General features: G+C 42.6%; 1 protein-coding gene across 3 annotated transcripts; it reads right to left on the bottom strand.

Annotated features, from left to right (window-relative positions):
* Positions 1-76929: 76929 nt before the first annotated feature.
* On the bottom strand, positions 76930-141504 carry LMBR1 (limb development membrane protein 1). Of its 3 annotated transcripts, XM_064162812.1 has the most exons (17): positions 141198-141504; positions 130600-130672; positions 127166-127205; positions 124806-124945; positions 116665-116768; positions 100608-100734; positions 100149-100217; positions 97224-97288; positions 96279-96351; positions 89613-89693; positions 88538-88614; positions 88226-88303; positions 87275-87348; positions 86959-87049; positions 85492-85558; positions 80846-81007; positions 76930-80315 (listed from the first exon to the last, which is right to left on the bottom strand). In XM_064162812.1, exons 1-17 carry the CDS (start codon positions 141258-141260, stop codon positions 80233-80235), a joined length of 1467 nt encoding a protein of 488 aa, XP_064018882.1. In that variant the 5' UTR covers positions 141261-141504; the 3' UTR covers positions 76930-80232. The 3 variants fall into 3 exon arrangements, with proteins under 3 accessions (XP_064018882.1, XP_064018883.1, XP_064018884.1); XM_064162813.1 differs by lacking the exons at positions 116665-116768; positions 127166-127205; positions 130600-130672; positions 141198-141504 and having other exon boundaries at positions 124806-124864; XM_064162814.1 differs by lacking the exons at positions 116665-116768; positions 124806-124945; positions 127166-127205; positions 130600-130672; positions 141198-141504 and adding an exon at positions 100842-101204.
* Between the last annotated feature and the right edge of the window lie 2675 nt (positions 141505-144179).

Raw genomic sequence — 144179 nt, 5'->3', positions numbered from 1 at the left:
TGTAATTAATTCCATATCTATGCTTAGGTTCTACCTGAAATCCAAGGCAGCACTGGCTTCTTTTGCAGAAGTGCCAATCACTGCTGTTCTCCTCAACATCTTCTCACACACATACCCCCACATTGAAAGAATTAATAGGGAGGAATAGGTGAGAAAATTCTTTCAACCTAACATTGTAAAAACTTTGCTATTTGCCACCAAGAAAATCCTTCACCCACTTTGCTTCCTAATCCATGGCCAAGAGGAGGCAAGGAAAGGAGCAAATCTGAGCAGCATCCCATGAAGATCATCGAATCAGTCAGGGTTGGAAGGAACCACAAGGAGCAGCCAGTTCCAACACACCTGCCATGGCCAGGAACACCCTACCCTAGAGCAGGCTGCACACAGCCCCATCCAGCCTGGCCTTAAACACCTCCAGCCATGGGGCCTCAACCACCTCCCTGAGCAACCCAGTCCAGCCTCTCACCACTCTCATGCTCAACAACTTCCTCCTCACATCCAGCCTGAACCTACCCATCTCCAGCTTTGCTCCATTTCCCCCAGTCCTGGCACTCCTTGATATCCTAAAAATTCCCTCCCCAGCTTTTTTGTAGCCCCCTTCAGATCCTGGAAGGCCACAAGAAGGTCACCTGGGAGTCTCCTCTGCTCCAGACTGAACAGCCCCAACTCTTTCAGTCTGTCCTCACAGCAGAGCTGCTGCAGCCCTCTGAGCATCCCAGTGGCCCTTCTCTGGACACACTCCAGCATCTCCACATCCCTCTTGTAACAGGGACTCCAGAACTGGATGCAGTACTCCAGGTGGGGTCTCAGCAGAGCACAGCAGAGGGGTAGAATAACCTCCCTGGCCCTGCTGGCCACATTTCTCCTGCTGCAGCCCAGGCTCTGGTTGGCTTTCTGAGCTGCAAGTGCACACTGCTGGCTCATATTGAGCTTCTTATCCAACTGCACCCCCAAGTCCCCTCTTCTCAGGGCTGCTCTCCAGCCACTCACTGCCCAGCCTGGATTTGTGCTTGGGATTGCCTCGACCCAGCTGCAGGACCTTGCACTAGGTCTTGCTGAACCTCCTGAGGTTGGCTTGTGCCCACCTCTCCAGCCTGTCCAGGTCCCTCTGGATGGCATCCCTTCCCTCCAGCCTGTCTGCTGCACCACACAGCTTGGTTCAGCCTCTCCTCCCTTCTCAACCAGGAGAAAGAGTAGCTACAGCTAAGGTCCCCATGGTGAACCCCAGCCAACTCCCCTGGCTAAGTAACTGGGTTGCTATGATTATTCAGGCAGCCCATGATTCTTCATAGCCCAGGACCTTTGCTCCCAGCCAGGCTCCAGGAAGTGATGACCAACAGAAAAGAATGAGTCATGATATGAACTGGCCTCAAACTTTTATATGCAGCTTTTTCTTCTTCCCCCACAGGGGTTTGAGGCAGGTGGAAAGAGAGAGGAGGAAGAGATGTTTGTACATTACTGGCCATAGGGAGCAAGACTGATCTCACAGTGGCAGCACAAAACAAGCCATTTGAATAAGACTTTCAGATGGAGATGATATGAAGAGAAAGATCAATATGTTCAAAACACATAAATAGAGAATTAATGGAGAGGGCTTTTATGGAGTGCTTAGCTGCAAATAACAGAACTAGGCAAAACAGGAGAGGGCTCTATAATCTCTTTTTCTCCTTTGTATTTTTTCAGGTCACCCTGGCTTACAAAAATCAAGTTGTATTTCTTCTGCTTTGCTTCCTGTAAAATCAATAAGAGCAATCAATTAAAACTTGTTTTGTGCCAGCAGGCTATTGTTTGTGGTAATAGTGCAGGGAGCTGAAAGAAGGTTGCTTTATTTCCTTGACCTCCTCATCACTCACATAAATACTGTGTCTGTTTCATCTACAACCTGAAACAAACCTGGGCTGGTTTTTAACGTATATGAGAGAAGATTAGACATTCTCAGACGCTGCAAAACGTTTGGAGTGTCTGCTTTCAGCATCAGCAGAGCTGGCAGGGAGATAGCATCTGATTTATGCCTGATTCAGTGAAAAATTCCCAGTACCAGGTCCAGGCCAGGTTTTGTATTTTGTATTTATAACCAGATTGGAAGAGACCTCCAACATCAGCCAGTGCAACCTAGCACCCAGCCCTAGACAATCAACCAGACCATGGCACTGAGTGCCCCAGCCAGGCTTGGCTTCAACACCTTCAGGAATGGGGACTCCACCACCTCCCAGGGCAGCCCATTCCAATGCCAATCACTCTCTCTGCCAATAACTTCCTCCTAACATCCAGCCTAGACCTCCCCTGGCACAACTTGAGACTGTGTCCCCTTGTTCTGTTGCTGGTTGCCTGGAAGAAGAGTCCAACCTCACCTGTCTACAACCTCCCTTCAGGTAGTTGTAAACAGCAATGAGCTCTGCCCTGAGCCTCCTCTTCTGCAGGCTGCACACCCCCAGCTCCCTCAGCCTCTTTATCCTCTGTGATCCACTGACCTGGGCCAGCTTTCCTTGTGTGTGAAGCATCAAGTAAAAGAACTGGCAATGAGAAATGTTTCCCCATTCATATTAATAGCAATCTGTGTTCATCTCACAGTGTCCAAGATCTTTGCTATGTCCTTCTGGTACCATATACTCAGGCATATAAATGCACAAACAGGTGTCTATAGGCCTGCATAGATGTAGATGCACACATATGTAGTTGTTTGGAGGGAGATGTAGAGGCAAAGGCAGAGACCTCACAGTGAAGTTGTTTTGCATCTCAAGTTGGTACAAAACTTAGTGCTGCTTTTCTAGTCTCAAAAGCCCTGAACACACTGAACTAATGCTGGAGGAGACTTTTCCTCAACAGCTGGTCTTTTAAACCTATATGTTAGGAAAAAAAAAAAAACCCAAACCTAAAAGCAGACAACAAACTTAGGAAAAGCAGAGCAAAGGGTATGAGGTTAACAGAAGATCAACTACAGCCCAGCTATGCACGCAGCTTGTCCGGGGGTGGGTGGGGTTGCATTAGATCTGAAAACAAAGTTAGAAGGGTTTGTCAACTGGAGATGGGCAAGTTATGCAACTATGTGAACATGAGCATGCCTGCCTGCCTGCCTCAGAAAGGAGATTAGGGACTTGAATACACTTTTATACCTGCTAAATAATTAGTATCAAATAACCAAGTCCACGCCACACTTTTCCTCTCCAAAGCAAAACCTGAATGAATTGTTTGTTAATTTAGACACAAAGGCTGGGATGTTTAAGGAGCTCTAACAGCATCACACAAGAAGCACCCTGAGATGTGGCTTACACTGCTTTTACACACTCACTAAAGGGGCACCACAGCTCTTCTGCCCACTGCCCGACACTGGTCCTCGCAGCCCGGTGAAAAGCATCTGGCCCAGCCTTTGCCAGGCTCACAGCTCGGTGAGCTGATGGACCCTGGCCACAGGCCAGCCACTTTAATTCTATTCCTTGTATGATGCTCTGTTGATTTTCTTGTTGATGATTTTTTGGGGGGAGGGGAGTGGTTTGTTTGTTTGTTTGTTCCCCAAATAAATCCATCTCATACCTTATCTGAGGTTCTTAGGGTAAAAAACAACCCCTGTCTTCTACCCAGGTCTGATGTCCAAAGGGTTAAACCTAGGGCTAGAAAACTGAAAGCAGAGCTGAAGAGGCACAAACCGTTACATTGCCCTGTCTGGATCCCTTATCTGAGACTCTCAGGGTAAAAAACAACCCCTGTCTTCTACCCAGGTCTTATGTCCAAAGGGTTAAACCTAGGGCTAGAAAACTGAAAGCAGAGCTGAAGAGGCACAAACCATTACATTGCCCTGTCTGGATCCCTTATCTGAGGCTCTTAGGGTAAAAAGCAACCCCTGTCTTCTACCCAGGTCTTATGTCCAAAGGGTTAAACCTAGGGCTAGAAAACTGAAAGCAGAGCTGAAGAGGCACAAACCATTACATTGCCCTGTCTGGATCCCTTATCTGAGACTCTCAGGGTAAAAAACAACCCCTGTCTTCTACCCAGGTCTGATGTCCAAAGGGTTAAACCTAGGGCTAGAAAATTGAAAGCAGAGCTGAAGAGGCACAAACCATTACACTGCCCTGTCTGGATCTTTTTGACACTTTTAGCTCTGTTAACAGCTATGATTCTAGGTTTGTCTGCTTAGCATCTCTGAGTTATTTAGTACTGGGGAACAGATCCTAACCCACATCACAACATCCAAATGCAGCCATCATCCAAAATAATCTCAGCACCCTTTATCTGCATCATTATTTCCCCCCTCTCAGCACTTAGGCAGAAATAGAACTCAACGCAAGTGAACTTCCAGGCTTTTCTTACACACCTACCAGAAAGTGTTGCATTTTTTCATCTCCTGAGCACAACAAAAACACTTCTGATCACAGATTCATTCTCTTTGCTTTCCTACTTCAGGCTGTCTTTACCAGGAAGACACCTAAAGCTGTTGCAAGGAGAAAGACAGGTTCTTGCTGGCAGCTGATCATATTTCTCTGCTTATTAATTGCATATTGCAGTATGCCTTTAGTGTAATAAACTCTGTGACTGTCACAAGGAAAGAAAATTCATAATCAACACCTCCATAACCCCACTGTATTCAGCAGGCCTCCAGCAGTGGCTGGGAACTCACCAGGATCCACAGAAGTAACAAACCACAGAGCAGAGAACTGCCTGTTTATCACCATTTCCAGACACGCTCTTAAACAGTCTGAGTTTATTATGCTTCCAGTGTTCATACAGCAAATCAAAGTGCTTTCAAAGAAACTAGAGTTACCCAATTAGCCAGAATGAGACAGCAGGGGAAAAAAAACACAGTAGATAGGAAAACAGCCTTGCTCCCCATTCCAGATGTATTTAAAAAAGCCTGGGTGAACACTTAGATTTTGCTCTGTTGCTTTTTTAACCTCCAAAGTGAGGAAATTATAGCCGCTAGATATTCTTGGAGCCAAAATGATCCTTCTTTGATAAGTCCTTGACATTGTATTCAAGCATGACCTCTGCCTCCCTGGAGAGATATTTTATCTAGCTGCTGAAACTTGGGTGACTCTCCTGTGAGCAGACTAGAGGCAGGGCTAACCTGGAAGGAAAGCAACGAAGCTCAGAATTCATAGACCTGAGCAGAAAGTGGTCACCGACTACTGCAGTGACTCCTGGATGGTGCTCCCTAGAGCTGCAATTTGTGCAAGCCTCAGAAGTGCTCAGGCCAATCTGAATCCTACCTTTAGGGAGTGCTGCTTACAAAGACAAAAAAACTATGCATTTTTTTCCAGTCTTTGCAGCTATCACAGACCTTGAAGAACTGGGGGGGGGAAAAAAGCCACAATTGCTACACTCAACATAATCATTCTTAAAATCCTCTTGACTACTTCATCTACCCTTTCTATCTCCCTAATGCCTCTTCTTCTTTCAATTTTGCTTTCAGTCTGTGAAGTTCAGAAGGAAATTCTTTCTGCATGGATGAATAACAAATATCCTCATCCCCACTTCACTCATATGTTCTCCTGGCAGAAGTCCCAGGCCTGGGAATATTAAGCCGTCAAGCAGGTAACAGCATTTGGCTTAAGACTCAGGATCCTTGCAAGAACTTGCACTGATTGGATTTGAAACATTAACAGAAAATTCAGTGGGACAAAATTTCCAGTAACTGAAATCCTCTATCACTCTTAAAGATCCATCAGGGCCAGGGACAAGGGAGTGAGATTAGATCACAAGGGATTTTTCCCCCCCTAGTGCTTGTTCTTTCTTCCTTTCCATGTCTTTTCCTGGAATATGCTAACATCTTTCTTTCTTTGCTCCCACTTAACAACCTGTTCAGTAGCCCAGGTAGTGTTTAAGCTGTGGTTGTTTGTCAGGCTCACTGTGGAGCTGTTGCCCAGGTTGTGTGTTAGGCTCACTGTGGAGCTGTTGCCCTGGTTGTGTGTCAGGCTCATTGTGGAGCTGTTGCCCTGGTTGTGTGTTAGGCTCACTGTGGAGCTGTTGCCCTGGTTGTATGTCAGACTCACTGTGGAGCTGCTGCCCTGGTTGTGTGTTAGGCTCACTGTGGAGCTGCTGCCCTGGTTGTGTGTTAGGCTCATTGTGGAGCTGCTGCCCTGGTTGTGTGTTAGGCTCACTGTGGAGCTGCTGCCCTGGTTGTGTGTTAGGCTCACTGTGGAGCTGTTGCCCTGGTTGTATGTCAGACTCACTGTGGAGCTGCTGCCCTGGTTGTGTGTTAGGCTCACTGTGGAGCTGCTGCCCTGGTTGTGTGTTAGGCTCACTGTGGAGCTGCTGCCCTGGTTGTGTGTCAGGCTCACTGTGGAGCTGCTGCCCTGGTTGTGTGTTAGGCTCACTGTGGAGCTGTTGCCCTGGTTGTGTGTCAGGCTCATTGTGGAGCTGCTGCCCTGGTTGTGTGTTAGGCTCATTGTGGAGCTGTTGCCCTGGTTGTGTGTTAGGCTCACTGTGGAGCTGTTGCCCTGGTTGTGTGTTAGGCTCACTGTGGAGCTGTTGCCCTGGCTGTGTGTTAGGCTCACTGTGGAGCTGCTGCCCTGGTTGTATGTCAGACTCACTGTGGAGCTGCTGCCCTGGTTGTGTGTTAGGCTCACTGTGGAGCTGCTGCCCTGGTTGTGTGTTAGGCTCACTGTGGAGCTGTTGCCCTGGTTGTGTGTTAGGCTCACTGTGGAGCTGTTGCCCTGGTTGTGTGTTAGGCTCACTGTGGAGCTGTTGCCCTGGTTGTGTGTTAGGCTCACTGTGGAGCTGTTGCCCTGGTTGTGTGTTAGGCTCACTGTGGAGCTGTTGCCCTGGTTGTGTGTCAGGCTCACTGTGGAGCTGCTGCCCTGGTTGTGTGTTAGGCTCACTGTGGAGCTGTTGCCCTGGTTGTGTGTCAGGCTCATTGTGGAGCTGCTGCCCTGGTTGTGTGTTAGGCTCATTGTGGAGCTGTCGCCCTGGTTGTGTGTTAGGCTCACTGTGGAGCTGTCGCCCTGGTTGTGTGTTAGGCTCACTGTGGAGCTGTTGCCCTGGTTGTGTGTTAGACTCACTGTGGAGCTGCTGCCCTGGTTGTGTGTTAGGCTCACTGTGGAGCTGCTGCCCTGGTTGTGTGTTAGGCTCATTGTGGAGCTGTTGCCCTGGTTGTGTGTTAGGCTCACTGTGGAGCTGTTGCCCTGGTTGTGTGTTAGGCTCACTGTGGAGCTGTTGCCCTGGCTGTGTGTTAGGCTCACTGTGGAGCTGCTGCCCTGAATGTTACTAATAAAGTTCATGTTTCAAAATCATCCCTAGTATATTTTTATGAGGAAAGCTCAGGTGCTTTGCCCCATATTTCTCTTACCTGCTTTTCAGTGTTTTTAAGTTAGGCTGTAAATGTTTTGAAATAGGCTTTTCATAGCTACAATTACAGTTCTTAAAACTTCAGTCTGTGTTGAGTCTGTCAATACTGGTTCCATACAAACCTGTCTCTCTCTCTTGGAGTGAAAAATACAGACCTAGCATCTCCTGTGGCTGCAGCCCTCACAGCTCACCAGTCTCTTTCACAGAATCACAGAATTAACCAGGCTGGAAGAGACCTCTAGGATCATCGAGTGCAGCCTATTACCTCTCTTTTCCCAGGCAAGCAGCAACAGAATGAGGGGACACAGTCTCAAGTTGTGCCAAGGGAGGTCTAGGCTGGATGTTAGGAGGAAGTTGTTGTCAGAGAGAGTGATTGGCATTGGAATGGGCTGCCCAGGGAGGTGGTGGAGTCCCCATCCCTGAAGGTGTTGCAGCAAAGCCTGGATGAGGCACTTACTGCCATGGTCTGGTTGTCCGGATAGGGCTGGGTGCTAGGTTGGACTGGATGATCTTGGAAGTCTCTTCCAACCTGGTCAATTCCTATGATCCTATGATTGGACAGGGCTGGTTGATAGGTTGGACTGGATATGCTTGGAGGTCTCTTTCAACCTGCTTTATTCTATGATTGGACAGGGCTGGGTGCTAGGTTGGACTGGATATGCTTAGAGGTCTCTTCCAACCTGGTTGATTCTATGATTCTATAGTGTCCTACAAAACTCATAGGACTACTACATTACACAGGTAGAGTGTCTCCAAAACCCCTGTGTTTAGGTTTTGTGAGAGGAAATGGAATCACACCTCTAAGTTTAATATTGCTTCTTTACCTATTTCCCTGTTACTAACTTTTGCATTTGGGTTATTGGGATTTCTTTTTTCTTAGGTTTTAGGTTTTTGTTAGGTTTGGATTGGTTTGTTTGGGTTTTTTTTAATTTCCATTATTTTGATTTATTATCTTTGGAATTTATTTGTTCCCATCTTAACCCTGCTTCGTAAGAAATTACATCTCACCATTTTCCTGCCTGGAAAAGCTTTGTCATTTCCAAGCAGGCACAAACACACACCGTTAGCACAGCACAAAGCCATGGGCAGACTTCTCCTTGATTACTTCCCTAAATGGTGTCAGCAAAGAAAAAGCAGATGTCGGAGGCACAGCTCTTAAAGGCAAAACAGACCAAATTAAAGGAAAATGAAAAGATGTTAGGCTAAATTCACTCACTCTTCAAACAAACTCATATTCCCTATCTAGGGCTTTGGTTAAAAATTACCATTCCTTCAACAGAAATATTCAGGAGTGTTTATGATCTGCCAGATGATTGGAGTGTAATAAATGTAATTTTGCAAGCTTGTAAAATATCTTGACATTGCCTTAAAGAAACCACAATAAACTAACTGGGGAGGGGATTGCTTTATTTCTATTTCTAGACCTTATTAAAGCAGTATGCAGAAGATGTAGCAGCAAAACAAGGCAGCTCGAGCTATTGCAACACTAGAAACAACTGAAAATAGCTTAAAAATCAATTCTGTTGTAGGCAACAGTCCATTAAACCCCAGCCTATGCCTCTTTAAGCTTTGCTACGAGCCAGATGCTTATCTCAGGCGCAGGCGGAGTGCCCATTTACTTCAATCGCAGCCGCGCACGCAGATCGTGAAGCAGAATTTGCTCTGGTGGTGTTCATTAAGGGCTTCTGAACTTAAGATGTTACTTTGACGTTCCAGAAGAGACCTGGAGCGCAGATAAGCTTCTGTTGATTCCTGGTGAAGCTATCTCTAGCGCTGCTTTGGGGCAAGTCCCAACAGCCAGCCCGCTAGTGTTCCCCTCGAGCATGACGTGCGCCTCCCGAGTAACGAAGACATTCAACTTCTTGACTGACGGAGCCTTGCAGAAAGGATGCACCCAAAAGAGCAATCGTTGCAACATCGCGGCAAACCCCATCCTGCACCGAAATTCCCTTTTCATCTGAAGGATGAGGAGCGTGCCAGGATTATAACTGATCGCTAAAAGGCTACTGCAGGTACACAAACAGGCGCAGTGTTCTAGGAAGTTAAGTGCTGCAACCTCCATCTCAAGAGCCTCACCAGCACACGCTCCTGGCAGCTTCCCAGATGCTCAGAGGCAGGGGCTGGGACTGCGGCAGCAGTTAGTTGTCTGCCTCCCTCGCCCACCTCCACCCACCCAAGGATCACAGTATCACAGTATCATCAGGGTTGGAAGAGACCTCACAGATCATCAAGTCCAACTCTTTACCACAGAGCTCAAGGCCAGACCATGGCACCAAGTGCCACGTCCAACCTTGCCTTGAACAGCTCCAGGGACGGCGACTCCACCACCTCCCCAGGCAGCCCATTCCAGTGTCCAATGACTCTCTCAGGGAAGAACTTTCTCCTCACCTCCAGCCTAAATTTCCCCTGGTGCAGCCTGAGGCTGTGTCCTCTCGTTCTGGTGCTGGCCACCTGAGAGAAGAGAGCAACCTCCTCCTGGCCACAACCACCCCTCAGGTAGTTGTAGACAGCAATAAGGTCACCCCTGAGCCTCCTCTTCTCCAGGCTAACCAATCCCAGCTCCCTCAGCCTCTCCTCGTAGGGCTGTGCTCGAGGATGGGCTCTGTCATCAAGCAGATGGCAGACCTGACAGTTAGGTCCTCTCCAGCTTTGGGCCAGCTCACAGCCTTGTTGTGGCTTATGGAATAATTTAGCCTCTCTCCTCTTCTCCTCCCTAGCTCACCTTGGATGACCCTTCTGTGATGAGAAGGGTTTAATCCCTAAGAGAGCATTTCCATAGAAACTGCAATATTGTCAAGGCTCAGGAACAAATGAAAGGGTGGAATAATTTTCCATGTTTGTCAACTTTGGCACAATTTGCACTGTTCCAATGACTGCTGCTCTTATTCTCTAAAAAGTAGTGTTGGGTTTTTTTCTAAGGTACTAAATTTGTTCTCATGCCCTAATTTATACATTGTCTTCTGGCTTTGCCTGGATTGTCACATCACTTCACTCTTCCTCCCCCCTGCTCCATCATCCTGGATAAAAGAGGTTGGGTTTTTTTGGTACTAGGGATTTCTGCTTTTTGGGGAGTTCTGAATCTCATACACTGATACCAGCACAATCTGAGTGTTCCACTGGGCTACTCTGCCATCAGCAGAATCATGGAATCAACCAGCTTGGAAGAGATCTCCAAGCTCATCCAGGCCAACCTAGCACCCAGCCCTAGACAATCAACCAGATCATGGCACTAAGTGCCCCAGCCAGGCTTTGCTTCAGCACCTCCAGGCACAGCAACTCCACCACCTCCATGGGCAGCCCATTCCAATGCCAATCACTCTCCCTGCCAACAACTTCTTCCTAACATCCAGCCTAGACCTCCCCTGGCACAACCTGGGACTGTATCCCTTCATTCTGTTGCTGGTTGCCTGGCAGAAGGGACCAACCCCACCTGGCTACAACCTCCTTTCAGGTAGCTATAGATGAGTGCCACTGTTTACACCCTGAAATCAATGCTGCACAACACTTGACCTCGTAAGAAGAAGCTACTGAGGAGCAGGTACATGGACATATTTCCCAGCCTTCATCCAAGAGAGGTGGCCTCCACCAAAGGAAAATGATGGGCAGCTGGAACTGGTGAGTTTCTGATTTTGAAACATTTCTAAGGTGTTTCTGATGTAAATCACCTGTCTTTATCAGGGAGAGCTGAAGGCCTGGGTCTTTCCTCCTGCCCCTCCACCAGTTCCTCATGCAGGAACAAAGCCAGCAGTTGGAGGCTGCTACTTCTCATTGTAGCCCAGGCCAGCAGGGAGTCACTGCTCCCATTTAACACATCGTCTCCAACGTGCACACCTAAAAAGGAGAGCAAACACAGTATTCCTAGTACTCAGAAGCAGACCAAGCAGATCATATCCCTATCCATCCTCCTCTGCTCACCATCTTTGAAGATGCTGCAACGCAAATGACCATGGTCATCCACCTTGAGAGCCCACTCCAGTCCTCTGCTGCATGGGTGAACCAGCACAGTCCTTCAGGTTGAAATAACAAACATGCACTCGAGCTATGGTGAGCCCTATCCTGGTGTGATTATCTGTCTAGGGATCTGTTTCATCCCTGTGCCAGAGATTCAACCTCTGCAGAGAGCAAGCCTGCAGTAGCAGAGTTTTTCTGATGCTAGGTGCTGAATAACACAATGAAATAAAAATTACCTCTCACTCTTCCCATAGCACCTGCTCTTTGAGGGCCAGGATTGAGAAAAAGGCACCTTATTATGCCTCTGCAGCTTGTAACCCCAGAGAGCAGACTTTACACTCCAGGGGAGAACAGCTCAAAGGATTTCCCCATGATGACAAAAACTTTATGATGGAGGCAGGAGAGAAACATTGTGTTGCAGACTCCTATTTCTTAGACCCAGTATTGCTTTCATTGTGCAGTCTTGCTCTCCATGGGTCCTGCTCTTCCTTCACTGGCAAGAGAAAATACCTACTTGCATTTTTACACCATATCCCAGGCAGAGGCACTGAAAATTCACATCATCAGACCACTGTTTTAGCTGCAGTTTGACAACAGGTTCATTAAAAGGGCCCTGAAGATCTGGATTATAAACAAAGCAATTAACAACAATCAAAATTCACAACCTATTAAAACTATTTTGGGAGCCAAACCCTCAGTGGCATCTCCGAAGGTCACCTCAGAAGGGCACAGCAGCTGCTATCAGCACAGCCCATGGTTCCTTGGCTCTGGTCAGTGTCAAATCCATTCCCCAGCACACACCCCAAAGCAGCCCTTGAGTCAATCCATGTATTTCCATCTCCCAATTAATTAATTCGGCAGCTGGCTGACACCACACCCTCCTTCCCTGGCCACACTCATTATGCTGGGCCCAGGGGAAAGGGGGGGTGCAGATGCTGCTGCTCTCTGATTTCTGGCACACGCCTGGAGTGCTGCACCAGCTGCCTGGTGTGGGGGATTGCTCCCATTTTGAGGCTGAGGCTGTTTCAATCAGCCCTGGGAAAGGTCAGAAGCAGCAGCCCTGACACATACAGACCTGGCAGTAACCTCTGTCCCAGCCTTGAAAGCCAAACTGCAAGAGAATTTGACGATTTTCCACAGTTCTGTTGGCTGCCTGCACCTTGCTCTTGGACTTTCTGGGCTGCCATGGCTCCCCACGCACCCATCAGAGAGGGGCTGGAGAGGCACCTGCCACAGGACTCAGAAAAGCTGTGTTCAGCCAGGTGCACCAGCCTGGGAAGGTTCTCTGCAGGCAGTGATAGTGATCACAGCCAAGCCTGTCGGCTTTTCCTGCAACTTGTTTGAAATTGCTTTAAACCCCAGACTTGGAAATCACAATGACTGGACTCAGGCTCCAGCCAGGCCCTTCCCATCACTTGCAGTTCTAAGAAACACCAGCTCTGTTGCTGGGGGACACAGGTGTGCTGCTTATTGTGCCTGATGTTCCTCCAGCAGCAAAGCAACTTGTATTACCTACTCTTCTTTTGTCGCTTTTCATAGAAGCATAGAGTGGGTTAAGTTGGAAGGGACCTCAAAGCTCAGCCAGTTCCAACCCCATGCCATAGGCAGGGACACCTCCCACTAAAACAGGTCACTCAAGGCCTCATCCAACTTGGCCTTGAACATCTACAAGAAGGGAGCAGCCACAACCTTTCTCTTCTTTCACCTTTCTTGTCTTTCACCTTTCTTGTCTTTCACCTTTCTCTTCTTTCCCTTTCCCTTTTCTTCCCTTCCTTTTTTCTTTTCCTTTCTTTTTTCCTTTCTTTTTTCCTTTCCTTTTTCCTTTCTCCTTTCCTCCCTTTTTCCTTTCTCCTTCCCTTTCCTTTCCTTTTTCCTTTCTCCTTCCCTTTCTCGTTTCTCCTTTCCTTTCCTTTTTCCTTTCTCCTTTCCTTTCTCGTTTCTCCTTTCCTTTCCTTTTTCCTTTCTCCTTTCCTTTCCTTTTTCCTTTCTCCTATCCTTCCTCCTTTCTCCTTTCCTTTCCTTTTTCCTTTCTCCTTTCCTTTCTCGTTTCTCCTTTCCTTTCCTTTTTCCTTTCTCCTATCCTTCCTCCTTTCTCCTTTCCTTTCCTTTTTCCTTTCTCCTATCCTTCCTCCTTTCTCCTTTCCTTTCCTTTTTCCTTTCCTTTCTCGTTTCTCCTTTCCTTTCTCGTTTCTCCTTTCCTTTCCTTTTTCCTTTCTCCTATCCTTCCTCCTTTCTCCTTTCCTTTATCCTTTCTCCTTTCCTTTCTCCTTCCTTTCCCTTTCCCTTCCTTTTCCTTTCCTTTCTATTCCCCATTTGCCAAAACCTCACTGCCCTGTAAGAGCTTTGGATACTCTGGCACAGCTCCAGCAATCTCTTCAAGTATGACCGTGCAGGCTATGGTAGATGCAAAACTCCTCTCTATACTCCTAAGTGTATATATATATATATATATATATATATATCCCAAAAGATAATTTACTCTATTAATTACCCCATCTCTAGAAACTATTAAGGCTTCTCTTGCACACTTCATCGTGTCAGTGACTTTTATTTCCACATCTTTTCTAAGGGTGCCAGTTACTCTCTGGGGCTGGAAATAATGCTGGCATGGCAGCAAGCTCCTTCCACAAGCAAGAGGCAAGCAAGTCAGCTGATAATAAACTGTGTAGTGTGATAGTTAGATAATAGAGATACTAGACTTGCAGGCTTTTGTTTTAAGAAGTGTTGAATTTCTAGGTAACTGTGTCATGCCCCAAAGTTCCTTATGTTTTAATCACCAAACAGAACACTCTTTCTATTTACCTTAATTATTCACGTTGAGGTTTTCAAGGTTCTTTGTCTTTGTGTTCCTATGCTATGAACTCATCAAGCATCAAAGTTTGGAGGGTTTGGGTTTGGTGGTTTTTCTTTCTCTTTTTCAGCTTGTGTTCTGAATAGATTCCAGTTGGCACCATACCATAAAGCACTTTGGCAGCCAAACAAATAGCTTTAGATGAAACCCAGCATAACCGTGGGTTATTGAAATGTGCTTCCTGTACACGCCTGGAATTCCCCTTATTAGCAGAGTATTTTCTAATCTGTCCAAAATGTATCAGACCAAAACCACAATGAATTTTCCCTCTTGTCCATCCAGGGTAGCCAACCATTTTGCTCCAACAGTTTTGAAGAGCCCCCTGCTAACACAAAGGGAAAGGAAACGCTCAGCATCTCTGAATGCATAATTTTTTTTGCCCTGTTGACTTCATCTAGACTCTTCCACAAGGTAACCCCAAAACAATTGCACTGGATGAAATACTACACACAGCCAGGACTGGGTTTCTACAGCTGCTTTGCCAGCCAGCACAACTCCCACCATGCCACTTGGCAGCTAACGTTAGCAGAAGCTTTTTGGGGTTCCATCTTTTGGGGTTTATCTTTTAGATTAATTGTATTTTGGGAACTTAAGTTGATACACACTTCCCATCTACTTAAAGAGATGGTGTGAGACAAGTTAGACCCTAAAATGTGGGACAGGTCACCAATGCAGCCCTCCACTGCAAAATGCATAGGAAATGCCTTTGGGGAAATCATAGAATGGTTTAGGTCTGAAGGGACCTCAGAGCTCAGTCAGTTCCAAGCCCCTGCCATAAGCAGGGACACCTCCCACTAGAACAGGTTGCTCAAGGCCTCATCAAACCTGGCCTTGAACACCTCCAGGGAGGTCATGGAGCACAGAATCACCCAATGTGATCTTTGATCCTTAATTTTCAGCCACTGAGTCTAGTCAGGGTGATTTTCTTAAAGGGGAGGGGAGGTAACACCCAAACCATCACAAGTATACTCTGGGGTAAGGTAGAGGGGTGGAAAGAAGCAGGGAAGGGTGGTTGGGAGCCCCTCCTGGGTTCTCTGATTTCTGGGAAGGGTATTGTGTTTCTGTATTACCTTTAAATTGTATATTTTTGTATATAGAATCAACCAGGCTGGAAGAGACCTCCGAGATCACCCAGTCCAATCTAGCACCCGGTCCTAAGCAGTCAACCAGACCATGGCACTAAGTGCCCCAGACAGGCTTCTCTTCAACACCTCCAGGAACAGTAACTCCACCAACTCCCTGGGCAGCCCATTCCAATGCCAATCACTCTCTCTGACAACAACTTCCTCCTAACATCCAGCCTAGACCTCCACGTGCACGACTTGAGACTGTGTCCCCTTGTTCTGTTGCTGCTTGCCTGGGAGAAGAGCCCAACCCCCACCTGGCTACAACCTCCCCTCAGGTAGTTGCAGACAGCAATAGGTTATATATACCTGTGATATATTTTACCTATCTGCTTGTCTATTGTGCTAAGCTGTGAATAGAAAGCTTCATTCCTTAACTTCCAGCCAGCTGAGTCTAGTCTGGGTGATTTCATAAGAGCAGGGGGGGCAGGTAACTCCCAAACTATCACAAGTAGCAGCTTAGGTGCAGCATAATACAGTTGATTTTAATGCTGATTTATGACCTCAATTATGGAGTTCTACATCAATCCAGGAATTAATATTTCAGTCTAAACACCCTTGCATGTTCTCCACACTATAACTTGTCACCGTTAATCTCCAGCCTAGCTGTTAAACATCTCCTTGCTATCAAACTGTGAGTCCAGCATGGACTGTATTTTCTGTGCCTCTGGGAGAAATGACTGAAGAGGGAATTGATCAAAAATCCTGATTTATCTTGTCTACCATTTTCAGCAGTGCACAGTGATTTATATACCAGAGAAAGCTCTTTGATTAGCTTGCCATAGTCTAGAAAGGCTAAACATTATGGGCATTAAAATTTCAACACAACAGGTCTCTCTGCAGCAAGCACAATAGTGACATCTTATGCCTATCAATAGGTGACTGAAGTTCTGACACTTCTCAGCAGAGATTTACCTCCAGAGCTTTGAGGTTTGAGCAATCGATAGATAACCTACTTTGATGCAATCCACACACCAAAACACATTAAAATAACATCAAGGCTTGCCTTAAGCTGCCAACAGCCAGGAAATGCAGAGGTAAAGGTAAAAGCTCTGACTTTGCCCAATCTTGGAATAATTTTGGGTTCTGAAAGTGGTCTGTGATTTTGTGCCATGGTAACCAGCTAAAGCATGATTTCAGTGCCCCACGTTTCTAGGATCTAGCTAGGATACATACCACATCCAATCGTTTTAAACCAACTTTAACAGGTTCCTTTATAATGCATAAAGGAAAGAGATCCATAATAATAGAATCATAGAATCAGCCAGCTTGGAAGAGACCTCCAACATCATCCAGTCCAACCTAGCACCCAGCCCTAGCCAGTCAACTAGACCATGGCACTAAGTGCCCCACCCAGGCTTTGCTTGAACACCTCCAGGCATGGTGACTCCACCACCTCCCTGGGCAGCCCATTCCAATGCCAATCACTCTCTCTGCCAACAACTTCCTCCTAACATCCAGCCTAGACCTTCCCCAGCACAACTTGAGACTGTGTCCCCTTCTTCTGTTGCTGCTTGCCTGGCAGAAGAGACCAACCCCACCTGGCTACAGCCTCCCTTCAGGGAGCTGCAGACAGCAATGAGCTCTGCCCTGAGCCTCCTCTTCTGCAGGCTGCACACCCCCAGCTCCCTCAGCCTCTCCTCACAGGGCTGTGCTCCAGGCCCCTCACCAGCTTCATTGCCCTTCTCTGAACACCTTCCAGCACCTCAACATCTCTCTTGCATTGAGGAACTCAGAACTGGACACAGCACTCAAGGTGTGGCCTGAGCAGTGCTGAGCACAGGGGCAGAAGAACCTCCCTTGTCCTGCTGCCCACACTGCTCCTGAGCCAGCCCAGGATGCCATTGGCTCTGCTGCCCACCTGGGCACTGCTGCCTCATCTTCAGCGACTCTCTACCAGCACCCCCAGGTCCCTTTCTGCCTGGCTGCTCTCAGCCACTCTGTCCCTAGCCTGTAGCTGCTTGGGGTTGTTGTGGCCAATGTGCAGAACCCTGCACTTGACCTTGTTCAATCTCATCCCACTGGCCTCTGCCCTCCCATCCAGTCTGGCCAGGTCCCTCTGCAGGGCTCTCCATGCACGCTCAGCTAATAAAACCTTTATAATTAAAAGCTTCCCCTCATGTTTCTACATCAAGACAGACAACTTAGAAGAAGTATAAAATCAGCATGCAACATTTCTATAAAGTGACAAAATACAAATCAAGAACCTTTATAAAGGCCACAACTTCAGATGTATTTCCTTCTTACATGTCATGGGTAATGTGCACTTTCTGCTTTCAGGCTTCACCTGCACTAACATCTGACATGCTGGAAGCTTTTGGTCCAGGATTCATTTGCTTGTGTAACTCAGACCTAATTGCATGTCTGCTCTGCAGTCCTTCAACTCTTTTGTACAGAGTATGCATAATCAGCAGACTTGGGTGATTCTGCTAATGCCACAGTTAAATGCCTTGAGCAAACACACTATTATAATTCTGTACCAATTTGAAAATATCCATTTAAATGTTAAATGAAGAGGAACTAATCAATAAAAACCATGCCTGGAGTCCCTGGGGAAGTACACTGGGAAAGACAACAATAATCTGCCATTAACATGCAAATAAAGACACAGCAGGAAACAATAAGATTATTGACTTCACTGTGATACTTTTAGGAAGAATGTTTTACCCAGATTTGGGCCAAATTGAAGTTTGACTGAAATCACCACGGGCCAGCTTGATTTGACATAGTGAGGAACAGAACAGAGCCTCCAAATGCTGGAGGTGTGCAGACAGGTTACTGATGTTGCTGATGCCAAGGCTGACTGTAGCCCCACTGCTCTGTGTAGGTGTAAGGTGCTCTACAAACAGTTTCAATTCGATGGCCTGAAGAGGTTAGTGTCTGAGACTGCACACAAAGTGAGGATGGAGAGAGAGGAAGAAGTAATATAATGCACAATCAAAGGCTTGTAGTGGCCAAGAAACATTTTTCCCCAGGTTACCTAATTATTTTTTATGCTAATGTGAAGACTGCTATGCATCTATAGCCTTCTGGTTTAGGCTTGTGAGATAGTTCCTGAGAACCAGATATTAAATAAGGGATCAAGTCAATTAGGCTCCTCAATTCAAGAGAGATGTTGAGATACAAGTCCAGAGAAGCACAATGAAGCTGGTGAGGGGCCTGGTGCACAGCCCTGTGAGGAGAGGCTGAGGGAGCTGGGGGTGTGCAGCCTGCAGCAGAGGAGGCTCAGGGCAGAGCTCATTGCTGTCTGCAGCTCCCTGAAGGGAGGCTGCAGCCAGGTGGGGTTGGTCTCTTCTGCCAGGCAACCAGCAACAGAACAAGGGGACACAGTCTCAAGTTGTGCTGGGGAAGGTCTAGGCTGGATGTTAGGAGGAAGTTGTTGGCAGAGAGAGTGATTGGCATTGGAATGGGTTGCCCAGGGAGGTGGTGGAGTCACCATCCCTGGAGGTGCTGAAGAAAAGCCTGGCTGGGGCACTCAGTGCCATGGTCTGGTCGCTTGGCTAGGGCTGAGTGCTAGGTTGGACTGGATGCTCTTGGAGGTCTCTTCCAACCTGGCTGATTCTGTGATTCTATAAGATGGGCTGAGTCTCTAAAATAGGATTTGTCCAGCACATAAATTAGGTGGCAGTTGCTAAAATACTGTGTAACTAGAGAGGGTTTGTTTAAAGGTGTGCTAAGGGAGTCTGTGCCAGCTGTTGTAAAGAAATGTGTAGACAAACACGGAGTCTTCACTCTACAACCTCAGGACATTCAACAAGGCCAAGTGTAAGGTCCTGCGTCTGGGTGGGCACTATCCCAAGCACAGCTCCAGGCTGGGTGGGGAATGGCTGAAAGCAGCCCTGAGGAAAAGGTCCTGGGGGTCTGGGGTGATGAAAAGCTCCACAGGAGCCTGCAGTGTGAGTGCAGCCCAGACACAACCCTGTGCTGGGCAGCAGCAAGAGCAGTGTGGGCAGCAGGGCAAGGGAGGGGATTCTGCCCCTTGGCTCTGCTCTCCTCACACCCCACCTGGAGACCACAGCTTGAGACTTGTTCTGTTGCTGGGTGCCTGGGACAACCCTACCTGGCTACAGCCTCCCTTCAGATAGTTGCAGGCAGCAATTTTATACCTGATCTCAGTGATACCTTTGAATTATTAAATCTAGCCAGAAGACAAAATATTGAATACTGTTCCTATTTATACACTTCTGTGGCCACACTAAGGAGAAGGAGAATTGGTCTGATGAATCAGAGCAAAGGAGCACTGGCATTGGCCCATGCTCTGAGCTCACTCGAGCCAGGCTGCTGCCTGATTAATGGGTTGTGATATCATAGTCTGTGAGCAGGCATACACAAGTGGCAAGGAAGACAGCAGCAGACAGTGTCAGGCTGGCTCTGCTTAAATCTGAGGAATTGCAAAATAAGTAAAACAAATGAAAATTAAAAAGCATTATGCTTCAAAAGCAGGAAATCCTTCCTATAGCCAGGGTGATGGATTGCAGGAGATTGGTCAGGGTTTTACTTCCCAATAGCTATATGCAAAAGTAACTCTTCCCATGAAGTGCAAGGCATTTTCATCAAAGTGCTTTAGACCATTATCAATTACTGGAAAAACAAGGGATTTTAGTTTTTTTTAACCTGAAGAAGTCATTATTGCTGCCAGCTCTGAAAATTGCTTTGCTTTTTGCTTACCAAAGTGGCAAAAGGAATATTCACTTTCTGAGAGAAAGATGCTTCTCACAGGTATGGAAAACAAAAGCTGATCTGTCAGGGGAGAAGCATATTTCAAGGTTAGAGCTGGGCAGAGAGGACTCAGATCAAGAGAGGGTCTCCTCCCCCTCTACTCTGCCCTGCTGAGACCTCATCTTGAATACTGTGTTCAGTTTTGGGCTCCCCAGTTTAAGAGGGACAGGGATCTGCTGGAGAGGGTCCAGTGGAGGGCTATGAGGATGATTAGGGGACAGGAGGGCATGGCTTATGAAGAGAGGCTGAGGGACCTGGGGCTGCTTAGTCTGGAGAAGATAAGATTTAGAGGGGATTTGATCCCTTTGTGCAGCAGGTAAGAACAATATCATCCCTACCTCAGGTTTTACCTCCCAGGATTTTCCCACAACTTAACAAAAGGCAGTCACCTAGAACCAGTTATGGACCTATGTGTATAAGGATGGATTTCTTGGACCCTTCTTGAAACCATCAGCAGGAAAAAAATTGCTTGTTAAATAATGATGAGGCACTTAGTGCCATGGTCTGGTTGATTGGACAGGGTTGGGTGCTAGGTTGGACTGGATGAGCTTGGAGGTCTCTTCCAACCTGGCTGGTTGTATGATTCTGTGATTGGACAGGGCTGGGTGCTAGGTTGGACTGGATGAGCTTGGAGGTCTCTTCTAACCTGGTTGATTCTATGATTCTAATGCTGTGAGAACATCTTGCAAGTGGTAGCCATCTTTCTATCAGTAAAGTCTTCCATGGAAGTATGTGGAAGCTACAAAAAAACATAGCATGGTTTCATGTAAGAAAAATTAGAGACTCCATGTGCAAATTAATAGACACACAATAAAGCCACCCACAAGTCTAGCAGGTAGGTAATATTTTTCCCTAAAACTAACCAGCTTCTAGGGATTGATTTTTACCATAGAGATTCCAGTTTATAGCACCATTTTTCTAAGTGATTTTCTGCACCAGAGTATAATTTAGATGATGGATCCCTCTCAATTACTGTCCATTAGAAGGCAGGAAAACATTAAGTTCCAGTGAGTATTATGAGAATTATGGGTTAACCTTTCAGTGAAGAGATTGTAAGTGAAAATTAATTCTTCACATGTTCATTCCTGATGTTGTGTAGCATAACTTGGAGGGGGAAAAGAAGCTTTGTTACAAAGACTACTTTTAAGCACAGGTATCTTTCACTAAACAAAACAACCTCACAGTGCAGCACAGAAATAACCATCTGACTGTGAAGGACCTCAAATAGCAAAACTGTAGCTTCCCTAATTGGTTTTAAAGGGACCCTGCACTGTAAGATGGAGGATGGTTGGTACATAGAATCAGAGAATCATAGAAGCAACCAGGTTGGAAGAGACCTCTAACATCATCCAGTCCAACCTAGCACCCAGCCTTAGCCAAGCAACCAGACCATGGCACTAAGTGCCCCAGCCAGGCTTGGCTTCAACACCTCCAGGGACAGCAACTCCACCACCTCCCTGGGCAGCCCATTCCAATGCCAATCACTCTCTCTGACAACAACTTCCTCTAAACATCCAGCCTAGACCTCCCCCAGAACAACCTGAGACTGTGTCCTCTTCTTCTGTTGTTGGCTGCCTGGCAGAAGAGCCCAACCCCACCTGGCTACAACCTCCCTTCAGGGAGCTGCAGACAGCAATGAGCTCTGCCCTGAGCCTCCTCTTCTGCAGGCTGCACACCCCCAGCTCCCTCAGCCTCTCCTCACAGGGCTCTGCTCCAGGCCCCTCACCAGCTTCATTGCCCTTCTCTGGACACCTTCCAGCACCTCAACATCTCTCTTGAATTGAGGAGCCCAGAACTGGTCACAGCACTCGAGGCATGGCCTGAGCAGTGCTGAGCACAGGGGCAGAAGAACCTCCCTTGTCCTGCTGCCCACACTGCTCCTGAGCCAGCCCAGGATGCCATTGGCTCTGCTGCCCACCTGGGCACACTGCTGGCTCATACTTTTTCAAATCAAAGTTCAAGCAAACTTGCAGATTCCCCCAGAATGCTGTTTTTCTAGCGAATGGCAAGGATAGCTGAAGCAAGCACCACCGTGTGTCCACACTTAGAAAACCTCTGAAACAGCTTCCCCAGTCCTACTAGAGAAGAAAATCTTTCTCCTCTGTAGAGCCCCGTGTGGAAACAAGAGAAGATGAACATTTTACATGACAGGAAGGACAATTGCTCTGCAGCTGCTGCCCTGACCCTCATGCTGCCCTAGAGTCATGACCCACTTCTTTTCCCCTATAGGGGTCTTTTGGCTAATGTATCCATTTAGTTTACAGCCCAAGTATAAATCCTATTTTATGCCAACTTGCTGAGATTTTCATGGCAGGTTGCTACCTATCTGTGCAGCCTGCACATTACCATACAATAAAATACCTCCATTTAAGCCCCTTCTGGCACTGTATGGAATTTGAGGGATTTGTCTTGTGAAATCTTTGTCCTCATGATGTGATTGATGAAACTCCTAGGGCCAGGAAGTTGCCACAGGTCCGTTCCTTCATTCACTGTATCTGGAAGGAGGGACTTGGTTAGTCCATATGTTAACTTTGCTAACATTCAGGAGTTAACATTCTTCAGCTTTCAGAACTAACACATAACACAAAATATTGCTAGGAATAGAATGCAGCCATGAAACATTCCATGCACATTCAATGCTGCCCATGATATGCATTCTCCCAGCAGCTTCCATGTGAAACCCTTTACCAGGATTAGTTAAGCTTCTCACAACACATCTATGAAGATGGCAGAGCCTTCAGCAGCTAGCACTGAATATAGAAGCACAGTAAAAGGAGAAGTCCTGATGCAGCATGAAATATTGGCCTTTTCAAGGGCAAAAGATGCTTTCATCCCAACTTAAACAGGAACAGAAATTGAACTCATTTGCTTTCTCCCTTTTTTTCCTTTAGCCTGGGAAACCAAAGGCACTTTCTACTCCTCCTCTCCTTCTGGCTCTCCTCCAGCTCCTACACATGCAACAGGGATTGATTACAGTAAAATATGCTGATATTGAAAATCTGCCCATTATTAATAAGGGAGATGACTCATTACTCCTTCAGTATGATGTTAACATCAGAATAAAGCTAGCCTTTTATTGCTAGGGAGTTTCTGTTTGTTTACTTCAGGGCTCAGTTGTTCTTGCCAATGGTTTAGAGCTGTAATAAAGCAAGATCATTACGAGGGCTGCTGTAGCAACACCAGTTTGACCCTTGTTCCTTCCAGACAGTGACAGTTTTTCCATTCTTCTGAACTAGAGCAGGGATAATCCCACTGTAAATCACTGGAAACTTCCACGTGCCCTGGTGTTGTTTCACATCATCAATGAGGACTCCTCCATAACTCTACAATTCACTATGGGTTACCCTAGGAGGAGATTCCTTTAATGTCTTTAGGCAAAAGGTAGCAAATATATAGTCCATAACACCACCACATGACAGTCTGTGCTGGGCACTGAGTGGCTGCAAAGAATCATAGAATCAACCAGGTTGGAAGAGATCTCCAAGATCATCCAGTCCAACCTAGCACCCAGACCACATCCAGCCTAGACCTCCCCTGGTACAACTTGAGACTGTGTCCCTTTCTTATGTTGCTGGTTACTTGGGAGAAGAGACCAACCCCACCTGGCTACAGCCTCCCATCAGGTAGTTGTAGACAGCAACGAGGTCACCTCTGAGCCTTCTCTTCTGCAGGCCAAACAACCCCAGTCTTTTTATCCCTGTCCCTCTTCAACTGGGGAGCCCAAAACTGAAGAGAGTACTCAAGATGAGGTTGTGGAGTCTCCTCCCCTAGAGAGACTCCAACCCCACCTGGACATTGTAATCCTGGGCAACCTTCTCTTGGTGGCCCTCATTTAATAGAGGAATTGGACTGGATGACCTCCCAAGGTTGCCTTCCAGCCCCTCCCATTCTGTGACTCATGGAGAAGAAATCATTTCCAGAGGCTACCTCCTGAATGCGAAGCCCAGGAAAAGAACCCAGCAACAGGAACAATCTCCATCACCTCAGCATGCCTTTACCCAAGCTACTTACTCAGGAGGAGGTGCATGCATGGAGGGCATGCATCTCTCTGCTCTCCCAAAGGTAAACCTGGTGAACAGGCTGCAGTCTTCCTCTTTATCACAAAGCTTTTACTGCTTCTTATAGAAAAGCTTTTTTTTAAGTTTAAACGTGAGAAGAAATTTTCTAGGCTGAATGTGAAATGAACCAGCTGACTGCCTGGCAAAGCCCATAGCTCATAAACCCTGCTTCTCAATGGATGCTCACTGCTCCTGAAGGCAAACATCTAAGAATCCCTTCCTTCCAGCAAATTGCAGGAAACACCTCGTCCCATTAATGCCACTTTCCCTTAGAGTCTTTCAATGTGTCTTTTTCATTAAAACCCTAATTCTTGACAAACCAAAAGCAAGATCTGGTGACAAAGAGGTTGTAATTAATCTGGCAAGAGCAGTCAGAGAAATCCATGTAATTGAAGGTGAATGCATGAATAAGGAGACTAATGCCACAGAACTTCCAGTCTTTTCTGTGGAATGAATCCTACAGAGACCCATAAAAGATTAATCAAGATAAGCAATCAATAACTTCTCCAGTGCTAATAAGCACTGCCATGTTCCATGATATGTTGAGCAGTTTATCATGTTTAACCATATGAAGATTTATAGAAAATCCATTGTTAAAACCAAAGGATGAGGTAATGCACCACTTAGTAAATGAAGTGCAATTAAAATTTATGCTTGATATTATGCATTCAAAAGACCTGTGAAGAAAAAAAATCATTTGGATTTCCTCTTTTTAAAGGAAAGGAATGAAGGTAGTAGTTGCACAGTTCAGTCAGCAGTGCTGGGAGAAGAGTGAAGGCAGCAATGGTATTCCTCGAGTTATTATCTGCTCTCAAGTGAAAGGTGATGAAATAACCTTAAACAAAAGGAATTGTTAAGCTCTCTTCTCACTTCGTTTTAGCACTCAAACTTTGCTTGGAAATTTTGAAAGTTAAATAGAATACCTATTAGGAGCATAAAGGTCTCTGCTATCCATCAATCTGATAGATTTGCAGGTCAGATGAGCCAATGGCTTAATGGCTAATTAATAGTCCATAAACTGCAGGTCTCGACCTTTGGGTCACTGCGACAGAACTCCTCGCTACGGCGTATTATTAATTAAAGCCATCAAGTTATGTATTTAGTAAATCAATTCTTTCACAATATTAAGATCTCTCAGATGCAGTGAGGTGATTTGTTATTTACTTTGATGCGTTTGGGCAGCAAATCTATTCCGACAGCCGTGCCACAGGCATCCTTGGTAACCTTAGCAAAGGTACAGTAACGGAATCTACGCCAATACTTTAGCTATTGTTTGTCTCCTTGTGGCTTTCTTGGAGGAAATATTCTGCCAGTCAGAGTCTCCTCCAAAGCTCAACAAAAAGGTTAGTTTAAAAATCCTTATGATCATGGAAATTTCATTTAAAAAAAGGTTTCAGATCCTGTCTGCTTCCTTGACAAATTGCTAACTCTTAAAAGGCTTGCATTGAAACCAGAAACTCTACGTACATCAGGTTGCCTTTGCAATATCCTGCACCATGTATTTAAGCATATACCCAGCTGCATGCTGGCATATATATATACCAAATCATTTATCTGCCTCTGTTCTGTTTGTTCCTAAAGCACAGGTGATTCACCTCCTTCTGTGGCAAGGCAAGATAATCAGAGAATCAACCAGCTTGGAAGAGACCTCCAAGATCATCCAGTCCAACCTAGCACCCAGCCCTGGCCAGTCAACCAGACCATAGCACTAAGTGCCTCATCCAGTCTTTCCTTGAACACCTCCAGGGACGGTGACTCCACCACCTCCCTGGGCAGCCCATTCCAATGGCAAATCACTCTTGAGCCCATCTCCTGGGCAAATGGCATTTTGACCATGGGAATAGTCCCTTCCAGTCCAATTAATGTTTATGTTTTTTGCTAGCTATGTTAGCTGTAGATATTATCCATAGAATATTTCCATAACCTTGTAAGAACCAAAATGTTATTAAAATGAGTGGTCAGGGGTGGCAGAGTTCTGAATAGCAACATTAATAAACAATATTAATTTGGAAAATATCATCTTGCATCAATTAATTTCCCCTCCCAACACACATGAAAAGACTAGAATGGGAAAGACTTTCAGCCAAGTCTCTGGCAACTCATAACAATACTCAGTGATTAGCAACCAACATGTTTCATAAGACAGCCTCTGCTGCTCACAAAGAGGAGTGGATTTAATGCGTTGTAGAATCACAGAATCAGTCAGGGTTGGAAGGGACCACAAGGATCATCCAGTTCCAACCACCCTGTGATGGGCAGGGACATTTTACCCTAGAGCAGGCTGGCCAGAGCCAGATGTCCATGCTTTGAATTTCCCTCTGGAGGTACCTGCTACTGTCCACTAGCAGGAAACTGATGTCTCTACCTTCTGCTGTCCTAGATCCCACATGAATGAGATGCCTTAAATAAACACTATGATTTACCTCCCTACATGGACCATAAATTATCTCAACAAATGCATCACTATAAATTAAATCAGTATGATAGATACATGCAATTGAGGGGTGTAGCACCTCATTAATTAAGTGGCATATTCATCTGCAATTAGTAAATAAGCTCTCAACTGTTGGCATGGATAAAGTGTTTAAGGAATAACTGAAGCATGATTCTTTTTTGAAGGAAAACATAATTCATTCTAACCTAAAACTCAAAGCTTGCTCTGAGTCACCCAAAGTAACACTTTTCCAAACAAATATACTACCCATAATGGAATGGAAGGATTATTAAGGTTATATTAGAGACAGACTTTGCTGGAACATCACTTTTATTACATTACCTAGTTGGTTTTAACCAGTTTTACTTGGGAGTGGTAAAATCATCTTGTGTCACCTGTAATTGAACATAGAAATACTTCAGGAAGAAAGTGGTCCACAAACACTCACAACTGAGGCAAGTTTGTTTGCAAAGTATTATCATCTCCTTCCCTCATGTGAGTAACAGGAGTAAAATTTTCTATAAAGCATCATTCTCCACGACCTCCCTGGAGGTGTTCAAGGCCAGGTTGGATGAGGCCTTGAGCATCCTGGTCTACTGGGAGGTGTCCCTGCCTATGGCAGGGGGTTGGAACTGGCTGATCCTTGAGGTCCCTTCCAACCTCAACCGTTCTATGACTGTATACTTTGACATCACAGCAACTCCCTATGTATAGAATGCAGAGGAGAATAGAAAGTGTGGAGTTCATGCTAGATCATTTCCTGAGCTGTGGTGGCTTAGATTAGATATAAAGTTTCTTTGAACATATTTACCACAAGCACATTCACTTTGCAACAAACTTGAACAAGAAAGCAGCCCTGCCTGCCTAGATACGACACCTCTCAAAATGAATGCTGATTCATCAAAATAGGGTTGAGGTAAAAGATGTTCTTTTTTTAAATCCTAGAGTGCTGGTGAGACCAGGATTCAAGTGGCTTCTGATCAATGGAAGAGGAGGAAATTGTTGGCAGAGAGAGTGATTGGCATTGGAATGGGCTGCCCAGGGAGGTGGTGGAATCACCATCCCTGGAGGTGTTGAAGCAAAGCCTGGATGAGGCACTTAGTGCCATGGTCTGCTTGAGTAGATAGTGCTGGGCTGCTCCACTGCTTCTCCTCCATCAGTGTCCACAACAGACCTTCAGTAACCAAAAAACACAAGTGGAGCATACAAGTGCAGTCAGTACAGACCACAGCCAAATCTGAGCTCAGTCTGTTAGTACTCAAGAAAAGCCTGGGTGAGGCACTTAGTGCCATGGTCTGCTTGATTGGCCAGGGCTGGGTGCTAGGTTGGACTGGATGAACTTAAGGTCTCTTCCAACCTGGTTGATTCTATGATTTAATAATTCCTTTCAAAGAAAATTCATACTACAGGCTGTCATTAATTTCTCTCAAGTAGTAATTTCATCTGTTCTAAACCCCAAGCTTTCACACCCTGTATCTGTAGTCCACTAGCAAGATAGCAATTGCTCAGTGCAATAAATGCCTCTTACAAATCTTTAGGAGAGATAGAAGTGATAAAAAACAGCAACATTTATCAGTTGCTTTCTGAAGTTTGTCATCTAATTTCTCTCAGATGATTTCCTCCAGGCTAATTACCTTTCTCATTCTCTTAGGTGATTTCTTCTGCCATGCTGAGGGTTTTCCTTTCCCCTCTCTGCAGATCTTGTTAAATCTAAGATGTTTATATTTTTTTTGACATCACTAACCCTCAAGATCAGTTAGTGGTGCACCTCAGCATGTAAACTTTTTGGTAAAGGCCATTTAACCAAAAGAGAACATGACTGAACATGAATGATGTCACATTTCTTATTATACTTTCCATGACACTGGCCTTTTTATTGCTGAAATCCACATCATTTTCCCTCGTGGAGCCTTCATATCCAGACCCTGAAGCTTCCCCACTTTCTGCATCTCCAGCTGTGTCCTCTACTGCCATCATCACTGCTAAGACTCATTGTCACATTTGCCACAACACATTCTCACCTTTCCAGCTCAGCCACACTTAATACTTAGCTCCCTACAGCTCTCCTCTTCCAGTGGGTCTCCTCAAATCTCCCACATCCAGGTTCCTTCTTTCTTTCAAAGCCTTCTTTCAAAGCCATGTCTCTGCTTTCATCTCCTCCTACACTCCTTAGCTCTGGCAAATCCACCTTCTTCACCACCTTTTATGTATATTCCATACTTTGTGCCACCCAATTTGTTTGGAACAAACTCAATTAGTTATCAAATTCTTTCCCTCTCCTCATTCATCTACAGACTACAAACTTCACCATTGCTAGAAATACAAGCAGCTGGGGTTGGCATGAGTGCATAAAACCTCTCATCCTACCCAGAACATACTAGGGATGGTTGGGAAAGTATCTGTGGTGGATGTGCTCTTCAGTCACACAATCCTGCTTCAAGGAATGTTGATCTTTGCAATAAAATCAAACCTAAAAAGAATCAATCTTACCTCTAATCAGATGCATGGAGTCCCTTGCAAGATTTAAAACCACATCTATTTAGCCCTCTGTGTAATCCTTTATCAGAACTGAGAGTTCTACCCCCACACATTTGTGAAAATGAACTTCTTCTTCTCTGCAGTTTCCTCCTCAGGAACCAGATAAATGCTTAAAGTCTGTCAGACTCATCAAACACATGATCCTTGCTAAGCTCCTTGAACTTTCTGCAAGCATCATGCTATGTGGTAATACCAAGAAGTTGTCCTAAGGGTTTGATACTAGTTCAAATCTCAGAGCTTTGATTGCCATCCAGACTAAAAGCATTCTGTAAACATGCCAAATTAATAAAAGTGCCTGCTTGGTACAATTCACCTGGCCTTGTATTACCTGCCTATACCCATTTACACCACAAGAACAAGGTAATTTCAGTGTTGAGATTCCAGAGAGGGTTCAAAAGACATTTCATTCCTCTTGGGAATGAAACCCCCTACATAAATCCCATGAAATTAGGTTAAGAAACAGCTCCTCTGCTGTAACCTAAGCCTGGCAATGCAGGCAAAGGTTTGTTTTATATGAAGCCTAAATGTAATCACATTGTAGATTCTGTCTGCCTGTACAATGTGGATCCAAATCAACTTTTCCATCCATTATTCTTTAACATTTCATAATCAGCCTAAACAGAACTGTGACTTCTGCTCAAGAGAATTGTTGTTTATTATTTTATTTTAATTAAGAATGTGTTAAAGAAGGTAAATACTTGTATTGTGTGATCTCTTAAGGCTTGTCCTACGAGGAGAGGCTGAGGGAGCTGGGGGTGTGCAGCCTGCAGAAGAGGAGGCTCAGGGCAGAGCTCATTGCTGTCTGCAACTACCCACAGGGAGGCTGTAGCCAGGTGGGGTTGGACTCTGCTGCCAGGCAACCAGCAACAGAACAAGGGGACACAGTCTCAAGTTGTTTTGGGGGAGTTCTAGGCTGGATGTTAAGAGGAAGTTGTTGGCAAAGAGAGTGATTGGCATTGGAATGGGCTGCCCAGGGAGGTGGTGGAGTCACCGTCCCTGGAGATGTGGAAGCCAAGCCTGGCTGGGGCACTTAGTGCCATGGTCTGGTTGCTTGGCTAGGACTGGGTGCTAGGTTGGACTGGATGATCTTGGAGGTCTTTTCCAACCTGGTTGTTTCTGTGATTCTACTGCCAGAACTGAAAGCAAATGATCTCCAAAAGTGCAAGCTCTGATACTCCAGAGTGCATCACCTCTATCTCACACACATTCTTCAACTATCGTGAGCAGACATCACCACTCCACTCAGTCAAATGCTTTCTCCTTTTTCAGGTGTAGCTTCTAACAGCTGAACTGCAGCTCTGTAATTTCCACACCAAATCTTATCTATTATCAAGCAAGTTCCCTCTCTACAGAATGATACAAATCCCCTCTAAAACAACATAGCCAAAGATAATGCTATCAACTTTGTGTGCTGCTAGTCTGGTATAAATCTTGCCCTATATAATGGGGAAACAGTAGCATGCTGTCAGGACACTGCACACTATTGTAGAGATACAAATCTACTTCAACTTCCATCTTATCCCCAGAGTTCATTAACATATGAAATTGCAAATGCTAGGTAGGTCCTTATGCATGGTCCTTATGCAGCTCTTCTAATACTCTTATTAATGTGTTGATATTAATAATATTGGCATGTGGTCAGAAACACCTGGTTGCAGAAATCACATGCTTTGGCTTCTGAAGGCAAAAGATAAAAGTCTACTTTGGAAAGGGGAGCATGACAACTTGAATGGAATGCTGGGCTGCTTTCATTCAGTGCCAAACTTCTTCAGTATCAGGTCCAGAGTTTCACTAAATATCACTCAGTCCCACTTCTAAGGACACCTCTACCTCTTCTTAGAGAGTTTTCTCCAGTTTTTTTTGCAGTCAGTAAAAATTACACACAGAATCACACAGAATTAACCAGGTTGGAAGAGACCTCTAGGATCATCCAGTTCAACCTATCACCTAACCCTTCTAATTAACTAAGCCATGGCACTGAAAGCCTCCTTTTAGACACCTCCAGGGATGGTGACTCCACCACCTCCCCAGGCAGCCCATTCCAGTGCCAATCACTCTTTCCATGAAGAATTTCTTCCTAATCATAGAATCAAGCAGGTTGGAAGAGACCTCCAAGATCATCCAGTCCAACCTAGCACCCAGCCCTGTCCAGTCAACCAGATCATAGAATTATAGAACCATGGAATCAACCAGGTTGGAAGAGACCTCCAAGATCATCCACTCCAACCTAGCACCCAGCCCTAGACAATCAACCAGACCATGGCACTAAGTGCCCCAGCCAGGCTTGGCTTCAACACCTGTTGGGATTGTTTAGCCTGGAGAAGAGGAGGCTCAAGGGTGACCTTATTGATGTCTACAACTACCTGAGGGGTGGTTGTGGCCAGGGGGAGGTTGCTCTCTTCTCTCAGGTGGCCAGCACCAGAACGAGAGGACACAGCCTCAGGCTGCACCAGGGGAAATTTAGGCTGGAGGTGAGGAGAAAGTTCTTCACTGAGAGAGTCATTGGACACTGGAATGGGCTGCCCGGGGAGGTGGTGGAGTTGCCGTCCCTGGAGCTGTTCAAGGCAGGATTGGACGTGGCACTTGGTGCCATGGTCTAGCCTTGAGCTCTGAGGTAAAGGGTTGGACTTGATGATCTATGAGGTCTCTTCCAACCTTGATGATACTGTGATACCTCCAGGGACAGCGACTCCACCACCTCCCTGGGCAGCCCATTCCAATGCCAATCACTCTCTACTAGATGCACAGTAGAAGAAAGCTGCACCAGATGCCTAGTGGAAGAAAGCTGCACCAGATACCTAGTGGAAGAAAGCTGCACTAGATCCCTATGGCTAGGCAACTGTATCCCATCTCTTGTGATCTGGGGAGTATGCTTAGCAGAAGCAAGCACTTGGGACATAGTGTGAGCTGTCATAAGCTACTGCATTATGCTCTTTCATAATCATAGAAGGGTTGCTAAACTGAAGAAGCCTCCCAATCTCCCTTCCCTCTATTACCCCTAAATAAGAATTCCAGGCAGCAAGTCAGGCAAGCTGAAGCTCATGCCATTTCCTACCCATTACCTTTGTCCATTTCTACACTGATATTATTGCACTTCCCCTTCTCCTCAGCTAAATGCAAGTCCATTTGAATTTGCTTTCCGCTGTGTCTCCTGACTTAGTAAATCAAACCCATTGTGAGGCACAAAAGCAAAGGCTTTCTTCAAACCCAAATAAATGAGGTTCAGTGTCTCAGGATTGCCTCCCAATCTGCTAGTGTATATAATGCATTTAAATGAAACGTATGCATATGAATGGTGATTGCTCCTTATTGAAACGCACAGCTCTAAGCACCCTGTAATCTTGTTCCTTACCAGTGTCTCCCAGAAATTATTCCAGCATAAAAGGCTCTCCTCTTCACCCTCGAGCCAGTTTTAAAGCCACACAACGCAGAACTGTTTCTCAAGCCTTCCCATTGTTATTGTGTTTATTTCTTCTCTTTTGCTGTAGTTTTTCCAGGTGCATAAGGGAAATTCTTGAGGCTGGAATTTGTTCACAGATCAGCAGAACAAGCAATGTGTGGAAGGCAGAAAGTCTCCTAATATCCTCATCCAAAAGAAGCAGTTAGTTAGACACCTCATCTGATGCTTATTGTCAAGAGTAGGACATTCTTGTTGCAATGATTTGCTTTCTTTGCAGCATGAATTCTTTTTCTCATCAAGCAGCCCCCCAGAACCTTCTGATCTCCTACCTGAGCAAAGTAAATGAGTTGCCCTGCCTATGTCTTATGCCTTCTGATTCTATATCCACCAGTTAAAACCCCAATTGACTCAAAGAGGCATTAAATCAAGACATATATATAAAGGCTTTCCTAGAGGATTTTGATCATAGCTAGGGATATTTTTTAGAGTCTCAATCACTACCATACCACAGTTCTTCCAATTTTCCTACTAACACTGTGACCAGGAGTAAATTTCACTGTCCTATCAAAACTACCTAAAACCCTAAACTTTATTTCCCAGTTGCCTTGAGTACTTCAGAACTCAAACCCCACTGAAAACCTCCTTCCTGCCTAAATCCTGCTTTAAAACTGTCTGTTCAGTAGCCCTTCCCAAAGAAACCTACTGCTAAGTTACAGATCTGAGTGTTTATTTCAACTATCAAGGTGAAATCCTTTTCACAACACAGATTTCATCAGCGGGGAGAGGGAGGGAAAAACCCAACATCTTCTCTAAGGATGACGTCTGAAACATGCTAGCTGCAGTATGATTCCTTGTGTGAAGGGGGGATGAAAGAAATGCATTTCTCCCTGCCAAAACTAACAGCTGGATTATTAAAAATATTGATAGGATTGTGCAAAAATCCACCCAGATTACTCTTGTGGAGGAAAAAAAAGACCCCACCACCACCAACAACAACAACAACAAGAACTCATCTGCTGCTTCTCTTTAATACAGTAGCAAATATACTGCCTGGTTTGGCTTTGTGCCAGGATTAATTTTAAATTGGACCTCATGAAATATTTATGAGGTCCAATTTAATGGGATTGCTTTCCCTGGCATCAAGCCTGTGTGGATAGCATCTTAAACACTGATGTTTTTAACAGAACCTCAAGACACACACACACATACATGAAAATCCTTGGGTATTAATAAGCTTATTAATGAATAGTTTAAGGCTGTGGCAGTATATTTTAGGAGTATTTTGACAGGCCCTTTGTGTGGGAATCCTCACCTGCTTTTCTCTAAGCCTGCACTTTGCACTCTGTCAAACAACTGCTGCTTAGCATTTAGCAAAATGGGAAATCATCATTAGTTAGAAACAAGCTGAAGTAAGCGTAAGGAAGGAGCTAATCACCCTTAGATGGGCTTCGTGGGGAACTGACAGTGCTCAGAAAGCTACAGACACCACTCAGCTCCTCTGTGGCTTTCTCGACCCATTGAGACACCATTTACCTTTGGTTTCTAATTACATTTACTAGTTGAATAAAAAAAACACTACACTGAGACACACATACTTACCCAAAACCTCAGTGTTTTGTCCAAAGAAAACATCTTGAATAACTGATAAATCCTTTTTCTTCCCTTTTTCAATTAAGAGCATGGTCTTAGTCTCTAGAGCAAATTATTTCATCTGCCTTTCAACCCATTTCTGAATGGCTGCTCCACTGCTTCTCCTCCATCAGTGTCCACAACGGACCTTCAGCAACCAAAAAACACAAGTGGAGCTTATGAGGACAGTCAGCACAGACCACAGCCAAATCTGAGCTCAAGAAAAGCCTGGCTGAGGCACTTAGTGCCATGGTCTGCTTGATTGGCCGGGGCTGGGTGCTAGGTTGGACTGGATGAACTTGAAGGTCTCTTCCCAACCTGGTTGATTCTATGATTCTGTGATTCTCAACTATTCTCCTAAGGGATAAATTTTCATATGAACCTCTGAAAATCCAACCTATTCTATGGCCATGGCCTGCTTTTAAAACAATACAGTTATTAGGCTGATAGGTTGGACTGGATGATCCTGGAGGTCTCTTCCAACCTGGTTGACTCTATGATACTAGACAATACCACTCATGTATGACCCCTGTTTATTGTGAAAATAGGACTGGAAATGGCAAACACCACCTACCTTTCCTGATCAGGTCTGCAAAGCTGGAACATGACTTCTTGACCTCAGAACTCAACACAGGACCCATCTTTATCCTTCAAACAGCTTTGACCAAGCACAGGTTTTTCTGGAGTGGAGAGCAACCATATTCTTCACCACCAAAAAGAAAATATATTCCCATTTGGTTCCCAGTATAATCCCTTTAGAATCACAGAATCAACCAGGCTGGAAGAGACCTCAAACATCATCCAGTCCAACCTAGCACCCATCCCTAGACAATCAACCAGACCATAGCACTAAGTGCCCCAGCCAGGCTTGGCTTCCACACCTCCAGGCACAGCAACTCCACCACCTCCCTGGGCAGCCCATTCCAATGCCAATCACTCTCTCTGACAACAACTTCCTCCTAACATCCAGCCTAGACCTCCCCCAAAACAACTTGAGACTGTGTCCCCTTGTTTTGTTGCTGCTTGCCTGGCAGAAGAGCCCAACCCCACCTGGCTACAGCCTCCCTTCAGGTAGTTGTAGACAGAAATGAGCTCTGCCCTGAGCCTCCTCTTCTCCATGCTGCACACTCAGCCTCTCCTCACAGGGTTGTGCTCCAGGCCCCTCACCAGCCTTGCTGCCCTTCTCTGGCCATGTTCCAGTACCTCAACATCTCTCTTGAATTGAGGAGCCCACAACTGGACTCAGTACAATTCACTTTCCCAATTTGGCTCTTGGTATCTTTCCTGAATTCCATGCTGCATCAACCCACTTTATAAAGCAAAGCAGTGCGAGGTCAGAGCAGCACCAAAAGTCTGCTCACTTCATTGTTCTCACCCTGCCCAACACCCCCAGAATTAAAGAAAAGGTAATCCCAGGCAGGCCATGATTCAAATGGAGGAATCCCACCTGACACAAAGCAGCTTTATGGAATAAAACTTTGAACTAGCTACCCTTGTTTAGGAGTGCTGATAGCATGATTAATTATCCTTCTGTTGAGAAGCAGAAGCTGCCACAATGATGTGTCACCAGCACTTACTGAGCGAGGATGTATTCATCACAAGTGACAAGACTGCAGAGAAGTGAAATTCCTGTTTAATATTTGTCTGTATGCTAATGCAGTTTGAAAACAAAGTTCTTTAAAGCTGGCTGAGAAGGGGAAAAAAAAAGAAGAAGAAGAAAAAAGGAAAGGAAGAAGAAGAAAAATGCTTTAGACAAAGTAAACTGAAGAGGAAGAACTAAAGCAATTTAATTTTTTTTTTTACCTCGTTTTACAGACCTTTTGAGCTTTAATCTGCAAAGCCATTAGGGATTTAAAGAGGACTGATGTTTAACTTGTTTGCTCGTTTGACTTAAGACAAATCCATCTGACAACAACAAAGCGCTCGCTTTGTCTTCCCCACCACTTCATTTAAACAGGACATGTTTACTAACAGCTTAATCTGTTTAATACAAATAGCCTTTTACATTCTTTAATCCTGTCCAAAAATAAAACAGAAATAAATAAAATCAGGAACTATTTGCTCCCTTCCAAAGCCCAAAGCTGGACTTTGAGGCAACCTGGTATCAATAAAATATTTTTACCTGTACAAACACTGGAGAATTTTACATCTTCTCTATAAAAGCAAGGGGAAAAACCTGTGGTATTGCTCAAGCGTCTCTTGGACCCTACAAAAGAACAAAAGCTGTTGAGCTGCAGGAATTCTGTGGCAAAAGCTCTTCTGTATTTCATAGAGCTGCATACACAAAGCTTTAGTTCGCATGAACCAGGATGAATGTCAACGAGCAGAATAACTACATCATCTCTCAACGTCAGGCTGCTACTAAAAACCTTTCTCAGCAGACTTCATGCTCTTTCTTCAAGACAAATATAGCCTTGAAATGCTTATGGAATACCCTTACCTGCTTTTTTTTTCACTCAGTACATTCTCTTCCATCACTATCAGAGTTTCCTGGCTGTTTCATGCTAGCAAAGATGGAAAATGTCATGTTCTGTAGAAGTGGTAACCATCTGTTGGTCAGGCTTATTCTTTACTAATGAGTGTATTTTCTTATCCCTGCTGTTGATTTTATCCACACTTTAGGAAGAGAGTGGAGAAGCAATAATCAACAAATTCCAAGCCTTAATGCTGGAAATGGCTACTGGTTACCTTAAACAAGTGCTTCAGCCTCAGATCAGCACAGCACGGGAGCCTATGTTTCATTTTTAAGTCAAAGGATTCATCATTAAAATGGTAGTTTCGTAATTAAAATAATAAATTCATAATTAAAATGATGGTTTCACTCTTAAAATTGTCATTTTGTTCTTAAATGAATAATTTCGTTATTAAAAAACAATTCATAATTAAAATCCTACTTTCATAATTAAACCAATAAATTCATCATTAAACTCCTGGTTTCATTATTAAAATCAGAGTTTCATAATTAAAATCCTAAAATCGTCATTAAAGTTGTGGTTTCATGATTAAAATCAGAGTTTAATAATGAAAATCCTGGTTTCATAATTGTAATTGTAAATTCATCATTAAACTCGAGATTTCATGATTAAAATCATAAACTCACAATGAAAATCCTGGTTTCACAATTAAAAACATAAAATCCTGGTTTCACAATTAAAAACAAAATCATCAACATTAAAGTTGTTTCATTATTAAAATCAGAGTTTCATAATTAAAATCCTGGGTTCATAATTAAAATCATAAATGCATCATTAAACTCAAGGTTTCATGATTAAAATCATAGCTTCATAATGAACATCCTGGTTTCATAATTAGAATCATAAATTCATCATTAAACTCATGATTTCATTATTAAAATCCTAGTTCCACAATGAAAATCCTGGCTTCATAATTAAAATAATAAATTCATCATTAAGCTTGTGGTTTCATTATTAAAATCATAGCTTCATAATGAACATCCTGGTTTCATAATTAAAATCATAAATAATCATTAAAGCTGTGGTTTAATTATTAAAATCATTGTTTTGTAATTAAAATAATAAATTAATCATTACACTTATGGTTTCATTATTAAAATCATATCTTCACAATCAAAATCCTGATTTCACAATTAAAATCAGAAATTCATCATTAAGCTCATGGTTTCATTATTAAAATCCTAGTTTCATAATGAAAACCCTGGTTTTCAAATTAAAATCATAGTTTCATTATTAAAACCATAGTTTCATTATTAAAATCCGAGTTTCACAATTAAAATCCTGGTTTCATAATTAAAATGAGAAATTCATCATTAAACTTTTGATTTTGTAATTAAAATCCCAGTTTCAGTATCAAAATCATAAGTTCATAATTAAAGTCATGATTTCATTATTAAAATCATAGCTTCATAATGAAAGTCCTGATTTCATAATTAAAGTCCTGGTTTCATAATTAAAATAATAAATTCATCATTAAGCTTGTGGTTTCATTATTAAAATCATAGCTTCATAATGAACATCCTGGTTTCATAATTAAAATCATAAATAATCATTAAAGCTGTGGTTTAATTATTAAAATCATAGTTTCATAATTAAAATAATAAATTAATCATTAAACTTATGGTTTCATTATTAAAATCATATCTTCACAATCAAAATCCTGGTTTCATAATTAAAATCAGAAATTCATCATTAAGCTCATGGTTTCATTATTAAAATCCTAGTTTCATAATGAAAACCCTGGTTTCCAAATTAAAATCATAGTTTCATTATTAAAACCATAGTTTCATTATTAAAATCCGAGTTTCACAATTAAAATCCTGGTTTCATAATTAAAATGAGAAATTCATCATTAAACTTTTGATTTTGTAATTAAAATCCCAGTTTCACTATCAAAATCATAAGTTCATAATTAAAGTCATGATTTCATTATTAAAATCATAGCTTCATAATGAAAGTCCTGATTTCATAATTAAAGTCCTGGTTTCATAATTAAAATAATAAATTCATCATTAAGCTTGTGGTTTCATTATTAAAATCATAGCTTCATAATGAACATCCTGGTTTCATAATTAAAATCATAAATAATCATTAAAGCTGTGGTTTAATTATTAAAATCATTGTTTTGTAATTAAAATAATAAATTAATCATTACACTTATGGTTTCATTATTAAAATCATATCTTCACAATCAAAATCCTGGTTTCATAATTAAAATCAGAAATTCATCATTAAGCTCATGGTTTCATTATTAAAATCCTAGTTTCATAATGAAAACCCTGGTTTTCAAATTAAAATCATAGTTTCATTATTAAAACCATAGTTTCATTATTAAAATCCGAGTTTCACAATTAAAATCCTGGTTTCATAACTAAAACAAGAAATTCATCATTAAACTCTTTATTTTGTAATTAAAATTCCAGTTTCCCTATCAAAATCTTTAGATCATAATTAAAGTCATGATTTCATTATTAAAATCATAGCTTCATAATGAAAGTCCTGATTTCATAATTAAAGTCCTGGTTTCATAATTAGAATCATCAATTCATCATTAAACTCATGATTTCATTATTAAAATCAGAGTTTCATAATGAAAATCCTGGCTTCATAATTAAAATAATAAATTCACCATTAAGCTTGTGGTTTCATTATTAAAATCATAGCTTCATAATGAACATCCTGGTTTCATAATTAAAATCATAAATAATCATTAAAGCTGCGGTTTAATTATTAAAATCATCATTTCATAATTAAAATAATAAATTAATCATTAAACTTATGGTTTCATTAATAAAATCATATCTTCACAATCAAAATCCTGGTTTCATAATTAAAATCAGAAATTCATCATTAAGCTCATGGTTTCATTATTAAAATCCTAGTTTCATAATGAAAACCCTGGTTTCCAAATTAAAATCATAGTTTCATTATTAAAACCATAGTTTCATTATTAAAATCCGAGTTTCACAATTAAAATCCTGGTTTCATAACTAAAACAAGAAATTCATCATTAAACTCTTTATTTTGTAATTAAAATTCCAGTTTCCCTATCAAAATCTTTAGATCATAATTAAAGTCATGATTTCATTATTAAAATCATAGCTTCATAATGAAAGTCCTGATTTCATAATTAAAGTCCTGGTTTCATAATTAGAATCATCAATTCATCATTAAACTCATTCTTTCATTATTAAAATCCTAGTTTCATAATTAAACTCCTGGTTTGCATAATCAGAATCACAGTTTCATGATTAAAATCATCGTTACACAATGACAACCACCGACTTGTTTAGGTTGGGAAAGGCCACTGAGATCATTGAGGTCAACTATCGTTTTGGTTGGAGATGTGCTTCAGTGTCTGTCTCATTGCACTGGAGCCTCTCCTGTGTATTTCGATTTCCCTATCTGCAAAGAGCACTACTACCAGCAGTGCTATTCCAGAGAAAAGGTGCTGCAAGTGCAAAGTGTTCTTCCCATCACTTTTCCCTGGACACTTTCTTTGGGAGAACCAAACTATCTTATCAGGTGCTGAAGGGTAAATTTTGCAGTTTACCATTTACCATTGCTGCTCCTCAGGCTTCACAGACCTGTTTGTAGGTGCACAAACTGTCGTGGCCAGCAGGGCAAGGGAGGTGATTCTCCCCCTCTACTCCACTCTGCTGAGACCCCACCTGGAGTACTGTGTCCAGTTCTGGAGCCTCCATTACAAGAGGGATGTGGAGATGCTGGAGTGTGTCCAGAGCAGGGCCAGGAGGATGCTCAGAGGCTGCAGCAGCTCTGCTGTGAGCACAGACTGAAAGAGTTGGGGCTGTGCAGGCTGGAGCAGAGGAGGCTCCCAGGTGACCTTCTTCCAGTATCTGAAGGGGGCTACAAAAAAGCTGGGGAAGGACTTTTTTAGTCTCTCAGGGAGTGCCAGGACTGGGGGCAATGGAGTGAAGCTGAAGATGGGGAGGTTCAGACTGGATGTGAGGAGGAAGTTGTTGAGCATGAGAGTGGTGAGAGGCTGGAATGGGTTGCCCAGGGAGGTGGTTGAGGCCCCATGGCTGGAGGTGTTTGAGGCCAGGCTGGCTGAGGTTGTGGGCAACCTGCTCTAGGGTAGGGTGTCCCTGGGCATGGCAGGGGGGTTGGAACTGACTGATCCTTGTGCTCCCTTCCAACCCTGCCTGATTCTATGATTCTCTTCTCTGATTCTAACTGTGTGACCATCATCTCTTCTTGCATTTCAAATACCACAGAATCACAGAATTTCTTAGATTGGAACAGATCTTCAAGCTCAAATCATTAGATTCACACTGACAAGTCCTTGGCTAAACAAAATCCCTCAACACACCAATCTAGTTGTATCTTAGCAGCATGCACCTTTCCTCTTCTTTAAGCATGAAGGAGAAGATGCATGTTTGTGAAAGGCATTCAGGGCTTAGGGTTTTTAACAGTAGACACCACAAAAGTTGAGCAGAGTTTTACTTAATGTCAGTGTTGCCTCAGGAGTTAGTTACTAAAAGAAAGCCTTTCATCTTCAGATTCAGAAAGAAATGGAACTTAAAGACACCTGAGACAAAATACTCACAGTGCATACACTCATGAGTAAACTCAGCCATACAAAAGCTAAGTGATTATTAGTCCCTGGTTAAACAAGGAGCTAGTGGAAGAAATGGGAACAAGCCAATACTAAGCATTTACACAGCTCTTTTCACACAAGAATTTAAACCATTTTACAATGAAAATAACAGCCCCCCACCAAAAAAAAAGCAGCACTTGATGCCTGACACACAGTCTTCTGCCCTGTCTGCTGCACATCAATCTTCCCCAGAAAATGCTGGTTCTAACATTTACTCTGTTACACTTATTTTCACCTCACCTCTGTAGCAGGTACACTGAGTAAATGACAATCTTACACTGACACGTGCTTTTGAGTCCAGATAAATATTGGAGCCTCCTATAGGAGTGCTTATAAAAGCCAGTTACACTCCATCCTGTAAAACCAAGCCAGACTTCAACTCTAATAACAAGAACCATATCACAGCAATGGTACTTTCAAATTAATGGCACAATAAAGATCTGCTAAAAGGCAGTCTTCCATGGAAGCATAGAATCAACCAGCTTGGAAGACAACTTGAGACTGTGTCCCCTTGTCCCAGACAACCAGCAACAGAACAAGGGGACACAGTTTCAGGTTGAGCCAGGGGGAAGTATAGGCTGGATGTTAGGAGGAAGTTCTTCACAGAGAGAGTGATTGGCATTGGAATGGGCTGCCCAGGGAGGTGGTGGAGGCACCATCCCTGGAGGTGTTCAAGAAAAGCCTGGCTGAGGCACTTAGTGCCATGGTCTGGTTGACTGGATAGGGCTGGGTGCTAGGTTGGGCTGGATGAACTTGGAGATCTCTTCCAATCTGGTTGATTCTATGATTCAACCAGCTTGGAAGAGGCCTCCAAGCTCATCCAGTCCAACCTATCAGCCTAATAACTGTATTGCTTTAAAAGCATGCCATGGCCATAGAATAGGTTGGATTTTCAGAGGTTCATGTGAAAATGTATCCCTTAGAAGAATAGTTGAGAATCACAGAATCATAGAATCAACCAGCTTGGAAGAGACCTCCAAGCTCATCCAGTCCAACCTAGCATCCAGCCCTAGCCAGTCAACTAGACCATGGCACTAAGTGCCCCAGACAGGCTTTGCTTCAACACCTCCAGGCATGGGGACTCCACCACCTCCCTGGGCAGCCCATTCCAATGTCAATCACTCTCTCTGACAACAACTTCCTCCTAACATCCAGCCTAGACCTCTCCTGGCACAACTTGGAACTGTGTCCCCTTGTTCTGTTGCTGCTTGCCTGGCAGCAGAGTCCAACCCCACCTGGCTACAGTTTAGATTTCAAGGGTTTTTGGGAAGAAGGCTATCTAGCAGAGACTCAGCATCTTTCCCCCCAAAATAGCCCATGCTGCCACATGGCACTTGTGAGAGCAAGACTGACAGACCCACTTGACTGTGTCAAAGTGCACCCTCATTTGTCTGATCTCTTTTGGAAGTCTCACTAGGCTGTCTTCAACAGCATGAAGACAGTAACTGAGGGCTGCCTTTTCCTTCAGGTGCAAAGGTATACACAAGGGGGGTAATTAAATTGCAATTAACTTCTAACCACCTTGTCTCTCAACAAAGTGGGAAAGGAGAAAGTAAATGGGATTTGGAGGTGTGGTGTACTTACTTCCCTCCCTGTTTTCCCAGAGCTGAGTAATGCCTGTGCCAGCTGGAAAAACATAAACAGCTTCAATGAATCACAGACGTTTGGACATCTTGCTCGGTTACTTGATGCCAGACATCTGATAACGCAGACACTCACTAATCCCCCACATACCTGGTGACTTTGGACTAAAATAAAGTAGGAATTTAGTGAAGACAGAGACTTTAATTAACCTTTACTTTGTAGGGATTTAGAGTTTTAGACGGTGTAAGTGGCAGCATTTAAATCGTCACAGGTTCAGGTATATAAACTGTAAGAAATGCCTTGGCTGTCCTCTCCTCTCAGAGAAGGCCAAAAAAAGGGGTTCCTTGAAGTGAACCATGGTGAAGGAAAACAGACGTGTTAAAAATCACAAATCAAGAGTTCTGCAGCACATAACAATCTCCAAGGCATGGGAGCAGCCAAGCCGCCTCTAAATGTGACTTCGTACCCTTTACATCAAGACCCAGGTATGCCCTATGAGGCAAGTCCTGCATGTTTGATTCACAACTGACCTGAGCATCACACCACAACCCAGCAACACATGATGGTATCTATCTGTGATAGATAATAGCTGAAGATGAGGCAGCAGTGTGCCCAGGTGGCCAAGAGAGCCAACGGCATTCTGACCTGGCTCAGGAGCAGTGTGGGCAGCAGGACAAGGGAGGTTATTCTGCCCCTGTGCTCAGCACTGCTCAGGCCACACCTTCAGTGCTGTGTCTAGTCCTGGGCTCCTCAATTCAAGAGAGATGTTGAGGTGCTGGAAGGTGTCCAGAGAAGGGCAACGAAGCTGGTGAGGGGCCTGGAGCACAGCCCTGTGAGGAGAGGCTGAGGGAGCTGGGGGTGTGCAGCCTGCAGAAGAGGAGGCTCAGGGCAGAGCTCATTGCTGTCTACAACTACCTGAAGGGAGGTTGTAGCCAGGTGGGGTTGGTCTCTTCTGCCAGGCAACCAGCAACAGAAGAAGGGGACACAGTCTCAAGTTGTTCTGGGGGAGGTCTAGGCTGGATGTTGTTAAGAAGTTGTTGGCAGAGAGAGTGATTGGCATTGGAATGGGCTGCCCAGGGAGGTGGTGGAGTGGCCGTCCCTGGAGATGTTGAAGCAAAGCCTGGATGAGGCACTTGGTGCCATGGTCTGGTAGACTGGCTAGGGCTGGGTGCTAGGTTGGACTGGATGATCCTGGAGGTCTCTTCCAGCCTGGTTGATTCTATGATTCTATGATGCTGGATTGCACCCAGCAGATGCAGATGCATGAGAACAAAGTTTCCTGACCAGAAGAACAGTGGAAAAATCAACAAGGCAACTCGTTATCACAGCAAGTAAAAGCCAAACAACTCAAGGATTTTCCTGGTCCACTTCTTTTTGCTAAAGGAGTCTGGCAGGACATAGGAGGAGTATTTGAAAGTGCAGTGAACAATCAGTACAAAAATGGATTGCAAAGGTAATAGACTTTTAATAGACTTTGGTCTAGCAATTCATAGTGATGAGATGTTGTGCTGAGGGATTTGATTTAGGCAAGGTCTTGTCAGTGTGAAACTGATGATTGCACTCAATGAGCTTGAAGGTCATTTCCAACCTAAGAAATTCTATGATTCTGTGAAGTTACTCACTGTAAAATCACCTGATCTAGGGTAGGGTGTCCCTGCCCATGGCAGGGGGGTTGGAACTAGATGATCCTTGTGGTCCCTACCTACCCTGACTGATTTGATGACTCTATGAAATCTAAGTGTGCCACAAAAGTACTCCACTCATACTACTGTGACATTATAAAGAGAGGAAATGGAAAACTTTTCATCTTGACTTCTTCATATGAAGCTCACTGTCAGTAGAATATCAGCTGCTAATGAAAGGTTTCTTCAGACTACCTTGTACTTTACTCTGGATCAAAGCATCATGACTGCTTTCACCTGCTCCTGCCAGGATAATCACCTGAAAGTTGATCAAACCTCTCTGAATCAGTACAAGAGGAGTAACTGCGGGAGATGGAAGCTGTCAGCTTGGAAGATGCCTTCACGCGCTGCTTGTTCAGCACTTGTCACCTCTGCATCACAGTACCTCTTTTCTATTATGACAACACTGCAGTCCAGTAGCTTTCATTCCTGAAAGCTTGATGAAAATAGCTGATGATTTTTGGAAATATGAGAAGAAGCTGCTTAGCTCTGGAGAGAGGCTTGCTTTGATGCTGATGTCAAAAGGCATGGAATGCATCCTAACTCCATTGCGGAGTATTTGTAGTGTCACTTAACCTCTTGCAAATGCTTCCTGGCCAGTGCTGAGAGGAGTTGGCATTTTCCTTGAACAACAACACAAAAAATCAGCTTGGTGTCTCCTAAGGATCAGTGCTGGGCCCAGACCTGTTCAATGTCTTTATTGATGATTTAGAGCAGGAGATTGAGTCCAGCATCACTGAGTTTGCAGATGACAGCAAGCTAGGAGCAGCTGTGGAGCTGCTGGAGGGTAGTAGAGCCCTGCAGAGGGACCTGAACTGGCTGGATGGGTGGCAGAGGCCAATGGGATGAGATTGAACAAGGCCAAGTGCAGGGTTCTACACTTTGGCCACAACAACCCCAAGCAGCACTACAGACTGGGGACAGAGTGGCTGAGAGAAGCCAGGCAGAGAGGGAGCTGGGGGTACTGGGAGAGAGTAGCTGAAGATGAGGCAGCTGTGTGCCCAGGTGGGCAGCAGAGCCAATGGCATCCTGGGCTGGCTCAGGAGCAGTGTGGCCAGCAGGACAAGGGAGGTTCTTCTGCCCTTGCACTGCTCAGGCCACACCTTGAGTGCTGTGTCCAGTTCTGGGCTCTTCAATTCAAGAGAGATGCTGAGGTGCTGGAAGGTGTTTGGAGAAGAGCAGCAAGGCTGAGGAGGGGCCTGGAGCACAGCCCTGTGAGGAGAGGCTGAGGGAGCTGGGGGTGTGCAGCCTGCAGAAGAGGAGGCTCAAGGCAGAGCTCATTGCTGCCTGCAGCTACCTGAAGGGAGGCTGTAGACAGGTGGGGTTGGGCTCTTCTGCCAGGCAAGCAGCAACAGAACAAGGGGACACAGTCTCAAGTTGTTTTGGGGGAGTTCTAGGCTGGATGTTAGGAGGAAGTTGTTGTCAGAGAGAGTGATTGGCATTGGAATGGGCTGCCCAGGGAGGTGGTGGAGTCGCCATCCCTGGAGGTGTAGAAGCCAAGCCTGGGTGAGGCACTTAGTGCCATGGTCTGGTTGCTTGGCTAGGGCTGGGTGCTAGGTTGGGCTGGATGATCCTGGAGGTCTCTTCCAAGCTGGTTGATTCTATGGTCTGGTTGATTGGCTAGGGCTGGGTGATAGATTGGACTGGATGACTTTGGACGTCTCCTCCACCCTGGTTGATTCTATAATTCTATGATTTTAAGTGAAGAATATATACAGGCATGATATGAACTGCTTTGTTTCCTGCTCAAAAGGTGCCATCCTTGGTCACTTATGTCCCTTCAAGATGAAGGATCTAATAGGGTAAGAGATTTGCTAGGACAAATTCTAAGGTTCAACCCTTTCACTTACTTTCTCTGCATCTGTTTTTTCTGCTACATATCAACACTTAAAATCCTCTTCCAATTCACTGAATATAAGAAAATAAAAAAGGCAAATCTTTTCCTCCAGGGCTAGGTTTAAGAAGAGTATTATATCACTTTTCCTAAGTAGCTACCTAAATACAGAAGCTCTCCATTTCTGTGTTTAAAAACCATGTCACAGTAATAACATCATTAATTATATTCTTTAGTAGCTGGAAAGGAGGAACCTCTTCTAGAGATCAGGAAGCAAGATTGTGATTAATTTGACCTATGAGAAAATGCTATTATTGGAAGCACTAAGAATACAGCTATGAATATGTGCAATGGCAATATTGCCAGTTAAACACATTTGTAAGTGAATCACACTGACTAGCTACAGTCTCAAACGAAAACAAGATGGATAGCCTTCAACTTAGAGACCCAGGAAACCTCACCAAATTCAACAAGGCCAAGTGTAAGGTCCTGCATCTGGGTCAGCACCATCCCAAGCACAGCTCCAGGCTGGGTGGGGAATGGCTGAAAGCAGCCCTGAGGAAAAGGACCTGGCGGTCTGGGCTGGTGAAAACCTCAACAGGAGCCTGCAGTGTGAGTGCAGCCCAGACACAACCCTGTGCTGGGCTGCAGCAAGAGCAGTGTGGGCAGCAGGGCAAGGGAGGGGACTCAGCTCTGCTCTCCTCAGACCCCACCTGGAGTCCTGTGTGCAGTTCTGGAGCCCCCAACACAAGCAGGACATGGAAGTGTTGGAGCCAGTCCAGAGGAGGCCATGAAGATGCTGAGAGGGCTGCAACAGCTCTGCTATGAGGACAGGCTACTAGAGTTGGGACTCTGCAGCCTGCAGAAGAGAAGGCTTCGAGGAGACCTTAAAGTGGCCTTCCAGTATCTGAAGGGGACCTACAGGAAGGCTGGGGAGGGACTACTGCAAGGTCCTGTAATGACAGGATGAGGAGGAATGGGTTTCAACTGGCAGAGGGGAGACTCAAAGTAGCTGTTAGGAAAGGGTTCTTTGCAGTGAAGGTGGTGAGACACTGGCACAGGTTGCCCAGGGAGGTTGTAGAGCACAGAAGCACCCAATGTGATCAAAGATCTTCTGTGCTTCTGTGCTCCACAACCTCCCTGGAGGTGTTCAAGGCCAGGTTGGATGAAGCCTTGAGTGACCTGTTCTAGTGGGAGGTGTCCCTGCCTATGGCAGGGGTTTGGGACTGGAAGTCCCAACCTAACCCATTCTATGATTGGTTTAGATCATTACAAGCACTCTGGGGAAGCTCATTGTCTTAATCTTACATTTGGCTTAGCAGCAGCCTCAAACAATATAGAAGTCACCTTTGAATTTCAAACTGCTCTTTACTCACCAGAACCAACCAAGCAAGCAAAGAAAACATAAAGAAAACTTGAAAAGGTTGTTTCATTGTGCCATGGGAAACCCAAATTGCACATGGAGCAGAATGAAAGCCAAAGGCAAACCAAAATATGTTTTTTTAAGGGGGTTACAAGGCACTACAAAAGAAAAGAACAAAACATCCTCACCCCCAGAAGATTCTGGTTTCCAGCAGAGAACACAGCCTGCAGAGGACAGTGCTCTTAAACTAGGCTGTCCCAGACTTGCCATGAAAAGACTCTCAAAGCTTCCTCAAACTGTAATGGATTGGGATGAGACTTTTGAACATCTCTCTGACTGAAGATGAAGTTTCTGAGGAACGTTGACCTAAAACAACTCTACTTCCCTGGGGACTGAGAGGATGAATACATTGCTTCCCCTATTCCCCCACACATTTTTTTTCCAGTTAAAGACATCTTCTCCAGCTGTTTGGGGGAGATGCTGCAGCTCCCTGCATGACTCAGATTAAGGATCTGGAAACATGGCATTGGAATAGTGCTACTATTCTGTTGTTGCTGGCAGAATATCCACATATTAAGCCAAGTTATGAGATTCTACACGTTTTCTCACAGAGTCTGAGTGGAAATTTCAGCTCTGTAGCAGCTAATAAGAAAGCTCCACTTGCTTAAACCTGTTGGGCCAGCTGGAGCACCAGTGCCACATCCTCCTGAATCACAAGTCCACTCCCTGGCAGAGCTCCCTTTCAACCTAAGCGTAGCCACCAAGCTCACTGCCTAGGAATGACAGCAGGAAATTTTCTTCCTCTTGTGATTTTTATTGCCTCCATCCATTATCCTTCCTCTCCTCAGTCCTGGTTAGAAAGGAGCATTTCAAATTACCACAGAGGAGTGAGGAGCAGGCAGAAAAGTCTGGAGATGATTGGATAAAGTAGCCAGATCACAAAGTGCACAGCAGAAGCTGAGCCACATAGCGAAGAATGTCAGCAGACTGCTGAGTGTGTCCAAGGATTCTGGCCTTGGCAGTGTCTCAGATAATCAGCAGGTCTCTGGGTGCAGCTTTACAATCAACTTTCCAACAATTTTGAAGTTCCATTTTCTTCCAAAGGATGAGGCTACCAATATTAAGGCAGGGAAAAGGAGAAAGAGGGAGAAAGAGGGAGAAAGAGGGAGAAAGAGGGAGAAAGAGGGAGAAAGAGGGAGAAAGAGGGAGAAAGAGGGAGAAAGAGGGAGAAAGAGGGAGAAAGAGGGAGAAAGGGGGAGAAAGAGGGAGAAAGAGGGAGAAAGAGGGAGAAAGAGGGAGAAAGAGGGAGAAAGAGGGAGAAAGAGGGAGAAAGAGGGAGAAAGAGGGAGAAAGAGGGAGAAAGAGGGAGAAAGAGGGAGAAAGAGGGAGAAAGAGGGAGAAAGAGGGAGAAAGGGGGAGAAAGGGGGAGAAAGGGGGAGAAAGGGGGAGAAAGGGGAAGAAAGAGGGAGAAAGAGGGAGAAAGAGGGAGAAAGAGGGAGAAAGAGGGAGAAAGAGGGAGAAAGAGGGAGAAAGAGGGAGAAAGAGGGAGAAAGAGGGAGAAAGAGGGAGAAAGAGGGAGAAAGAGGGAGAAAGAGGGAGAAAGAGGGAGAAAGAGGGAGAAAGAGGGAGAAAGAGGGAGAAAGAGGGAGAAAGAGGGAGAAAGAGGGAGAAAGAGGGAGAAAGGGAAAGACACAGAGGGAAAGACACAGAGGGAAAGACACAGAGGGAAAGACACAGAGGGAAAGACACAGAGGGAAAGAGAAAGAAAAACAGAGAGAGAGACAGAAAGACAGAGAGAAAGACGGAGAGAAAGACAGAGAGAAAGACAGAGAGAAAGACAGAGAGAGGAAGAGAGAAAGAGGAAGAGAGAAAGAGGAAGAGAGAAAGAGGAAGAGAGAAAGAGGAAGGGAATGGGAAAGGGAGAAAGAAGCAGAAATAAAAGCAACTCAGTACTTCAGAATCCCTCCATAACTTCACTTTAGCACCAAGAGTTTTTAACTCTTAGATCTTCATTCACATGAAGCTATTTCATTCATGTGTACCAAGTGCACCAAGAGGCCAACCGTTTGAGAACCCATCACAGTGATGCAGGAAATGAGACTGCCATCTTTAAGATCCCCTCTCATTTACAACAGGAATTGAAAGACAGGCAGAGCAGGAGGAAAGGGAAAATATAGTCTTAAGGTTAAAAAATGTCATCCTCAAGTATTGGAGTTTGTTCAGCTTTGACCACAGCCTATGCGGTGTTGTAAAGGTCACCCTGAACTTTTTTGCTGCTGAACTCTGGCTGTCTGGTGCTTAATTTTGTGACAATCCAGGTTTTTCTGAGATCACAGAATCTGATTTATGAAAGGGCTGAGACTTCAGAACAGCAGGAGGAGTCAGCTGCACATCTGCTTTCACTACAAGAAGTGCAAAATATTCTGAAATCCATCAGGTTTAAGGCGTCTCAAATCAGACTCCTAAAATCAGCGACCACTTCTACCTTGCATTTCACCACCAGTTCTGTTCCTGTGTGTTAAACAGCAAAAATGCCTTAAAGAGTGGTTAATCAAAGGATTAATAAACTACCCTCTTCTGGCAGCATGATAGAAAGGTACTTGAGGAGGTCGATATCATGCGTGCAGCGCTGGGCAGGATGGTGTGCAGCACATAACTCAGTGGCATACGCTGAGCAAGTCAGGTAAAAAGCAGCATTTCATAAAGCTCCTATTCAGCAGTGGCTGTTGGATATGGTAAAGGCACAGAGGGCTCATAGGGAACAAAAAAAAAAGGAGCTATGCAACCAGGTAACTTAACATCCCTGGCAGGATGTGGATGAACAACTGGAAAAGTAACCAGAATTAAGATTGCCTGTGCATTGTCTGTTCTCCCTGCACTTGGCTTCACAACCTCAACACTCTTGTAACAAAGCATGTGATAAACTGCCTCACCAAACAAAAAACCACTCCACACTTCTTTCCACTTTTGAGTATTTCGTAGAATCATAGAATCAGGCAGGGTTGGAAGGGACCACAAGGATCAGCCAGTTCCAATCTCCCTGCCGTGGGCAGGGACCACAAGGATCAGCCAGTTCCAACCCACCTGCCATGCCCAGGGACACCCTACCCTAGAGCAGGCTGCCCACAGCCTCAGCCAGCCTGGCCTGAAACACCTCCAGCCATGGGGCCTCAACCACCTCCCTGGGCAACCCATTCCAGCCTCTCACCACTCTCATGCTCAACAACTTCCTCCTCACAGCCAGGCTGAATCTCCCCATCTCCAGCTTCACTCCATTGCCCCCAGTCCTGTCACTCCCTGAAAGCCTATAAAGTCCCTTCCCAGCATTTTTGTAGTCCCCTTCAGATCCTGGAAGGCCACAAGAAGGTCACCTTGAAGCCTCCTCTTCTGCAGCCTGAACAGCCCCAACTCTTTCAGTCTGTGCTCACAGCAGAGCTGCTGCAGCCTCTGAGCATCCTCATGGCCCTGCTCTGGACACGCTCCAGCATCTTCCCATCTCTCTTGTAATGGGGACTCCAGAACTGGATGCAGTACTCCAGGTGGGGTCTCAGCAGAGCAGAGCAGAGGGGGAGAATCCCCTCCCTGGCCCTGCTGACCACACTTCTCCTGATGCAGCCCAGGCTCTGCTTGGCTTTCATGCCACGTCATCCATGTCAATTTCCATGTCAGAGATTAGTAAAGATTTTTTTGTTGTTCTGAAAATCCTATTAATATTCTAAAAATCTGTGGCTTTTAGAAGTCACTGAACTTTAGCTTCAGAAACCTTAGCTCATTAGGCACTCCTAGGAACACATGGAGCACTGACCCTGCCTTTCGAAAACAGGTGAAAATGCTATCACTGGTCACATAAGGGTATAAGACCACATTCAGTGACCCATTTAGGAAGGAATAGGAGTAGGGGCCAGGAATCTGAAGCTATCCACTTTAAAATGTCTCCCTTCTTTAACCTGGCTCAATTAAGGAAATGGTTTGCCATTAAACTATGGCTCTCCCACACACCAGCTAAATCCGCACTTGACTCCCATTGAAATGGTCAGTTCAACTCAAATGAGATTGAACTGTGCATAAACAAAAGGCTGCTGGAGAGCACAAAACTCCCATAGCACCCTCTGCTGCTAAAGAGGGAATGGGATTAACGTTCAGACAGAGCAATCCCACGGAAGGTGCAAAGCAACAGCAGCGAAAATGGGTTCTCATTGCAGCGCAGCATCTAAGCCGCCGCTTTATAAAGGGACCTTTTCAAGACATCCACGCTCAAAGGCCCAATCCTGTAGCCCTTCCTCTGGCAAAATTCCAGCTGAAGTCAATGGGAATATTGCCTGGGTGAGGACTATTCAAAATTAGTCAAACTGTCTGAATATCATTCAATCAGCTCTAATCACTGCATTGAGCATAAAGGCCCTAATTTTGGCATTTTTTTGTCACTTTAAATTCTTCAACCAATACTTGCATTATTCTCTGTAAATCATCTTGCCAAGCAGTGTTTGTCAAATAATTGGACATTCTAGTTTTGGTGGGGTTGGGTTGTTGTTTTTTTCCATCAACCATTGAATAAATTATGAATAACAAGCACTGATTTAACCATGTGACTCCCATCAGGCAGTTCTTGAGTTCCTCATGAAGGGTTTAACTAGGGGGGGGGAGGTTATTGGTGACTTAAACAGCAGAGAAAATCTCATTCAGCAAGAGCCACTTGGCTTCCTCTCCACCACTATAGACATTGCAAAGGCTAAACCTAAATTGTGGTTTACTTTTTTGATTGGGTGGACTGTCATACATGTTAGCACAGATTTTTTTTTTTGGACAGAGCATTCAATTTTACTTATTTTATCCAAATTCAAAATACAATTTTTAAGGAGGGAAAGAAAAAGATGATAATAAAAAAGTATGTAAAGCTCTACGGAGGAGAGATGAGATATTGAAAGAGACTTCATATAATGTGCGAGGTTAACGTATATTTGGTGTCAATATTTATTGTTCTATTGGGAATGTAAATCTCACACAGGCAAAATAACCACAGCACTATGATCATAGGATCAATCAGGTTGCAAGAGACCTCCAAGCTCATCCAGTCCAACCTAGCACCCAGTTCTATCCAGTCAACCAGACCATGGCACTAAGTGCCTCGTCCAGGCTTTTCTTGAACACCTCCAGGGATGGTGACTCCAGCACCTCCTGATCTTACACATCCCTTCCACTTCAAGACATTCTATGATTCTATGTGACACACACTGTAAAACATGCTCACACATCTCATGTTCTTTGTAGCATAGACATGTAAGGAACACTCAGCATGGCTTATCTCTACAGTATATGGGCAGCATTTGAATTTAACATATGACACAGGACTTAAAGTGATGACTCCACCACCTCCCTGGGCAGCCCATTCCAATGTCAATTGGGCAACAACTTCCTCCTAACATCCAGCCTAGACCTCCTCCAGAACAACTTGAGGCTGTGTCCCCTTCTTCTGTCACTGGTTGCCTGGGAGAAGAGACCAACCCCACCTGGCTACAACCTCCCTTCAGGTAGTTGTAGACAGCAATGGGGTCTGCCCTGAGCCTCTAGCAAGGCTAGATGATGTTACTCACAAAAGTATTTGTGTCTTCTACACAACAAACCATTTACTGTTTCTTCCACTCTAAATAGAAATATCAGGCCATTAGGGAATTTTAAGGGCAGAATGAAGATGCAGATTTATGATCTTTTAGCTCTTTTTATTTTTCAGGAAGAAATGAAAGCAGAAAATTAATAGACTTTTAACAAGGCCTTTAACAGGCATTTAAAATCAGCATTTAAAATGTCTATTTTAAATTTGACATTTAACATTTCCTATGCAAAAGTCCTGGGGAGAAAAAATAACTTTGAATTAGAAATCCTGAGCTACCAGAGTGCACCAACTGCCCAGTCACTAAAATACTAAGTGAATTCTAACTCAGAACAAGAAATGACCCCTTAAAAAGATCTATTATTGTGCAACACGGTGCTGAGAGAAAAAAATAAGGGGTTATCTAAACTTTTACAGCAGCTTTATTTACTATCACTGGAAATAAATTATTTTTGAGACTAATGATGTCATCTGAAGTGGATTTTCTTCAACAGCTGTCTCCAGATTGGCTTCAAGCCTGCCAGACTGGATAGGCACACAAGGGTTCTGCACTTTGGCCACAACAACATCAAGCAGTGCTAAAGGCTGGGGACAGAGTGGCTGAGAGCAGCCAGGCAGAGAGGGAACTGGGGGTGCTGGGAGAGAGGAGCTGAACATGAGCCAGTAGTTCTGCCAGGAGAGCCAATGGCATCCTGGGCTGGCTCAGGAACAGTGTGGCCAGCAGGACAAGGGAGGTTATTCTGCCTCTGTGCTCAGCACTGCTCAGGCCACACCTTGAGTGCTGTGTCCAGTTCTGGGCTCCTCAATTCAAGAGAGATGTTGAGGTGCTGGAAGGTGTCCAGAGAAGGGCAATGAAGCTGGTGAGGGGCCTGGAGCACAGCCCTGTGAGGAGAGGCTGAGGGAGCTGGGGGTGTGCAGCCTGCAGCAGAGGAGGCTCAGGGCAGAGCTCATTGCTGTCTGCAACTACCCACAGGGAGGTTGTAGCCAGGTGGGGTTGGGCTCTGCTGCCAGGCAACCATCAACAGAACAAGGGGACACAGTCTCAAGTTGTGCCAGGGGAGGTCTAGGCTGGATGTGAGGAGGAAGTTCCTGCCAGAGAGAGTGATTGGAATTAGAATGGGCTGCCCAGGGAGGTGGTGAAGTAGCTGTGCCTGGAGGTGTTGAAGCAAAGCCTGGCTGGGGCACTTTAGTGCCATCTTGGAGGTCTCTTCCAACCTAGTTGATTCTGTGATTCTAAGGCGATGGTAGCCATAAGCAATGCTAAGCAGATGCACAACCAGAGTCTAGAGTTGCCCTCTCCTCCTCTCCTTTCTGAGACAAGCACAGTGTCTCTTCAAATGACTTTCCACTCAAGCCATAACCCCCAAAAAAACAACCCCAAGCATAAGGAGGCAAGGGCAAATGATGATCAAGAAAGTTTGCAATAAGAGTTTATAAAGCCACAGTCATTGGTGAAATAAACTGAAATCTTACACAGTTGTAGAAGGAATCACTACTTTAGGCAATGCCCTACAGAAGCAGCCTGGATTCTCTCTCTCCCCACTGTAGATGTAGCTATGTATGCTTGTGTTCTTGTCTCTTATTAGCTCCCATTAACTTTGTGTTTCCCTCTCATTAATTCACCTTTCATTGCAGGTAGGATCAGGAAGTGCAATTAGCTGCAAACAAGCACATCTTCACTATGCAAATTACTCAGCTAGTAACCATGTTTATAATTAAGTGGTTTAATACCACTTTATTACATCTTTTCAGTTGCTTACAACCTTGCCAAACTTCAATTGTTTTCCATGCCAGGTTTCTGTCTCAGGAAGCAAATTCCCTGGGAAGTTTCTGTAAAAAGCTTCCATATGAGTGGAAAAGTTGTTTGGTCTGCTGATAGTGTAGGTGTGAGCACTGCAGAAAAGTGGTAAAAATTGGGTGTGCCCTTCTACATAACTCAGGGAGGTCTTGTCAGAGTTGGCAGATTTAAAGCCTCTGTCCACTGCTAACTTGTTCCATCCTCCCAGAGCTTTGAAAGCAAACCCACATCACCCATATTTTAACCCCAGCAGCTGACCATTCTTGTCCTAAAAGTTTATGCAGGACTCCTTCTGCAGCCAAAGGATACCAATGTAAGAAGCATGAGGACTAAGAGCAGAAGAGCTTTTGGCCTTACACTGCTGCTTGAGATCTGTGGAAACACAGCTGGCCCATACAGCCCAGGTTTAACAGCACAGCCAGCGATGCCTTAAGCTCACTCTGGGCCAATCACCTAAGTGTTAACTGCTTTCCAGAAGGTTTTACATTCCCACTAAGCTGTGTGTCACAGAGATTCAGAGGCAGGAGCTGAATTCCCCACCTTGGAGCTAATTTGGACAAGTAGTATGTCTTCACAGCATTCAAGCTGCCTCCTGTGCTCTCACTGCTCCCCTTTTCACTCCATGGTGCCCAGTCAGACTAGTTAAAAACATCTGCCTGATGCTGATGGATTACAGAATAGGAATGGGGAGAAGGCAGGAGAAAGGGCTAGACTGGAGCAGACTAGGATAAGAGAAGAGAAATCTGCATTCAACAGCAAGAAAAGAGGAAGCCACCTGGCACTAACTGTAAAACCAGATCCTAACCAGCACTCAAAACAGAGCACATCTCTAAAGACACATATAGTGTTAATTCTGGCATGGCCTAACCTTCACAGCCTTGCTATTGCAATTATGCTGGTCTTTTACTGCAGGGCTCTGCTATAATCACCCTGGGTTTTCATATTAAAAAAGCATTGGGGTAGATGCTCTGCTAGTGCAAGCTGGCACAGTGCCACTGATTCTAATGGAACTGTGCCAACTTCCATCAGCTGCAAATCTGGACCATTCTTCTGAACCTACTTGTAAAGAAGCTCCCCACATGCCTCTAATCATTTCTATTTTCCCCCTTGACCCTTCTCGTGTTTGGTGGTGGGTTTCTATCTTAGAAATGTCATGATGAAATGCTTTGGTTTGTTTTATCAGCAAATTGGGATGACGTTTAGCCATCACTTCTAGCCTCTCCTCCAAATGCAGATTGACAATGGAGTGCAGCACAAAAAACTCTGCTGTCCCAAGCTGTGGTACCTCCCTGGTCTGGCAGCACATCATGCAGCCTGCACAGCTCTCAGGTAATAGGATCAGCCTCAGAGCAAGATGTGGCTCCACGTCAGTTTAAACACACTCACAGCAATACTTGGAAATTCAACTGATTCATTTTATCTGATGAAGTCTTCTGCTTTCTATCACCAACCCAGTTGTTGGCTTTATTTGTGTCATCTTAATTGTCAAGTCTGGGGTTGTTTTTTTATGATTAGCTGTGTGTAAAAATCTCATCTAGTATTTTTCATGGAACTCACCTCTGTTAGATAAAACTATATATGTAGTTGTGTTGGAAATCTCCTCCATTAAATTAACACTGAAAATATAATACTATAGGGCTGAGGCAGCAAGACTGATTGTAAGAGTCATAGAATCATCATCCAGGTTGGAAGAGACCTCCAAGCTCATCCACTCCAACCTAGCACCCAGCCCTAGCCAAGCAACCAGACCATGGCACTAAGTGCCCCAGACAGGCTTTGCTCCAACACCTCCAGGGACGGTGACTCCACCACCTCCCTGGGCAGCCCATTCCAATGCCAATCACTCTCTCTGTGAAAGAACTTCCTTCTAACATCCAGCCTAGACCTCCCCCAGCACAATTTGAGACTGTGTCCCCTTGTTCTGTTGCTGGTTTCCTGGCAGAAGAGACCAACCTCACCTGGCTATAACCTCCCTGTGGGTAGTTGCAGACAGCAATGAGGTCTGCTCTGAGCCTCCTCTTCTGCAGGCTGCACACTCCCAGCTCCTTCATCCCTGAAACCAAAAATAAAAGCATCTACCACTCAAATTCCTGGAATCACTATCAGAATCATTCCTTCCCAAACAGTTTTGCATGAAGCTGGCTACCTTCAGCTTTCCCTCTATCGTATCCCAATTTGCTGATTAATCACCTGTGTTTTAATAGGAATGCAGTTAGCAATGCTTTAGCTCCTTCAGATTCCTTGGATGAAAGCCACATGCTCTGACTTTCACTGTCATATGCTTCCATGGGTTGTTGCAAGCCCTGTACACACATCACTGCTTCTGGCATCACTCACTGTTTGTCAATAGCAAACGCTGAGGCAGGGAGTTTCTGACGATCTGCTCTGCTGAAGTTGTAAGCCACCAAAATGCTCAGTTTCTGATAAGCTCTTTCCCTTTCAGTTTCTTCCCTCATGCATTTCCAGGACATTATCACTATAACTCTAAACATTCTTCACATTTCCTCTAACCTAGCTGAGATTAATTACACTTGCATTGCAGGGATATGCCTTGGAAGTAATAAGGAAAACTTACTACTTTAAACACTCATCAACTGTTGCATGACAACTCTGAGATGTGCTACAGCTTTAGGTTTATCAGGTGTTTAGTTTATGCTGTGTTGTATATCACACTTTGACATGGCAATGCATGATGTCATCTACTTTTACTCACACCTTCAAAGTCCCCCTGAATCATAGAATCAACCAGGCTGGAAGAGACCTCCAAGATCATCCAGTCCAACCTAGCACCCAACCCTAGCCAGTCTACCAGACCATGACACTGAGTGCCTCATCCAGGCTTTGCTTCAACACCTCCAGCGACAGAGACTCCACCACCTCCCTGGGCAGCCCATTCCAATGCCAATCACTCTCTCTGCCAACAACTTCCTAACAACATCCAGCACAGACCTCCCCTGGCACAACTTGAGACTGTGTCCCCATCTTCTGTTGATGGTTGCCTGGTAGAAGAGACTAACCCCACCTGGCTACAGCCTCCCTTCAGGGAGCTGCAGACAGCAATGAGCTCTGCCCTGAGCCTCCTCTTCTGCAGGCTGCACACTCCCAGCTCCCTCAGCCTCTCCTCACAGGGCTGTGCTCCAGGCCCCTCCTCAGCCTTGCTGCTCTTCTCCAAACACCTTCCAGCACCTCCACATCTCTCTTGAATTGAGGAGCCCTGAACTGGTCACAGCACTCAAGGTGTGGCCTGAGCAGAGCTGAGCACAGGGGCAGAAGAACCTCCCTTGTCCTGCTGGCCACACTGCTCCTGAGCCAGCCCAGGATGCCATTGACTCTCTTGGCCACCTGGGCACACTGCTGCCTCATCTTCAGCTCCTCTCTCCCAGCACCCCCAGCTCCCTCTCTGCCTGGCTGCTCTCGGCCACTCTGTCCCCAGCCTGTTGTGCTGCTTGGTGTTGTTGTGGCCAAAGTCTAGAACCCTACAGTCTTTGCTTTACTGTCATACTTAACCTTTTCACAGTAGTATTTAGCCCAGATATTCTCTCATGGTCCAACATGCTCTTCACTTTTCCTGCCTGTACAAAACAACTAGGGAGTTTATGGAGCATCTTCCCACTCCCACATCCCAAGCTGTCCCCCCTACAGGACACAGAAATTAATTACTGTACCTCATTGATTTTTGTTTCATGATAACCATATTTCACAAGTGATAGCTTACACCTCTCTTATCTCACTAGCAGACATTAAGCCCTACCCTGTTTAATTCAAGCTCCTTGCAGCAGTATTAACAAGGTTTATCATTTTACTCAGATGTTCCTTTTTAGAGGTATCATTTCACCTTTGCTGCTCCAGAGCTGCAGTTGCTTACTATCTCCTATTCTTGGGCACGTTTTGCATAGATGAAACTTAAGAAGTCCCTAAGAAACAGGACATTTCTATCCAAAAAACACCAAGAGAATGAAAACAAAGCTAGACCAAAAATAGCCTTTCTTATCAAGACATTATTTTTTGCTGTAAACCTCCCTGCTCTATCAGGAAATGTACAGCACTAAGCCATAACAAGACCTATTTTTTTTTTCCTTTGCATAAGTTGATGATGAAACAAAGGGCAGAATATTATAAGGTTTGAGTAGCTGAATTGAAGATGAACATTTGTATAATGCATAGGGTGGTAAAATATTCTGGGCCAAGGCAAACGTCTCAAGAGCAGTCTGACAAACTCAATCTCTGGAGATTAGCAACAAAAATTGAGGGATGACTTGATGACATTGTTAATGTATCTTTTCAGGGAGAAAATGCCAGTTAATAAAGAGCTCTCCAGCCTGGCTGAGAAAAGGCATCAAAAGAGCAAATGGCTAGAAGCTGATGCCAGACAAATTCAAATGAGGTATAATAAAGAGTAACAGCCACGATAATTAACCACTTGAACAAACAACCTCCTCCGAGTTATAGCATTTTAGGCTGAATAGGGAATGGCTTTCTGAAAGATGTGATTTAAACCAATGGTTTAGGTTCTAAAGTTTGCTTAGATCAGACTGGATCATCAAATTGTGCCTCCAACCTGAAAGGTTTAACATGTGGCAAGATAATTTGCCACCTAAGACAAGCATCCAGAAGAACTGTTCGTTTAAATGGGGTTTTTTTTGCATTCTCTTTAAAGGGGGATTTTGTGAAAGAGTTTTCTAACGCTCTGCCTCCTTACACAAAAGGTTAAGTTCCCTCCAGATAGATCAAGTAAAAAGCAGGTGAAAGTTGCATTTCAAAGAACACCCCAGTTTCAAATACCATTTAACATTAAAAGAGAGAGGGAAGGAGCAAGGGACACAAAATGCCAGCGCTGGAGGTATTAAAAGCATGCTCTGAACACCTCTGTGATGACAGTCTGAAGAAAGCAGCTTTTATCCACTACTGAGCCCACCTCTACAATGTCTTTTAAATGCAACTGTTTGCCTAGAAAATAGAAGCCAGGCTTAGAATCTGGAGGAGAAGAGGCACCTTCTGATTGCAGCCTCTGAACTGAATCCTTAACTAATAAATTGTTCTGCACCTTTGTCTGCAAGAAGAAAAGCAAAGGTCTGCATTTCCTCACAAGAAGGCACAAGCCCCCTCAAGAGCAATGTGGTTTTCTACGTCTAAGTCTCAGCATTTGTTGACTTAAAGAGCTTGTATGAATGACAACGCACATCACTGGTTTGTTACTTCTGTCATCTGGGCTACTGAGTGTACCTTGACTCAGATCAAAGTTGAAAGCTTCTTAAAAGAGACACAAAGCACAATGTGACAAACAGCGTGCTCTGTTTGACACAGCAAACAAGAAATGACTTTCATCAGCACAGGGAAAGAATCCTCTGGTTTCAGGGCTAATTCTGAAGACTGCAGCGATGGAATCAGAGATTTACTTCATCCGCAAGGAATGAGGACCACTCCAAAGACAAACAGAGGAGAAGAAACAGTATCAGTGCATCAAACACTGACAATGGGGGGGATAGGAGGCTTTTACTCTACAGTAGGTAGGGTAGAAAATTCATCCTTTAGATAATAAAACTGATTTGCTACCAAGTGGAAAATGTCTCCATTTTAAGCAAATAATTTAATAATAATAATAATAATAATAATAATAATAATAATAATAATAATAATAATAATAGAAGAATAAGCAAATAATTATATGATTATTTTAATAGTATATAAAGCAAATAATAATATAACTATTTGAATAATAATAGTAACATAAAGCACATAATCATTTAATTATTTGAATAATAACATAAAGCAGATAATCATTTAATTATTTGAATAATAATAGTAACATAAAGCAGATAATCATTTAATTATTTGAATAATAACATAAAGCAGATAATAATATAATTATTTGAATAATAAAATTATGAAGCAAATTATTATATGAATTTTAATAATGAGAAAACAGATAATTAGATAATTATTTGAATAATTCTATCAAGCAGATAAAGATAAATAATTATTTTACTACTAATAATATGAAGCAGATAATTATATAATCATTTTAATAGTAACAACATAAAGCAGATAATTATATCATTATTTTAATAAGAAAAATATGAAGCAAAAATATATGCTTATTTAAAAAAAATAATAATAAACAGATTGTTATATAAATATTTGACTAATTATATAAAGCAGATAAATATATATAATTATTTTACTACTAATAATATGAAGCAGATCATTATATCATTATTTTACTAATAATAAAAACAGATAATTATATAATTATTTGACTAATTATATAAAGCAGATTATTATGTAGTTATTTGAATAATAATAATAATTATATAAAGCAGATAATATATTTATTTGACTAATTATATAAAGCAGATTATTATGTAGTTATTTGAATAATAATAATAATTATATAAAGCAGATAATCATATAATTATTTTAATAATTATATAAAGCAGATAATCATATAATTATTTGAATAATAATAATTATAGAAAGCAGATAATCATATAATTATTTTAATAATTATATAAAGCAGAGAATCATATAATTATTTGAATAATAATAATCTAAAGGAAATAATTATTTTATTATTTGAATAATAATAATACAAAGCAAATAATTACAATGTTATTTTAATAATAATAAAAAGCAGATAATTATATAATTATTTGAAGAAGAAGAATATAAAGCAAATTATTTAATAATAATAATAATAATTAATAATAATAATAATAATAATAATAATAATAATAATAATTATAAGCAAATATTCACCTAAGTGGAAATCACAGATTAAAACACACTCACCACTTCACAGCTACACCCAAAACTAACATTCATAAATGGGTGCTAGGTTTGGACTGGATGATCTTGGAGGTCTCTTCCAACCTGGTTGATTCGATGATTCTAACTCTACAGCACTACACCACCAAGTAGCACACACAGTTCATAAACAGGCATCAGAAATATTGCTGACCAGAGATTTTGGGTTATTACAGTAACTAACCATGGCCAAGGCAATTTTTTTCCTAAGCAATCACCAACAAATCCCTGTAAAACATTTGCAAGGTTTCACAAACACAAAGCCCTTCAGATGTAGAAATCTTTACTAGTATCTGTATTGTTAGAGGAGAAAAAAATGATGGGTTTGTATGAAATCACATTTAGTTTGGAATCTAAGCTGTTCCAAAAGCACACATGCACAATTTTCCCCTTAAATAAAGCCTTTCCTCCCTGAGAAGGAATAATATTTACTTAATAGATTCTGAATTCAGCTATCAACCAGTGATAGCCTTTTCACTCACTTGAAAGGGCTTTCAGTGGGACCTAACAACATCTCTGCTAGCTCTACAGAGTCAAACTGTGTAGCTTTGCTACTGAGCTAGAAGCATATGCCTGAAAGTTAGCAGAAGCTGACAGAAAATGCAAGCAGCAAACAGCACATCAGTGAAAAGCACAGCCTGTGTGTGCACCCATGTGTGTGTGTAACACAGCTGTGTATAAACAAATACATATCTGCAGATGGTGTCCATGTACACAGGCAGTAAACAAGGCAAAATGTACTCAAACTCCTGAGAAGAAAGTGCAGACATTGTCTTTTTATAATGAAGGACATCTCACCCACTTGGAATCATAGAATCAGTCAGGGATGGAAGGGATCACAAGCATCAGCCAGTTCCAATCTCCCTGCCATGGGCAAGGACACTCTAGCCTAGATCAGCCTGGCCACAGCCTCATCCAGCCTGGCCTTAAACACCTCCAGGGATGAAGACCTCAATCATGTCCCTGGGCAACCCATTCCAGGCTCTCACCACTCTCATGCTGAAGAACTTACCACCTCCCTGGGCAACCCATTCCAGCTCCTCACCACTCTCATGGTGAAGAACTTACCACCACCCTGGGCAACCCATTCCAGGCTCTTACCACTCTCATGCTGAAGAACTTCCTCCTCACATCCAGTCTGAACCTACCCATCTCCAGCTTCGCTCTTTACAAAGCCTTTAACTAGGCAACTACAAAGCCTGCTGATGTGGTGTGTTCCTTGCTGAATTAAAGGCATAGCTCAAGTTGCCAAACTCTGCCCTCCTCAGCCAGCTGACGGATTTCATGGTGGAATCCCTTGTTAACACATTCAGACTCGGTTCTCAGCATCTATGACAGCAGTGCACTAGAATCTTAGATGGATTATTGGTTTGTACACTTTCAACATCATCAGAGTCCTCACTTCCAGTGGGGGGGGAGCTGTGTCTTCTGTATCTTTACACATGCAAAGTTTATTACTCTGCTCTCATTGGACCTCACCTGCAGTCCTGTGTGCAGGTCTGGAGCCCCCAACACAAGAAGGACATGGAAGTGTTGGAGCCCTGCCCACCCATCCAGCCTGTCTAGGCCCCTCTGCAGGGCTCTCCTACCCTCCAACAGCTCCACAGCTGCTCCTAGCTTGGTGTCATCTGCAAACATACTGCTGCTGGGCTCAATCCCCTTGTCCAGATCATCAGTAAAGATACTGAACAGGACTGGGCTCAGCACTGATCCCTGGGGCACACCACTGGTGCCAGCTGCCAGCTGGATGTGGCACCATTCACCACCACTCTCTGGGCCCAGCCCTGCAGCCAGTTCTTGACCCCTATCAGAGTGAGTCTGTCCAAGCCACGAGCTGTGCCAGGAGGTTGTTGTGGCAGCACCACCCTTGTTTGTAGCTCTACAAGAAAAGAGACTGGCTCTTTGGCTCCTGCATTTTGTTCTGGCAGAGCAGAAGCTGTTGTTTTTCTGTCCCTGCTCCTCCCAAAAGGCTTTCACTCTCTGGCAGTTCAGGTGAGCACTGCTGATCTGTGACTAAAATTCTCATTTTCCCTAAACTTTAAAAAGAATTCTGCAAACCTCAACCCTCCTACAGAGATTCATGGTCTCAGCATCATTGAAATATACAATGAACAGCTAAAAACTATAGCCCTGGATAAACCCAGGTGTTATTAGCCACTTATTAGTCACCTTCGATGCAGGTGGCATGTTTGTCACCTTAATGTCCTTGGAGTGTGTAAGACAACCTTTTGCATTTGAAGTGGAGGCTCTTGGTGAAAGGTGGCACCTAATAAGAAATGACAGTTCCTGAGGAATGTTACTCTCCAGAAGGCTGCTGTATGAATTTCCAGTTGTTTTTTTTTCCTGAGCATGCATAAGTTAAGGCTAAAACAGGCATTGTAGTTGAGAAGCAATAGCCAGCACAATAAAATTGAAACAGCAAAATAAGAGATGACACTAATCTGCTCTGAGGTTCAATTAAGGCTCAGCATCTCTGGATTAAAGGCTTATTTTAATGAAAAGCCTTAATTAAGCATACATGTGTACAGGATCACCTTAATGAGGTATGACAGAAACAAAAGAGACAGCAAACATTCTTTTAAAGGAAGCTTATTACCAGCTTTAAGCAACTCAGCTGAGGACTCCTAAAGTGAAGTAATGCAACACTGAAAGGAGACAAAACTGCTGGGCCAAGTTCAAGCCTGACACAGTGAAACCATAGAATCAACCAGGTTGGAAGAGACCTCCAAGATCATCCAGTCCAACCTAGCACCCAGCCCTGTCCAATCAACTAGACCATGGCACTCAACCAGGTTGGAAGAGATGTCCAAGCTCAGCCAGTCCAACCTAGCACCCAGCCCTAGCCAATCAACCAGACCATGGCACTGAGTACCCCAGCCAGGCTTTGCTTCAACACCTCCAGGCACAGAGACTCCACCACCTCCCTGGGCAGCCCATTGCAATGCCAATCACTCTCTCTCAGCATAGATGCTGCCTCAAGTCCAGGTGTGCCATTACCTTGATCTTGTGGGCTTACATGCAGCCTGTGGCCATTTGCTCCACAGAACAGCATGATTTTTACAAGGCATGATGACATGGCTTCTAAAATAAAGTAGAAGGGTGGATGGGGAATGGAAGAATAGATAGATAAGCCCATTCCATGGATAAAAACAACACATTCTTGTTTATATTCAGTGCCTATATTCAGCATTCTGGAAAGCAAAGTTAACCTTTGGGATTGTCTTTAATCATAATGAAGCAAAAATGCGTTTAGGCACGCCAAACTTTTATAGTCCCTAATGAGTTTATTGCATATAATCACTCTAGTCTCAGTAATTAAACCTTAAAATTGCTGCTGTTTTATTTAATGTAAATGATAAATCAAAGATTTCATTTGACTTTTTTTTTTTCCCCATGAGTTAAAACTGGGCTGTGTCAGAAACATCAGTCTTAGATTTCGTGTGATGGTAATTGCATGTTAGGCTTCAAGCATGGGAGCTGTGCGGGTATAAAAGGTTTTGACAAGCCAAAAATCCTGGCTGAGAGCAGGAGTTCTTTTAATTTAGTGTAATGTATAGGGTTGAAATTCATTTATAACAGTAATTATTCAAGAGAGTTCTTTTTTTTCCCCCTTTTTTTAGGGCCACTCCTCCAGTTTTTGTAGTTGCCTTACTGGATCGTATCATACACAGCCACCAAGAGGCTTTTAAATCAAGGACAAGAAATACCAAGAACCTCTACAAGCCCAGGGACAAAGAAATGGTCAGAGCAGTGACAGATACTGGACTAAGAGAACATTCACCACAAAACCAAGGAAGATGAAGAAAAGGAGAATGTTCTTGATCCTAACATTAGGTAAACCATTCTGTTCTGATTTGTTTTTATTGTTTATATTGAAAAGAAACTAAAATGAAGAACCTAAGGTTTCTCTTCAGCCTGATGATTGAGTACTAAAGTGGGTGGAATGATCTCAAGTTTACACCAGAGAGGTTTAGGTTGCATATTAGAGGAAACTTTGTGATTAGAAGGGTTCTAAAACACTGGAAGAAGATCCCCAGGGAGGTGGTTAAATCTCCTGGAGGTGTTTCCAAGCAGCAGAGATGTGGTGCTAAGGGCCACGGTTAAGCACCAGACTTGGCAGAGTTAGATTATGGTTGGACTTGGTGATCTTAAAGGTCTTTTCCCACTGAAACAATTCTAGGACTCTAAACAGCATAAAATCTTGGGTTGAAATCTGTCAAAATTCAACAGTTCAGGCCAGCAGGTAAACTACAAGAGAGCTGCCATCAGTAGCTTGGATGTGTCTTTTTAGATCTGAAAGGTATTGAAAATGTTGTTCCTTTCTTCTGTTGTTCTGTTTTGTATAGTGACTGTAATTGCTCCCTTTACCTTATATTCTTAAGCAGACATCAGTGATGTTAGAATCACAGAATGCACTGGGTTGAAGGGGACCCTCAAAGGTCTTCTTGTCCAAACCCCACACCACAGGAGCAGGGACATCTTTAACTAGGATCAGGTAGTTAATTTTGATGTTGCATTTCTATGAGGGAACATAGAATCATAGAATCAACCAGCTTGGAAGAGACCTCCAAGCTCATCCAGTCCAACCTAGCACCCAGCCCTAGCCAATCAACCAGACCATGGCACTAAGTGCCCCAGCCAGGCTTGGCTTCAACACCTCCAGGGACAGTGACTCCACCACCTCCCAGGGCAGCCCATTCCAATGCCAATCACTCTCTTTGGCAAGAAATCTTAGTATCAGTATCATCTTACTATTCAGATTGGTTTTAAGTGTATTTGAAATAGTGTATTTCATTCTTTTTCTTCTTAAGTGTATTTTAAGTGTATTTAATTCTTTATTCATAAAAAGACATTTTCCAGTGCTATGTTAAATGTATTCTTTGTTCACATATACCTACCTTTGTTCACATATACCTACCTTTGTTCACATATATACCTACCTTTGTTCACATATATACCTACCTTTCCTCTAACTTAAAAAGGCTTGCTTCTGCAATGCTCCTGGGGCTAAACCCAGGAAAAATTAACACCTGTAGTTAAATACCTTTTTCAAATTTAGAAGCAAACATGCAGCAAGATAAAAGTCACAGATGTGAGGGCTTGGAATGATGCCTGGTGAGAAAAGTCAGGTTTAAATAGCATTAAAATAATACAGTTGTAAAGCAGGGACAGACATTGCTTTAAAAAAGCAAAGTCAGGGAGCATCTGAACAGACCAGGAGTCCACAAGTGCTTCCCACCTGTCAGTTTTAGTTTGTATTTCTCGTTTCTAAAGGTTTCTCCAGTAGTCCTGCCAGGAACATCTCCTTGTCTCCATCCATGCTGCCCGTTGTCTTCATTAGGTGTTTTGTAAAGGACCTTCTGGCTCCGCTAGTTGCAGTCTAAAGGAAAATAAACTTCCATCTTCAATAATAATCACAGAGTCATAGAATCAGCCAGGCTGGAAGAGACCTCCAAGCTCATCCACTCCAACCTAGCACCCAGCCCTAGCCAATCAACCAGACCATGGCACTAAGTGCCCCAGACAGGCTTTGCTTCAACACCTCCAGCCACAGCAACTCCACCACCTCCCTGGGCAGCCCATTCCAATGCCAATCACTCTCTCTGCCAACAACTTCCTCCTAACATCCAGCCTAGACCTCCTCTGGCACAACTGCAGGCTGTGTCCCCTTGTTCTGTTGCTGCTTGCCTGGGAGCAGAGACCTACCTCCACGTGGCTACAGCCTCCCTTCAGGTAGTTGCAGACAGCAATGAGCTCTGCCCTGAGCCTCCTCTTCTGCAGGCTGCACACTCCCAGCTCCCTCAGCCTCTCCTCACAGGGCTGTGCTTCAGGCCCCTCACCAGCCTTGCTGCCCTTCTCTGGACACCTTCAAGTATCTCAACACAATAAAGGAAGAAAAGATTCAACTGTAAGATGCCACTTCACATGTAATAGCTGGACTGAGCTAGCAGTGGCCAACCCTAAAGTATTTTATACTTGACATGGCAGAGGAGGGCTGATAGAGTCTGTTGACTTCTGAAGTTCTAGGAGTAGTCATCAATCTTCTTTCTTCTTACAAAGCAGGTATTGTGTATTTTCTGCTTCATTTCAAGGCCTGATAGATATGATCATTCCCAAGAACTGTAAATATTCACTGATTATACAGTTTAGGATAGATTTTGTATTCTCACACTGTTTGTTATTTGGGATTTAGTTTAATCTGTATTTTCTATTGGGAAAATAGAAATAGTACACTCTTAACACTCTTCTCTTTAGCTTAGCTGAAGTACTTGGGGTTTACCTTGATAGCTTTATTCAGTGCATGTGTGTAGCACGAGCATAAATGCATCAGGTCTTATTAGATTCTCTCATCTATCATCCTGAAAACACTAATCAGAAGGGACAAGTGACTGATTGAAGAGGAGTGCTGCTTCAGGGAGCTGATGATGGGAATTAGAAGAACTATCCCAGCTATTACAAGTTCCTTTTCTCACTTCATTTTAGGGTGGGTTTTTTTTTTCCCTGCCAGTTGCCCCTTTTAATTTTCCATGAAGACTTTTTGCAGCCAAGCCTGTGAATGTGAACCAAAGTCTGACAATAACCTCAGATAGAGAGTTTTTGCTTTCTTTTACATCAGCATTAGCTGAAGGTGTACAATTGTCCACAGGCAGGTGGGGTGGATCTGGCAAAAGACCGTTCTGCCAATTTCTGGCTAGCCTGGAAGTCTAAAGCTTGACAAGAGAGAGCAAAAGACAGCATTCATTAAAAAAGGTTACTTTAGATTTGGCACAAAAAGGGAAATGCCTCTGGAATTCTTTTTGTCCTTAGTGTTTCATTAGCTTTCCTCCCTCAAGGGAAAAAATAGCCACTGTATCTGAAAGCTTTCCCTTCAGCTGGCTGCTGGCCATTAATCCTTTTGTGTTTGCCAGCTCAATAGTGCACACTACTTGTTCTGGTTTTCACTCCTTTCCCAATTTTTCTTTCCTCTAAGAGGCAATTGCCTTTTTTGTCCAAGTCTGTATCTTTTGTGAGGATGGAGATCATCAGTATTTGGTGGGAATTTAGGTCAGATAAAGGTGAAATTTTCTTGCAGACTGTGAACATACCTTTTCTGTTTGGGGCTTTTTGGGTTGTTGGGTTTTTTTCTGTATGTGTATTTTGTGAAATGCTGCATCTGATGCGTATCACTTCTTGAAATTTAACATCTCTGGGGGAGGAAAGATTAATCTGCTTTCATTTTAAGCTTTTGAGTTTGTAATCTTTTCCTACATGCTGTAGCAGGTAGCATTTGCTGCTTTCTGCCACTCCTGGTCTTAGAATCGTAGAGTAAGTCAAGGTTGGAAGGGACCAGAAGGATGATCTAGTTCCAACCCCTCTGCCGTGGCCAGGGACACCCTGTCCTGGAGCAGGCTGCCCACAGCCTCATCCAGCCTGGCCTTAAACACCTCCAGCAATGGGGCATCAACCACCTCCCTGGGCAACCCATTCCAGGCTCACACCACTCTCATGCTCAACAACTTCCTCCTCACATCCAGCCTGAACCTACCCACCTCCAGCTTTGCTCCAGTAAGGTCACCTGGAAGCCTCCTCTTCTGCAGACTGAACAGCCCCAACTCTTTCAGTCTGTCCTCACAGCAGAGCTGCTGCAGCCCTCTGAGCATCCTCCTGGCCCTTCTCTGGACATGCTCCAGCACATCCACATCCCTCTTGTAATAATAGGGGCTCCAGAACTGGATGTAGTACTCCAGGTGGGGGTCTCAGCAGAGCAGAGTAGAGAGGGATAACACCAGTCTCAAACAGAGGTTTAAGCTGTATTGTATTAAGCAATTTCTGCAGAAGACTGATTTCTTTCTCGACCACAAAGACTGCAGTAGGTGTAGGCAACCTTTCAGGCAGTCAAAGTATATCCTGTCAACATCTTTTACTTAGGTAACAGAGATTACATATTTAGTCCACAGCATTAAGAAATCATTCCCATAAGTAAGAGGGAATAAAATGGGCACTACTGTATAAATTCCTTAACAGAAGGTGATAAAGTCTTCTCCTCTGACCTAGCCAGGTTTAAATTAATTCAGCATCAGCTGTGATATACACATTTTTTCCTAGTAGCTTTCAAGGAGGAACTGAAGATGTCTTTCCCTGCTGTTCACTCTAGCACTTCTATGTTTTGGTTAATGAAAACACTAAGGAATACTTTTTTTACTAGGAGCTATCCATTTCCAGATGCTAACAAGCTCTCCTAAAATTAATTTTGCCTTTTGTGCTGTGCTTTTAAAATGTCACTCCCTAATCATTAGCATAATCAAATGGCATCACAACTTGGGGGGGGGGGGGGGGGGGGGGGAATCTGATTTTTAATAACCCTACCTCCTCTGGAAGGATTAGAAAGGTTAAATGCCAAGCTGCACACACTTAAGTATCAGTAAACAAAACACAAGGTCTGAAGGATGAGTAGTGGGAAGGACACATTGATTGTTTCGGGGTGCTACTGTAGCCCTTATTACAGCCATCATTAACATTTTTAATGATCTAGATCAAAGGAGATAAGAAAGGTCACTGAAAGCAAAGCAGGCTACTTTTTGGCACTGCTGTACACAGAAAGCAGGGCGTTGCTTCAGCGTGCCAGGTAGTGAACTCCTTTGATCCTGCCTATAAATGTCACTTCTGTATGTCACTTAATTGCGGCGCGGTCCTTTATTGGCGCAATTAAATCTTTTATAAGGCATTACATTATCTCCAGCTCTGCTAAACACCATTGCCATTGTTCAGGAAGAGAGGTCAGGCATTGTGAAGTGATGCAGCTGACTTCAGTTTCTTCCTCTCCCCTCCACATTTCTCCCAACGATTTTAATTGAAAATCTCACCAAACAGTATAATGGTCCTGGAATTTGTTTAGTCGTTTGACTTCCTTTATCACATGGAGATGGTAAACATTCTGTTGCTAACTTGAAGTGGCTCCAAGCAGCAAAACTAGGAGGATATTAAACCAGTAAAAGCTTATCAACTGATTCATTGATATGCTGTAAATTCCAGCCTTTTCATTTTGCTTTTCAGGGTTGCCATAAGTCAACACATTAGTAAGCAATTTGCTGACACGGGATCACTTAAAAAGGCTTCCCTGTGGACAAAGTTCACCTCGGTGCTTTGTTTCATGGCTTTATTTTATCATAGTCTTGTGCTGCTGTACAGATGACTGATGTAGTCTTGCATTCCAACAGAGTGTTTCAAACAGCTTATGCCATTCTGCTGGAGTTTGAAGAAGTCACAGGCATAAGCAGAGAAGTATAGTGTTTTTAGAAACAAAAATCAATCAGTTTCAGTTGTTCAAGGGGGAGGGGAAGAAAGGTTACTCAGTATGACACTTTAAAACACAGCAGGGTTTAATATTTAAGCCCTAGAAGATGCTAACACTAACAAACTGCAGAAAGTGTTCATTTCCTTCCTGCTCATATCGATGGGGCACAGCGATTTGGCAGTTGGCAAAAATTTGGGGCTACATTTGCCAGTTGCAATCTTCACTTCCTAACCTTAGACTTGGTTTGGTGATGGATGGATATGGGTTGGGCAGAAAACACTGGAGCAGCTAAGCAGGTAGTATCGTAACAGCAGGGGAGCTTAAAAGATCTCCATCTCGGGCAGGAGTTTTTCCTCTCTTTCACGATTTCTGCTCAAGGAAGCTTATGAGAGGACTTAGTGAAACGGGGAAGAGAAACACACACGGTGCAAGCTCAGGGGGATGATGAAGAGCTCCTCTCTGCTGAGGGAAAAAGGCACAGGCAGAAAAAGGAGGAGAGCAACTCCAGTTCCTCCTACCCACCGTGGTCAGCTCTCCTCCAGCAGCCTGTCCAGGCATAGTCTCGTTCACAAAGACAGGTCAAGTCCTGAAACTGGCCACAAACTGTGTGTTGCTGCCACACTGACACCAAGTAAAAGCAGAGTTAACAGATAGGACACAACTTGGAGAAGCAACTGAGAGGCTGTTAGAAAAGCACTGTCCTGGCCACTGACACTTTCTGTTTACATCCCACCAGCTTTCTTATGAAAACTCTTCAGGTCTGTTCACATTTGATACCAATCTAAACAAAGACCAAACATAAATCAGGGGCAAAGTTTTTTTCAAATAGATCAACCATGACTTGACACTGAAGAGAAAGCAATCACTATACCAGGCTAAGTGCAACCTTAACCTGTTCTTCCTCAAGTCAGACTTTAAATCAGTAAGAGCAATTCAAGTTGCAGTGTGGCCAGCAGGACAAGGGAGGTTATTCTGCTCCTGTACTCAACACTGCTCAGGCCACACCTTGAGTCCTGTGTCCAGTTCTGGGCTCCTCAATTCAAGAGAGATGTTGAGGTGCTGGAAAGTGCCCAGAGAAGGGCAGCAAGGCTGTTGAGAGGCCTGGAGCACAGCCCTCTGAGGAGAGGCTGAGGGAGCTGGGGGTGTGCAGCCTGGAGAGGCTCAGGGCAGACCTCATTGCTGTCTACAACTACCTGAAGGGAGGCTGTAGCCAGCTGGGGTTGGGCTCTGCTGCCAGGCAAGCAGAAACAGAACAAGGGGACACAGTCTCAAGTTGTTCTGGAGGAGGTCTAGGCTGGATGTCAGGAGGAAGTTCTTACTAGAGAGAGTGATTGGCATTGGAATGGGCTGCCCAGGAAGGTACTGGAGTTGCCATCCCTGGAGGTGTTGAAGCCAAGCCTGGCTGAGGCACTTAGTGCCATGGTCTGCTTGATTGGCTAGGGCTGGGTGCTAGGTTGGACTGGATGAGCTTGGAGGTCTCTTCCAGCCTGGTTGATTCTATGACTGTTATTGCTTCTTAAATACATTATCACATTAACGAATTAGACTTACCCTGACTGGAAATGTAGTGCATTAATGTTTCATGTCTCATGCAGGAAGCACACAGCATCATCACTTGAGATTGTAAATGTGGAAGGAGGCCTGTGGTGGGCCTTTTGCTTGGCTGGGTCACTGAGATAATCATAGAAGATAATCATAGAATCAAGCAGGTTGGAAGAGACCTTCAAGATCATCCAGTCCAACCTATCCCCCAGCCCTATCAAGTAAACTAGACCACGGCACCAAGTGCCTCATCCAGTCTTTAAAGGTCATACTGAAGGTCAGTATGCACGTTTGTGGGGGACAGAATCTTGACTTCTCTTCCTTCTTGCCAGTGAAGAGTCAGGAGGGCAGCACAAGATTACCCATCTGTTCTTTGCTAGACACAGAATTCCCTCCCAGAGCACAGAAGGGGCTGCCATTCCCCTATCACATTGTAATTTAAATACCTCCTCTATACAAAGGGGCTCAGAGGATTATTTTATGAAGTGAATGCTGATGTGTCAATTCCACACAACAAGGAAACCAAATCTGATTTGCACTGACAAATGGACAGCAATATGCTGCTGTGTGAGGGAGCACTTGGAAATTCAGGAGGTCAGAATCAGATCATAAACCAAAAAGAATATACATCTGTTCACCTTGGTTCCACCATAGCCATCTCAAGCACTTGCAGAGTTTTCCATAGGAAAACAGCATATTTGTCCTTCCTGTCACCCACCAAGAGAAAATCCTCAGCTCTTACTAGGTGTAGCTCAGAGTGAACTGCCTCAGAGATCAGAGCTGACAAATTCAGGGAAGAAGGGGGAGGAATGAAACTCCTCACACCAACTACTGACAGGATCATTTAGGATGCCACTAAGATTATTTCTGTTTTTCAGTGATTAAAACCTTAAAAAAGCCAAACTCCACTACAAATCACACTTCAACTTTATTGAAAACACAGTCAAAAAAAAAAATCTTCCTACAAAACATTCAGTGTAACATTGGAAACAAAGGAAAAAGCACATTGCCACTGCTTTCCACCAAAACTTCAACCTAGCTAAGGCAGGAAGCATTGTCACTTACTTCTGTAACACAGCACAGGATTCACAACTGAGAACACGACAAAATAACTATCTCTCAACTACCAAACCAAAATCAGAGATGGTTTAGTGGGGAGAAGGTATGTGCACAGAAAACAGTGCTGGTGAAAGCAGCACTAAAAGCATTGTTTTGCAGCTATTATTTTACCTTGGTCCCAGACACAGCCATGTGAAAGCTGTGCTCAAGAGTGGAGTTTTACAGAGCCTTAAGTACAAGCCAGCCCAAGAAGTCATGGCTGATTCTGTTCAACGTCTCTCAGCCTCAAGCACACTTGAAGATTGTGTGCAGCTTCACTTTCATTTTTGCAAACTGAAACCTTAGCCAGTAGGAGCACCTGAAAGTGCATGACACTGTTACAGCACCAGCAACATCCACAGAAACACGAGTTCAGGGCTCTATGTTTACGGCCTCGTCACCAAAGGCCACACCAAGCTGATCCTGTGATGAGATGGCCATCAGCACTCAGAAAAGTCTGTCCCCTCAGCAAGACTTGGAAACACAGCTTCGTGCAGACAACAGCAATGTGTTTTCTAATTAGGCAACACTGGGTCAGGTTCCTAATCCCAAAAGGAAACCCTGCCATGCTCTGTGTACAAACACATGTTCAGATTTAAAACCCAACGACCCAAACATATCTTTGTTTTCTATCTCTTTGTTTTCAAAGCAACAGGAGTCAGGCCAAATGAGACAAAAACACTTTGAAAGCAACCCTCTAAAAAGTGAAAAGTGGCTCAAGTTTTTGTTCCAGGAAGCCAGCAAGGAGGAAGCTACTTACACAGGCTTTGTGAATTGAAGTATTTGGTCCTGACTTGGAAAGCTTATGGTCAGGGGAAAACAGAAGTCATGCAGCAGTTCATTTTCTCCTAAAGCATTTAAACATATCCACTGTGCTTACAGTACCACTGGCAAGCCTCTCTGAGTGATCATTTGACATGGAGAAAGTCCAAAACGTGCCCATACGCAAGGTACAAAGAACACACGAAGAGTCTCACCGTGGCACCGTGCAGCACAGTTTGGCTTTGATTGGAAGGTGAGAGAGCCACACGTGGCTGCCATCGCAATGCTGCGTCTCCATCTCCAGCCAAGGAAGGCTGCAAGGCCCACCAGGAGTTGCAGTCAGTCTGCACAGCACAAGGGAGGGAACTGATGAGCAGGGAAACAACATCCATTTGGTTAAATAGTAAAGCTCCTGGAGCACTAACCTCAAACTGAAAGGTTAAGGGCAAGTCCACACAAAGTCACCTACTCCCCAGTAACTGCTGGCAGGGGCTCAGCCTGGCTGGATGAGCACACATCTCTGGCTGAGAAGTGAGCCAGTCTCCTCACACTACTCAGTTAAAAGAATGTCTACATGCAATGACTAAACCATTTTCATCTCACTCCAAATTTGCATTGGCTCTTGGTAGTTCATTAGAGGTCTCACTTCTACAGGCAGGATTGTTTCGATGGAATCCAGTGCTAAAAAAGATCAAGTGCAAATGAATGAATAAATCCTAATGTTTTCATAGTGGAAGAACATTTCTAACTAGGGGACATCTCTGCACAGACTATGGGAGCAAATAAATACATCACAATCAGAACAAGTGCCCTGGGGAAGCACTGAACTATTGTTCTGCAAAGATGCTCCATCCAGTGACGCCGACTATAAAACTTCAGGTGAAGGTGGGGTGAGGGAGAGAGGTGAAAGCAACAGCAACACTTGAGGTTAGCATACAGCAAACATTGAGAAGCAATTAAGAAGCCTTATCCCCAAGTGCTGGTAGGTACAAATGAGCAGTCAACATACCTCAAGCCTTTAAGAATTGAGATTTTCTGATTTCTATGCTATGTGAGGCCTTCGTGCAGACATAGCTTTAAATAGGGGATGCTGGAAATCACATTTGGTATTAACTCCCCAGAAGACCTGTTCTCCTTCTTAAGATCCTGACTAACATTGTTGGGCTTCAGTTGTTAGCATGAATTTTTCAGGAGGTTGTCTCTGGATCTCTTTGGACCTGGAGGGGGATGTGATTCTATTCAGAACCAGGCAGCATTCTTGAGACAGCAAGAAGCCATTACAACAGAATTGTCTGCGCAGAAACAACTAGAACAAGCCAAATGACTCGGTTTCTACAGAATGGAACTGAATATGATAAGCTACTGTTCAAGAGCATGCACAGGTATCACCTGGAAACCCTGTCCCAGTCCAAAGAAACAGCTCAACAACTACATCTGTGTGCAGCAGACTGAAGAACCTCACACCTTGAACAGAAAAGGAGCATCGCAACTTCTTGTGACAGCATCAGAGCTAGAGATGAGCACGCTGGGCAAGGCAGAAAGATGTGGCAGACACCACCACTGTCTGGGTGGCAGCTGCCAGCTTAGGCTGCTTTCCCTAAACGGGATGAATTCAAAAGCAGCATTTTTGTAACGTTCCAGTGCTGTTAAGGTGACAAAGAACTTGCTGGTTTACCAATGGTAAATTCAATACTCCAAAGCCCACGATTTCAGCTCCTGAAACGCACAGGCTGGGGAGGGAAGTTGGTGCATGCAACAGTGTCTCAAGCCAGCGCTAAAGTAACAGCAAAAAGACTAACATCAGGGGGAAGGGCATCCTATTTCCTTAAAATATGTAAAGGCTCACAGTTCACATCAACATTTTAAGCAAAAACTATGCACATTTCTTTTGAAAGAGGTTACCAACGTGGCCATACTGTACTGTGTTTCCACTGATACTACTTTACCTAGATTTTTTCAATTGCTATTTTAAAACAATCTGGTAAGATGTCAGCCCACAGGATTTAGCTGTATTCCTGGAGTGGGCATTTCCAAATCATAGGTGTTAGACCACTAAGTGTAACACTCAGCTGCTGTATGTACACCACTTGAGTCCATCCCACTTCTGGAAGAGGAGAAAGGGAAAAGAAAATGACCTAGACCATTCTTACAAAACTGAAGGCAAGTCACATGCATGAAGTCAATTGCTTCGTTTCTGGCTTATTCCTTTCTAATACAGGCAGTGAATTCTCCAAGAGCCATCCTGTCTTTACCACACAGCAGCGGGCACAGGTGAGCACCTGAAGTAGCATCGGCAGTTGCAAAGGCACATGGGCAAGCAGGACAGAGGAGGGGCACATCCTCCTATGCCCTCACCACTACTGGTGATGACCTGGCAAGTGTCACACTTGCATACATGTCCCACTAAGCACACACCTGCATGAGCTCCTGTCTGCCCAGACTCTCACTGCAGCAACAGCTGTGCCTCCGCGGTACTCAGGTGGTACTTGGGAACCAGACAAGGAAAACAACTTGTCAAATCCTTTAATTTCTATGACACTAAAACAGACAATAGGGTAAGAGGTACTGGAGGAACAGGACCAGAGATAAACATCACATTACAAACAGAAAATAAAGCCTCCTACAAATGCAAAAACCCTGCTACTTGTACAGGAGCTAACACTATTCTTTTTTATCACTTTAAGCTAAGTACATGTGCTTTATGCTTAGAAATCCCACACTACAGTTCTGCCACTGCACCTAACATTGTGCTACTGATGCAGAATAAAGCCAAGAAATGGCTAACTTAAAACACTTATTTTACATCTATTTTTTGGTCTTGTGTGGTATCTAATTGAAGATGGATGCGTTTATGTGCTTTTTTGCCTCCTAAGAAGCGAGGCAGATGTTAATGTTACTAAGATCAGCTGTATATACCTTGAAGGTACAGACCACCTGACTCTACATGAGTCAAAATACTAGGAATGTATCATCAACATCCATTAATGAATTACCAGCAGCTTCTATTTAAGTGACCATATTCTTCTGTGAAAACTACATAGTGATCTCTATCTTACACACAGTATATTTGTAGCACTGTATCTGAGAAGAAGTTTTGCATAAGCATGTGATTTTTCAAGGCCAAAGGTCTAGTTTAATGTGGACAGTGTCACAATATAAACAGCTGATTCTACAACAAAACACTGTCAGGAGTTGCACAGCATAGTTCTGAGTTTCCACCTTGGAAACCAGGCAGCATCTTAGCCACCTTTTGTACTTCAGTGTAACATCTTCACTAACACAGCCTTAACTCAGACACCTCCGACTGCAGAATCCAGCAGATGGGGTGGGAACAGGCAAGGCTGTAACGTTCATTTGGAAAGAGCATTTTAAACTCTTCCCTGTCACTTCTGTGCTTACCAGCAGGAACTGCCTCTGCTCAATTTAAGCAACTGCCCATCTCACTTTCAGAAACCATACACACACTATAATCCATTGGTCCTCTATGTTCTTGGGTCACTGATGCCAGGTCAAACATCTCTCCAAAAGCATGAAGAGCAATGTTCACTCTCCCTAGGTTTATTCCTTACATTGGTTACTTCAGTTTCATAGAGTGTCTTTAAATAACTGTCTTAAAGTTGTAACAGAAATATTTCAACAAAACTAACTAGCTTCACACACCACAGCTGACCTGCCCCACTAAGACATGAGGACAATTTTGGTCAATCACTTGCATGGACAAGTGGACCCATTTCAGCTGTTTTTAAACTATAAAACTAATACATAAGGCTACAAGCTTGGAGAATACCTGAAAAGTGTCACTAATAATAAATCTCTTGGTATTTAAAATGTAAACACATTTCAAAACAACTTTTCACTAGACCTCTCTGGTTTTGGATGCAGAACTTTAGAATCAGGAAAGGATTTCTCCCTAAAATGTCAGCATTAAACTCAAACAATAGAAAAGATGCTTGTAAATCTTAGTCAAATCAAGCAATTTTACTTTGTCTTCCAAGACTCAGTACAACACATCAATAGTCACTTTAATAAGCCTTGAATTTATACTGATCACACACATAAAAAATAACTCTACAGCAATATTTACATTATACCCCAGTTCAAGTGAGAAAAGGCAGCTGCAAGGAAAAAAAAACCATGAGAAGTCCTCATGTATACTGGAGCTTAATATGTGAAACACTCTAGAGAGACAAGCAGCTCATATTCACACACACAGCAATAAGGTCTACAGCCAAGAGCAGTCATCTTGGGAGAACAGCCAAAGAGCTTCTAGCACAAAGTTCATCTTATTTCAGAACCACATTAGAGAACCAGTTGTCACCACTACAACACAGATCAGACCTCAAACTGCAGAGAGACAGACTTGTTTTACAGCAATGGGAACAAACAGCAGTGTCGTCTGCCTCACTACGCAATGGGCACACACGGAAGGTGCTCCCTTTCCTACCTCTTTGAAGATTACTTGTGGCAGAGCAGGACAAAAGTGCAACCAGATTTTGATGACTTGGGGTTTGGTTGGTGGAGGTTTTCTGTACTATACACTGCTTAAAGGATTCCTAAGGCTGCTAAAAAAAAGGATGTTACCACCCACCAATGCCATCCTGAATCTAAGGCCTCTGAGCAGGCCAACTGTAACGCCGCAGAAGTTCACGCTGCCATGACTGAATGCAGTTTTTACTTACCAAGCCATCTATGTCATATCCATAAGCTTAGAGTTTGATATCTACACATAAAGGCCTATATACATGGTCGTGTGTACATTAAAAACAGGCTAGTGAAAGATACTGGATTATGCCACCGAACAGAAATCCTGGTAACTATCCTATATAAATTCAGAGAAATAATTTACTTCAAATTAAAGAAGGTTGTAAAAAACTGCAATTGCAGGCTCCTAGGCCTGTGCTACTTGCATTGATTACAAGTACTGCTTATACACAGTAGTTCATCAATAATTTTACAGGGATGTACTTGGTAGGGTAAGTGACCTCCGCGGCACAATAGCTTACAGCACTGTAAGAGCTGTGACAGGAGGTCTACACAGCTTTTTACAAAGCATACTAGGCTCAGATTTAACACTGAAGTTAATCTTCATCTTCTACTTCACTCTATTCAGTAAGACATTGTCTGACTACCAGCATTTATAGCTAAGAAGAGAAAGCTGAAGATGCTGGCCTTTGGCCTGAGAGAGAGCTCTGTGACACTAGACTCTGAGCAGCCCACTGTAGCTGGCATCAGAGGGACTGTGATGTCTACTAGTTGCTGTCATTTTTAACATCTTAGTGGAAGTCTTTATCTACTGTCAAGGCTGCCTACTTCAGGTAGTTTACAGCAAGGGTCATATTAAGCTTCAAGTGTACCTTTGTTGGTTTCTTTTTTCCTTGTTACACTTTTTTTAACCAAGTCCCAAAGTTACTCTTTATAGCTGTGTCTGTAACACAGGAGGTACTGTGCATTCAAATGGTAACAGATTTCTGTCTAAAGATGTGAGATTGTCAAGAAATAAAAAAGAATGGATTATTCTCTTCAGCTTCCAGTCTTCCAAGGCACCTCCTGCATTGACCTACTGGGAAATGAACGAGTAGAACAAAAGTTCACTGGATAGAACAGAATCCGATGTACAGCAGAACAAAACATCACTGGGTAGAACAGAATCTGATGTACCTAACTTCCTCAGAAGCACACAGCATGAAAAAGTGAGACAAGGTTGGACCCAAATTATAAACAAATAAAATTAGTATGAAAATGCTGCTGAGATGACAGGAATGCCATGAGGTTGATGTTTCCAGCTCTGTTGGCTGCAGGTGATGGTTAATCACAGTGTTTTCTGATGCCCATTTGCAGATGGCTTTGTCTCTGAGTCTCTTGGATTGTTTGACAGATGAAGTTTATCTAATCCTGCAAAACATTACACAACAAAAGGAAAACTCAGATTGTCTCATCATACAGGTATTCAAAAGGATACATACAATCCAAATTCAACTTTGTGATTAAGGACTTCACATTTGCTGAAGACCAGAACTGACTTCCTACCCCATGTAATGATTACTTCTGGGAAACTCCATCAGCTGTGCTCAAAAAAAAGGCATCACAACAAAGGAGCCCAGGTTTCCACCCACACACAAGTTGAGAGTGGGTTCTGGCATAATTTCTCAGGAGCAACAAGAAAGATTTTTTTTCCAGCCTTTAAAGAGCACAGAAACAAAGTGCACATAAATAAGCGCAGGGATGTGCAATAAAGATGAACATTGTAGTTCAGTTCTTGACTCTCCAGCAAATCTCAAAGCTATGCATTCCCACCTTAAGACAAACTTTCACCAGAAATACAAGTCTTCAGTGAGCTCTAACAGAGCTTCAGCAGCAGCACATCAAGGTATCGACGCTAGAGGAAGGAAATGATGTACAAACTAAATTCACTGCTGTATTACCTATTGCCTTCAAGAGCTCCTCTCGCACAGCAGAAGTGAACTTTCTGACCAGACACAACGTTGTCACGATAGCAAAGAGCAGGTTGTAAGATAACACAATGTAGAAGTTGCCCAGCCAGTTAAACCTTCCAAAGTCTCCAAGCAGATCAAATCTGGTGATTCCTGTTAAAATTGCATTCAAGATTCACATCAAAACCTTGCTGACATTTTTCAGGAAGCACAAACATTTCATTCTGTTACTTTCTGCATACAGAAGCAAAAGTCTTCCAGACTTTTCTTCCACACACCCTATAAGGCATACGGTTAAATACACAAGACAGTGTTCCCAAGATCATTCGTTGACTACTATAAACTTTTAAGACACACCAAAATTTTAAGCTTCCTAGTAAAATGCTTGAACAATCTGAGCAGAGGTAAATTGTCTGTTCTAGATAAGACTACTCACTGAAATACAAAAGCAGTATAATTATGGGGGGGAAATCAGTGCTACTTGGAAAACTTCTTGAAATCCACGTCTACCAATTTCTTACCTAAGCAAGAAAAAGATGATAGGTACCATGGACTTTCTTATTTAAAAATACAGGTAGCAAAAAACCTTGCCACAAGAGCCAAAACATTTTACAGTAAATATTAAGCCTTTGTGTTTTGGTTTTGGGTTTTTTTCCCCCCAAGGTTTAAAGCCACCTTTGCAGTTTTTTCTCCTGGATGTGCCCACCACTATAGCCACAAAGCATTTGCACAGAAGGAAGAGAGCTTAGCTGAAAGACAGTGCTGACAGGTCTTTTTCACAGTGGACCTCCTAACACTGACACTTGGGCTTTGTGCTGATCAAAAGCCAGTCAATCACTAAAGCTAAATGAGCAAAACTTTCCTGAAACACAAGTTGTCTACAAGTGGTAGGGACCATCCCAGAAAGCTGAAGAGGAAGAACCATGTGGTGTTCTTTTGCTAGATCTACAGCAAGGACTGCACTGAATTAAATATGATGTGACACCCAAATAAGAGTTGTCTAGGATTGATGAACCATTATATTCCCCCCAAAAAAATTTGGCACAGATGATGTGATGCACACCCTCAGAGCTGAGATCACCAGTGCAGAGGAAAGAAGCTTACTTTGCCCAGTACTAAAATGACAGCAGCAAACCAGGCAGTCAGAAAACATCCCTGGCTCTGAACTTCTTGGAGGCAACTTTTCTATCACCTGATTTTGAAAGAGTCTGGAGCTTTTAAGAGCTAAGACTTCAACAGTGATAACAAATGAAGAGAGAAAAAATTAAGGGTCAGATACCTTCCTTTAAGGGCAAACTTGGCACTCATGGATCTCACTGTACTGTGATATCCAAGACTTACAGCCAGCTGCCACAACATTTGAAGTTACACATACTTCTAATACTCAGCATCAGCCATTTGAACACGAAATACAGGCATCAAATTTATCTAAGGTAATTTGTTATCTATGCCAAAAGGAGGAAAACTAAAGGAAGAAGTTTCAAAAGGCAATGAAAAGAAGTCAGTGACGCTGATCAAAATAGCAAGAGAGGCAGGGAGAAATAAAAAACACAGAAGGTCTTAACACAGAAAGAAAGTGGCTGACTGAATTAGCAGGTAAACAAAAGACAATAGCCACAGAACTGCTGTCACATTTCAAGGCAGTGTTCTTAACATTTCCAAATCAGCAGTGTTTTAGACAGACTGTAGTGCTACAGGAAAACTGAGAACACCAGGGTTGAACACATGCAATCCCAGACCTACCAAGGAAAAGAAACAAAACAGGTAGAGTGCTGGGAAAAGAGTTCTGTGCAAAAAGGAGTAATACGCCTTAACAAAAAAAGTGCAGAATAGAAGCACAGACCTTGCAAGGACAAACAAAAATGAAGCCTAACACTTCTGATAGAGCAGGTAGGAAAACCACAGAATCATAGAATCAACCAGGTTGGAAGAGACCTCCAAGCTCATCCAGGCCAACCTAGCACCCAGCCAATCAACGAGACCATGGCACTAAGTGCCCCAGCCAGGCTTTGCTTCAACACCTCCAGCGACAGTGACTCCACCACCTCCCTGGGCAGCACATTCCAATGCCAATCACTCTCTCTGCCAACAACTTCCTCCTAATATCCAGCCTAGACCTCCCCCAGAACAACTTGAGACTGTGTCCCCTTCTTCTGTCCCTGGTTACCTAATGCTGTTCAGAAATTACAGTCATTTTCCTCTTATAAATAAAAGAAGTCATCACTGCACATCAGAAACGACCTGATAAGAGTATAATTTTTGTGAATTTGGGGGAGAAAAGGGTTAAAAAGCTTTTGATGGTTTCCTTACAGAAGAAATGTACTCACAGTCCACAGAATAAAAATAATCCCAATTTGAAAAAGTATCCTGCACCTGAACAGAAAGCTACAGCTTTACAGCCATGAAAGTTGGTGGCAATGTACCAACTGAACTATTGTAGAATTATCCAGCTCAAAAAAAAAAACCCAACAAGAAGCAAGCTATGCTTTTAGAGTGTACAGACAAATAAGTTTCAAAGCACTATTTACTTAAGGCATAACAATATGGAGTAGAATTCCAGGAAAACTTCTGTATATATCAGAAAACACAATTTTGGTTGCAGCTCTTTGGTTCTGTACTCTTGGTTATTAAGTGTTCTGTCCCCACTTTGTTTCTCAGTGGGTATCAATATGGTGCTGGTGGGAAATGTTTTTTGAGGAATTACTAAAAGGGTGAAGAGTTCTGGGGGAAAAAAAAGAGTTCTCTTGGAAAAATAAGAAAATGTATTAAAAACTTTCCTGAGTTCTGAAAGAATGACAGATTAGAGCCATCACCACCTCCATATCTAACAAGACCACTGTGAAAGATGTAAAGAATCCTTCTCTTCCCACTTTTAAAACATGAAAAAGGTCAGTACATCTATTAGATAATTTGCTTTTCTCTCTTTCCCATAATGATCAAGTCTAATCTTTTCTGTATGGTCTAGAAATTTGCTTTTTTTACTGAAGTGTAAAAAGACTATGGATCTGCTTAACATATTTCTTTCTTTTCATCTCTTCAGTGCCACAGGGCAGGAGCATGCAGCACAACACATGTTGATATTTTTGCAAAGCACCACATGACTCACTGTACTCTAATACACTCTATTAATCCTGTTTGGACAGCTGTGACTGGGCATTTGTTAGCTGTGTGCTAATTGTTCCATCTTATTTCTTCTTTTATTTATCTCTATGGCAAACTATCCAGGAATTTCATTTGTTAGTCTTTTCTTTTTTCCTCCTTTTTAAAGTGAGTTTTACCATTAATCTGTTTCCTATGAGATAACAATGCACCCAGCATGTATACTTGCTTTCACAGAACCCATTTATCTGCTGTTAATCTCATAGATCATTAACAATGAATTTATACTTTTTTAAGCAAGTGAAGAATGCAGTAACTTAGTGGATAAAATACTAATGCTAACATTTGCTTCTAAACCAGCCAATTTTCAACAGCTAGAAGCATTTTACATTTATAGTACTGGCTATATTTTAAATACTTGAATTATTCTCTTGCATTTGGGGGAAGTTTTATTACAGCTTTTTAAAAACATGAGCTCTAGAATGTGCATCTTAAGGTTCAGCCCTCCAAAATGGATTGCAGGAGTGGGTTTTTTTTTGGTAGTTGTCATAGAAATTATCTAGTATATTCAATAAAACAACATCTGAAGATACAGAGAGCATGAAAATGTACACTGCAGTTTACTGGAAAACACATTAACTGCTCTTGATAGAAACATTAACTGCTCTTGATCTCGTAGTATTCTGGCTGAGAAGAGAAATTAGCTACACAACTGTTGGCTACACATTACTGGTTTGTGGGCCCAAGCTTGAACTCCTAAGCTTGTACTTCAATCTTGTACAGCCCGAGGTGAAGATTTTTGTTTTGTTCCTTTTAATGTTCCCAATGAAATTCACATTAGCTGCAAGTATTCTGCACTGCTTCAACATGTAACAGCCTTGCAACCTCGTTTCAAGAATTCAAGCTGAAGATTACCTATTTAAAGCGAAGATACAAAATATTTTGTCTTTCCAACTGGTTGAAATAGTTTTTCCACTTCGCATGCTGCTGCCAAGTCTTATCAATACAATCAGAACTTTTTTCAGTTCTACAATGCTGGATTCCAAATTTATATATTGGAAAACACAAGTAACAAAGAATGTAAGCAGGGACAATTAAACTACTGCTGATAAAACCTTAAATGAAGACCCATTAACTGTTTTTAAAGACATTTGGACCCAACCTTATCTCAAATCTTATACCCAAACCCCCTAAATGCATTTTTCTCTACAAAATCTGAGCACTCTGCTCTGAAAAAGCAGTCACCATATTTATTCTTCCTCAGCATCTCCTGGCTTAGATTTAAAACATGATCCAAAGAAAAAAAGTATATAACCTCTAGAAAATGTTCAGCTTCTCTTGATTTGTGAATGTATGCTCTACAGTTCTCTTCTGTCGAGCATGAGTTCAGCAGCTCATGCCAGTGTAGAAAGCATGGCAAATTACATGTATACTTTGAAAGGTACAGCTACAGGTTGCTCCTTTTTCTCCTTGTTTGGTTTCTACATCTCCATTAAAACACCCTCTGTTGCAGCGTTCTGTACCTCCATTTCACTTACCTAGCGTCCTTGACATCACTGGTAAAGCAGAGCTCAGCACCAAGATTGAGACACAGTTTCCAATGATCTATTTGAAAACGACAAACAGCATTTCGATTATAAATGGGATTGCTGAAGGCAAAACAAAGGGAAAGTAATCGTCCTTCAAACTGAACCTAGAGCCATTTACAGTAACATAGTGTTAGCTTCGTTTACTTCTCTCACATCTCTCCATAAGGAATTACACAAGATAAAGATGCCCCAGGGAAGGAGTTTAAAAATCAAACCTGCAATTGTTTGCTTTTAACCAAAGTGTTACACATGCTTAGACTCCAAATCATTCCAAACTACTATGCTGTAAAAGCATCACCTGTTTACTTAATTCCTGCAAACTTTTCATGAAAGACCATTCCCTGGGCTTAGCGCAGAAGAGTGGTACAAAGCTTAAGCTGATGTATGTAACTGCTTGCAGGATTAGCATCATTAACAAAACTCCAACAAAGAGTTTCCTTTCAACTGCAGGCCTGTCGACTACTTTAAACAGTACGAAAAAAAAAATCACAGCTGTTAAGATTTTGCTCTCCTTCTTGTGAAGCCTTTTAAAAAGAGTAATTGAAACTTTCTCTCACAAGGGAGAGAGAACAAGAGAAATTCCTTGAAAGCAGGTAGGCATTTGTGAATTTGTTGTTTATTTCTACACCGTTCCTGGAGTACTGTAAACAATCAATAGAAAACATTAAGAACATTCCAACTCCCTACTACCTATTTACTACAGCCATTCTGTGTGTTTACCTACTTTCTCACTTCCAACAATTTAAGTAAATACGTCTTTGCCCGTTGCTTAATTAAAACAAATAAACAACAAAACTAACATCGAATAATTAAATTCAACATCTGTTCCTTGGTTACTGAGCACTTCTTGTCAGGTGTGAGAACATTTAGCCCAAAACCCAGGCATGTTCTTCACTCTCAGCTTATGGCGTTTGTTATTCCTGAAGCCAGTGCTAAATTGTGGAAAATCAAATCAGCTTCAGGCTGCAAAACGTAGCAGAATAGACCTCCTCCGTTTTAGTTTATTCAAATTTCGATTGTTTTGTCTGTATTTTGTCTAGCGAGCAAGTTGTTCAGATTGCAAACAAGCTCCCTGAAGTACAGTTAGCACAATCCAAGTTACTCATTAGCAACAGGTTTCCTTTGGAAAAAAGAAGTTCTTTCACTGGCTTTTCTATAGCTAGTTAACAAGCTCTGCCATTCCTGGCTTTTTACAAGTGAATGGATGCCATCCAAACTAAACAGAGCACATCCTTTTTCCCACTCATTCAGCATTTTGAACATCTTCCAGTTTGTGTTTACGCAGCTTACAAACAAATACCGATCACCGCAAATGAGCCATTCCGGGCAATTACTAGCTAAAAGAGTCAGTTTGTCTTGGGTGGGAAGAGAGAGAGAGAGAGGAGGGGGCCATCACCACGGCAGACTTTACCTTACCTTTGTCATAGTTGTGTCATCCTTCCTGGGAGTGAAATTTTCAAAGAAACGAAGACTGTAGAAGCCGACGACAGAGGACACCATAAGATAGCTGTGAGAATCAAGGAAAACAGAACCTCCGAGGAATGCAAGCTTCACTCAAGTTCTCAGCAGTCTCCTAAAAGTCTTAAGAACCGAAGAAACAAAAACACTTCGAGTGCTCAAGGACTGACCTATCTCTTTCTTCTTTCCAGGCAAGTGTCTCAGCAAACGACCAGCGTCCCAGCAAACTACACAGAAAAGTGGTTAGCAGACAGGAGTCTTAACGAAAGGATACAAAATCAAAATGATTTCAAGGGCTGCTCCCACAAAACCAAAAGTGGACAGGGATGCATTTCCTATTCCTGGCCCCTACAAGAAGAAAAAGAGTTTACATCATTTAATAAGATGCACACAGCTGTCCATAAAGTTAATTTCCAACAGGACCAGAACCCCTAACAACTTGCATGAAACTAAGCCTTTTCAATTTGGTATTTAAGGGACATTCTGACATGGTAACCTGCAAATCTCTCATCAATCTCTCATACAATTGTATCAGCCAATTCCAAGTTGAGTAAAATGAATTAATAAGGCAGAATATACAACAATTCACATTTTATGCAGGGTGCACCTACCCACCATGCTGCCTTTTATACACAATCATTCACCCTGGAAACCGAGAGGTCTCAAAAGATAACACTTGTAGCTGTAGACAATTCCAAAGGCAAAGTGGCCAGCAGCCCTCGACATTATTTATAGCTCTGCCACCTCAAATACAGCTGATACACAGGGGAAAGTACTACCAAAAAGCCACTCGTGATGAGAGAACTACTACTCAGTATGTTGCTCTTTACTTTCTTCAAGTATTTTTGTAGCAAAGGAGGAAAACAATCGTGTTTTCTAGGAGGAACACAAACCCAGACAGGTTTTCCAACCTGTTTTTTCACATAGTTTCTTAAATTGGACATTTCTAGTCCATATAAAAGTAGGAGGCATGAGTAAAATGCAAACCCTGATTTACTGGATCGCTGTATCTTCATCAAGGTTCTGGGCTAGTTTTATTAAGAACTCTCTATAACATAACATGTAATAAATGTTCATGTGTGCACAGCACAGAAACCCAGAACCACAGTAAAGGTTGAGGCCCAGAAGTTTCAATGTTATTAAATCAGAAGTTCTCACTTGCACTTCAGTAAAGGTTGCAAAGCTTTACTGAAGTTACAAAAATCATAAGAGAAGTTTACTTTACCCCTGATCCCTTTGGCATTGCAGTCTCATCAACCAACAGGTAAAGAATGTTGAGAGCAACTAAGAGGACTGAGATGGACTATGAAAAAGCAGAAACAGTCTTGTTATTCAAAAGTATTCCACATATTTATAAAGCTTATATTTATTCCAAATAGAGTTAAGGATGTTAAGTTCCTTCAAAAAGGTCAGGAAAAGAATATCGAGTTTGTTGCTTAAACAGACATCCCTCAAATGTAAAACTATTCCCCAAATGACTGGAGAATTCCTCTTTTTGAGGAGAAAACGAACAGAAAAAGAGCACAAAAATTCTTACTGTCTCAATCAGTAGCAAGATCATAACAGCTGGATAGACCAAATTCCTTTCCCAAGCAGAAGCCTTCTTCCGCCTCTCTGTTCAGAAAAGAAAAGCAGAAGCTTAGCATCGTAGAACATAAAACAAGTGAAAAATTATCCAGCTCTAAGCTTTTGTTCTAACTACAGTTTGCAAAAAGTAACCTTATCTTGAAGCAACATCAAGCAGCTCATAAAAATATCTGTTCTGAAGAGCTGCATAAAGCAGTGCCAAAACCATGAAGCCTTTTTAGAGAACAGCTGAGGAGACCGAGCAGAGGATTTTGCCTTTCTCATTTACAGGTATGCTTTACTGTAACATTTTTTCTCTCCCCTGGCATGGAGCAGTACTGCAAAGTTTAAAATGCACTGAATTTAGAAATATCCTGTTTATAGGTGTATTTCAGTATGACCTAAAAAGACAGAAGGGAATTGCCAATGAGCAAATATTTTCTTCTTACAGTGTTAAGGCAAAACAGACAAAACTTACTCACTGGACAACACCAGCACTCCATTTTTTTTCTCACCAGGCTTAATTTTGTGCACACATTGATCAATGCAAAATCCTACAAGTCTTTGTGCAAAGAGATTCCTGTTGAGTTGCTGCCATTACCAGAAGTGTAACTTTGCAGTTTCAAAATACATACACACGCTAAACACTCTTCTACTGTTTTTAAACACTGCTTGACTTTCATAGAAATCACTCAAAAAGAGAGAGGAAAGGAATGTTCTCAGACTATCCCAAATAATCACAAGCACATCGCTACAGAGGAGAATCCTGTGCACCACACAAGGATATCAAAAGTGCTACAACTTCTCTACAGCTTCTTGTTAAAAATAAGATTCAAATAAGATCCAAATCAGACACCCTACTTAAATTTATTTCTTAAGAGGGACACATGCAATTTAACTGTAGAAACTACAGTAATTTGAAAGGTCCACAAAAGCACCAATTCAGTTAAGAACAAACTGGAATCAATCAGGTGGCTGCTGCAAGCTAAAGGCAGCATCTCCAAGCCATGTGTTGCACAGGAGACAGCAGAAAAGAAGTGCAGTACCCAGATTCGTTTTCCTGCTTTTCACTTTTTCAAGCTCCCGTTCCAACTCAGCTGTCTGGTACTCCACTGCAGAAGATGCACCTATCAAAACAGAAGACAGTACTTCATTTAGGATGGGACTAACTACAGTATTCTAAAGCACACTGTGACATTCAGATTTTGGAAGCATTCTTGTGACCTGTCTGTTCACGTCTTCCACTCACATCTGTCTGCCTGATTTGGCCAGCATCTGTGTGCCACAGAGCTCCCTCAGACAACCACGAGCAAATCTTCCTCACAGCCACCCATGAGACCACATTCTTTCATCTTCCTTTTCATGGTTTACACCACATCAAGGGAGGTTATTCTGCCCCTGTACTCAACATTGGTCAGGCCACAACTTGAGTACCATGCACAGTTCGGAGCTCCTCAGTTCAAGAGAGATGTTGAGAAGTGCAACGAAGCTGGTGAGAGGCCTGGAGCACAGCCCTGTGAGGAGAGGCTGAGGGAGCTGGGGGTGTGCAGCCTGCAGAAGAGGAGGCTCAGGGCAGACCTCATTGCTGTCTACAACTACCTGAAGGGAGGCTGTAGCCAGGTGGGGTTGGGCACTTCTGCCAGGCAACCAGTAACACAACATGGGGACAGTCTCAAGTTGTGCCAGGGGAAGTCTAAGCTGGATGTTAGGAGGAAGTTCTTCACAGAGAGTGACTGGCATTGGAATGGGCTGCCCAGGGAGGTGGCAGAGTCGCCGCACCTGGAGGTGTTGAAGCAAAGCCTGGCTGGGGCACTTAGTGCCATGGTCTGGTTGACTGGATAGAGGTGGGTACTAGGTTGGACTGGATGAGCTTGGATGTCTCTTCCAACCTGGCTGATTCCCCAACTCTCTCCTAGACGCTAGCTCTTAGCAAACCCTAAGTCCTCTCTCCATCTGCTGGCCACAGCCCACCTTTGGTTGCAGCAACCCTGCAATAGTACCATGCTCCAGCTACTTGGGGTTTTAATGCTAATAAACTTCTATGAGACTAATAGTCTTGTCCAGGCTTTTAGCTCATATCTTGATCATCTGCCTACAAAATCTACCTATCAGTCATGTTGCTGGCACACTGACACTACCTTCCCTTGTACTGAGAGGGCTGGACCACAGAGTAAATTTCTCATCCAGATCCCACATTCTCCACATTCCAGCACAGCGAGGTCCTACCCAAAAAATCACTAAGAGTATTTCTTCAACTCCTTTTTGAAGTCTTAGTCTTTTTCCTTCAAAAGTATAAATACTGATCTGTTCACCACAGTCAAATTACCAAATGTGATCCACAAATGTTTCAAAAATTGGTTTTTAAATGTCTCATTGCATTCTTCTTTCACACACACTTATGCTGTATGCAAATATATATATATAGCTTCAGGGCTAGCCCTAGACATTTATCTTTTGTATCAGTGACATAATGTGTATGTGGTAATATTCACAGAGTTTCAAATGCATAAATATCTCAAATCCCAGAACTACAAGCATTGCTTTGCAACAACTTATATTAGCTTGAAGTACCTGCAACATGAATGTCTGCTTAAGGTCTCTGTTTCTTCAGTAAGTAATCATAATATGTGGTTTTTCAGAAAAGATGGGTTTCCTTTAAAAAAAGTTATTTCAACAAGACCAAGTGCAGTGTCCTGTATCTGGGTCAGAGCAATTCCAAGCACACATACGGACTGGGCAGGGACTGGCTGGAGAGCAGCCCTGAGGAGAGGGACTTGGGGGTGCTGGTGGACAAGAAGCTCAACAGGAGCCAGCAGTGTGCACTTGCAGCCTGCAGGGCCAACCATAGCCTGGGCTGCATCAGGAGCAGTGTGGCCAGCAGGTCAAACGAGGTGATTCTCCCCCTCTACTCTGCTCTGCTGAGACCCCACCTGGAGTACTGCATCCAGTTCTGGAGTCCCCATTACAAGGATGTGGAGATGCTGGAGCGTGTCCAGAGAAGGGCCACTGGGTTGATCAGAGGGCTGCAGCAGCTCTGCTGTGAGCACAGACTGAAAGAGTTGGGGCTGTTCAATCTGGAGGAGGCTCCCAGGTGACCTTATTGGAACAAAGCTGGAGGTGGGTAGGTTCAGGCTGGATGTGAGGAGGACGTTCACCATGAGAGTGGTGAGAGCCTGGAATGGGTTGCCCAGGGAGGCAGTTCAGGTGTTTAATGCCAGGTTGGATGAGGCTCTGGGCAGCCTGATCTAGGGTAGGGTGTCCCTGCCCATGGCAGGTGGGTTGGAACTAGATGATCCTTGCGGTCCCTTGCAACCCTGATTCTGTGATTCTAATTATCACATGAAAATTAGCTTTTGTGATGATCCATTCCATCCAAAGAGTCTAAACCATCTGTTTTATGGAATGACTCATTACTACGAGTTGAGAAAAGAGAGATTGCTACTGAGCTCAGTGCAAGAAGCCTCAAGAACTTTAATGAAAGCAGTTCAAAAAGCAACAAAACAATGCAGCACTATGAAATTATTTTTTTTTTCCTCCATAATTTATTTATGGGTCTCTGAGGAAAAGCTTTATTCAAGACAAATGTAGTTCTCCCCTTCCTCACCACAAAAATCCAGAGCTTGACACAGTGCTAGTCACAGGATTCTTTCCACCCAAGTTGGCATGGTCGCATTAGCTCCCTATGAGACGCTTGCAGCAATTCTGACTCATATTTAGGTGCTGTTGCAGTTCCTCCTTAAAAGAAAAAGTTGCAAGCAACAGGTTGCTCTACAAAAGGATATTTTACGAGAGGGGAAAGCAAAGTTTCAGATCAGTCCAGAGAGCATTTGAAAAGGATGCAGCTAAACTCTTAAAAGCTCTCCAACATTAGCTTCATTTCAAACACGCACAAAGTTCAATGTCAGCGCTGTCTAGCCAATAAATCAAACCAGTAGACGAAACTTGTTTGGACTAGCACTGAAAAGTTAGAAGGGATTCTCCAAGAAAGCCACAAGGCAGCTCATTTAAGGTCAATTTAACGGTATTATTCTGTTTTCCTTCCAGCCCCGACATAAAATTTCAGTACCTCAAAGGAAATTGTAAGAGTATCTATTTGCATTCCCCCTAGGTGATTGGCAGTTCAACACCAATTAGTTCAAAATTACACTGTTACTAGCGTGCAATAAAAACAACACCTTTCATCTTTCTTACATAGGTAAGGATACCTTCAGAGCCAATAACTTTGATCAAGTAAGTATTTTTGATCCTACCCCACCCGTCTCTTTGGATTCAGGAAAACTAATAGCTAAAGGCAACTTTTGGCTTTTAATATAAAAAGTCCAAGCTTTAATTCTTTGACTGGAGGAGTGATGTGGGGACTGAAACATAATACACTGGAAACAAACATTTTCCCAAAGCCCAGTATCTCTTCAATAGATAAAAATACTAGGGTAGATAACATGATCAAACTTTCCCCTCCCTCCTCCTCTGATTTTCAGTTATATACTGCAGACACCTGAGGAGGAAGAAAATGTTTCCACAAGCCATGCAGCTTCACAGATTGATTTTCAAATAGGAAGAATTTAACAGAACACTATCAACTGCATCATCACCACAGCATCAAAAATGGTCCCGGCTCTTAGAGCTGAACCTTTTTCCTCCTCTGAAAACAGAGGCTTTACCCAGCCTATTCAATGGACACGGTGGTCCATGCTACTCCTTCCCTACGGCCAGGCACTAAGTAAACCTTAAGGAGGACAAGGCAAAGCAGCAATAGAGGTGCTGGCTACTTTGTTGGGTGCTGGCTACTTTGTTGGGTGCTGGCTACTTTGTTGGGTGCTGGCTACTTTGTTGGGTGCTGGCTACTTTGTTGGGTGCTGGCTACTTTGTTGGGTGCTGGCTACTTTGTTGGGTGCTGGCTACTTTGTTGGGTGCTGGCTACTTTGGGTTTTTTTTTTCCCACTTGTTTTTTTTGTTGTGTTTTGGGGAGGGTTGGGGTTTTTGTTGGAGGGTTGTTTTTAATAAACAAATAAAATCAGCATATAAACAATAGTCACACACCACTTAAGTCACATATCACTTAAGCCTTGCTCTGGTCCCCTTCACATTTATCTCTTGGCACATAAATGGAGGATGTATTCCAGGATATTTCACTGGCAAACTGTGGAATACTCAAGGACATTTATTTTGCACTATCACAGCCGTGGAAAAGTTGCAACAGCCACGGCAAGGGAAGCACATAACTTAGTACAACTGCTCCAATGTGGCAACAAAGAGACTAAATCTGTGTGTTAAGTCACACATTATGGGCTCTAACATCACAGCACTACAGTTACTGATGCAATTAGCACCGTTTGTATTCGTTTATTTCAATGCAGTAAGCACTGTAAGCAGGAGTCCTCATAGCTCTGGCAGAAAGGGTACCTATTTTCTGGCACAGTTCATACCTATTAGAAAGGCTTCCGGCAGAGATGATTAATCTTTCCATGATTGCCACACAAATAAGCATACTGAAAATGCCTTCATTACCAAAACCTTGCAGAGAATCTTGTGCATATAACATATTGCTCTCCTCCACCTACATGCCAAATCCAAGGTCAGATTTTTTGTTAGTTTTTGGCTTAAGTCCATTAATTTTCCCTGTACTCCAAACTAGGGGTTTTCAAGCATTCCTTCAGATGGTGGTGGCAATACCATGCCCTTAGCATGTGAAACAGAACTCAGTTCCCTCTCCTGTTAAAGACCATTTAAGCCCCGTATCTTCTACCTCTCAACGTGAGTGGGGTTCCACTTTATGTTGCATACTATCCAGTTAGCTGAAAGAGAATACAGTGTTTCAGCTAGTGGTCACATCAGCCACTCACATTTATCCTAAGACCAGATCCAGTTAGCAGATGCCTACAAACAGGTTAGTTCCACCTCATGTAAACTGCAATATAAACAACCACTGCATAGACTTCCATGCAGAAAAACAGCAGCCAGCCATCACCTAAGCACCTCCCTTCTTCATCTGAACACTGGAAACCACTCTGAGCTACTGAAAGACATTTAAATAACTCCTGGGTCTTTTTTTCTGTATCAGTCTCCCTTGTGCATAAGCACAATCACCATGACAACATAAAATATTCAGTAACAAATATTTTACAGTTGCTAACATCAAACCCACACAACAATTATAATTACCCCATCACATCTTCAAAGGCCTTCACTGCATGCACTTTTCTGTGTCTGTATGTGACTGTGTGTGCACCTGAGTCAGAATAAAAACCTAAGCTTCCAAACAGCAAAGGTGAAGGTTATGTTTAAACCATGGCTGATTTCAGCAGGAAGAAGACACTGCTCCTCCACAATCTTAAATGCTAGGATAAAGCTAACCACCATGGTCTACTAGCGTCAAAGAAGAGTTATCATAGAATAAACCAGGTTGAAAGAGACTTCCAAGATCATCCAGTCCAACCTAGCACCCAACTCTAGCCAGTCTACCAGACCATGACACTAAGTGCCCCAGCCAGGCTTGGCTTCAACACCTCCAGTCACAGCGACTCCACCACCTCCCTGGGCAGCCCATTCCAATGCCAAGCACTCTCTCTGACAACAACTTCCTCCTAACATCCAGCCTAGATCTCTTCTGGCACAACTGCAGGCTGTGTCCCCTTGTTCTGTTGCTGGTTGTCTGGCAGAAGAGACCAACCCCACCTGGCTACGGCCTCCCTTCAGATAGCTGCAGACAGCAATGAGCTCTGCCCTGAGCCTCCTCTTCTCGACGCTGCACACCCCCAGCTCCCTCAGCCTCTCCTCATAGGGCTGTGCTCCTTACTGAGACCTGAAGGAACTGAACCTGAAGGTTGACGTACATGATGGAAGACTTAAGAGCAAAAAGCAGGAAATTAAGGAACACTAAAATAAGTCTTAAGACAACACAATGGATGTGTCATTACATGAATACTCTTTGAGTTTCCAATCTGAAGCAACTTGTGGATGGATGGCTCATCCACGCAGCTGAAAGCAACTCAGAAGACAACTTAGATAACCTGGAAAAGATGTTGTACAATTGATGTTTTTCATAGCTGCTGCTTGCCATGCTGCAATGCTCTCTCTCAGAAACCAAAGCTTCATACTGCTTGTGAAATGCTTCAGAACAGAAACACCTTATCACGAACTGCGAAATTGCCATAGTGAACACAAGAACTAAAGAATATTTGTATAATTATCCATTATTAAACTACTGATTTCTCCAAGTAGCTTCTAGAATATAAAGGATTGCTTTGATGTTTAGCAAAAATATTACCTAAGTAATTAAACAGGAAAAGAAAATCCTGCAAACAAAACCCAAAACTCCTAATGCAGGAAGCTGAGGCTCTTGCTAACAGAAGTTAATTGTTCCTCAGACAAGGCTAAAACATAGTCTCTTGCCAATCCAAACTGTTTTGCAGTAAGGGTAGTGGGTCTGGTCAACTACTGAATTTGCTTTCTCAGCCTCAGAATATTCCTATAATCAGAGATGATGAACATGTTAAGAATATAAACAAAGCAAACCACACAATTACACACAAGAGTCAATCGTGACTGTCACAGTGAGCAATGAAATGCAAGCCTGTAATGTTTGTTCCACACTAGGATGTTGATGTTTTCTGTTTTGAGAGAACAGGATGAGTAACAGTGAGATCAATACTCCTGACCAGAATCACTCTACCCCAAATATTGTATTAGAAGCAGTATCAGAACAAACATACCATTAAGCTTCCTCTGGATGGCTTCTTCCTCTAATGTAATGATATACATCTGCTCATCTAAGTCTTCAAGGATCTGTATTTGGAAACAGAAATATGAACTGAGCATCAGAGGCACTTGTTTCTCTGCCTGTACTAATCTAGTCAGGCTTGTTTTGCTCTGGTAACCTGTCTTTAAAATACAGTCTACAGCTTTGCAATACTGATACAAATAGGAACTCCACAAAGTATTGTTCCATTCTGTTACAGATACTTTTTACTGTAAGCACAATTTCTGTTAAGGTTTCACCTCAGGTTACCACTCATGTTCAGCTTCAATCTAAAGAGACTTAGGAAAGAGAGCAAGGGACAGTATAACTAACCTATATTCAAATCATATCAACCTACTGGCCTTCACATTCCATTAGATCAAAGCAATATTAACCACAGATTTATTTTTAAGGACACTGAAAACTGATTTTTCACATGAGCCAGGATTTCAAGCCAATATAAACTGCTATTAGATGCTAAAACTAAATAAATCATGTCTGTCTATCTTATTATCAGGTCCTTTGAGTTCAAAGCTTACAGACAGCAAACAGTACCTATTTCCTTTGTACCTTCAGGGCTGACCAATGAAAGGGATTGCAAGACCTAAGTGCATCCACATTTTTGTAAATACGAACCAGGAGACATGACAAAGTCACAGCACTTAGTGGAAGAACAGCAGAGTACATGTGTCTAAGTTGTTCTTACAGACGCTAACGACTTACCCTTACACATCTAAGTGTACCTCAGGTTCCCTTCTTGTTATTCAGCCACAGTTTGGTCTTGTACCCTCTGCTTCTGACCTCAGAACAAGCCTACACTTCTCAGGCATTTGCGAACCAGAGTAGGCAATAACAACACACAAGTACTGACTACAGAAACTCTTCCAATGCCATTGAGGACAATTTGTGTGACACTTACTGTTGGCTTCACCAGCAATTGACCCATTACTGTAAACATCCGGGAAAGCCCCACTGGTGTGCACACTGCAAGAAAGATTAAGCAAAACAGGGACTTGTGAGTCAAACAGCAATTCGCATTGGGATGCTCAATGTGCTACTCCACATATAACCAAAGAGAGTTTTGAAGAGAACTGCAAAGGATTCAAACTCCAATAGGAACTTGAAAAGGCAGCTCCTATCAGTTTGGAACAAGATGAGCATCTCTCCCCTCCAAAGAGCAAAAGTGGCTTACCTTTTCAACAAGAAACACTATGTAATGGGGTATCTTAAACTCGCTCTAAGTATTTATTCAAAGCATGTGGCACCAGAGGCTATGTCTACACTACTAAGTTGTGCAGTGTCAGGATACATTCCAGGCATTAAGACTTGGTTGCCCACACTAGTAAACTGCTAGAACTATCCCAGCCACGACTTGCCCTGGGCCAATTAGAACTTTCCCAAACAATTCTCAGGTGCAGTTCTGGAGTTCACACAGCTCAGGAATCATTATCACGAGGCAGTATGTACACAGCTACCTTTGCAAACTGCACTATCATGGACGTAGGGACACTAGTTGGCCACAGCACTGCAGAACGTCTCAGGCACATCTAAGCAATTAGCACAGGTGTGGCTGTAAGGTCAAGAGATAATGAAGTTGCTTTGCTCTGGAAGTTATACAGCAACTCGAGATGATAGCAGGCTCAGTTCCCAGAATTTAAGCTACATTTCTATGAAACAATCATTTGTTCTTTTTGATCATAGCCTGTGATGGCTTCCAGGTATGGTGCATGCATGCCTGTTGGGAAAAAGGCTCAAATACACTAATAGAATTATTAGAAGAAAACAGCAGTTTACACAGAAGACTTCAAACACTAAAATACGTAAGAGAAAGAAGGTACTTTAACAGCACAGATGAGGACACACATTTATAGTTTCCATTATGATAAAACAGTGCTGCCAAAAAGAAGGAAAAGCACACAACATTTTAATGTAAGGATTAAGTTTACTTTTATTAACAACAACTATGTGTAACAAGAAAAAAAGAATCATAGAATGCTTTGGTTTACAAGAGATCTTTAAAGGTCATTTAGTCCAAAGCCCCTGCAGTAAGATCTTCAAGTAGATCATGTTACTCAGAGTATCATCCAATCTGACCTGGAATGTTTTCAGGGATGGGGTTTCTACTACCTCTCTGGGCAACTTGTGCCAGCATTTCCTCACCCTCATTATAAAGAATTTCTTCCTCATAGCTAGTCTAAATCTACCCTCCTTTATTTTAAAATACATTACCCCTCATCCTGTTGCAACAGGTCCTGCTAAAGAGATTGTTCCTATCTCTCATATAAGCCCCCTTTAAGTACTGGAAGCCTGCAATAAGGCCTCCCTGGAGCATTCTCCTCTCCATGCTGAGTAACACCAACACTCTCAGCCTTCCTTCAGGGGAGAGCAGCCTTTCTGCCTTCTGATAATTTCTATGGCTCTCCTCTGGACCTGCTCCAAGAGGTTCATATCTTGTGCTGAGGTCTCTAGAGCTGGGAGTCTCACTAGAGCAAAGAGGAGCTGAATCACCACTTGAGCACAAGAGCATTCAAAAAGGCCAACATAAGCTGGTCTTCCTTTGCTACAGACAAACTGCAGGAAAAGAGAAAAAGGAAGCCCTGCTCCATCTCACCACTGCAGTAAACCTTACTCCTACACTGTTCCACCAATTAAACCAGCTCAAGACCTAATAAAGCTCCACTCCACAATCTACTAATTTCCCAGTGCTGGATCCTGCCCTTTCGGCTACACAGATTTAACATCTCAGAGAGCCTTAAATAATGTCAGTGGTTTGCTTGTGTAATTTGCAAATAACTCTTCCAAAAACTGGTGTTTAATCCAAATTGTTTTGCTGAATTGGCCTACAACAGCCCCAGAACACATGCTGTGTTTTCAGTTCTGCTGAAGTAAACTGCAAGGCAGCTGTAGGAAGTTTGTATGCCAACTTCCCATTAAGGCATTCAGCAACTGTTGTGAATCACACCCTTGAACCAGGTTTGGGGGTTTTGTTTCATTTTAAACTTCCCCTCCTCCCTCCAAAGTATATTTAAGAATCTCCACATGCAGATAACCTAAGCAGACTCACCAAGATTTCTGTGAGCAATACCTTTCAGAGACTGGTCTGCTTCGATTTAAGGATATTTCAATCTATCATTCCACTGACTGCCCTCTAAGTACGAGCTGTAAACCTACAAACCTGGAGAAAAGTAGAAACTAAGAGAATCCAGAAGGAAGATGTTCTGTCCCACTCTTTAATTTTCTGGAAATTACTTGGGAAGGAGGAGGTTCAGGGGTTAAAATAAGTGGAATTTGGAGCCTTCAATCACTTTGCCTATTTCCCTGAACAGAGCTGACTGAACTCTGGCTGGGCCCAGCAACACAAGGTGGGTTTTTTGACTCCATTTGTTCTACATGTAACTGAGCTCCAGCCTGGCCAGATAGCAGCTTTGTAAGCAGGAAAGCTAACTGGCATGTGCTCCAACTTCTGCCTACACAGGAGCATTCTCAATTGAAAACAGGACAGTTGACTGAATACAAGACAAGACAAGTGCCCCCAAATAACCTTCTCTCCATACTACTGACCTTCCCCTGCAGTCATTAGATTTTAAGATGGTGCTCTTCTTTGAAGAATGGAGTCCCTATTTTGCAAATGCCTGCTTTAAAAATGTTAGGAATTGAAATGCTGGTGAGGTGTTTCTCAAAACCTAAATATTTAAGGTAGCCTTTGTTCAAACTTCAGAACCTAAACTCAATAATGAAATGAAATTCACTCTCTTAACCTTCACAATCATATATTTTCACCTTGAAAGAAGTTTCATTTAAGCTTTAGAAGAAATACACAACCATTCATCAGGAAAATACTCACACAGAAGTAACAAGCATCCCATCAGTGATATGCAGGAATACAAGTATGGGAGGTAGAATTCCCAGAGGTCTGTGAAGAAAATATTGACCATTGCTTTAGCTTACCATAAACTGAATTAACTTCTTAAGCATTCAGAATTGAACAATTGTGTTTTCGATACTAAAATTAACAATTACTCAGTTGTTAACCCCACAGGCAGCTACATTCACAAGCACTTTAGCTTAAAAAAATAACTCCACTTTTACTTCCATTCCACTTAAATCACTTGTTTTTAAACATACATCATGTCCACATGAGCATAGAATTTCTCAGCATGGTAAAAATGAGCACAAAAAAGGGCAGTAAATTAATAGTTTCTTCATAATACTCAGATAGCATTTACCAGAAACACAACTCATTGACAACATTCCATTTCCATAAATAAAATGAGACCAGTGTGGTGATTTTGGAATTCCATACCATACAAAGACTCCATACTGGCAGCATCATTGTCTATAAGAGCTGAAGCCACCCATACAATTCCAAGGATAAGCAGCCCAAGAAGAATAAGCATGACAAGAGTTTCCAAAATGCGTGCTCTGATGCCCTGTATGCAGAAGAGGAGAGAGGGAGAAAAGAACTTTGAATCAAGTATTTTCAACATAAGAAAAAGACAATTAATTAGTAGTTCCTTCTTCCTAATTATATACTCACATCTTATCACGTAGACAAAAGCAGAAGATGTAATAGACATTTAAAAGGTAGTGCATAAAAAAGGAAGTACTTCTGGCTTCATAGTGCCCAGATAGCATTTTTCTCCTCAAAACCACAGAAAACTGTTCTAAATTGCACATGCCTTACACTTCTCATTAATCTCATTATTCCAGAAGGTATTCTTTATCCCATAAGATTTTGCTCAAGCATTTTTAAAAGATGGATTACTTTTCTAATACTTTCAGCAAAGAAAGTGGATTAGCAAATTTTTATCTATGATTCCAATCAAGGGAATGGAAAGCCAATTATGGCAAACAGCCAAATGGCCCAGCAAGCATTAAAGCTTGTGCAGGTACAATGCACCAATTTAGTTAAAATACATCCTTCACTGCAACTGCTTCTGCATCATTCCTGACAGTCTTCAGAGCCCTCAAGTGTACGGTCAGAGTACTGCTTGCACACACACTGCTGCAGCCAGCACCTCCCAGCTTTGCGTGCTCCTGCTGAAAGAGACACATACTTCTTGCTTACAACACACACAAATCACAGGTCTTCCAGGTTATACATCCCAGTATTTGCTCTTGAGTCCAGAGACATTAACAACCCTCTAATGGTTGAGGGCACATGCATATTGGACTTTTTTTTTTACTGGTGTTTTTAACACTGACTTTACTAATGTTCTGTGAGAGCTAATGAGATACTGTCTTCAGACAACATTACTATTAGGGAACCATCAGACTGCTGCTCACACAATTAGTTTTTCTTCATTTATCAGTGCACACCTCCACAAGCAAACCAAATTTCTTGTGTATTACACAGGTTCATCCCAACTTGGATATACTCCACTGAAAAGTCTACTTTATAGCTAGGAGCAGAGAGTTCATTTTACTTTACTGCTTACTTTTATCACCTCTTTTCTCACTGCCTGACACAAGAGGGTAATCTTCATGTGACAACTGCCCTGAAAGTTATGCTCCCTACATGGGCTCTGCATCCAACCATAAAAGAGGACCTCAAGCATTCTAACCATAAGCATTAATCTCTTCTAGCACCAATTCTTCTCCACTATCAGTTGTCTGCTGAGCAGCTGAAGCAGCACAAAGGAAAAATCAGACAAAAAGAGACCTTCATGGAATTTCCTTTAAGGCTTAAGTAAGCAGATGAAGTCTAGCTCCACAATGGATCTCAAACAACACATTTCAAATTAAAGGTAGTATAAATAGGATATAGATTTACTCTCAGAATGTAATTTGTGTATAATAAAAGTGGCTTTAAGTTTGTCAAAAGTTATTAAAACATTGCTTTTGTCATGCTTGGAAATTCGATTTCACTCTCCCTTGAGTTATTTGGAAGGTAAGTATCTAAGCTAAATATCTGTATTTAAGTTTAAATAGCTCTATGTTTAATACTGAACTTTTGAATTTGAGTAATAAGGTACCAGGAAAGAGGTTACAGCCCAATTACTCAATGATACAGAGCCTTCACTTCACAGAAAATGCAAAGCATTGAGGATGCATGCAGAGAGATCTGCTCCAAGCTTTCAAAAAAACCTTGAAGTCTTCCTCCTCTTCTCAGCCAGAGGAAATAGAAAGCTGCCTTCTGCATTTCTGAAAGCCTTACCAGGCAAACTGGATTGCTCACTTCTCTACTACGAGACACACACACAAATCTCATCCTCACTGACTTCAGGTTTCACAGCAGCAGTTTCTTCTGGACAAACCTGGAGAATATTTCATTTCACACAGCAATCCAAACACCAAATCCTCTCCCCTTGGAGCAACACAATTGTCAAAAGAGATAAACAAGAAATATATGGTCATGGAGACAGCTAACCAGAAATAACGTTTTCTTATTTATACAAGTGTTCTCTAGAGACAGGCAAGGTGAGGGCAATATCAACAGTTAATTCTCTCCAAAAAAGATGACCACAGCATTGGTGGCAAGAGATAGCTACTGGGTGGTAAACAATTGCTTCTAGGCAAAAATACCATTGGCACAAACTCCAGGAAAAGTCAGTTAGCTGCCTCATGACCCTTCCCCATTTTCTGCTTTCCACAACAGTCTGACTAATCTTTGACTCTCAAAAACTTAGCTCAGTCTCCTGTTGTCACCTATGTAATGCACAGACAACACTGCAGTCTCACTTCTGCACTGACAAGCAGGACTGACAGTTGGCTCCAAGGGTAGAACAGTTTTTGTGGCACCCAGCACACACAACAGGACTCACACACTTATGATGATTTTAAAGTAGAAGAATTCTGGAGAACTTCAGTGACTAGACAGACACATTCTGCCACAGGCACTAATGGAAACCTTGTAAGAGTCCAGGATCAAAAACAATGAAAAAGTATACAGGTAAATACTGATATCTCATTTAGGCACTCAGGAAACTCTGCCCCATGAAAACATTTATATGCAAGCATGACTTAATGTGCCTGGGACATATTAGTGTACCTGTCAAACAGCTCCTATTTGTAAGGAATGCAAGGTTTGGAATTAACAGACACATTCCTGGAGAATAAGTGAGCTTTGCAGGGACCTCAGGAGGTCATCTGGTCCAAAGCCCCTGCTCAAGCAGGGCCACCCAGAGCTGGGTGCCCAGGACTGTGTCCAAGCAACTTTTGAACATTGTCATTTGTCACATCACCATGAGTCAAGGAAAAATCTCTACTCCCAACTTTAAGAATAGAAATAATAGGTAAAGACAAGCAAACTTTTCTCAATAAGAGCAAAACTATGCAAATAAACCTTGAATTTCAAAGCTGAACTTACTTTTTCATGAGTAAAAAGCTCTCCACTGACATTTTGCTTTTGGCTTAACATTTTTTCAAGTCATTTCGCTTCTCTCCCACAACCATATTACATTACTCAGATTTCTGAGATGAACCAAATGTCACAGCCTATCTTGATGGCACAGAAGATATTGCCACTTCTAGTTCATGTAATAATTGTTATCAATTTAAAATCCATTTAACCCTTACATTCTGTGTGTGTGTGAAAAGAAGCACTAGAACCTGCCATACATTCTGTACTCAGCACTGCTCAGGCCACACCTTGAGTGCTGTGTCCAGTTATGGGCTCCTCAGGTCAAGAGAGATGCTGATACTGAAACATGTCCAGAGAAGGGCAGCAAGGCTGGTGAGGGGCCTGGAACACAGCCCTGTGAGGAGAGGCTGAGGGAGCTGGGGGTGTGCAGACTGCAGAAGAGGAGGCTCAGGGCAGACCTCATTGCTCTCTACAACTCCCTGAAGGGAGGTTGTAGCCAGGTGGGGTTGGTTTCTTCTGCCAGGCAACCAACAACAGAAGGGGGGACAGTCTCAAGTTGTGCTCGGGGAGGTCTAGGCTGGATGTTAGGAGGAAGTTGTTGGCAGAGAGAGCAATTTGCATTGGAATGGGCTGCCCAGGGAGGTGGTGGAGTCAGTGTCCCTGGAGGTGTTGAAGCAAAGCCTGGCTGGGGCACTTAGTGCCATGGTCCAGTTGACTGGATAGGGCTGGGTGCTAGGTTGGCCTGGATGATCTTGGAAGTCTCTTCCAACTTGGTTGATCCTATGATATTCAAAACCAGCAACAATCTCACCTAAAACTGGAGATGACAAATCAGCTTGTAATTGTACATTTATTGTTTGCGATCACCCTACTCCATTTTAGCTGTCTTGACTACAGAATTAACAAGTCAGTACAATATGAACAAACACATAGTGTAGGTAAATACAATTACTTCAAATCCCATCCCTGGAACTGTTCAAGGCCAAGCTGGATGGAACTTCAAGCAACCTTCTCTACTGCCTCCTAAGGCAAGGAGGTTAGAACAAGATGATCTTTAAAGTGCCTTCCAACTCAAACTATTCTCTTAAGGAAAACCAGTAAGCCAGCACTACATCTTGGTGTCAAACAAGTGACTGCATTTGAATCAACAGGAAGAGTTCTTTGGTTTCTTATTGTCCAAGTCCAACAGGAAACAAATGAAACCTTAACCACCCAACTGAAGAAGGTGGCCTACCCAGCAGGTTAAGCATGTCCATATGTGCATATGTATGTAGAGATACAGGAGAAAGGGAAAAGGATGGGAGTAATCACTTTTTACATCAGAGTTTTCCAACTTGATTATTTAATCAGGAGAAACTGCCTCATGAGGTCCCACGATCACTCCTTAACATTCCTATGGAAACTAAATTGACTATACTAAAGGAATGGGAAAATAATTTGTATTTTTAGCTTCTTACATTGTTTTCAAGAAGAAAAACTAATCTGTCCAAGTCTTCTTTTCCTAATGTTTCTGACAGGTAAGAACAAGGGTTACAAGTAAGTATTTCAAAACCAAGCAACTTGCAGAAGTTTCTCAGAAGGTTGCTCTAGATCTCAGTATCCAAACCGGCATTTGATAACACAGATGTCATTTCATTCCTGAAGTGTCCTACCAGAATGCAAGTATCACAATTAATTCACTTAAGAACTATTTTAATGCAATTCCACATGCAACTTAACCTGGTTTATAGGAGGAGAGATTTTTCTCCAAAGCACAGAGTAAGGCCCCAAAGGGTACCTCCAGGATACTGATGCAGAGAAGAATGAGAGACCAGCTTGCATCTATCCCACCTTCCAGTAAAGAATTCAAACATACAAGGCAGACTAAAGCAAATTATAAATGTCTATGCAACTTAAGGAGAGCAGAGGGGGAACAACCTTGACACCATTATCAACTAAAACATCAAACTCAGATTTCAGTACAGCATTAACTACACAGCCTTAAATAATTCCCATGCCATAGACTTACAAGATGAACACAACCACAGCCTAAAAAAATGTTCTACTCCACCTCAGGCTAAATTGTGTTGCTCTTAAACACATGGAAAAGACAACTCTAAACTTGAAGAGTGAGCTTAGGCAGTACACTTGGGTTTGTTTTCAGTAAAACAAGAAAACCTTTGCTGGAATTGTGTTAGCATGTCAATTTTAAGGGGTTCAAATCCCTCACTTTCTCTTGGTCAATTACTGCTGAAATGCAGGTTAAAGTTGGAGAGCTAAGAAGAAAACAGACAAAAAAAGCCAACACACATTGTGAAAAAGGCAACTGGAAACTGCACCAAGACTTTGAAAGTCTTTTTCACAGTGCTTCAAATACAAGACAGCAAAAAGAAAATCAAAAGCTACACAAAATGTAATTGAGCTTGAAGTTATAAAAATCAATGGGGAATGAAAATATGTACTAAGGAGCTGGCTCTTCATACTTCCACTGCTGTACACTGAGCGGTGACTTCAGCTTACACTTGTGTGAATGAGAAGAGAGGAATGGGAATGAAGTAAGGAAATCAAGAGGACCTAGAGAACAACATATTCCCTTGCAGGGTGTTATTTCTTTCCCTAAGAGGCAAAATTCCTGGTAAAACCACAGAACTACAGTTCCACCTCTACCTCAAGACAAAATACACTTTGTTGCTGTAATGATTTGGCTGAACACCTTTTTAGCTCCTACTAGGTGAGCATTTTTTGAACTACATCATAAATGTGTGTCCATGCTATGGCTTCTACTAATTAATTCTACATTTTAATCTGGCTGCCAATTGTGCAGAAAAAGGCTACTATCAGTGAAATCAAAATCACTGCATGGTACAAACAAAACCAGAGAGTCCTAACAAAGTTTCTATGGCACTGAATGTTTGAACACAGTTCTGCTTGGACATCTTGACCTCCTGCAAGGTAGGTAAACACCATTTTTTACACCATGCCCCGACCCACAGGGAAAGCCTGGGAAACATTCCTGCAATGGTAGTACATTTAAAGTACACACCAAGCCCATTGTTTTCATGGGACAAAAAGGAGTCGTAGTAACCTTAAGATTTGTTCAATGAGAGGCTGACTGCAACAAACGTGTGCAGAAAAGAAAGAGAGGCACTAAAAGAGAGTGAGAATTCCAGGAGATAAGAAGTTGATGATTTTATGTATTAATTTACCTTTTCAGCACATGATCTCCCACTTCTTCCTCAATTTGTGTGCACTGGTGAAAAGATCAGTTTCAAGTATTCTACCCATTTCTACGGTTAGAAAACACATTTTGAGCAATTTTTGTTCTGACCTATTCAAAGCAGCATAGAGAAATTCTTTAAATAAGCAAAACAGACTCATTTTCCATCAGGTAAAATGGAAACACATACTGCATTTAGCACACTGATATTTAGACAAGACTACCACAAATTCCTGAGTCAAAACCAGAAGCTGTGACATAGGAAAATTCAGTTCATTTAAAAAAATTCAAAGTCAGTGACTCAGAATCCTCACAGAGTAAGATAGGAGATTTTAATAAAGACCAAAGATATTCAGGAATCAGATTCAAGCAACTGGGAGAAGTTTTCTTGCCCATGCAAGAAGCAAAGACTTCAGACTGAGCAGTGCTGACTGTATCTTCTCCCTGTCCACATCTTCCCCTCACAGGAACCTTCCAGCCTGTGGTGATTTTAAAATGAAAGTGAACAGTTTCTCATCACAACAGAAGTGTGTCTGGAAGGTTATTTTTAGTCAGTACAAGGGAAGTTGTAAGCAGGTAGGGGTTGGGCTCTTCTGCCAGGCAAGCAGCAACAGAATGAGGGGACACTGCCTCATGTTGTGCTGGGGAGGGTATAGGCTGGATATTAGGAAGAAGTTCTTCATGGAAGAGAGTGATTGGCATTGGAATGGGCTGCCCAGGGAGGTGGTGAAGTCACCATCCCTGGAGGTGTTCAAGCAAAGACTGGATGAGGCACTTAGTGCCATGGTCTAGTTGGTTAGATAGGGCTGGGTGATAGTTGATTAGATAGGGCTGGGTTGGACTGGATGATCTTGGAGGTCTCTTCCAACCTGGTTGATTCCATGATATCTTAAAAATTCAGAGTCACAGAAACATTCCATCAACTGATGACTCCCATCTTCTGGGGAGAAGGAAATTGCCTTGAGCTCTGTGGTAAAGGGTTGGACTTGATGATCTGTGAGGTCTCTTCCAATCCTGATGATACTGTGAAATTGAAGGATAAACACAGTAAAATGATGACTGTCCTATTGCTGCCCCTTTCTCCTGCAAGTTTCTGCTGTAATTCCATTCACCAGCCCAGTCCTCACTAATTAGCTCTCGGACACTCCACCTGCCAAACTTCCCCAGACTTTCCAAAGCCGCCTGTAACAACAAAGTGGGAGATGGGGGATTTCTGACACTGAATCTTCCTCTAATCATTTCATTTTGGATTATAGAGAATCTTTCCTGCTGGACAAGAATGATAGGAAGACAAACAGATATTTGTAGTTTGGCAGAGGGTTATGGTAAGTAATGCAAAAGTATAAAGACGAACTTGGAATTTGTGGTTGTGCTTCAAGAAGGAAGAAACCAGGAAGATGGTTCCCAAACAGAAGTGACATGTGGAAGCACAGGTTTCTACTGAAGTTCTAAAATTAAGAGAAATTTTAAGGAGGGTTGGGTTTTTTTTGTCTCAATGTCTTTACTAACCCTCTGCAAGGGTGAATAAGATCAAGAAGAAAACACACTTGCAGGATTTGGCCAAAGCACCAGACTGCTCCTGTAAAGATGGGGAATCCCTCAGGAAAAAAAAAAGAAAGGGGAAAAAAAGGTAACCAGCAATGGAAGACAAACATCTTGATCCTCCCAGCTCCTTGCCTTTGTAAATAAAAATGTTGGCTGCCTTACAAATCCTCAGTACAGATGCATTAGTTCCTTCTATATTAAGAATTACTCTAAAATGACAATCGAGCAATCCTTAACATGGAGCATTTCAAGTAATACTAAATAAGTAATAAGGATGAAAGAACTAAATATCACATTGCTGGTTCTCAGTATCAATAGAAAAAAACACTGGGTTTAAAGGAGGAATCAGAAATGGTGTTTACCTAGCAAAGCCTCATGTAATAAGAGGAAACTTAGGAGAAAATGGGTTTGTGCCTTTTAATGATTAAAGCATTCCAATTAAACTTGCCACTATCAAACTCAATTATGTAACAATTCCCTGTGAATTAAAATAACATTTCTATTACATCTCTACAGGCTCTAGTGCTTTCATCTGAAAAAAAAAAGGCAAAGATTTAAAATAGATACAATGTTGTTGCAAACCTTGAGAAGTCACTACCTGGTATCAATGAAAGTACAGACTGAGGTGAAAAATATTCACATATTCAAACCTTAAAATAGTCCTCATGCAGAAAACAGCATTTTTTTATAAAACAGATCACAGTGCTGAAGTAAAAACAGCAGCAGATCAATTTAATAAAAGGAAGCCAAGTACTGACATGGAAAATTGTTCACATTGCCTTCTAGAAGCCTTTAACTCAGACGTGCCAAATTCTTTGAGGTAAATTTATCTTCCCATCGACTAAGAGAGGGGGTTTCCAACTTCCCTGAATCAGAGCAATTTCAGCCATTCACAGGCATGTGTGAATATTTCCTTCTTTCACAAAGGATAACACAATTTTCTAGTTTAAACATAGTAAAATTCATGCGAGTATTTTAAACTGACAATTCAAAAGAATCACCTCTTGCAGGTTTTCGATCTATCGCACACAGAAGGGTTCATAAAGGGCACTGAGAATGCTTCATGCAGGCAAAATCTGAAAGCTACTCATTTCTGCCCTTCCAAATAAAGTATTGTAGGGAAGAAAAAAAAGCATTTAAGAACCCACTGCTTCAGTTTACATCAACCAAGTGAAGAGATTCAAGCTCAGCCTTGGCAGCTGTGCCATCTGTACACTTTGTAAGTAGTAGAATTATTTAGCATGTCTATTTTTACTCATGCAGTACTTTGCTAGTTATCCTAAAACCAAATAAAGACTGGCTTTTTCACTCAATTTATTCACTAAGAGAACAGCAGAGAAAGAGAGTCACATATTCCATTTACAGGCATCCAGCTACATGTTAAAGCTTTTAGCAAATGACTGTGGAAATTCCACAAACATATACATGCTAAATACAGCAGAAATGTACAAGCTCGGAACTACATAGGAGCTGGGAAAACACAAGAGTTCAGCACTGCATGATGTTCCTGGCTCAGATGAGGTGAAATAACTAATGCTCCAGTGTTAGCTTCCAAAACTAGTTAGTTTTACAGATTACCTCACATACTCCTAATGTTTTGGTCATCTAATACAACATAGTGTGCTAGAGGAGCAAGGGTCAGAAAAGTATATTTTGAACTACCACTATGAGTGGTCAGGATTTAATTCATGCAGCATTTTCACCCCAATATTACTAACCATCTTTCTTCCATGTTTATTACTCTGCTAGTTTCTATACCTCAAATACATGAAAGTGTTGCAAGAACACAGACTAACTTGACACACTTTGCTTTTCTATTTAAAGAGTTGGTCAAAAAAACCTAATTGTGATCTCAGTTCTATAAACTACAGCAAAAAAGGCTAAGTCACAGTGAGGCAGGTAACACAGAAAACAACTATGCTGAATAAACTACATCATTAGTTTATCTCCTGTTCACCTTCATTTTGTGACTTACACTGAGGCCTCTTTAAAAGAGCTACATTCTAATTTATGGAAGCAACCAACTGACATTTAACTACTTCAATGAAACTGAGCACAGCTCACATCTCATCACATCTTGATCCAATGTGTGCAACAACCAACATCCACTTACTTCCTCTCCTTTTGCTCTCCCCAGAACCGTAACTTACATTCAACAAATCATAGACCTCCTTATGGCAAAAATCAAAAGGACAGATTTTTGCATATGATGCCAACTGACCCAAGCAAGATGTTTCATCACATGTTTTGTACAGCTACAAACCCAAATATCCATAAAGCCATGATTCCTCAGTCACAAGTTCATCTCTCCAGCCACTGATCCTTGATTTTTTTTATATTGCTCTCACTGAAACATGACACAGCCTTAATTTTAACATTTGCTATTTACTTGTCTTGCACAGCCTTTACTCCTGGTGTCTAAATAGAGACACTAAAACAATTAAATTATCCATACATAAGTGCAAGCTTTGTAATACAAAAAAATAGTACAGCCAACACTCCCAAGATCTTCTTGTCCTGTAGTACTTTTCATGCTCTTGCTGTCTTTAACTTTGCTTTGCCTTACAGTCGTTTTGAATGAACAGAAAAACAGATGTCTCTGTGATTACTTTTTACAGACAAAAGTATTCCCATCTCCTACTTATCTATGGTACAGATATGTGTTTCAACCACAGGTCTTCAAAAGCAGGCCATACACTCAAGTAACTCTTTTCAGACCAATGTGATGAAATACACCTGCAAGGTATTAATTTTTCCCCCCTCTTTGAAGAACTGCAAATAAAGGACTGATGGTATAAAGCTACAGTTTCATCATGTTTTCAGAGTTTACTGTAGACACTTGTCAATGTGACATGTTAAGAAGTATGCTAAGCCTTCTCATCTTCCATTTTCTTGTCATCCCTGGAGGTGTTCAGGAAAAGACTGGATGAGGCAATTAGTGCCATGGTCCAGATGAGTGGATAGGGGTGGGTGCTAGGTTGGACTGGATGATGCTGAAGGTCTCTTCCAAACTGGCTGGTTCTATGATTCTTCTCTAATTCAGGACTATATGTACCTGTCCCTCTGCATCATGAACTGCAAACACATTCTGCATCTAGCTGGGTACATACCATTTGTGAGACTTCAGCAAAAGCAGGAAAACACAGGAGGCAAAATATGGATGAACCTTAACATAAGATTTACCATTAACTCCCAAACATTCACCTCACAGATTATGTTTTGGGTTTGTGTACCTGTCAGTTAGGTATGCACTTATTTTAATAGGCAGGAAGAAACACTCTGATGAAGCTACTTGCCAAATCAAAATCCTAAAATAATCAGGACCTGCTTCTAAATAACAACCAAAAAAATCTAATAAAATTTTAAATGGTGTCATTTTAAATTACTCCAGTTTAAAGAAGTGGACTTCATATCTTAACTTAGGATGTTACCTTACGTCAAAAATACAAAACCAAACAGCCGCCTTTGATGTGACTGATTAAACAACTTTTCTCTCTGCTATTACTAATGGAATGAGTCAATGGATTGTAATATAATGTACAGCAATTAGTGTACATTACACACTAGTAAACATTTCATGGACATCAGAGCACTAAAGTCTCAGTTCAAGCTGAATGATTTTATAGACAAATAAATATGACTTTAAATGCCAAATAAACATACACTGTTAACAGGGTACCTCAAGACTATTTGGTGAGCCATTACACACTGTGGCCTATGGGTACTGCAGTTGGAGGTATATGCTAGCATAAAATACAAAGTCAGATGCTACTTCCAAGCAACATTCAAAACTCTTGCACTCCACAAAGCACTTTTCCAGAAAAATCAAGACAAACTTAGAAAATTGACTGGTTTTAATTAGAGATAATCTTATGTTGGAAAAGATTTCCAAACCACTTTCCTCAATACTCTTAGTTATAGGAACTGCTTTCCATGGAACACTGCTTCAGATGAGCAAAAAGTTTCTAAAAGTAAATACTTCAAAATTAATTCTGACCATACTTCCTTCACTGGCTTCACTGCATACTGAAGATGTGTTTTACAGAGCTCTACCTCTATAATTGTACCAGAGTACACACAGCAAAACTGGAGAGCACAGCTTCTCTATGTGGAAAAATAGAGACTTAACATTTCTATCTCCACCAAGAAAGAAAAAAAAAGCAGCAGGCTTACTTTTTACCTGTGCTTATTACATGTTTAGTTGCCTGGAGTTTGTGAATACACCACACTGCAGCATCATTAATAACTTCAGATTAGTTCAGTCTTGTTATACAGTAACGTGACTTGGAAAAGCCATTGCTATTGATAAATACAGAGTACATCAAATCAACTCAAATACTGAAGTGATGGAAGACTTCAACTCTGTGTATGCTCAATAAGTTAGCAATAGCTTACCTTTACAGGGGAAAAAAAATCTCTTTAAATAATGCTTGCATGTTTGCAAAGCTTCAACGTTTCACTTTCTCCCCAGAGGAGGAAATCTATTTACAAAACATGTGTAGAATCATATTCCAGCCAAAGAGGAGAAGAGAAGAAATTTGCCCTTCACAGCAGAAACCACTGTTTGGAACCCACCATCTTTAACTTGCACAGGCTGATCTTCAACAGCTAAGACAGGCAGGACTTTGCAATCCTGACAGCAGAAAGTTTATACAGTAGGAGCAAGCACTGCCCACTGAACTGCTCTGAATGCTGGCCTGCCTCACCTGTCCCAAACGTAGGAACAAACTGCTACATTTTTAAGTGGTGCTTTTAATAAAATAAACTCCATCACAATTTGGAAAGAAATACCAAGGGAAGGCAAGCAGATGGAGAGACTAGCTGACACATAACAATAGCTGGTGAAATATTACTTTTCTTTTCTGTAATAAACACCAAGATCAAAACATTATGCAAGTTAAATTTCCTTGAAAGGTTCCCAGCAGGAGTTTTCCTTTTGGTTTGTGCAGTACGCGATTTCCTCTCACCCACAAAAAACATACCAAGAAGGTGCATGTGCCACTAACACTAAGCAGCACTTCCTTAATCACTCATTTCCAACAATTTATGGATGATCAGTGGCAAAAACGAGCAAAAATAATGAAAGCATGCAATGAAAGCTCATTGAGACAAACCGGCTTAGACTTCCTACTCATTTCTGTGTCTCTTTAAGATGGGGGTCTGATACAAATTAGCCACTGGGAAAAAAGTCATCTGGTCATAAAATACAGTACAGGGTCACTTTTATGTAAGTTTGCCAAAAGGGACATAAACCAGGACAATTTCAAACTGTGACACAGGATAGAAGTATATTAAAAAAATCTTTGTTCCTTCTCCATTGTGCTGTCATGTTGCTCAGCTTTATAGACATTCTGAGCACCAGCTCTGGCCTCTTCGCTTCCACCTGGTCCACCTAATTAATTAAGCAAGGAAGTTACCTCAAATTTTTGGACTATTTGGTTTTATTATCATGCACTTCTTTTGATGTTCCAGGAGTTCACCTCTTAATCCACAGACTCTGTGTGTTGTGTTCTGAACATTTTGGGATGTCTGGATAATTTGGGTAATTGGTCAGGATGTTGCTGTCGCTCATGTTAAACTTTATGCCATGACTTCAAGTTCAAAGATCAGTATTAAGGTAAAATACTTCATAAAGCCTTTTAAAAACTCTCCACTGGTGATGATGCAAGACCCAGTTATTCCAGTTTCTCACGGCGGTAAATTGCGCTATTTGTATTTTCTTACAAGGAAATTACTCCTAAACATCTTTATCTTTGTCAACTTCAAACAAATACAAATTTCACTTGAAGTTACATCAAGAGAAAGCATATTTTAAAGGTCAAGAAAAGGTATACCAATTATCTCCTCAAAAATGCTTGTCTCCTTCACAAAGCAGCACACATGTAATTTTCTGTGCAGCCTGTCATCACACGTGGAAACATCAGCACTATGAACTACAGATGCCCAACTGCAAATATCAGAGTTTCCCAGAAGATGAAGGAAGAAGTTAATTCTGGCATTAAGAAATGTGCTTGACAGCTTTGTTTTGTAACTGCACTACAGAATGAGAGATGGCCAGGGACAAGGAAAGAGTAGCTGAACAAGAAATATAACTATGCACAGACTCTCAAATGAAGAGCATAGAAAGATACGCTACGGTTTTTAGCAGCAGTGCAGGACATGAGTTACTTCAACTACCTCAGCAGTTCAGTTAACACTACCAGCAAAGGTGTAATATATCACAATGACTGCCAACCACATCAGTAGCCTTCAAAAATCTAACTAAACTGTGCATAAACTACACGCATGGCACATGCACATACCAGATACACGTATGCATGAATTACATACCTCCAACATTGCACTTAGAATTATTCTCCTGATCACAGAAGTCTGCAACTGGCACTATATGGATATAAACTGCAATAAAGGACACTCAAGCTCTTTAAAAGGGCATGGGCAACCCCCTTAGACCCCAGATGCCTTTTTTGAATTAACACAATGGCTTTAATTAAAAATCCAGGCAGAGAATCAGTTTGGTATTCAATACAACACTGCATTTGTCCCTGGCAAGTGCCTGATTTCTGTACTTCTCCCCTCCACGTAGTATGCAAGTCCTTGATTGTTTTAATTTGTTGCCCTGGGGAGTCAAAGAGGGGCCATGTGCCATTTAGAAAGCATACTAGCAACCAAGAAAAGAAGTCATAGTAAATTAGAAAGTAGCTGATCAAGCCCATTGTGATTCATGAAACTCAGGTAGGGGGACAATATTTCCTCACAAGAACACAGAAAGAAAAGTTACACCATAGTGACCCATGAGCTACCTCAAACATCACACAGCTTGCAAAAAGTTCACACCAAGTTTCCAGCCACATTGAGTAACTAGAGTTAAACACAGCAGTCCATCCCCAAATCATTTGGCTCTGAATTCAGTTTAGTCATCCAAACTTGTAACCAATGTAACTTTGAATAATCAAGTTGGTCAATGCAAACTATTGCTGCTGTAGTTCCAAGTCACTCTGAACAGGCTACACCAAACAAGCATTTACACAGCAGCTTGGTTAGGTCCTGCAGATCCCTTGCTGCCACAGCTATATTGCTCAGTTCATGTATCACATTATACTCTCTGAATTCAATTTTTCCTTCACACTGTACTTTCCACATTTTCTGGTTTGGTTTGACTTTTTGCTGCCCTCTGCTTTCTCTCTCAAGTGTCTACATGAACCCTAACATCCCAAATCGAATGCACTTCAGTTGCATTTGCTCCAATGCCAACCAATAACAGAAACGAGAGCTTCATTGCCTCCACACCAAGCCCTGTCAATGCAACCATGAATTACATTTTCCTTCCCATCACAAGCAAACCTTTGTTGATTTAGCTCACATGCAATCCACCAATGACTCACAGCCTGTTGCATCTCTTTTCAATGCATTTCATTTTCCTGATTTCAGACCACTTTCCAACATCTTTGCTTTCTAGTAACTGTCATCCAAAGGGCACAGAATTCCCTCAAGTGCAGTACTGTTAAAAACAAAAGTGCAATCATTTGGATGATAAAGATTAAGGACAATGTACTGCAATTGGTCCCCAGACAATCATTCCAGTGTAATTTAGTTGATATTTACAGTTCTTTTTGCTGTGCCTCCCATTATAGTATTTTTTCATTGTTTCTCCACTTCACATCTTAATATAACCTTTATCATCTTGTGTTTCAGAAGCTGCTTTGCCAAATTCCATGCTTCACTGAAATATTCAGCCCTCTCAACTTGAATACATTCAACTCAGATGAATGTTTCCAGTTATTCTCTACCCATATAATAGGTTAAGAAAACTGTTATTAATCCTGACCACATGAACCCTTTTGGGGATGCCTACATTCTTCAAAATTCACAAAGCAAGCTTGTTTTCTCTGCACCATTTGTGATTTAATCACCCTTCCCATTAGTAAGAAGCCTGCACTTCTTTGCCTTGTTACTTAGTTTATTTATTGAACCTTCTCTCCTTTTTGCATCCCAACAAAGTCATTTTTCAAGAAAGAAAGTCTTGATTAGAACATTTCATTATCAAATAACAGACAAGTCATTCTCTTGACCTCAGCAGACTTGGCTTTTCAAGGACAGTTTTTCCCTTGAGCTTACACACAGCTACTCACTGTACACATGTCCTTGCCTCACCTGCTTGTGCAAGAACACACATCTGGATGCACAGAGTCACATCAGCATACATACATCCCAGCACCACATCCTCCCAAAGCTGCAATGTCAGTTTCATTAGAAATGAGGGCTGACAATGGGATATATACTGTAATTACTCTGGATTTAACACTGTTTTCCTACCTTTTTTAAGCCAGCAAAACCTTCTGATTCCAGGAAGAAAAAGGCAAAAGGCATCAAGACAAACAAACATAAATTTGAAAAAAGAGAAGCAAGATTCCATAAACCTGCAACAAATGAGAAAAAGAGTTTCCATTATCAGTTTCTCAGCTTTAAAAGTTAAAGATATTCCATCTTCCTCCCTTAAACATCAAAGCACAGTACATGTAAAAGTGCTAACAGAAGGGTTTATGGGCACATAATTACTACAGGTTCACTTCTCTGAGCTTCCTCAAACGAAAACTGGATAGCAACTACAACAACAGCAGCAAACATCTGAAATCTTAGGAGACAAACTGCCAACTCAAGTGGACTACTGCCACAATATACCACTGAAGGCTTTTTAGATACCCATTTCAAATGTTTTCAGAATAAAAATACTCTGCCAGCGTCAGTTAACTTCACAACTTCATTCTGCATATCCACTCCCTCTCACATTTTTTCCCTTAATGGATATTTTCACAAATCATGGATTTTAACATGAGTGATATGCAAATGGCATCATCACCTCCAGATCAGAAGAGAGTATTGTGGTAGCAGCAAGAGCAGCCTTCCACAACAGGAAAACTGGCTCACTGGGCAAAAGGACAGCATGGGATGTTCTCTCAACTTCAATAAGGCTTTCAAAACCATCTCCCACAAGTGTCCTCATTAATGAGGTATGGGCTATGTATATGGACTCAGGTGGACCAAAAACTGGCTAGGCTTCTAGGCTTAACAGGTTGTGATCAGCAGTACAAAGTCAGGCTGGAAGTCAGTAACCAGTGGCATACTCCAGAGAGTCAACATTGAGCTTAACAGCTTCACTAATGACCTTGATAATGGGAGAGAGCATCCTCAGCAAGTTTGAGAGACAAGATGGGAAAAAGCAGTGGCCTGCCACTCAGATGAACCCCAGCAGGCAGGACAAATGAGCAGAGAACTCACTGGAGATCAGCTGACCCACAGGGGCTGTGTAGAAAAGGCCCTAGAGGTTTTGTTGGACACCAAGCTAACATGAGCCAGTAACATGCCCCTGCAGCAAAGCGGGCCAACAACTGGTTGCTGCCAAGCAGGCTGAGCTGAACTTCCTCTCTGCTCAGTGCCGGTGGGCACACACCTGGAGCACTGTGTCCAGCTGTGGGCTCCTCCATACAAGACTGAGTCCAGCAGAGCACTATAAAGATGATTCAAAAAATCAAAGCATCTTTCATACAAAGAAAGGCTAAGAGAGCTGGAAGTGCTTAGCTTTGAGAAGGGAGGTGCCAGGGAGATTTTCACAATGTGTAGAAACATCTGACAAGGGAGGGAGAAAAGAAACCAAAGTTGGAGTCTTCACAGTGGTATTCAGTGAACAGAGAAGAGGCAATGTGCATGAATTGAAAAACTGGAAATCCCACTTAAGCATAAGAGGAAAGAGAGAAACAAACCAAACAAATACCAGCAAACAAAACCACCAAACCTTTTCCACTGGGCATGTAGTCAAACACTGCAACAGACTGACCACAGAGGTTTTGTAATCTCCATCCTTTAACACATTTAGAATCAAAAGGGCACTACCCTGCGTAGCCTTCTCTAACTGACCCCGTTTTGAGCAAGACTATTTTCAGAGTCTATTGCAAGCTCATCCCATATTCTAGGAGGAAAAAAAAGCTTAAAAACCAACGTCTGACTAAAGCTAGGACATCTGTAAGACAGGTGACATTTGCAGGAACGGAAGTGGTTTAGCAAACATCCTGAAGTGACAACTGATACCCATTAAGGCTACCTGCCCTACCAAGATTTTTCTAAGCTGAACACTTTCTGAACAGCCAGTTCAGGTACTTAAACATGAACCCAGCATCACCCTATCAAAAGCCGTGCAGGCTGTGATGTTTCTTCCTTACAAAAGCAACCTAGTCTCTAACAGGTTTAACTTGTGTCACATATTCTGCATGCTGCAAACATTTTGTAGTTGAGGAGGGAAAAAAAAAACAGGCTTTATGCCCCAAAGCACACATGTTACCACAATTCTGGACTACATGGTATCATGTAAAATCCAAAATAACATCCCTCATAAGAATGAAAATGAACTAATAGCTTTGTTTGTGTTTTTCTTCTTGTGCACTGGCATGTTAGACTTTGAAATTGTCCATTTTGGAAAGTATTAAGGAGGGAAAGAGACATTTAGTCTGTATATATCTACAGAATTGTTGAGATAAATTCCTGTATTTAGTTCCAAATGCAAAATAGTTACCAGTTAGCTTCACCTCCACCTACTTAAACACCTTTACCACACATACCTCTTTTTTCCTCATATGAAATAAATTAAATTTAATGAGAAATAAAAACAAGGTAAAAGGAGGAAGGTGGAGGGCCAAGAAATCTCCTTCAGCACCAGGAACCAAACTTAGCCAAATAAGATACGGAAAACAAAACAGGAACATTCCTAAAGATGGGTGAAATATAATACCCAATCGCTAAAGAAAACAGACTGCCTAAAGGTGGCTAAACTCCAGTTAACAAAGAAGGGGATTTTTCCTTTTGAATTTGCTTAGCCAGGAAGCTCCTGTTACCATTCAAGAAAACATTCAGGCATAGCAACATCAGCAAGAATGCCACTAACAGCCCTTAGCAGGGGCACATTAACTCAAGCAATCTGGGTATTTTTCCAAGTTTTTTTTCACCCTCAGAAAATTAAGACTCTAGTGTTAGAGAAGAAAAACTGTTCGATGGAGGTGAGTGTCTTATTTCAGCAGCTCTCTCTAACTGAAGACATTCAGCTACCTAATGCAGAGCTGAATGCCTAGCTGTCCTGATTACACCAGCCCTACTACAACGTAAAACTGTTTAGGATCTATATAGTGGGTACAAAGCATTTTAAAAGGAGGGGAGAGTGATGTAGATGTGGGGTGAGTTTTATGAAGTTAAAATAGAGGAATTTACACATTAGTTGCTGATAGGAACCCTATTTACTGACTCTTAAGATACAGAGTTACAATATGCATATAAAGTTGAGATGTAAGGACAGTGTCCTATTGCTGTTGATATACATATACACATACACTTTCCTCAAAGTCAAGAGCATACTGGGACCTTTTTCCTTCTCCTACTCTGTTTCTTATGCTGATTTGATAGATCAGAAATAAAATAGAGCCAGAAAAACAATTATTTCTTATTACACTGACCGCATCATAAAATTACATGAGATACACTTGCAGATACCATTATGCACTTGGCAGTCTACTGGAACGAGATTTTGTTTGGTTTTGCATTTGTAGTGACTTAAGAATATCTTCAATAAATCAGGTCAATAAAACACCGACATTAAAAGTCTCTTGGTGTTTGGCAAGTAGCAATTTCTCATCTTCCTTACTCTGGCAGTTTCATTACGTTTTACTCCCACCTGGTGGCTGCATCCAACAACAGCAGGAGTGAACATCCAGCTGTCACAAGAATTTCTGGGTTCAGTTCAACAAGCTTCTAGGTCGTTTAGTTTATAGTGGATCTAGGCGAGGGCTTTCTGCTCAGCTTCAAAACTCAGAGGCATAGATTTTTTTTCTACACGGCACAACTAATGCAACAGTCTTCAGTATAAGACCCTTCAGGCTGTGTTTCAGTAGCTCAGACTATATCTGTAATTGATCAACCTAGCAAAACTGAGGTGTTTAAAGCAAGATATTTTCCCATTGGATAACATTTGCAAATCAGGAAGTAAATTGTATATTTAGGCTACGCCAGGCAGTGCTGTGGAGGTATGAACATTTCCTGAACGTGGGTGCTTTTCAAAGCGCTATCAGCTCTCCAGTCTTGTACAGGCATTTCACAACTTCAGAGAGATCTTGTTACTTCAGAGCAGGTTTTTACAGAGAGCAAAGCTACAGTGCAAGCCTAGTGCACACCACAAGGGGGACCCCTTCCCAAAGTAATGGTTTTCACCAGAGGTCATAGAATCATAGAATCATAGAATCAACCAGGTTGGAAGAGACCTCAAAGATCATCCAGTCCAACCTATCACCCAGCCCTAGCCAGTCAACTAGACCATGGCACTGAGTGCCTCATCCAGTCTTTTCTTGAAGACCCCCAGGGACGGTGCCTCCACCACCTCCCTGGGCAGCCCATTCCAATGGGAAATCACTCTCTCTGTGAAAAACTTCTTCCTAACATCCAGCCTATACCTACCCTGGCACAACTTGAGACTGTGTCCCCTTGTTCTATTGCTGGTTACCTGGGAGAAGAGGCCAACCCCCACCTGGCTACAATGCCCCTTCAGGTAGTTGTAGACAGTAATAAGATCACCCCTGAGCCTCCTCTTCTCCAGGCTAAACAGGCCCAGTTCTCTCAACCTCTCCTCATAGGGTTTGTGTTCCAGGCCCCTCACCAGCTTCGTTGCCCTTCTCTGGACATGTTCCAGTACCTCAACATCTTTCTTGAATTGAGGGGCCCAGAACTGGACACAGTACTCAAGGTGTGGCCTGACCAGTGCTGAGTACAGGGGAAGAATAACCTCCCTTGTCCTGCTGGCCACACTGTTCCTGATGCAGGCCAGGATGCCATTGGCTCTCTTGGCCACCTGGGCACACTGCTGGCTCATCTTCAGCTTACTATCTATCAGTACCCCCAGGTCCCTTTCCTCCTGGCTGCTCTCCAGCCACTCAGTCCCCAGCCTATAGCGCTGCTTGGGGTTATTGTGGCCAAAGTGCAGAACCCTGCACTTGGCCTTGTTAAATCTCATCTCATTGGCCTCTGCCCACCCATCCAGCCTGTCCAGGTCCCTCTGCAGGGCTCTCCTACCTTCCAACAGATCAACACCTGCTCCTAGCTTGGTGTCATCTGCAAACTTACTGATGCTGGACTCAATGCCCTCGTCCAGATCATCAATAAAGATATTGAACAGGACTGGGCCCAGCACTGATCCTTGGGGAACACCACTTGTGACTGGCTGCCAACTGGACGTGGCACCATTCACCACCACTCTCTGAGCTCTGCCATCCAGCCAGTTCTTGATCCAGCACAGAGTGAATCTGTCCAAACCATGAGCTGCCAGCTTGGCTAGGAGCTTCTTGTGGCAGACAGTGTCAAAGGCTTTGCTGAAGTCCAAGTAGACTACATCCACAGCCTTCCCCACATTCACCAGGTGGGTAACCTGATCATAAAAGGAGATCAGGTTGGTGAGGCAGGACCTGCCCTTCCTAAACCCATGCTGGCTGGGCCTGATCCCTTGGCTATCCTGTAGGTGCTTTGTGATGGCACCCAAGATGACCTGTTCCATGACCTTGCCTGGCACTGAGGTCAGGCTCACAGGTCTGTAGTTTTCTGGCTCCTCCTTACGACCCTTCTTGTGTATGGGAATCACATTGGCCAGCTTCCAGTCTTCAGGGACCTCTCCAGTGAGCCAGGACTGCTGATAAATGATGGAGAGTGGCTTGGCCAGCTCAGCTGCCAGCTCTCTCAGCACCCTAGGGTGGATCCCATCCGGTCCCATGGACTTGTGAGGATCCAAGTGACTTAGCAGATCCCTTACTGCTTCCTCATGGATTAGAGGGGGACTGTACTGGTCCCTGACTCCATCCACCACTTCAGGAGTCCAGCTGTCCTGGAGACAACCTGTCCCACTAGTGAAGATTGAGGCAAAGAAGGTGTTAAGCACCTCTGCCTTTTCCTCATCCTTTGTCACTCTATTCCCCTCTCTATCTAACAAGGACTGGAGGTTGTCCTTGGCCCTTCTCTTGCTATTCATATATTTAAAGAAACACTTTTTATTTTCCTTGGCAGCTGTGGCCAGCCTGAGCTCCAAGTGGGCTTTTGCCTCTCTAATTTTTCCTCTACAAGACCTAGCAACCTCCTTGAACTTCTCCTGGGACACCTCCCCTCTTTTCCAAAGGTGATACACTCTCTTTTTAATCTTTAATTCCTTCAGCAGCTCCCTGCCCATCCAGCCTGGCTGCCTCCCTCGTCGGCTCATCTTCCGGCTCAGTGGCACTGCCTGCTCCTGTGCCTTCAGGAGTTCTTTCTTGAAGCAGGTCCAACCTTCCTGGACCCCTTTGTTTCTAAGGGCTATTTCCCAAGGAACTTTCTGAATTAGTTCCTTAAATAGGCTGAAGTCTGCCCTTCGGAAGTCCAGTGTGGAGGTTCTGTTGATGCCCCTCCTGGTTTCTCCACGTATTGAAAACTCTATAATTTCATGGTCACTGGACCCCAGGCAGCCTCCAACCACCACATCCCCTACCAGCCCCTCTCTATTTGTGAGCAGCAGGTCAAGCAGGGCTGCCCCCCTGGTAGGCTCACGTAACAGCTGGGATAGGAAGTTGTCTTCCACACATTGCAGAAACCTTCTAGACTGCTTCTTCTCTGCAGTGTTTAAGTCCCAGCAGATGTCTGGTAGGTTAAAGTCGCCCACCAGAACAAGGGCAGGTGATCTTGAGGCAGCCTCCAGTTGCTTAAAGAGTAATAAATCAACCTCTTCTTCCTGGTTGGGTGGTCTGTAACAGACTCCAACCAGGATATCAGCCTTGTTGGCCTTCGCCTTAAGTCTCACCCATAATGACTCAACTTGATCATCCCTGATTTCTACCTCCATGACATCCAGAGCATCCCTAATATACAGAGCCAAAAGCCAGTGGCCAAGGGCATAAATCTACTCTATGAAGTTTTCACAGCAATTGTGCTGTAAATCTTGGTTTAGCTCAGCTATACCCACAGCCATGCCTACCTCTAGCACAAGCTTTTCTATAGACAGCTAAACTTGGAAGCACCAAGATGCTGAATGCCTAGCTGCTACTATTGGCCCTATGAAACACAAATTACACTAAGAGGTACCTGTAAAAGATGATCAGATTAAAACCGTATGATGATGGTCACTGGAAAATTCAAAAGCCTTCCTATGCAACAGCTATATTTTCTTGCACACCAAGGTACATTATCACAGTGCTAGAAAATTACCTGTGAAATTATCTCTCTCCTGGCTTCCTTTGTCTTCAGGGCATTCTCTAAGGTCCCACATACACATTTCCTGAAGAGGGTAAATCTAAGGTGTTGATTCTACTGTTTTCCTTATGCACTTTTCTCAGGTCTTGAACTACTCTGTCACCACAGTTAGGCTCACCACTGACCACCACACCTACAGTCAGCTGCTCCTTATTCAGAAGTTTAAAAAGAGACTTTAATATCTTCCTTTTATATATATTTTGCTGCCCAGACAAAAAAATAATCAGTTTCAGAAAGATGACAGCAGAAATACATTATTTCTTGTCTTCACCTACCCACATTTTTCTTGTAAACATCTTTTATCTTTACCAAAAATGTAAAACACACTCAAACCTCAAAACGAAAAAACTGCATCCCTGCAAGTTAGCACTGCAATGTACAGTAAATGCTTAATGATGCTCCCATTTTCCAGGGAAAAAACCTCCAAATCTCTTCATGAGAACTCAAAGGAGAGCACAATACTATCTCCTTTCTCCAGCCAAATGTCCTGTTTCCACCAGGTAAAATTTGGACACTTCCATGTGTCTTAGTGCCCACTACACACATCATAGCTGTAAGCACATAAGAACTCGCTCTGCCAGGCATCAAGGCATCACTGCTGCAAGTACAAGGTAATATTCTTTTCCTGCACCTTGTTTTCCTTGACATAGTTCACTCTCACTATGCCTCTTTACCACACTCAATACATTTCTATTTTACAGTTATTTGAAAACAAGGGAAAATCATTAACAGCTGCATTTAACTTCTTAATCCAAATGGCTCATAAGCAAGATTCTTAAAGCAAGTCTTTATTTTGAGAACAAAATTAAACATATTATCATAAAGAGACAGGCTTCTGAATTTTGCGTTAACACAGAAGGAAGGAGTTTGAACAGTGTGTTCTCAAGTTAGCTTCTAACTCTCTTATTCTATATTAACAATCAAAGCAGTGGATTTGGTTCAATTCCACCAAGTCTGTCTAATTCCTTAAAAATAAGTGAACAGATAAGACAGACTTTTCTAATGTGCCCCACAGAACAGCAAAACCAACCAGCCAATAACATCTTAACAATTCAATTAGCATCTTAAAATGAAATGGAGTCTTTAGTTTGAAAATCAGAACATATCTGTGCATGTAAAATGAAAACATCAATTTTAATCACATAACACTGAGTACTAACCATGAATCAGTGAGCCATTTAGCCACTGAATATAGTAGTTTTGTGGAAAAGAAAGCAGGATCTCATTGCTGATTATTGAGAAAGGTAGAAGCAGGACTGCACCAGCTGAAACTGCTAGAGTGAAGGTGCTCAAGAACAGCCTGAAATTTAAAGAAATGTACCATTGTTACCACCAACATGCACTGAAAGGGGGAAAAAAAGTTAGCCTATGATCACTGTCTGAAGGCAACACATTCTTAAACTGTAAAGGGGCAGGAGAAATTGTGATTTCCACAACATTTCACTCTCAAAAAGCAAATTTCAAACATCAAGGAGCTTACAGAATGCACTAAGAATTATTTTTTACCAATTAGCTCCATTTTTCTCTTGGGATTCACATGCATTCAATTCCAATATCATACATAGCAGCTAAATTATTTGAGTTCATCTTTCTGTAAGTCTCTTTGTTTAAATTTCACACACTCAAAATGAAAACCACTTCTATATTCTTACCACGATTTTGTAAAGACAAACAGCTTTTAAATGTGTGAAAATCAGTACCATTATACATATTTTAACACCAAACTAAATATATGCATATAGAGCTTTTTTTGGACAAGTTTTAAAGACAGAAACCACCAGAATTAGTTGAATTTTATTTTTTTTGAGATCTCAAATATGATTCACACCAAATGTTGTCTTGTGTATTAAAAAGAACTATGTTCTTCAAGAGAAATAAGAACAAGAAATATTCTTACAGAACTAATCCAATGCTAGAACATAGAAGTGTGTGACAAAAGAATAGATCATTCCTACAACAGGAATGTCACTAAGTTACTTGGAGAGATCTTACTTTTCCTTAACAGTCTACAAATTCACTCTTCATTCAGGTAATAACCTCACAGAAGAAAGCCTGGGTGACTAATATTTTTTAATGGTTTTTAAGTTTGTGGGTTTTTTTTATTATTTAAGGATATTTAACTATTCCAAGCCAGAACTGTGAAACTTAACACAGCCTTTCAAGGTGGCTTTATTTTCTCCCCCGCCCCCCCCCACACACACACCTCAAGTCCTGACAATTATGCTATGCAAAGAAACATCCATCTGCATTTGTTTGCCAGTTACTGCTTTTGGGGAAAAAACATGCACACTTAAGGACAAGAAAGCTTAGGCTGAAAGAACAAGAAGCATTTTGTATGTAATACAGCACTTTTAATGAAAGGTCATTGCTCTGATGGAAGGGCTAACCTGGTCTTACACCAGTTTTGCATGAAGAACATGGTATTTAAAATTTATATTTGTTGGGATTTAGAACTAATCTGGAAGGCAGACACAGGGAGGGAAGCACTCAAGACAAATTATACCCTTTGAATATTAGAAAATTAAGAACCAGGCTAAAACCACAGCTGCTGTGAAAATCACTCAATCTAGAAGAGCTTTCACTGTAGTCTTTAGAGCACAGAAGAGATGCTCCTCTGCTTGAGAAGTCTTAAAGTACATGTTTTTCTCCAGATCTGAAGTAGATCTTCTGGTAAGTATTTCAAATCCATAAAAAATGAGCCCTGGACACCACTGGAAGAAGCACACCTAGGATTTGCATCATCTCTGTACCTCTTTCGAGCTTGCCACAGATGCACAACTCAAAGTGAGCAGCTTGCAAGGTACTCGGCACTTTCCCAGGGTACAAGACAAACCAACAAAACACTCAATGAGCTCTCCAAGAGGATGACAGCACCATCATGGAAGAGCTAAGACACTGTAAAAAGCAAGGAGTTCGCATAGTTTAGTAAATCATGGAACTGAGAGGGCAGCTCACAGATGTTGTGTAATTCTTCAGCCATACTGAAATCGAAGAGATTAATATCTAGCTTTACAAAGGAACAGGAAGAGGAGAGAGTCACTGGCAGACCAGCAGGTCTGGCAAGTGCCTGCCTTGCATTTGTTTTTCTTTTTTAAGATGATCAAATACAGATGTCTACTTCAGGGTGAGCTAACAGGACTTCCATTGACTGCAGGGGGAACTTAAACAGCCACCTTGCATATAAACACCTACATTTTAGAGAACTAAACTGAAGTGCAAGTCACGCACCGAATTCCATCTCTTGCATCAGGTACTCATGAAACATTCTGGCCAACCTCATGCTTACCAGGAAAACCACAGGCAAAAACAAGCTCTAGAGCAAGCTGCCTTCTATCTTGTCATGCCTCTTGTAATACAAGGAGACCTTGTAATACAAGCTGTTAGTTGATCACGTATTTTTCCTCTGCTCTCTAGTAATCTATTTGCTGGCACGTTTAAAGCAGACTTATTTGGAAGCATACAAGACTCTTATTGTAAGAACATATTCAGGAAAAAAGCCATCCCAGAGAGCAATACATACGATATTCTGTTAACAATGGCGTCTTCATCCTCTTGCTCATCTGAAAGTTAAATTACAACAGGTTATATTCAATACTTAGTCACCATTCCTCAGGCTAAAATGTAAGTATATAGGAATAAATTTTAATTTATAAGTACTACAACAATGTATTACTAGCAATGTTTTAAGAACGTTCCCACCAAATTTTTGTCATCCTTGTTTGTTTAGCTAGTGTGGCCAGTAGGACAAGGGAGGTTATTCTGCCCCTGTGTTCAACACTGGTCAGGCTTGAGTGCTGTGTCCAGTTCTGGGCTCCTCAGTTCAAGAGAGATGTTGAGGTGCTGGAAGGTGTCCAGAGAAGGGCAACGAAGCTGGTGAGGGGCCTGGAGCACAAACCCTATGAGGAGAGGCTGAGGGAGCTGGGGGTGTGCAGCCTGCAGAAGAGGAGGCTCAGGGCAGACCTCACTGCTGTCTACAACTACCTGAAGGGAGGCTGTAGCCAGGTGGGGTTGGGCTCTTGTCCCAAACAACCAGCAATAGAACAAGGGGACAGAGTCTCAAGTTGTGCCAGGGGAGGTCTAGGCTGGATGTTAGGAGGAAGTTGTTGCCAGAGAGAGTGATTGGCATTGGAATGGGCTGCCCAGTCACCATCCCTGGAAGTGTTAAAGCAAAGCCTGGCTGAGGCACTTAGTGCAGTGGTCTGGTTGATTGGCTAGGGCTGGGTGCTAGTTTGGATTGGATGAGCTTGCAGGTCTCTTCCAACCTGGTTGATTCTACGATTCTTAAACTCTAATTCATGTAACTACACACTTCTTTCACTTTATGTAAATACGCAGATCAAAACTTCTTAGAGCGATCTTTCAGATAGCTCTATGGCAAAGAAGCTTTCCACTACTACTACCACAGCTGCTGCTAGGAACTGTAGCTTTGGGCATCTCCAAAACCACAGAGAGCAGGCAAGCAACGGGAAAGTCTTAGGGTCCATACTAACCATCATCTCTGAGAGACGTTTCATTTTCAGGATTACTGTATTTTTAAAACAAGAAAACACACCCAGAACAGTAGCAGTGACCACTCAGTTGCTTCCCCATACTCATTCCTCCTCCCACCTCGTGGAGGCTTGGGGAAGGCAGACAATTTGTTGGGTTCAAGATACTGTGGCTTCCCTTCTGGTATTTCATGTTCTTGGTGCTTACTTTCACTTATTACTCAATTAAAAGTCCAAATTTTAGAATTATTATCAACACTCAGTCAATCACTAATACATCTTTCCTTTACTCCCTATATCCTTCTCTACATATGTCTGAACATTTATGTATGCATTTCTCCATCTAAAATGATTTTAGATTCGTCTTTCTTTTAGGTTTCCTGGGTTTTCCATGAGAGATCAGTCAAATGTACTTTAAAATCTAAGAATAAATACAGGCAGGTGCTTCAAGTTCTTAAGAATCACACACACCCTTGAAATAAACATGTAGCCACTAATGCAAGACTACTCTGAAATTCTTGTGTGAAAACACATTGAGTTATTGTTTCTGTTTTCTTCCAGGGGAATCTCCTGGTGTTCTAAGAGGCAAAGTCAAGGTCTCTTAAGAATCACTTTGGCTAAAGGGCTTGTTGTAGAAACAGTAAACAATTTGTCCTCGAAGAACTCCAGATGTGCTAACTCTTCAAACATCAGGAAGATAGTAGCAGGCTACAAAGTTTGCCTAACTGCTCACAAAACTTCCATAAAGTCAGGACAGCTGCAGAGCTGCTCCTCTCTAGCTGACGAAATCAACTGCCAAAAAGGTAACAGAAGTGTCTTTATATCCAATATTGTTTGTCAACCCAGTTCCCCCTCCCTGTTCTTTCCCATTTCTAAGTGGAACAGTTTTGTAACAGCCAAAATACATAACCAGGACCAGAATCTGTCTCATTCACCTATTTAACTACTTCCTAAGTTTAAGCAACTGCATTTTTTAGGAAGGTATTAGATTATTTTAAGATTTTACCATGAATTCCGCTATGAAAGCAGCTCTACCCTAACACAGGTCACTACAGCTCAAGAGTTTCTGTTGACAGTTCAAAATGCCAGAGTTGTCATGGATAAGAACGCTTCTCAAGCGTGACTAAGGTCCCAGACAACCAGTCAGAAGACAAACACTCTGCTATTTAGTACAGACTTTTTATGCTGCTTGCCTTTAGAAGAAATACAGAAGAAAATGACAGGGGTTCCTACAGAGCAGTTTCAGATGCAGTGTTTCTGAAAAAGTGCAAGGTTGTCTCAAGTAATAAGACTTCAGCTGCGAGGTCATAAAGAAAAGGCTAAGAACACTGAAACAACCCTGAGTAAAACTGGAATTTTTTTTTGCAAAATCCACTACTTCCCTTCTGTGTTACTGGCAACCTTTTCACTTTGCCAGATGAAGCTCTGAATTTCATTATGGTGCTAGAACAAAGTCTGAAGAAAATTATTCGGGAGAAGCTGACAGGTGCTAAAGAAACGAGAGGCAGAAGCATCTGATCATTCTCACCTTTGTTTCATAGAGTCATAGAATGGTCTAGGTTGGAAAGGACCTCAAGGATCATCCAGCTCTAACCCCTCACCGTAGGGAGGGACACCTCCCAGTAAAGCAGGTTGCTCAGGGCCTCATCCAACCTAGCCTTAAACACCTCCAGGGAGGAAGCAGCCACAACCTCCCTGGGCAACCTGTGCCAGTGTCTCACCACCCTCACTGTAAAGAGCTTCCTCTTAACATGTAGTCTAAATCTCCCCTCTGCCAGTTTAAACCCATTACCCCTCATCCTGTCATTGCAAGACCCTGTAAATAGTCCCTCCCCAGCCTTCCTGTAGGCCCTCTTCAGGTCTCCTCGAATCCTTCTCTTCTCCAGATTGAAAAGCCCAAATTCTCTCAGTCTGTCCTCATAGCAGAGCTGCTGCAGCCCTCTGAGCATCTTCGTGGCCCTCCTCGGGACTTGCTCCAACATTTCTGTGTCCCTCTTGTGTTGGAGGCTCCAAAACTGTACACAGCACTCTCTGAACAGTTAAAATTTAGTCTGCCACAGAGCCACAACAGAACTACTACTAATCGTGGCCATCCACACCACCTCTAGAAGAGCCACGCAGTCTCTCACTCAAGCACAAGCACCCTGAGAGTGATCGTTTTCCTGAGTGCCTCAGAGCACTCGCTTCCCTTGATTAGCAATATCAGAAGGAACACTGAAGGGTTTGAGAAGTGCAGACAAGGGAGATGATGATAACTCATGGCTCAGGAACAAAGGGAGGAGACAGAAGGCATGGCAGCAGCATGGACAAACAAATCAGTCAAGGCTGTGCAGCCTAAAAAACACTTTCAGTCAGAGATCTAGTTCTTCCACTGTCCTTGTGGAGGCAGAGAGAAAAATAATCACCTAGTCCACTAGAATCACCTTGAAAAACAAGTTTTGTAATGTATTAAAAAGTCTCTGCTTACCTGCTTTCCTTTTGTATCTTGTGATTATGAAGTAGGAAACTATGTAGAGAACAGCAAATAGGAGAAAGCAGATCTGGAAACAAACAAACAGAAAAGAAACTTGGACTTAACAGGTTGTGAAGAAATGCCTGGGCTGAAATAAGGAAATTCAGTATCAAGAATTTAAATTTTAATTCAGATCAACAAAAATACATTCTATGTAACACTTATGTCTTGTATCTTCTTCACAGAATGTTTGGGGTTGGAAGGGACCTCAAAAAATTATCTACTGCATGCCCTCTGCCACAGCAGAGATCACAGTGGAATGCATCCAGGCAGGTTCTGAATATCTCCAGAGAAGATGACTCCACAACCCCCCTGGGCAGCCTGTTCCAGTGTTCTGACTGGATAGGGCTGGGTGCTAGGTTGGACTGGATGATCTTGGAGGTTTCTTCCAACCTGGCTGATTCTATGATTCAGTGAAAACGTTCTTCTTCATCTTCACATGGAACCGTCTATGCCTCAATTTCCACCCACTGCCCTTTAGCCTTTCACTGAGTATCACCATAGACAGCTTGTCCTGTCAGCATAAGAAACTACAATGGCAATGCTGAAAGAGTCCTTCTCTAAGTTTCTATTTCCTCTGAAAACTAGACCAAGGCTACAGAAAGAGACATCTAATTTTAGGCAGCCAATCTGAAAATCAGATCTATGGGGTCAGTAAAATTCTTTTTAAACAATCTGTTAGACCCAAATACCACTGCCCTTGTGTAAAATGTAGAGTGAAGCCAAATTTTGGCTTATTTTCTCAGACAGTAAATAAAACTTACTGCAGTGTTGTTTGTATCTTGAAATTAGATGACCTTCATTCTGTGATAGCAAAGCTACAACAGAAACGTGGGGTCTGTACTCAAGGAACTACTGAGATAAACAAGGTATTTTGAGGACACAGCAAGCAAAAGCTGTCTCAACACAAACAGGCCAATGTTGTATTTCTAGTTTTAGTTGACAGCTACTTTGCAACTCAGCAATAAGGTGTAACTATATATCTTGGTGTAATTATTCCTCTACTTCTGCCAGAATTGAAAGCAACTTCATCAAATATTTACAAAGTTGTTTACTACTGAAAATTCAGAGAGCTCTAAAATGATCAGCAAGAAGATAAATAAAATTTAATCAATTAAAGTTTAGGATCTGAACGGAAGAGAATCATAAATTGGAGGCCCTTCATACTGACTAAAGTCAGTAAGTTAACTCAAAAAAGCATTACTTCAGTCTCAATTTATACTTAGTGAAACCTATGAACTCAAAGTGCTTTTTAGCTCTGCATTCTAAATAGCTTTCTAAAGGGAGTGCAAACTCCAGCATTCTAACTATTTTTAAAGTGGAACCCTGTTAAGATGGGGAAAAGGAATGTGTTGCTCTCAATAGCAAAATAATAGATTCTACTGCTCCATCATGCTGCAATTCTGAGTTCTTATTCCTCATACAGGTCTTTGTTTCAGGATATTCTTGAACTGCAAAAAAATTCCAGCCCTTGTTTGTACTTGTTCCAGCATCAGTTCATGTTTGTCAATCACGAATGGCTGAGCACATCTGCAGTACCCCAGGTAAGGTCCTATGGCTATATATAGCAGCACTAAGCCTTTGTTTCTGTACTGACAATACTGCAAATACTCACCTGAGAATCACACCCTACTAACTCCGCATTATCCTCCAGCCACTGAATCCATCTACTCTGTCCTCCACACCTGTTTCTAGCAGAGCCACTCTCAAGCTACAGCTTGGATCTTTTTTCCTTTTAAAAAATTCACTTTAATTTCATACTACATCTACTACTTTGAGGCAATCTAATCCTTTCTGCACCAGGTTTTAACCCTGCGTTGTACTGACTACATACCAGACACATCAAGAGAGGCTACATCTGGACATGCACTGCACTACATTCTTAGTATCTTGTATTCAGCTCTTCCACAGAGTCCTGCTTTTGGATCTGTCATGCAAAGTCACCCAAGCATGATCCAAGTCATACCTCTAGATCTGTACCAGGCAGCTCTCTGCTCCTGTGATAACAGAGCCAGAGACAAACCAGAGGCATTCCAGTTTGTGTGTGTGTGTGCATCTAAGGGCTGGCACTGAAGAGTTTAGCATTACACACAAGCAATAAATGTCTGAAGTCAAATTACATTGTACTCATCCCACTGAGTTAAAGATCAGCTGACACTTGTGTCCATGTTGACTTTGGCACTGAAATTCATGCCTTGGACTGATAAAGCACCATCTTCTGTTGCTATACTTTAATGCTAAGAGAGAACACGCTCAAAATTCATGGTGCTCTTTTTTTCCATATACACAAGATATGAACATCTTTCACAATTAATTTGTGCAATGAAATCTGCATTTTTGCAGAAACAAAGACTAAGCTTCTATCTATATAGGATATTATTCTTCCCAACCACTGTGCACAAGACACAGATGTAGCTCATACCAGGAAAAGAGCACATGGCTGTGTTGCACAGTAATTGCTCAGTGCCTGGTAAACAATGTGCCCTGGCAACAAACTGCATCTTGGGCTGTATCACCAGGAGCAAGTGGTTCAGAGGCTGGGTGCCTACACTTGCTCATCTAAGAGAAAAATCCAGGATCTACCAAGGTATGAACCACTCAGAAATATATTCATGCACTCAGCTGAAGATAAAAATTAGCCTCTGTAGCCCTTCAGAAGGATAGCTTCTATACCTTCTATCTTCACATAAGATTTGCTAGCAACAGAGAGCCATTTAAAACTAATCTAAGAATTCAAATCAATATGAGTTAGTCAGCATTTACATTCCCTTGTAGATAGTTAATGGAAAGCACTTATGTTGCTGGGTAGCAGGAAAAAAAAGCTAGGCCATCTCTACAATTCCTAGTGATAGGGCCAAGACACTTTTGTCCAGGGTATTGCATTCTGTATGCAGTACTATACCCACAGTATCTCAAAAAAAAAAAGACTCCAAGTATTTTAATTTGACCACTATTGGCTTTAGCAATGCTATTAAAATCAGATTCAAGAATATTTGCCAGACTTAAAAACATCCTCTAGAATTAACATCCATAGCATCAACCTAGATCATGCTAACATTCTGCCACTGAATGATTATTCCATGTTTCACAGCCAGGCTATAATAGGTTATATTAAAACTTCAGACTCATTCTATTAAATACTCCTTTCTGAAAAACCAACCACCTCAAAAAAACTCATTAATGCTAACTTAGCAAAATAAATTTATTTGTATTAAGACATCTTCTTTGGGTAATATTAATGTCCAGGGTGAGATGCTTAACTACCTTAGAAGTCAGAGCTAATGAATTTTCTGTTCCTAATTCATAAAAATCCTCTTTCTTATCCTCTCATGCATACATGCTGTAGAAATTTTAAGTAGCACATATTTATTTATCACCACCACTCCTAAAACACAAACTTATTTGAACTGAAGTGCTCATGTTTTCATAGTTCTTGCCAATTGCATAGATTCTCTACTGGGCGTAAGTTATATCACAGGTCTCCAATTCAGCAAAATATTTTAAGACATGCTGCTATTGTCAAATTTAACACAAAGTCATTAACACCAATTCTTCTCATCAGCTAGCTGGGATAAAAACAGAAAGTATAGGTAGGTAATGGGGGAAATGGTCTACTCCAGGCACTTAAAAATCAACAATAAAAGTGTAAAGCATCACATCTAGATCACAGATGTAGAGCCTAATAGTAGAAACCACATCATTATAAGCAAGCAGGTAAGGAAGGGATTTGACACAGATACACTGCTTCTATCCTTTTTACATTGCAATGCCAAAATTATTTGCTGTGGAGAGCACACATGATATAGAAACAGAGGTACCAAAACAAAGTTCCACAGAATAGCATTGCTCCAGTTAATCAAAAGTGTCAAAGGCCAAATTATCAAAGCTGTTAAGTATTAAAACAGTACAAAGTATTGGCCTCTTTCGTGGAGCCATGTTGATGGTAGTAAGAAACAACTTTTCATTTACTCAGTTGATCATGAAACTACAAACCTCTGCAGGAAGCAGCTCAGCAACACGATACATATACAACAGCAAGCCAATGAAACATCAACATAAGCTCCGTCACCATCTTCATGAGAATAAATCAGGCCACAAAGAGCAACGGATCAAAGCCTCTGGCAGCATGAAGCAATTCCCCTTGCCTCGTGACTAACAAGGGGGTTACAGCAGTAACTTCTTTCAGGTCATCTCTACTTAGCTGTATGTTTACCTTCTAGAGTGATGCAACAATCAAGACTGTTAATTACTAGATGCACAAAAGCATAAGCTACAATCACAGCTTTCAAAGTCTCATATAAATTCTGGCACATTAATGTTACCAAAAGTCAGTGTCCCTAGCCATATGACAGTACATGTTTACAGGAAAGCTTCAGATGTTTTCAAGGTAAGGGGTGAAGGGTGTGAGAAGAGTAGAAAGCAGCACAGAAGTTAAGATTCAACAAGACTTAGCACTGTCCCCATAAATGAGGAGAAATACCAAATGAAATAGGGAGGGGTGAAAAACAATAGAATGCACTGCAGTTAGATAAACAAAGACTTACATAACCTTCAAAGCAGTAAGACTACTCTGAATTGAATGTTTTCTTTGGATAGTTGTCCTTAACCTGTATTTCTGTTGCAGTGCTCTCTGCTTCACCCATCCCTCAAATCTCTTCAATATCTCTGAAAACACTTCTTTCCAGAGGGTCTTATGCCTATAATTCAATCCCACTCAGCATCTCTACATCAGAACAAAGACCAAGACATTCACTACAACCACAAGATCTAACAGTTACATTGGGCCATCTTATCCAGTCTCTCCACTACATGACCAACTATCCAGACAAAACCCAGGCTGGATATGCCTGTCTGTGGTCTTACAACAGCTGGCTTTGTCTGCTGTCAGTTTTGTCTCTTTTGATTAGATTTTCTCAAATCTCATTTACACCTGAAATTTTCTTAATCAGATAGCTGTACCTTCCATGAAGCCTGTCACCCTTTTGGTCAATTGCTACCACAGAGAAACACATCAGTACCCAAAAGGGATTATTTTGAACCGTATCTAACAACAACTTCTAAGGCTTCAGTTTTTCATGCTCATTTTATGTGAACGGAAAAAATGGAACTCTCCAAAAGCTGTTCCTGTTTTGGGAATAAACATCTCTCTATCCACTCATCTATGCCAAGTATGTGGAGATGCCTATTGATTCCAGATGGATCCACTAGTGCTGATCCTCAGGATCAGCAGCCAGAAAATGACTCATCACTGCTAAAAGTTCAATACAGCACCCATGTTTACAAGAAAGGGTATTTTTGAGATGACATAATGAAACATTTTATGTATGCAGTTAGGTTAAATGTGCACCAATTCTGTCATTCTTACATCTTATTACTACCACCACAACTGCACCTTCATTGTTACTATTATTTTCCAAAACGTTAAAAAAAAAATAAAGGCAAAACTGAGAAACCTAAGTGAAGTTATTCATAGAATCAAGCAGGTTGGAAGAGACCTCCAAGATCATCCAGGCCAAACTAGCACACAGCCCTAGTCAATCAACCAGACCATGGCACTAAGTGCCCCAGCCAGGCTTGGCTTCAACACCTCCAGGGACAGCGACTCCACCACCTCCCTGGGCAGCTCATTCCAATGCCAATCACTCTCTCTGACAACAGCTTCCTCCTAACATCCAGCCTATACTTCCCCCAGCACAACTTGAAACTGTTGCTGCTTGCCTGGGAGAAGAGACCAACCCCACCTGGCTACGGCCTCCCTTCAGGTAGTTGTAGACAGCAATGAGCTCTGCCCTGAGCCTCCTCTTCTGCAGGCTGCACACCCCCAGCCTCTCCTCACAGGGCTGTGCTCCAAGCCTCTCACCAGCTTCATCGACCTTCTCTGGACACGCTCCAGTATCTCAGCATCTCTCTTGAATTGATCCCAGAACTGTACTCAAGGTGTGGCCTGAGCAGTGCTGAGTACAGGGGCAGAATAACCTCCCTTGTCCTGTTTTTAACTTGCAAGAAGCCATTTAAGATACAAATTACTCCTGAACACCTCTCTACACCAAAATAGAGTGAGAATGTTCAAGAAACATGTGGATGTGACACTTTGGGACACAGTTCAATAGCCATGGTAGTGCTGGGTTGATGAGTGGACTCAGTGAGGGCTTTTCCAACCCAAACACTTCTACAACAAAAGGTACAGAGAGAAACCAGAGAAGAAAACAAATCCAGCAACATTTGTGTAAAGCAGCAGACAAAAATCAAAGACATGACAGCTGCATTACCTAAAAAGTCCTTTCTAAACTACTGGAAATTGATTTTAGATTCAGATTTACACAGAAAATATCATCCACATAACCTGTAACAAAAAAATACCCATACAAAGCCTAATATTTTTAAGAGGTTTGGGGAAAATGTATCTTCTTGTAGAGGGAACTGCATTAAGAAGTAGCAAAACTAAATTTCTGAAACCTACACCCCAAAATCATAGTCCTTCAAATGGAAGCATCTGACACTAATCATAAAACTACATATTACTCCAGTTCATCATCTGCCTGGACTTGCACAAAGCAATTAGAGTTATAAGAGCACTTCTGTACTTAAACTTATTCTGTCAGGATTGCTTTGTTTGTTGGGTTTTTTTTCTTTCACAATATACTTAATATAATTAAGTCATCTGCAAATATATTTAAGCTTTCTCACTAGTAATCCTGTGGTCACCAAATTCTTTTCTTCCACAGCTTTCCCCATAGCACAAATGCAAATCCTGTGTATTTATTTTGCCAAGAAAATCTCATAACCAAGTGTATGTGTTTCTTTTTACATACTCTAAATCCTATATTATGCAAATGGAAAAATAGCATCAGTAAGTAGAACATTTAAAAACACAAACTATTATTGCAGAATAGACGACTGAAACTGGGGGGAAAAAAAATTAAAAACCTACACACCACAAAAAAAAGGACTAAGAATATCCTAAGAAGTAAACCCAGGGGAACAAAGAGCCACAGCACTTACTTGATTTGCATTTGAAATAAACAGTTCGAAACAAGAGTAATGGAAAATGGAACACTTTACATAGTGTATAAAGAGGCATAATAACAGGACACAGGGGAAAAACAGTTCCCCAAAAGCTTAAATATCTTCCGTGGATGTGAAAGATCTCAGCGAACTATAAATGACGCCAAAGAAAGGCAAACTATTGAGTGTTCAAAAGTAAGAGATATTATCAGACCAGCACTGAACACTGCCTGGCCTTTACAACTCTTTCAAGCAATGCTGATGAAGCACAGAACACAGATGTCCTTTAACACTTTGTAACCAGCTAAAGCTGTTTTTCAGAAAGATGACTTTTTCAGTTCAAACCAAGTATGACTCTGGCTTTACTGAAGTCAAGGCTCTCATTGACTTAGAGCAAACTCATGGCTGAGCCAGGCTCCTTACACTGAGTCATCAGTTCTCAGTACTCATGTTTACTTTACTGAATCTGAATTTTAAAGTTCATATGTGTCTGAAAGAGTCAGGATGTTTTCAGTAACTGTTCCAAACAGATCCTCAGCACAGTAGTTTCACATTTGAAGACCCATGCTGAAACTAGATCAGGGAGTTACCACCTATTAGTAAAAGATCACCCTTGTGAAGCAACAAAATACAAGGCAGAGCTCTCATAAACAGGCATTCTCTTTAAAAAAACAACCAAATACCACCACAAGCAGCACACAGGCACTCCAAAAAAAGGTCAGGTCTGACTTAAATTGATCGTTAAACCAGAGACAGGCACCTGAAAAGCCAAGGAAGATTTCTAAAATAATCTTTTCCTACCCTTGCTCAATCTATAAACATGTCAGAAACGTTTGTTTTTTCAAGGGAGAATTAGCACAAGCTGACACCTAGAGAAAGGCACAGGCACCACCAGCAGGATAACATGTGTTTATGGAAAACTCTGTAGCTTGCCAACAGAGAGGAGAGACAAAATAGAAATTAAGCACCACACTAAAGTTTGGCTTTGTGTGCCCTTACTACTCCATCAGAAAGCACAACCCAGAAATTGCCTATTCAAAGAAAATTAAGAAACTTCGTGAAATGAAAACAAAAAGAAGGGCTTTTTCAACTACAACTTGGTTTCTGTTCTCTCATGAATGTATCATTTCAGCTTTCGGTAAAGACTCTGAGACATAACACCACCAGATTCCATGAATCTCACTTTTCCTAGAGGCCTATAGAGGTTTCCACCACTAACACTACACAACATACATCAGATCCTTCTATTAACTGCTCCACGGCCTCCAGCCCACCTGCAGCTGGAATTAAAGTCTTATACACACGTCAGAGAGTAGAGTATGTTCCTTCCTCCAGCTAAGGGGCTGATGATTACACCCACTACCCACACAACAAGTGTCTCTAGGCATATTTTAAGAAATTATACACACTGTGTGACTTCATAACCAGCAAGACCAGGAACTGCTAGGAGGGGATGTTAACATAATGTTCACGTAAGCAACATATTCTGTGCACTTCATCATGTCTAAACTAACTACAGGTGTAATGATGCTTCCAATTTGCATCTCCAGCTATGTGAAAGTCACAAGGAGGTTGTACACTCAGCTGTGGATGGCAGCAGATTATGCACTCAAAATCTGTGGTCTCCCAACATAAAGACAAGATCATATCTGTACCAATGCATGGTTTAACAGGCAAAATCATTATTATTATCCCCACCGATTAACATAAAAGCTAGTCATCAATATTAAAGATCAAAGCACAGTTTCCAGAGCAAGAATATTCTGTCTCTGCTGTCCAAATAAAGCAACAGTAAACCTCTAAAATGTGTTATTGATGTCTTACCTAATTTCTTACATGACTATAACAATATATAAAGAGTTACCAATTGCTCCAGTGGGGCTAAAAATGCTTTAGAGAAGCAACTGCAGTAGAGATGTGCTAGTTTTTTAAGTATTTAATCGACCTTCACTATTTGTGACAGTACCCAGAGAGGCTGCACACAGACATGCTCAAGTTCTCTGCACCCTGCTTAGTACAAAAACAGTATCAGAACATGACTGTGGTGGATATAAGGAGGGGATAATTAGCAAACTAAGATATACAAATGGAAAAATGAACACTAAGGGGAAAGATGGATGTTAACATCCAGAAGAGACACATGATTTGTGTGTGTGCATACACCTTTCTTTTTGCAGCACAGAGATTAAGATAATGCATAAAGACTTCCTTACAAATAAGTTATCTCTCTTTCCATGCATCTTCACCAGTCACAGTTCTCATGACATACACTACATCTACTCACAGAAGAGAGAAGTCCATAAAATCTCCTAAAATAACATTTCTCTTTACATAAACTTTTCTTCCCACTCTTCAGGAAACAAAAAAGTCACAGAAATAAAGACTTCACCAGAAGAAAGGAGGTCTTGAGGTAAGGATTTAAAAAATGTTGAAAATTAACACACTAGGGATCCAAGCAAGTAGCTGTTATCAAATAACCTAGCCACAGGTCTACATAAATCATTTAAGAGTGGTTTTTAATATTGTCTCCCAAGAGAGTTGGAAAAAAATATTTCAAGTTAAATTATCAACTCATATTTTAACTCAAGAAATCCCTTCTTTCTCAGCAGAAACTGAAAGACAATGCAACTAAACAGCATGTGCATCGAAGACAACAGTGCATGTCTTCTACGTGCAGCGTACGTTTTCTTCTGGAACTGAAGCAGGTGTCGCCTTCTATGACCTCTGAGTAGCCCTCAAAACAAATAGTAAGCAATGAGCGAGAAAACCCCACAGGTTCTCTCCATCTGTAGCGTTGCACTTAACTAAGATAAGGCTGAGGAAGATGGGACAGCACAGGCACGCCTTATGCGCTCCGTATTGCTCCTCTCGGGAGCGCACGGGGCATGCAGCAGCAGCACTGAGCGGCGTGACGGGTTAGGGAAAACACGAAGGTGACACACATCCGCTGTAAACAGCGCAGCAAAACGCAGGAGGATCTTGGTATCGTTAAGCGTCAGCCCCACATCCATGCACGCCTTACAGTAACGAGGCTACACTTGCAGGTTGACGTGTTGAAGACATAACGCAAATAACTACATTCAGAAGCGCACCTAGGCTCAGCGTGTACACAGGGTATCTCCCCTTTTCAGTGAAGGCGTACGAAAAGAGGAAAAGTCGTAACAGAGTAGGAGTTGAGACCCTCACCAGCCGGCCCTCATGCCCCTTCACACCCAGCCCGGCGGGAGAGATGTGGGCACAGCTATATCCACAGCGAACACGACACCTCAGCCGACCTGGACACGAGAGCTTGGGCGAGGAGTAAAGCAGCAAATGGCTCGCAGTAGAAGAAAGAAAGGGACTACCCCACGACTGCCCAGCAACAGGAACTGGGGAATGAAGAGAACAGCAAGGTGGGGGAGGGCAGGGGGTCCCGCGACAGCGCAGCCTCCGGGACACCGCAATGACAGGTCAGGGAGGAGGGCGGGAGGGGACATCGCGTAGACGGGGAGCTCCGAGGGGGGCTGATGAAGGTGACTGCCGAGCGCTGCGAGAGCGGTGTTGCTTACCGTGTACTCCCGCACTTGGCTGTGGAAGTTCTGCTCGCGGATCGTAACCTCGTCCGCTTCCATCCTTCATAGTCCCGCGGCCCCCGCGCGCAATGGCGGCCGCCGCCGCCGCGCCTGCTCCTGCTCCTGCCCCCCCGGCGGCAGGCGGCCCACCATGGCCAGCGGCAGCGCCAACTGCTCCCCTGGGCCCCGGCGGCGGTGGAGGGACCCTGGCGGCGGCGCTGGCGGCTGGCTCCGCCGCTCTGTCACCGTCCGGCGGGGCGCGCAGGAGGAGGAAGGGCCGACAGCACCGCCTAACAAATCCTGTGCGTCACCACGCAGCGTCCCGCCGCACACACGGCCCCCCCGCCGCCCGCCCCGGGCAGAGGAGGGGCTAGCGGGGGCGGGGCCAGTCGCCGGAGGGGAGGGGGAAAGGGGTGGGACCTGGCTCCGAGCGGGTGAGGGGGCGTGGTTACCGGGGGGCGGAGCCAGAGTGGGCTGGGTGCGAAAGTGGCGGGCTTCGGGGAGCGGGCTTCGGGTCATTGCATTAACCGGCAGTGGGGGCCTCGGTGTCCATTGAGAGACCGGCGGAGGACAGGGGGAGCCCCGGTGTGGTGGGAGCAAGGAAGGGCAGTGGTACCACAAAAGAGGAAGGGTCAGGAGGCTCCTCTCCTTCCAGCGGAGGGGGGGATGGAGGACAGCGGCGAGGCAGGGCCCAGCCCATCAGGAACCCTCTTTCCCAGCTAGAGAAAGTCACCAGCTCCTGATCCTGGGGACCGTCTACCACATTTGCCTGGTCCCACTCATGAAGGTCCCTCAGGAGCTGAGTACATGATAGGGGAATAGTAGTGCCCTGGGCAGTCACTGAACTCTCCAACAGGACAGAGTCTGGGAGTGCTGACGTCTAGTTATCACAGTATCACAGTATCATCAGGGTTGGAAGAGACCTCACAGATCATCAAGTCCAACCCTTTACCACAGAGCTCAAGGCTAGACCATGGCACCAAGTGCCACATCCAACCTTGCCTTGAACAGCCCCAGGGACGGCGACTCCACCACCTCCCCTGGGGCTGTTGACCCTCCCTGAACTAAGTCTTCCCTGTGAATGCATCAAATTCCAGATTTGAAAGATTATGCCTAAAACTTAAAACATGTGTTTCACTTGTCTGGAGCAACATTTCGTCTTTGAGCAATTTCTGCTGACCAATTGCTGGTTCATGTTTTGGCCAAGCTCTGAAGCACAATGGCAGCCTCCCAGTTGTTCCCTATTCCCTCTATGCACGTAGGCAACTTTCTTTGTTTCTGAGTCTGCAAGTGGATTAATTGCCTGAACACACACAAAAACTAGGGCACGTTATAAATAATAGATGGTGGTTTAGCAAATAAAAAACATTATTCCAAACATGTTTCAGAAAATAAGGATCACTACAGATTTGCCATTGGAATGGGCAGCCCAGGGAGGTGGTGGAGCCACCATCCCTGGAGGTGTTGAAGCAAAGCCTGGATGAGGCACTTAGTGCCATGGTCTAGTTGACTGGCTAGGGCTAGGTGCTAGGTTGGCCTGGATGGTCTTGGAGGTCTCTTCCAACCTGCTTGATTCTACGATTCTACTTTCTACCTATTTACTTCTATTAATACATTATACATGATACTCATGCCAATTATAATCAGATTGTATTCCTCCATTCTCAAAAGCAGATGGTGAATTATTTATTAAACTTTAGAATTAGTAGAGGTAGTCTTTGAATATCTAATGCCTTTCTTGTAGTTCTGAATGGATGTAAAACTGCAGGTTAATTATGGCTGCAGTCTTTTGATACTTACGGAGAAGGTATTTGCAGGCAGAATCACAGCAAGGTATGAGGTTAGAAATGTTGTCCCCTGAATCCACTGCTTGAGGAGGAAGACTTTCTAGGTATTCACTGAGGCTATAGGAACAGGAAAAGACATTGAGATAGAAAACAGTGTCTATCTCTGAACTTTGCCTATATCAACCAGCAGCAATTCAAGGTTTCTATTCTGAATCATTGCTCTCCAAATACAGCCCTGGTTCTACAGGCAGGACCTTGACTCCTTGTTCCTGGTGCACTTAACTGAATTCAAGCCTCTTTTTGTTTTCTGCTTCCCAAACATTTCAGATTCCTCTGTGTCATTAGCTCATTTTTGTAACTTACCACTGCAGATGACACACTATTTTGTGTCATCTGCCAGTAGTATGACCAGTGATTTGTTGACCAGAATAAATAGATCCTTTCCCAAAAAAAGTCATTTCCATATATGTGAGGGTTTTACCCAAAGTAATTTTCCCTATAATTTCTCTCATCTTTTGGAGCTTCCTGATGCACTAAGCACATCTAATACTTATTTTACTGGTTGTGAGTGTTGTGTTTGCCCATATGGACTATGACCTTGCCAATATCATGAGTTGGTTCCATGGCAACATAATAGGATCCAAATGAGTTATTGGAAATGAAGCCAATATTTTTTGTTAGCAAATACTCATCAGAAGCTTGTTGTTTTACCACTAGTTGAATAATAGCACCAGCATGTCTCTGAAACTAGTATCACAAATCATTTTCCTGTTCTTGGAGAACAGATGTTTTCAGTCCTGTGCTTTCTCTTCAGTCTAGTTTAGTTCCCACTCTCACATATTACCACTTAAAGGGACTCCAGCTTCTGCTTGACTTTTGAATGTGCTGCACATTGCACAGGCTGTACAGCCTCAGGATGTACATCCATCCATGTCTGTGCTTTTACTCTGAGTTTCGTTGATTGCTTAGCACTCATTGTTTCTCTGTCCTTTTTGAGTAGTCTCCTTTTATTTGTGAGCCATTAGACCTCTTAGCCTGCCAGTTTACTATGGACTGTAAAGCATGTGGCTATGCATTCACTGTGTTCTAAATGATGAAAATGCAAATACCTACCCATATTACCAGTTCCTGGCTATGTAACATGCCTGTACTCACTGTCTTTTAAAGAAGAAACCATTAATCTGCTGGGCCA

This window comes from Pogoniulus pusillus, chromosome 23, assembly GCF_015220805.1.
Source record: "Pogoniulus pusillus isolate bPogPus1 chromosome 23, bPogPus1.pri, whole genome shotgun sequence".
In the NCBI taxonomy this organism is placed as follows: Eukaryota; Metazoa; Chordata; class Aves; order Piciformes; family Lybiidae; genus Pogoniulus; species Pogoniulus pusillus.
Note: the sequence above shows the minus strand (reverse complement) of the source record. Positions and strands in the feature narration are given on the sequence as shown.

Excerpts from the sequence above, each read along its gene's own strand:
- LMBR1 (XM_064162812.1), bottom strand. The coding sequence starts at position 141,260 with ATGGAAGCGGACGAGGTTACGATCCGCGAGCAGAACTTCCACAGCCAA. Across the intron at positions 88,615-89,612 it reads AAGCAGGAAAACGAATCTGG|AGAGGCGGAAGAAGGCTTCT; the intron begins GTACTGCACTTC and ends TTTTCTGAACAG. Across the intron at positions 80,316-80,845 it reads GGAGCTCTTGAAGGCAATAG|GATTAGATAAACTTCATCTG; the intron begins GTAATACAGCAG and ends AATGTTTTGCAG.